We start from the raw sequence: 144179 nt of genomic DNA, 5'->3' as shown, positions 1-144179 counted from the left end.
TCCTGAATTGTATAAGCAGTTTAAAAAGTGGATGGCTGTTAAGGTGGTTTCTTTTGGAGATTAGAGTCCAGGCAGACCTTTGACGTCATCGCTGCTGGGTTTTTGTGATGCAGGAAACTAGCCTCTAATTCAACATGGAGAATATTCGTAATGAGGGGTTGTTCTCAAAGCACTTCTTCTTGAATATATACGAACTCCTGCCATTTTCTTCTTTCTCTAAAATTTAAAAGGACAAGGGGAAGGTCAGTGATGACCAGTGACTGCTAGCTTGCGCTGTTGGTATATATTTCTTTAAACAATAAGCTCTAAAATATCTTTATGAATTACTTTTTAGTCATTATCAGGTGAAACATGCCATGCAAGTTGTATATATATATAATTCAATAAATATCAGCCCATTTAAATACTGAATTTGACTTCATGGGGAAAATATCTGGTTGTTTGCATGCTAAATGCTACTTAGTGATCCACAGCAAGTTGTTAAAAGTGTGGTTTTTTTGTCATAAGTGTTTTCAGGCCCATCTTTGCCCACTATTAGTAACAAAGAGGTAACAAAAGCAGTAAGTTTCCAGCACCAAAACAAAGAGGTGAGCAGCAGAGGCTCAGTAAATAGAGCAGATCATCAACTAATCAGAAAGTCAGTGGTTGAAAAAATTATCCAGCTCCTCTAGTCTGTATGTTAAAGGTGAGTTCAATGTAGCTGCACAGTGTGTTCATTTTCCAGCTTTGGCATTTTTCTTTTCAAAAAACAGAGATAATTGTAGCCACTTGCAGTTGGATCAAACCAGCAATATTACGTATTTATGCTAAAAATGGCTGCATCTATTCATGTGTTTTTCTTCTCTAACAATGTGAATGCACATTAGCTTTTTTACGCTGCATTAGAGTACATTCAGCCAGAAAGCTGCCTCTGCTCGTATAGCAGTGAGTGAGTGATTGCCGCTCCTGCAATCAGCCACAAATTCACTCTAAATGAGTTTCAGGAGCTTGTGAAGAGGGAAGGCGAGGGAGGCACAGCTGCTTCTGGTTCAGTGTGGTTAACATGTGAAGCAGAGTGATTTTTCAAGAAATTCAAATCAGAAGTTTACACCATTTTTATTCTGACAGAAACAGACTAAACTTCGAGTAAGAGCTTTTTTAAAATTCTTTATTAATTCAGGCTGTCATCAGTTCACTTCATCTCTCCATAAAAGTAAAACACAGTTGTCATCATTTAAACTTGTGACTTGTCAAAACTCAAATGATCGATTAAAGTACATTTTAAATTAAATTTTATTCCAGATGTAGACGATAGGGACCAGGTCAGCTACCACTCAGCAGAGGCGGAGCCAGACATTTGAAACACCCGGGGCTTAGCCCAAAAGGGTAGTATGCATGTGGGATTTTTTTTTTTTCCCCTTGGGGCGGGGGGCGGGGGGGGTTAGAAATGACTGAAAGATTAATTGGCTCTGTTTTGAGTTTTGTTCAAAAAAGAATGACTTCATATAGGGAAAAATATATATCACATGTGCAGGACACCTTAAACTAGTTTTTTAATTAAGCAGCAAGGCAGAACAAGGTCGGGGCTGTATCAAGACACAGGGACTAAACCCCAATTCAACCAGACCCAGAACTGATCCAGAATTAAAACAGGACTACAACAGTTCAAAATCAGGACTACTGAGGACTTAACCAAGACAGAACCAGAATCAGAACTGGATGATAGTAGCACTAAAAATCATCATAGACCTGCACTACACTTATTTTTTAATTTTACCAAAGTACAATATTTAGATTGAGAAAAGTTTATATAATTATTTAGCCTTGTTGTGCAAACAAGCCTGCATAACTTAATAAATATATAACTTGAAAAATAACAAACCTAAAAAGAAACACTCAGTACGAGATACATGAGTACCTATGATACGGTGATACTTTTGGTAAGCAACCATTTGACTAACATGTGTGTCTCACCTGCTCTTGTTCATCTCTGTTCTGTCCCCATTCTCCTCTCTCTCTCTCTTTGTGCTGACAATCAAGCCAAACACCAACATCATCAAATATACAGTTGAAACCAGATATTTACAAACTCTTCAGATCAAAACACAAACACTTTTTTAATTGTAACATCAAATCAGACTAAATGTTTCTTTTTTTAGATTGATAAATATAAAAAACATATTTGTTAACTTTAAGAGTAAAGAGAGAAACTATCTGTATTTCTTAATTGCAAATGGCACCAAATTGTATTCAAACTTGAGCCACACTTATGGAGCTCCACAGTTCTGTTCCTGGTGTTTTGGTTGACATCTCTTGATTTTCCCATGTTAAAGAAACAGGCTCTGTGTTTTGCCTTATATGCATCCACAGCTGTGCCACCAATTTACTCACATGGACTCTACGAACCTATCAGAAGCTTCTTCAGCTCAGAATGGAATCGTCTGGAGTTTCTTATTAATTAACAATAAACTTAGTGTACATGTACTCCTAAATTTGATGAAAGTGATAAAAAATAGACAGCTCTGTCTCTCTTTATTCTGACATTTAACTAATTCAAAATATATTTCAATATTTATCTAAAACAAGTTTACTCTAAATTGATGTTGTACAGTAAAAATGTTTTATGTTTTCTCCCTAAAGTGTATGTAAATATCTGGTTACAAATGTGAATATCCTGCTGTGTATTGAAATCCCTCTTGTTTTGCATAGAAATATACTGAACACCATATAAAGCATAATATATAAAATAACATTTACCTGAGTTTTTTTCTTTGAAAGAAGCCTCTAATGTCCATTCTTATGTTTCAGTACATAACTGAAACCGATTTAGTCGGGGAGGGTAAGAACTGAAAATATGAAATAAACACACGTAAGCTAAGACTCTAAAAAAAAATAGCATTTGTTCTGCTTTTCATTTCGCCATTTGTTGATTCACTTGAAGAGCAAGTAACGTAATATTGGTCAAGTGATCAGTTTGATATCAATCTTTCGTGATACACCGTCATATTTACATTATTTGTACGGTACGAATGATTTGCTTTGGTACCTGGTCAAACTTAAGCTCTCCTTAGAATGGCTGGCTCAGTCTCTCCAACAGCGCACTCACGGGCAGCAGCTGCCCCGCCCCCTCGCTCAGTCGCTTAGTGCCTGAGCTTGGATCATACCAATATCAGGGGGGGATTCACGCACAGTCGTAAATTCCCACAGTGTGCACTATGTGCTTCGAATATTGTGTGTACTTTTTGTTTTATACAGTTGTCAGCCAGGCATCTAACTATGAAAAAATTACACTCCAAAATACCCCGGGCTTCTGACAAAACAACCCGGGCTTAAGCCCAGTAAGCCACCCCCACGCTCCACCCCTGCCACTCAGAGGCAGTTCCTGTCTTGATATAATTACTTTGGTGCCTCAAGATGGGAAGTTAAGTTGGTCAAGTTGGGAATTACATGCAATACTTTAAAACTGTCAGTGCTGTTTGTGGCATTACAGCTATTAATTGTAATAAACTGGTGAAATTTGCAAATCTGCTACTGTCTACATAGACAGAAGGTCAACCAGAATCTCACACACTCAAAAAAAATATGCCCCAAATTGCTGACTTGAACTAATTTAATTACATGTAATATTTGTGTGTGATTTTGTCACAGAAGTCCAAAGTAATGTTAAAATTAATGGAATCTGATCAAGGGAAATTTACTTGATTGTTATATATGTAGTTATATGTAGTTCAGAGTTGCACTCAGACTGATTGCAACATGTTGGCATGTTGGAGACAGGTTGCCTCTCACAAAGTGAAGTATGCAACTATTCAGAAGGTGAATGTGTTGCACGCTCTCAGGCAACCACTATTTTTGTTTTCCTAGTTTCAAAGAGGTTGCCGTCCTGTTTTGACTCCATGGTCATCTCAGTCACAGAACACAGAATCCACTTTAAGGGCACAAAATCATCATCAACCAGCAAACTTCTGAGGGAAACTTTGTCTTTAATGCATTTTGAATGAATCGCTGGTTCTTTACAGAGTAATGAATACATGGAAAATGTACATTTTAGTCCTCTGTACACTAACGATCCAAGAAAGTCTGCAAGACTAGAAGTTCAGTCAAAGTTTTTTTTCACTGAACATCTTCTCATACTCCTTCCCGATGCCGTCAGCTGGGACAGCCACATTTATAAAAACTGCCTTTTTTTTCTCCCGTGTCTGACGTATCTTTCTTTGGTTGGTTGGCCAGCAGCGGCTTATCTGTCTGGAACTTGAGGTCCCACAGGACTTGAGCGCTGGAGTGGAGTGTCCCAGTGGGACTTGTGAGCTTTTAACGAGCACAAATGTTCCTGTACACTATTACACAATTACTGTCATGAGCAGCTGGACTGTCCCAGAGCTTCTTTGCACACGTGCACCTTCAGTGCTGCCTCTGTGACACTTACTGTGCTCAGGGCATGAGTTTGCAGCCATGATCAGAACACTTGCCTTTTCTTGCCCCACTGGTAGGACTTCTTGAAGTCAGCCTCATCCTTTATCTGTTGATGGTACATGAAGAGGTTTGGTCTTCGTGGTGTTACCACTTACCCCTCATCACTTGTCTTCTTGTCCACATGTTCTTGTTGTCTTGGTTCTGCACTTTGTCTGGAACCCTCCACATATTGAGTCTAAAATTTTTCTGGTAATTTAAATTTTTTTTAGCAAGATAACAGACAATCACATGAACTGAACTTGGGCTTTATTGTGGTATCTTGTGGTCTGTATCTAATTCTGAGTGTACTGTTTTTTTAAAAACATGTTTTCCTGGCTCTTTTATGTCTTACGTATTTTTCTCTCCATTATCAGATTCACAGGTGGTTTACAGGAACCGGGATGGAGATGTCATCAAGTTTGACTTTGACCTGAATGACACACACGTTCTCCTCAGCAACAGCATATTTGTGAGTGTTTTTACACTTTCTTTATTTAAACATATTAAATATTCCAATACACGCCCATGCGCCTGAGCTGTTATATTCTATGAATGCCATTTTACTTCACTGTTAGGTGATTGCCAAGGAATGTGATGTGTGAATATACATACTAGTGCAGGGGTCAGCAACCTTTAACACCCAAAGAGCCATTGGACCCGGGTTCCACACAAAGGAAAACACTGGGAGCCGCAGATACTTTTTGACATCTAACATGAAGATAACACTGTATATATTGTTTTTTACCTTTATGCTTTGTGTGAACAACTAAGGTGTGTTGCTTATGAAATTCATGAAGTGCTACAGAGAAAATTACATTTTATTCATGTAATTAACACATTTTGAACTCTTAAAGAAATATAACCAAAGGAAAGACACCCAGCTGAACTAAAATGATCCAGCAAACAAAAACTGTTGTGAGCCGCCACCCTTATATCGCCTTTGGGCTTTTGGAGCCTTGACCTGACTTTTAAAAAATAATTGGAAAAAAAGCACTATGCTGCTAAAAGATGAAAAATAGATATTTGCAAAATTCTGCCTAAATATGTATTTTACCTGGTTAATGTGTGTGGCGGGGCGTGGTCTGCAGCGCCGCTTAGGGGAGGCGGACGCACCTGAGCGGCACCCGCAATCACGCCTCGCCACCTTAACGTCTGTGCTCTCTATGCTGTTGTGTTGGTGTGTGTCGGGCTGTGAGCTGCAAAGCTACAGCCGGCTGTATACGTACAGCAGCTGTGTGTGAAAAGTGGTCAATAAAGAGATGCTGAAAAGCATGTTCATGCAAATATCGTCGGGTCTGCCGTGGTATGTTTACAATGGGACTTATTTTGAGCGATGAAAAAATAATAGAATATAATTTTATTTTTATATTTCAACATCACAATAATCTTCCAATTTAGAACTACAAGTTAAAAAATGAACTAACACAAAAAATACACTTCAGCTAAATACTTCTAAGTTATTTTCCCAAACCACGCGGAGCCGCAGTATAAGGACTAAAGAGCCGCATGCAGCTCCGGAGCCGCAGGTTGCTGACCTCTGTATAGTGTATAGAGTAGGGCTGCTCGATTATGGCAAAAATGCTAATCACGATTATTTTCACTGAAATTGAGATCTCGATTATTTGACGATATTTATTTAACAATAACAATGTATTGAATAATGACTTTAAAGATTGTCAAAAAATAATTTAAAATAGTATGCAAATACTGATAACAGTGCAAATGTTTGCAATATAAAAAATAAATGAAAAATGTAAACATCTATGTTTAGTGAACTTCAAAATACTGCACAATATTTATGCATACAAATCAAGGCAAGCTGTGTAGCCACACAATGCACAATTGCATCAAACTGACATTGAGGTATGTCAACTAAAGTTGCTGCTCCTTCATTCTTTGATCGTATGTCACTTTGTGAGCGGTCTTCACACTATGTCTACTTGATCCACGTCTGACTCCGTGAACCCATAATGTTTCCACACCACTGAAGTTTTTTTTACCTCTCTTTTCAACCAACGGCAGTCACTCTCCTCCCCAAATAACTTCTGCTTAGCTTTCCGAGCTTCCCTCGGGTCCTCTTAATTGTTGTGACGCGTGTTCGAATCGCAGAGAGGTGCGCTCGTTTTACCACACAGAGCAGCGCGAGAGTAAAGCACGAGGGAGGTGCTAATAACTGTTTACAACTTGCATAGTTCCCATTTCTGTATAACTGTATATCTCAGATTTCTGTAAAGTTATTTATTTCATATTCTGTATAGTTTTTCATATTTATATCCTGTTCATAGCCTGTACATAGCTTGTACTCACTACAGCCTGTACATACTTATAGTTATAGAATATTCACAACATACTTCATACCGTGTACATTATAACATACCATAATAGACCCATTTCTGTAATATACTTACATATCTATATTATTGCTAATATATATATTGTAATATATCTATATCACTAAAGCACTTCTGGATGGATGCAAACTGCATTTCGTTGCCCTGTACCTGTGCATGTGCAATGACAATAAAGTTGAATTCTATTCTATTCTATTCTAATAATCAGCTCAGTCATTTTTAATGATCGTTGAAAGCCCAGATCGTAATTTAGATTAAAATTCGATTAATTGAGCAGCCCTACCCAATAGTTATGTTTTGTGGACATAAAGGAGATCATTTCATTAATTTGAAATGATATAATGGTTTTAGAAGGTGTTCTAGATGTGTAAAAGCTACAAAAGGGTAATTTTAGTATGTTGGTAGGGTTAGTAATATCTGATTTAGATAAGAACCTAATATTCAAGTTTTGGGGATATAAATTAGATGTTAATGTTACAAAATTAAAACGATATAACGGTTTTTAAAAGACTATAAATGGCACATTTTAGCCTAATGCTAGGTGGTTGCTTTGCAGAATGATACCATCTTAATATCAGATGTAGCTGAAAGCCTTCAGGGGTCAAAGATGTACCTCTATACAAAGTTTGATTACTCAACCTCTGATCATGCACACGTTAAAACACAAATATCATCTTTTAGGACTTAAAGAAAACAGAATTACAGAACTGGCACAGTAAATTGGACACTGGCCTTGCGATCTTACTTCTGTCTAGTGCTCATCACAAAGCTTTCTCTTCTACTGTCTGGCTGCTGGGTCCCCAGAGGCTGCAGGAAACAAGTCTCATCCCTGCTTTATCTGCACAATAAAAATACAGTAGCCTCCTGGTGAAGACGCTGGTTGCCCGGCTGTCTGCACTGCGGACAAACTCAAACCTCTCTTTAAGGTTGATCCTCACCTCAACTTACCTGGAAAAGAGGATTTGACGTGTGAATTATAATTTTAGATAATTCTCTAAAACCTGATGCGAGCACACAAATGAACATTCATCATGAGTTGTCACACATGTATTACTTCCAGGAATTTTAAATTATTCCAGTGCAGGGCTAAATTGGCTGCTTTCTAATTGCATCATTATAATCCTGTTGGTGTTCCATCATCACAATCATAAACCATTTATTCTCAGCCGCGCTGTCACCGGGAAGCATGTTTCTACATCAACATGCTTAAATGAGTAGCTCCATGATGAAATCAAAAGACAGAGGTGGCCTCGGTGATGAGAAGTCATAGTCTTGACCCATGCTCGATAGCTGCATAGACAAACAGCTTCAGCATCTAAACCGAGCACTGGCCTGTCTTGCTGCACAGCTTCCCTCGGTCAGCTGTGCACCTAATTTTTTGCAAATAATTGCAAAAACGACACATAAGGCAAAAAGTGGCACTAGAAGTGATGCATGCTGTTTAATTTTTAAGCCTGCCTAATTATTCAGACTCTGCAAAATTTTGAAATGCTGTCTATAAAATGTTGGTCTACCACTTCGTATACCAGAAATGTCACAACCTGCTGAGGTTCCCGTGTGGTTTTGTGACCTTTATCTGCCACATTAGCTTCTGCCTGCTGCATTAGTTTTCTTTTCTTTTTTTTCATCATTGTCCTGGGGCAAAACCTGGAAAAAAGCTGGGGTGAAAATAGAACAGCAACCTCCAGATTTTACCTCAACTAGGAAAAATCAGAATCAGAATTTGACGCTTGACCATAAAACCCAACACCCTCCTGTTGGTGGCTCAGCTCTCAGCAACTTAATTCTTCCAGCCCTTCTCCTCCCTTTGATACCAGCAAGAGGCTCTTTCTGCTGCTTCCCTAATCCTGCACACAGCTGTCTTCAATTCATTCCCTTTTTACCCCACTTCTACAGAAAACAGCTGTGCTTGCCACCCTCTCTGTCTTCACTCTTTGATAATGTCTTGGTATTTATTTATTTTAGGGTTTTCCTTTCCTGAGCCTCATCACAGCCTTCTTCCAGTGGCACAGTAAAGTCCATAAAGATGACCTTCTTAACCTGGTCTGATCGTGCTGGCAGAGGTCTGAAAACAGCTGTGTGTTCGGCTGATAGAGTTTGGGAGGTTGAGCAAACAAGAATGGGAGAAACTTCCCAAAAATAGGTGTTCCAAGCTTGTAGCATCAAAAGTCTTGAATACCTATATACATATTTTGTTTTTTTTTTAATTTTGAATGAAGTTGCAAAAAATTTCAAGCTAACTTTTGTGACTTTGTCATCATGGGTTATTGTGATTGGAATTTTGAGGTACAAAATGAATTGAATCCATTTTGGAATACAGCTGTAACATGACAAAATGGGAAAGAGGTGAAGCGTTGTAGACTTCAGTGAAGCATCACAATAAGAGCAGAGTCCCAACATTGGTAGGAAGTAGGACAGCAGCCTGGCAGTTGTGGAGATGAAGCAAGTGGAGAGTTGGGTCAAATGGTGAAATATATATCTGACCTATGGAACTTATGTTTAAGCTAAAAAACAAATACAGAACTTAATCGATTTAGGAGGAAGTTTATCTATTAACACTTGGTAACTAACCTTATCAGGATGCAATATTGCCGCACAATACCAGTGCTCAATCAATTTTTTTCGCCCCACTCCTACCAGTTGTCCATTCCTGCCTCCTGAGTGCTTGAGCTCTCTGTTATCTTTTTTTTTTGCTATTGTTTGCTTGCTTGATATAAATGTGGACTGAGCAAAAAAACATAAAAAAAATCTTCTCCTCTTCTTCTATTTCTTTTTTTTCAATCAGGTTTCTTTCAAGGTGGCAAAGTACTCCCTGTCTGCAGATCTAAAGTATGCACTCTTTGCCTATGACGTCAAACGGGTGAGTTTTACATTAAAATGCATCCACAACCCACTATGATAAATCAAAATCCCCTGAACATCACATAAAAAAGAGCAAACAGAACAGATGGTGCATTTTTTATTTGCTTCCTTGTGAGCACACACCCTACGGCAGGAGTTCATCCTCACTGTCACAAACCTTTTGTTTCATTTCCAGCCAGGACGGTACTGACACTGCTGTTAAATACCGATTCTGCTTTCATTCACTTATATGCATGCAGCAACCTGATGTTTTTATTCCTAATCATGCTGTTTTGTTCTCAGACAAACTGTTTTTCAAACCCATAAAAAAATGGAAGCGACATAAATTAAAAGCATTCACTTTAGACTGAGCATACACCAGCTGATTGCAAAACACAATACTTACCGCGCTGCACGCGCCCACCGTTTCTCTGTGAGTATAAAGAGCTGCACCTGTGCTGAGCAGGTGTGTGTTTATTTGCGGTGAGGCTGTGTGCCTCTGCCCTTCCTGTGCATTTTCACTCTGTCTCTCAGTATTTTTGTGTTTTTCTGTTTGTTAGCGGTCAGTCATCCACCACGAAGCTCTCCTCCCCTCACAGGTTTTCCATTGATTTTTAGATTTGTTTGCAAACCGATGCATCCAGGCTTTAGAAAGTCTGCAGCAACTGAAAAACTCTGAGGTGGATGTTTGTACATCCTGCACTGGGGTCTGCAACACCAGTTTAAGGGCCTCTCAGCAGGATGGATCGGTGTTTGTTACCATAAAAAAAAAAACACACCTTGGAACATCTTCTGTTTATATAGAAACATGTAAACAGCTTTATTTTCAATGAGCTTTACGTTTTTAATATACCCTCCACTTATCGCACCCCTGTTTACCATCTACTGCAACATGATATCCCCTTAAGTACAATTAAAGCCTCTTCCTGAGGTTTTTAGTTGCACTCAGTTGAATTTCTTCCAGTTCAAGTTTGTTTTATTCCTTAGTTAATATTCCAATAATTATATTAAGCTTGGATTACATAGTGAGGGCATACTTAATATATTCAGATACATGGTGCTGTAAGAGGAGTCTTCTGACTTTAAAGGCACTTTTGGGGGAAATTAAATCAGAAAACCTAAAGTGTGGTTTGTGGTTTCCAGTGAATTAAATCATTCATGCAACTTTAAAGGGCCAAAATTGCACAAACAACATGATTTAATCTCCTGTATTTTTCCAGTATTTGAGAATTTTAAATTCCTACCTCAAGAGCAAGCAGTTTTTAAGTGATACCATGGATTTGAGGGCCAAAAACACAAAAGATAAGTGTCAGGAGAGAGATCTGGACTAGGAGTCAAACTGCCGGTGTTACAGTTTAAAAGCAAATGTTTAGTGGTATCTAAAATGTTGTAACAAAGAGTGAAAAAACATTTAGTACTTTCCTTGTTCAAGTTGTCAAATTTGCATTTTTATGTGTTTTTGTGACAATTTCATGGCCCCAACTTTGTGGCAACAGTTTAGGGTTGGCCCCTTCTTTTTGCAGCATGCACACCAGTGCACAAATCAAGGTCCATAAAGACATGGACTGATGTCACAAATGTGCTTCTGGAAGAACCGGTCAAAAATTCCCAGAAGAGCTGAAGCTGTTATAGCTGCAAATGGTGGACTGACCTATCAAACCCTATGGATTAAGAATGGGGCGTCACTCATGTTCATACATGTTTGAAGACAAACAAACTAATACTTTTGGCTGTATAGTTTAAGTCCATTCTCACTGCTTCCAGTGTAATTAAGTGGGTAAATAGCACCCTGGTGCTGCCAATCAAATGGACTTGATTAGTTAATGATCAGCAAGTATGAGCACCTCTATAAAAGCAGAACTTTTGGCATTTTGCATACTCAGAAAAACTGCCAAAAACCCAAGAATTACACCTCAGACTCTACAGGCCTTAATTAGCATGTTAAATGTTAAATTTCACGAGAGTACAATTAAAAAAGACTGAACAAGTATGGCGTGTTTGGGAGGATTGCCTGAAAAAAACCTCCTCTCTTTAAAAAGAACATGGCAACACAGCTTAGGTCTGCAAAGCTACATCTGAACAAACCACAAGACTTCCATAACAATGTCCTTTGGACAGATGATATCAAAGTGGAGTTGTTTGATGATAATGCACAAAACTAGACCCAACATCAGCACAAATACCTCATACCATCTGTCAGCACATGGTGATGGGGTGTTGATTTGGGCTTGTTTTGCAGCCACAGGACCTGGACAGCTTGCAGTCATTGAGTCGACTCTGAACAACACGTAAAGTATGCTAGAGTCAGATGTGGGGCAAGTTGAACAGCTAAAGCTTGGACCAAACTGAGTCATGCAACAGGACAATGATCTCAAGCACAGCGACAAAAAGCAATGGGTGGAAAAAAAATTCAAGATGCTGTAGTAACCAGTCAAACTTCAGACTTCAACCTGATTGAAATCCTTTGATCTGATATCCTTAAGAGAGCTGTGCATAAATGAAACCTTGCAAACTTCATTGAACCGAAGCAACATTATAAAGATGAATGGACCAAAATTCCTCCACAACATTGTAAAGAATGATAAAGTTAGGCAGAAAACAATTACTTCAAATTTTTGCTGCTAAAGGTGGTTCTACACTTTTCACACTTGCCTAGTTTATTTCACCACATTCATTTGTTGGGTGGGTGGAATCAATGGATCCGGTAACATTATTCTTAACTTAAAATTGTTGAACAAAGCCTACAGTAAGAGCCAGTACCCCCAGTGCTTCTGATAAAATACAGTATACCCAAATTTGCATGATTCGTTTCCCATTGACTTGAAGTGAACCTGGGGGCCAGTCCACTGGCAGTGGTAATTCATGAATATGCAGATGTTCTGTAAATAGCTTCTAAAAATCCTGCTCGCGGACAAGAGGGCAATCTGGGCTGTAAGGAGAGATTGATGAAGATAGATTGAGACAGCTTTTGCTGAGCAAAATGTCAGTATGATCAATATTTGTAAGAAAAAGCAAAACACAAGACAAATAGTGCAATAACACAAGATATTTAAGCCAGAATGGATGACGTGTCAGTTCATAGCATCATTGGGTCGATAAAGATGACTTTACTGAAGCATTTGTAAACATACATCATTTTAAGCATCATAGCGAAGGTCAGTCAGTCAGCAGCAATCTGTGAAAAGCAGATTAATCTGTAAAGCACAACTCGTCCAGTTTCCTTGGTATCGTTTGATAAAGATGTGTTACACCTATTCCACACGTGAACACATGTGTGTTAGTACGTAAAAAAGAGCCTGCTTTTATTTTGACCGCTGTGTCCTGAAATCCTCCTATTTAATAGAAGTTAAGTACAAATCCTTGGAGTGTATTATAACCCTTAAGTTTTACACTTGCATATTTTGCCAGCAAGCTAGGTTTTGTTAAGTGTGTTATTAGAAAAAGAGCCAAGTGCAAAAAGAAGAATTTTAAGCTGCTTAATGAGAGAAAAATCAAAACAGCTAACACTGAAAAAGACTGTTATAACCTGTTTCTACCAGAAACACACAAAAAACATGATGTCCGTTACTCAAATTTTTGGGTTAGCAATTTAAAATTAGAATGAAACACAATGGGAATACAAAAGGAATAAACAAGTGCTTGGGTGTGGCTGTGGCTCAGGTGGTAGAGCAGTTCAGCTACTGGTTGGAAGGTTGGTGGTTCAATTCTTGGCTTCCCCAGTCTGCATGCCAAATATCCTTGGGCAAGATACTAACCCCAAGTTGCCCTCCGATGCGTTCATTGGAGTGTGAATGTAGTTTAGTTTGCACTTGTGTTTAGAAGTGTTTGTATGAATGGGTGAATGAGGCATGTTGTATACAGCTTTGAGTACTCTGGGAGAGTAGAAAAGCGCTTTATAAGAATCAGTCCATTTACCATTTACAAACCTATCAAGAAAAGCAAGTGGAGAACAAAAGCCAATATAGAAAACAGAACCAAAATACAAAACAAAAAAACCACCAAACATCCCCAAAATAACTCAAGAACTCGAACATTAACCATACTCAAAACAAGAACAACCACGAGCTCCTAAAATAAGAACACAAGCAGAGAACAGAATTTACCAAAATAAAACAGGAAGTGACAGCAACGGAAACATCGATAAAACCATCAAAGACATACACTAGGGCTGCTCGATTATGGCAAAAATGATAATCACGATTATTTTCACTGAAATTGAGATCTCGATTATTTGACGATATTTATTTAACAATAACAATGTGTTGAATAATGACTTTAAAAATTGTCAAAAAATAATATAAAATAGTGTGCAAATACTGATAACAGTGCAAATGTTTGCAATATAAAAAATAAATGAAAAATGTAAACTTTGCAGTGTTGCTCTGTGGTGCAGCTACGACACTGTAGCTTACACACTATGTCTACTTGATCCACGTCTGACTCCGTGAACCCATAATGTTTCCACACCACTGAAGTTTTTTTTACCTCTATTTTCAACCAACGGCAGTCACTCTCCTCCCCAAATAACTTCTGCTTAGCTTTCCGAGCTTCCCTCGGGTCCTCTTAATTGTTGTGACACGTGTTCAAAATGCAGAGAGGTGCGCTCGATTTGCCACACGGAGCAGCGTGAGAGTAAAGCACGAGGGAGGGGCTAATAATCGGTTCAGTCATTTTTAATGATCGTTGAAAGCCTAGATCGTAATCGTGATTAAAATTCGATTAATTGAGCAGCCCTAACACACACATATTCTGCTACATGGATTTATTATGCCAATGCAAGAAGCAGAACAATAACAGAACACTCAGGTTCGCCAGGGTTTAAACTACATATGTACTGTCAGATTTGATTTAGGAACTCATTCAGCAGTCACATAATTATTAAAGGTATCAAACAAAACCTCATGTCACAAACAGCCAGCTAAAAAAGCCTAAACTACCCAATTATTTGAAGTATCTGAGGGTCGTCTGAATGACACTGAATGACACTCAAAATAGCTGTCTACCATCGCCATACTTAGCAGCTCTGTCATGGTGACCCTATCCTCCCCTCCTCCGCCTCTGATCACGAGCCTTTTACAAAGGAGGGGGACGGTGGTGGGTGAAGGGATCATAATTCACAAGAAGCCCAAAGCTGAGCTGATAAATAGTTTTAAATCATGCTTATTGAGTGTCTGAGCTTGGTTTGTGGTGACTAATCCTAACTTTTGGTTTCTTGCATTCAGAAAATTCCTGAAATATCTCTCCACTGAAATCCCTTTATCTCCTCAAATGTAAAACATGCCTCGAGACTGATTATCAGCTTAATCGTATCTTATATAACGAACATGCCTGGCAGCATTGTTAGGGTTTCTTTAAATGTGTTTGTAGGCTTAGCCATAGGTTTAAACAGGCATGTTTGGCTTTAAGAATTTGAGATCCGCTTTCCCACTGAGACACCTTGTAAACATGAAGCTGTTTCTTATCCATCAATACATCAGGGTGTGAATACCTGAAGTCTTGTCTTAGCAGCAATCAAACAGGAAGCAGAATAACGAGATGTTTGCAAACGACTGTGACTTCAGCACGTATATCAAAGTTTTCCCGCTGCAGTTGGTTTGTCTTTGCTCAGCAAGGCTGGTATCAGTGATGGATCAGTGTTTGCATTATGTGATGGCTTGCTCTCTCATTTCAGATGTACAGATATTCATACACCGCATCTTATATCTTGTACAACATCTACACGAGGTAAGCCGGTTTAGACTTTTCATCATCACCTGCTCTCTGCACGTGACGGCATTCAGGTTGTTTTATTTCTGTGTGTGTGTGTGTTCAACAGGGAGGTAAGGGAGCTGAATCCTCCCGAGGTCCACAATGCTGTGCTCCAGCACGCAGCCTGGGGACGACAAGGACAGCAGCTGGTAAGACTGAGCGTGTCTGTTTTTAAAGCGTGATGCTTTCTCTCATTTCCTTTCTTCTGTCCTCGGCGGCTTTTTATAAATTCACGCTGCCCAGCCGCTCCAGGGGGATCTGCTCCACAGGATAGGTTGTGTTTACACGTTCTCTGTTTTCGTCTGTAGTTAATTTCACATTTTTACATTATGTTACACTCAGGGTGCTTCTTCAGACTTATTAGTAGAGTGAGGAAGTCTCTGGGCCACCTGTTTTCATTTTAGCGCTGTGCTGTAGAAATAAATTCAGCACTGTAAAGCAAGCAGCAGCTTTCAGCACAACCTTGAATGTCTGCTGATGTAGTGCAGTGCCTTTTATCAGTAGTTGGAAAGCAATATAAAAGAATAACATATATGTTTTTTATAAATATCTTTTATAAAAACTTTGAGGGTTTTTTTTTTAGTCTTCAAACTTGGAGCACAAGTCCAGAGCTCATTCTCACTTCTGAAGGTTAACACAGCCAGATTATTTCATCGTTCTTAGCTAGAGACCAGATTAATTCTCTTTTACTTAAGGTTTTGCATTTTTGCTTGACGAGACATGTAAGAATCTGTGCTTTTGTGTCATTTTTAAGCACCATGAGTTGAGGGCAACTTTAATCATTTCTTTGCAAGTTCTTTTAGATGTTTCTATGGTGGCTCTAAAAGGTCAAATGCACTGCAACTTACAAAAAACAGGAAATATAAAAATGCACATAAGAAATCGACAGAACAACAGAAGTCGAATAAAACACAATGAAATGGAAAAATGTTTCACAAAAAAGATCTCATGACACTGATGAACCCTCCACCTCTTGGTCCATTTTTCCTAAGTTGGTGTCAGTGTTGTAACATTTGTACAGCTATTAAAACAACAGCTGCATTAGGTGTATGTAAGCCAGAGGAGCTGCCATGGAGCTAATGACATTTGACAAGAGAGCAGTGGAAATGAAGCAAATGCAGCGGGAAATGACTTCAGGAAGATTCAGGATATTGGTGAAGATGCAGGATCCTGTTTGTACCTTCAAATGCAAATATTAAAACACTGATGAAATATGGTGAACAAACAGTGCACACTGGGATTTAATATATATAAAAAAGAGATGTCATCAGAGAGGAAATCAAAAAGAAAAACAAATCAAGTGGACGAGCAAAAAGCAGCTTCACACGAGGGTGAGAAACGGCAGAGAGGAAAAACAAACTAAATTTGCGTGTTTGTGTCTGCTGTTGCTTCGTCTTCCTCTCCAGATCTACATCTTTGAGAATAACATCTACTACCAGTCAGACGTGAGGAGCAACTCTCTGAGAATCACCTCCTCTGGGATGGAGGGAGTCATTTTCAACGGGCTCACTGACTGGCTATACGAAGGTGTGTGCCGCAGAGTGTATCGACTCTGAACGTTGAGTCCTTTGCATCTTTTATGAGCCCTTTTATCACTACAAGTGCAACTTTTATGTATAAACTGCACTTTGGGCTGATGCACCATAAATGCCAGCTCTGACTTAATGTGAATAACTGTGAAATTAAATCTTGCACAGACACTGAATGTAAATGAGTTATAAACACGTGTGAACTTTACTTATGACTAAATTCCTCATGACATCAGCCTCAGTTGTGGTTTCACATATAGATACACACATTAGCCAACATGAGCTCCTCTGTATGCCAAAGTTTTCTAGAGTTCAATGTGAGGACATCTGTCTGACAGATAAAGCATGCAACAGGACAATGAACACAAGCATACAAACAGAAAGCAAATCTCCAACACAGTACCTGAAAAAGAAAAGAATCAAGGTGGTGCAATGATCCGGTCAAAGTCCAGACTTCAACCTGACTGTTGTGGGCTGCTGTAAGTTGTTCTACAAGTCACTGAATCGCAGGATGGACGTTGTTTTACAGGACTGGTAATGTTAGCATGCAAACCTCTCCGCTGGTAAATATGACAACAAATAACTTTTTTATACAGTCTATGATTATAACAAATAACTAACGAGCAATGCAATAAAAATGTAAAACATTTACTAAAATTCACACACATTGCAATGGGCCAGATATCATTATCTTACAGTGTTAAATGTTTGTATGTTATTCATAAACAATGAGCCATTCTAGTGTCTTACCTTTAGGATGTTACACTTATACTGGAGGCTGGAGTATGGCTACAGCGGCTGTGGTTTTACTAGATTTGTAACGTGCACTACAATTTTTCAGCATGAGATCTTTTCCTTTTACTCATTTTGACATATTCCACTAATAAAGAGAGAAAAAGCACATCTATGGACACAGAAACAGCCATTTATGAAAGGTGGCATTGCTCCCATTAGCAGTGCGCTTGTAAATTGCATTTGGCTCACTGCTCTTTTTGTTACTCTCTGAATTTCTCTTACTAAAATGCTCATTTAAGACCTTCAGAAAGTCAGTTATAAAAACTTTGTGACATTAATAATTGCTAAGTTTAAATCGAGGTGGTTTGAATTTTTGCCATTCTCTCTTTAAATGCCAGAAGGCGAAACAGGAGAGTCGCTGTGAGCTCGTTGGTGGAGGAAACAGTTTCAGGGTGCACTGTGGATTGTCGGTTTTTCAAAGATTTGTCTTTGGCATTAAAAATGCAGCAGAGCAGACTAGACAAACTCAGCAGAGTGGCAATGAAAAATCAACAACAAGCCTCTACGATCCATTAAGTCTCTGTGTAAACAAATTCAGTAATGTGGTGATAGTGTGTGCAGTGTGCGCAGTCTGCACAGAGAGCAGCACAAACGCTGTCTGAGAGAGATGGGGAACATTACAGAATAATTTTTGTTTGTAGATTTACTGAAAGCTGTTCATTTTCACTGTTTCATTTGCTTTTACTTCAGATTGCAGCCATTTGGCTGATATGTTCTGACAGCAGAGGAGCACAACTCCATCAAATAGTGTGCTTTTGACCAGTTTTTGGATTACATTTTAAATAACGTAAAGTGACCTAGAAAAGGCAAAAATGAAAGAATAAAAGAATAGGAGTGCAGGTGGGGAAAACCAGCAGGTTCATAAGATCTATCTGTCTTAATGTATGTAAGTAGATCCTCGGGTCGCTTTAAATACAGAATGAGAGGAAAAAATCTAAATAAAGCTGTTTTACAGATGGTTTTGTGTGTTTTATTCCTGATCAGAGGAGATTCTACATTCATATTTGGCTCACTGGTGGTCTCCTGATGGAGAACGACTGGCCTACCTCACCATCAACGACACACTGGTACCCAACATGGTTCTTCCCCAGTTCACCGGCAGCACGTACCCCCGAGGCCTACAGTACCCATATCCAATGGTGAGGCTGGGCTCTGAGGAATAGACAGTCGCTTTCTTTAAGGCTCTTTGCAGTATTTTCATCCTTCAACTAATACACAGCTAAATCTAAATATACCAGAGGGAAAAGGCAATGCCACATCAATAACCTTAGATTAGCAGAGTAGCAGTAAGTCACTGCTCTGCACATCTGGCTCAGGTGGAATCATTTTAAATTATTTTACTGTAAGTAATTACCTTAAAGTGCAGTTTTTCGATGACAGAATCATGCCTGTTGTTAACGCAGTGCTGCCCGAGGGCCCGAAGACCACAGGCATCCGTGTTGATTTTGGGCTTTGTCCTTGCACACAGAGATTTCTCCAGATTTTCTGAATTTTTCAATGATATTATGCACCATAGATGATGAGATATTCAAAGTCACATTTATGTAGAGGAACATTATTCTGAAATCTGTCCACAGGTTGAAGATGCAGGGTTTTTTCAGATTTGTTAAACTCTACCTCTTAAAGATGCTCTTTTTATACACAATCATGTCACTGACGTGATGCCAATGAACCTAATGAGCTGGCAAAAGTTACTATTTTAGTACTGCAATCAGTGTGTTCTGTTTTTGTTCACATTTGACACAGCATCCAAACTTTTTTGAAATTGGTGTTGTCATTCCCATCGTGATATCTTGAATTTATACTGAACGCATCAATACTTATGGACACGTTTGCACTCAACCCACAAGCGTTAAACTCGGAAGTTGGCTGAACATTCATACAAACAAATTATCTCCCTGTTTTTTAGATGATTTGTTGATTGTTGTTTTGTCTCAGAGTTTTGGGAATTAATTTCTCACTGTACACGTGATACCAGCAATTCCCCAACCAATGATATGTCTGACCGTTTAAATGATCCTATGACCTGAAGACCACAGCTGTAGTTATTGTACAACTGAGGATGCAAAAATCTGCTATGTGGAAGAGTAGAATTTGTGGAAATAAGTCATGAACAGTTATTTATTTGGTGTTAGCTTGCATATTCTCTCTGTGATCTATAGCATTGTCTTTTCATTTTAAATGAATTATTCAGACTTTTTCTCTGCTTTTATGTATAGATGTCAACACCACAGTCTCGTCTTATGTACATTAAATTAAAAAGCTGATTTTAGGGGATGTTTCTGTGTCCGTCCCATCAGGCCGGTCACGTCAATCCTACAGTCAAGCTGTCGGTGGTCAGCCTGGTTGGTGCGACGCACACTCAGGAGATGCAGCCTCCCGATCAGCTCGCGCTCAGGTGACGACACACAAACATAAGCTCGGGCTGGCACAGAAAGGTGTAAAATCCACAATTCGAGTCTCCTCTCTGTGTCTTCTCTGCAGGGATTTCTATATCACCATGGTGAAGTGGATCAGTAATACTCACCTCGTCGTGCAGTGGCTCAATCGGCCCCAGAACGCTTCTCTGCTTACTGTGTGTGACGCAACAATAGGAGTCTGTCTTCAGGTTAGTGCTTTTGATTTAAACCTCAGGAAGGAAACTTAGTTCAGAGTTTCATTGTCCGCATACAGAGCAGATTACTTAAGTGTACCCCAAAGCACTGCTGTGAGTTGAGAAGAATCAGACTCATTAAAGTTGTACTGTTATTTTACTCTCTTAGGGCCAGCTGTTCTGCTTTTCTTTATTTACAGTCAGATATATACAGTCAGCGAGTCCCAGTCTTTTGTGACACTGAGGCATGTAGGCCACTCTGATACAGAGTAAATTGTAAAGTGGCAGAAGCTCTTTGCTGCAGTCTTGACTATAAGAAGATCAAAGCTGCCACTTTACAAGCCTGTGACCCTTTGCCAGGACTTATAGGCAGATGGTGCTGTGCTTGTAATGGTGCACACTTCAATCAGTGCAAGTCAGTGTGAGCTGCTGCTAGGTGAGGACTATGTGCCAGAAAGCACTGGAACTTCTCTAAGTGTCGACTTTGCATCAGGCCGCCACGTGGCCGATGAGTCCACTGATACACCAAAGTAGCTTTAAGCATGCCTGCTCCCACTTGCGCTCTCTGTGAATAAAGAACACTGGCATTCATTTGTCAAGACCCAAGATGGAGAAACTGTCATAAATGTGGTCATTTGGTTCTAAAACTGAAATCATAGGTATCTGACGTTCACCTCCACACATCCAAAACTGGATGGACTGATAAAAATGGAGTTGTTGTCAGACGGGTTTAAAGATGGTGAAAAGCGGTTATGCTCTGCGGATTTTGGTTTGGCAGCTTGGCAGATGGTTTGGAAGAATGACCAATCTCTGTGACATAAAGTCCAGTTTATCAGACACGGAGAAGTCCAGTTTGGCATAGAAACAGTTTTTGGTCTTCCCTGCCTTCTAAGGCTGATGGCAGTGGTGGACTGCACTGATGGGCATAGCCTAAAACTCTTTTCAGACCTACTGGTAAGTTCCTTTAGCTTCTCAAAACCGTTCTTACAGTCTGTGGTAGGGGTGGGAAAAATCAATCAATCAAAACACTTGATTGATTGACTGCAAGCTAATAGCTTAGTCGCACAAGTAAAAATAGGACAGCAACCTCCTCACATCTCCAAGAAGACCAGTAGCTGTCTGACGATTGTATTGAATTGGTGATTGAACTGTTGGTAACATCATTGGTGGCTGCCAGCAGTTTGCATTCTGGTAATGTTCCTACAGAACAGGAAGGCTGCTGAGCACAAATGTGATAGTTAGATATTCATTTCTTTCCATGTAGACAGCAACAGATATGTGATGTGCAATGATTTATCAGAGTTAATTGCTGATAATTATGCTGTTAATTATGCTGTTATGCTGTTATTATCATAAACAGATTGCATATAACTGCCAACTTGACCCCATTTAATACCACAGTGATCGTAGACTGACTCTCTCATGGCAACATTTATGGCAGGTTTCAGTTACCACGTTGGTGTGCTTCACAGCCTCAGTACCTGAAGTGAGATAACTTTATCTTACAGAATAAAACAGATACTGACTAAATCTAATTTGCAGTTTAATAAAAGATGATAAATCGCTGTACGTGTTATTACTATACTCACAATAATAGTTAATGAGTGAAGTACTGTAATAATATAATATTATTAATAATATAATAATATGATCATGTTATTTCTACCTGAAGTATATTAAGTGATTTTGATGCCTAGTGGGGGGAGGGGGGGTATGAAACGTGGCTTATTTAACATAACTTGAGAGTAAATGTAGTACTTATAAGAGTATGACCCACTTTTACTAACTTGTGTTTGTACTTATGTGTTTTAGTTTGGCGTCCTTTGTTTTGATAAAAAACGCTCCCCTCATCTACTAGCCCCTTTTTGCAGCCATAACAGTGTGTAGCTGTGACAGGTACATGACATGCTAATGCTAGCTTTACCAGATGACATTTTAAAAACTTCATTTTTATTTTTCAGTTGTTTCACACTTTTTTGACCGTTGTCGTCACCTTTAACTTTCCGTGTTTCTGCTTTCTGTATAGTAGCATCCAGTGTGGCCCGCACTGGTGCTTCGCGTGTTCTTCTTCTTTTATTATTATTAAGTGACATTGAAGCACATTACTCCCACCCTCTGGTGAGATTGGTGCATTACATCCTAACAAGTGTCAATAAAAAAACAAGTGAAGAAATAGTTGCATAAATTATTATACTTTTAAGTAATTATAGGAATATTCAGAAATCATAACCATACCTAACCTTACAGAGACGTTTAATGGACACATGATTCAAGCTGTGTCAAACCTTGGATTTTATTTCCTGCTCTTTCATGCAGAGACATGAGGAGTCTTCAGAGACGTGGCTTTCCAGACAGGTAAGTCTGAATGCACACATTTATCACAGTGTCCCATATGTGGAATCAAACCGTGAATACCACACAAGTGATAAGTCTTAGCTTTAACTTGCAAACATTCATGCCAGCATTAGAAAGGACCAGATTTCAAGGTTACAAAACTAACCGGACAGGCTTCTGCACTCAGACCTTGTCCAGAGCTGTCTTTATTACACAATTAGACATGTTTGTAGGACTGGAAATCATCAGTGTGGTTCAGGGGAGGGGGCATCTCTGGACAAGAGGCAGGTCACGTGACGCCCATTCACACCTGACAATCACAAGGACATTGTAGCAGAGACATCGGAGGTTAAAGACCATTTAAAGTATGAGCTGACCGTGTTTGACATCTGTGTTCTCACATGCTCCTCATTTATATGATGTCTAGAAAAGTCCAGGGTTCCTGTGGATGTGTGAAAATGGCGTAATTTTTTTTTTGGGGTGTTACTAGCATTCTTTTTAATGCTTGAATAAGTGCATTATAGCGTAAAAGCCTGCAAGAATAATGAATAAAGATAGATTTTCAAGGTTTGTGTATACAGGAGCATCCCCTGTGCTTGGATAAGGGGTTTAACTCATGGGGCGGGTTAGTTTTCACAGTAGGCGAGACGTGAAGGTTAAATCTCCTGCACAGCCGCCTCCTTTAATGTCGTATCCATCGATAAAAATATGCGTAGCTTATTTTTGGACTGTGTTGTATTGCTGAGTCAGCATGCAGCAGGATGCGTCCATGCGTGAAGAATGTGACCTCTGAAGTCTTGAGTTTCTCTCTGCAGGGACAGGATCCACTGTTCTCCAAGGACAGGAGCCGGTTTTTCCTCACGCTGCCTGTGAAGCAGGGAGGTCACGGAGACTTCCACCACATCACGATGTTCACCAAGAAGGTGATTTACAGACGACACTCTGCTCTTTTCTCCACGTCCTCGCCACAAGTGGTGTCGCCAGGACCGGATAAGAGTAGGACGACTGTTTCATCCGTTACTTGGCTTTGATTTTAATCCCAACCACAGTTTTTATTTAATCAGAATACTTTATTAATCCCTAAGGAAATTATGTAATTAATCACAAGTAATTTAAATTTAATCCCGTCTGGAACCCTTTAAACCTTTTATGTTGCAGAGGTTTTCTGAACTATATTTAATTAAATATTTTATTGAAATGTTATATTTAAGATTAAACGGTTTTGGTTATCCTGAGAGGAAACTATTTTTTCATGATGAAATAAAATGTTCAAAAGAGCTTTAAAAATATATTCCCTTTCATGTACACATTAAGCTGGAATTTACTAGTAATTAAAGTGGACCATTTATGCCTTCTCCTTATTTTCTGGATATATACTCACTGGCCACTTCATTAGGTACACCTTGCAGCTGTCAGGTTGTATGCTCTTCTTGCCTTCAGAGTTGCTTTAATTCTTCAAGTCACAGATTCAACAAGGTGCTTGGTGCATGTTGACAGCATCAGACGGTTTTTGCAGATTTGTCAGCTGCACACCCGAAAGGTGCTCTGCTGGATTGAAATCTTGTAAATATGGAGGCCCTTTGAGTACAGCCACACACCATTACACTACCTGAAGCCAGAATCACTGATATAGGGCAGGATGGCTCCATGCTTTCATGTAGTTTAGATCAAATTCTGACCCTACCATCTGAATGTTACAGCAGAAATACAGACTCATCAGACCAGGCAATGTTTTTTGAATATTTTGTTGTCTAATTTTGATGAGCCCGTGTGAATTGTAGTCTCAGTTTCCTGGTCTTAGCTGACAGGAGTGGTCTTCTGCTGCTGTAGAGATACTCTTCTGCATACCTTGGTGGTAATGAGTGGTTATTTGAGTTACCGTTGCCTTTCTATTAGCTGAAAGCAGTCTGGCCCTTCTCATCTGACCTCTGACATCAACAAAGCATTTTCACCCAGCGAACTGAACATTTTCTCTTTTTCTCTGTTCTTTTTGAAATACTTAGATCAACAACTGTGTCATGCTCAAAGTCACCGTTCTTCCATTCTGATGTTGAGGTTGAACCTCATTAAGTCGTCTTAAGCATGTCTGCATGCCTAAATGCACTGGGTTCCTGCAGTGTGATTAGATTAGTCTATGTTAATAATGTCCTCCTCTAATCGCTCAGTTTAAGACCATCTTTTCAACCCAGCTGCTGTTTAGACACTTTATTTATTTATTAATGGCTACAAATCAGAAGAAAGCTGGGTTTAAAGTGAGGTCATCACCAAGGTCCACAGAATGATTATGTAGATCTTTGAATGATGTAAAAAATACGCTGCTAGAGTCACACAATATAAACCTGGAAATGAGCATAGTAGGGCCACTTTAAAATAAAAATACAATCTGGATTTTTATGAATTAATGTTAAGAACAGAAGCTCTTATAACTGTGTAATTCCACATGATGTATAAGATGCAATGAAACAAACTGCATTCGCAGGTCACTGAACTTCAATTATCAGCTCAGTTTTATATGAAACTTTAGGACATTAAAAAAAAAAATTGGTCATTAAATACACAGAAGCTTAAAAATTGATCTAATTTACTTCAGGTTCTTCAATTGTTTTGAGTTCTTTTTCCTTGTTCGCATCGCTGAAGGTTGTAGTATACAGACAGCTGTCACTGTGCTGCTTTGCTAATAAAGAAAAAGTCAGGGTCCAACTGGTGGGTTGGACCTAAAAAGGAAACAATTCTCACAATAAAACGCATATTTGCATATTTGCAACTGTCAAGAAAGAGGAGGCACAGAATCGGGGCTGGCACCAAATGTTTAATTGGAGAGAGACAGAATATCAACCAAAAATCCAGAAACACCATTATATAAAAGTTATAAATTGATCTGTATGTTATTGATTTAAATAATTATTTGAAGTCAGTTGGTAATGCCGTTGGTGACACACTACGCTGTAACTGACTGAAATCTGAAGACTCAAAGAACACCATCCCCCACGTGGAAACATGGTAACTGTACAATACGACTTCATGAGATCCTGCTTCCCTCAGCCAGGACGCTGAAAATGAGTCATGGATGGCTCTTCAAGCAAGACATTGACCCAAAACATATCACCAAAGCACCAAAGGACGGGCTAAAGAAGAAGCACACTGTGATAAAAGAGTAGTCTAACCAGACTTCAGACTATATAGAGCTGAAGCTGCTGAGCTTTGGCCAAAAAACCTAAAGGATTTAGAGAGTTTCTGTAATGTGGAGTGGACCAAAACACTTCCTGGGATGTGTGCAAACCTGGTGACCAACAGGAAACAGCTTACCACATGACTCTTGTTTTGATTGGGGATCAAATACTTATTTATTCAGTGACATGCAAATCAGTTTTTAACTTTTATGTAATGTGGAGCCTGAATACACAACCCCCCAGACTTAATTTTTTTATTTAACCTTCTTTTCATAAGGAAAAAATAATCTTGAGATTAAAAGTCTCTTTTGTCATGAGTGTCCTTGCAAACAAGGACAGCAGTACAATCATAGGCTGCACAAAACAATATGAAGCACACACATCCAAATCCATACACCAGTTAAATATGGGCAAAGGATGAACATTAACAAAGAAATTTCTAAACTTCACTGTCAATAAAAATGATTATCTTTGTCAAAATAGTAGTCGAATGCCAGAAACAAAGATAATAATATTCAGACAGCATGAAGTAACTTCATCAAAGTCATTTAAAACTGCATTTCCTCTGGGATGAGAGACTCCAAGTCTTATCAGTTCTTCACTTTGTTTTCACTTCAGCATGTTTCCATCAAACTGTTTGTCTTTCAGCTGCGAAGCGACCAGGACGAAGTTCGCAACTTGACGTCGGGAAACTGGGAGGTGACAAAAATTGTGGCGTACGACGAAAACAACCAGACTGTGTAAGACTCAAACAAAATCATAACCCGTGTTGTCTCAGCAAACACTGATTGATATTTGAGAGGAAGATGTTAAGACGCTTCTCATACAGCCACAAAAATGAATGTTTTAACACAGACTGTGTGGCTTTTCGTTGCCAGGCTGTAATTATAACGCTGGACTCAGAAAGCAGTGGCTCAGATGTAAAGGAGACGATGAGAGAAAGGAAAAACACTCCTGCTAAAAGCCTAATTTTTCTCTAGATGAAAAGCCTTTTTTTCATTTTCCAACCAAGAAACAGAATAAAAACTCTTCTTTCTGTCTTATTTATTTTTTCCCATTATCACTGCTAATAATAATAATTCAGCTTCATTGAGGAGGAGGAGATAAACGTGTGAAAACAACAAGTGCTTTGTGAGCTGCCAGTTTCATGACAGCACAGATCTTTACTTACGGTTGGGCGGACACAGAGATGAGTGCAGGCGGATGGATAATGGATGTGTGACCTTGTCCTACTTTAGCTGCTCTGCTTTCCTTCACACAGATACTTCCTGAGCACAAAGGACGCTGCAGAACACAGACACCTATACAGGTGAAACACACACTTAAAGCCTTATTCCCCCAGCCTTTGTGTGTGTGCGTGTGAGGCTCGGTAAACATTTTGTCCCCTTTCCTCTGACAGTGTGTCGACTCTCAGCTCGTTTCCACGGCGATGCCTCACCTGTGGACTGCGAGAGGGATGCACCTTCTTCGATGCCAACGTCAGCCCAGACGCACAGCACGCCATCGTGCACTGTCGAGGTCAGAGAGGGTCGATGCACATCCCGCTCGGGGAAGCATCACACACACAAATTATGAGGTCTCGTGTGAGCAAGATTTGGCATTTTAATGACAGAGTGTTAATGAGCACTCTTTCTGAGCTTATGAGTTCTGACCGGCAGAGGCTGTAACACACGGTGAGACTTTACGCCATGAAAGACAACGTTTGAATAGAGAAATATTAAGAGTTATGTGTGAAGAGGGAAGTCCTCTTTCAGTTTTAAAACTCTATATATGGGGGCTTAATGAGAAACCATCTGGTCCTCAGATGAGAAACAACATGATTTATTGCACAGTGTAATTATTTATTTAACAGAAACTGAGCCAAAATGCAGAAACAGTGTGTAAAACAAGCATGGATCACCTCACTGCTTTCACAGGAATGAAAGTGTTTCTGCTTTCTATCAGGCCTCAGTTAGCATGTTAAATGTTAAAATTCATGACAGTCAAAGTAGAAAAGGATGGGACAGGTATGGCTTCTTTGGAAGGTTTAGCAGGAGAAAGCCTCCTCTCTCTAAAAACAGCAGGTTTGTAAAACTGCATCTGAACAAACCACAAGACTTCGGCAACAATGTGTTTTCGAGAGACGAGACCAAAGTAGAAATGTTTGGTCAGGATGCACAAAACCAAAGACCTCATACCAGCTGTCAGCACGGTGGTGGAGGGCTTATGATCTGGGTACCTTGCGGTCATTGAGTCGACCGTGGACTCAGGACAATGATCCCAACCATAGCAGCAGATCTACAGCTGCTGCAATGATTCAGTCAAACGTCTCACCTCAGCCTGACTGTAATGCTCTGGTGGGATCTTAAGAGAGCTGTCCATGAACCTCAATGAACTGGGATAATTGGAGATAAATTATCTGAATTTAAGGAGCGAGACCACGCTCCTTCTGGGTATTATCTATTTATGGACCCCATCCCCATTAGTTTTTTTGTTTCCTGTTCTCATGCTGTCCTCCCAGGAGCCCAGCATGAGTAGAGGATATCTTTTTTTCCTCTTGTACTTTCCCATTGTAGTGTATATTTCAGTGTTTTTTTCTGTAACGCTACCGATCTCCGACCTGTATCCCCATGTGATGTCTGTGTTGTGTGTGTAAGGTCGGGGGAGTCCTATTTCACTGCAGGGCAACCTGCACGTGGCGAATAAAGCCTTGATTGATTGATTGATTGATTGATTGATTGATTGATTGATTGATTGATTGATTGGACCAAGTGTCCTTCACAGTGATGCTGCTGAAGGTGCTTCTACAGGCTGCTGAATCCTGAGGTCTGCTTAGGTTCAGCATTTTGGTTCTTGTTAAATAATGACACAGTGTAAGATGTCGTGCTGTTGTTCATCTGAGGTTTTATTTAAGTAACTTTAGAACCTGGCGAGGAACACATGACTGTATTATGTCCCCATATGTAAAATCTTATAATTGAATTAGATTTTCCAGTGTAAATCAAAAACACTTGTTTTTATTTTACATTTTTAACCCTTTAAAACCGGTCAGAGCGGGCACGCTCCGTTTTGCGTAACTATTTTTAAATCCTGGTAGCTCTGCAACCACGTAATATAATAATAATAATATATAATAATATAATAATTTTTTTTGCATATGAAACTGGAGCAGTTGTACTTACATCTTATGCCATCAGCTTGTCCTAGGTCACAGCTTCCTTCCACATATAGCTTTGCAAAAACTGCATAAAAAGCAGTTGCAGCAACAAAAACACAATATTCCAGAAACACGCTTTGCCGATCCGATCAGCTGTTTGTAACACTTCCTACGTCCATCAGCGCGAACTATCACATGTCCGCCATGACCTGCCCGAAACCGGAAGTGACGTCATTTTCGCAGAAATGTAGTTTTTTACCATCAAGGCCTCAGGGCCTATACTTGTGTTTTTAAAAGTTATGTTTGACTTTATGACTTTCTGTGTCGTTTCTGGGATGCTTAGGACTCATATTGGACTGCTGGAAATAGTTTATTTTGATGCAGATGCTGCTTTTTTGCAAATTTGCACTATAATATTTATTTTCGTTTTTCCTGCAGTGTATAGAAATTGGTGTATTTCAAAAATAAAACTATGAAGACACTCAAAATAAATTTCCTGTGGTGGGAAACTATTTTGTGCAACTTTTTTGTATTTACAGTTTTGAGGGATAAGCCTTTCCAGTTGGCTTTTTGGCTTCTTTGGCTCCATGCTAGCCATGCTAGTTTATTTCTCCAGACAAATAACGCACTCAATCTAAAGCCAGACAACACCATCTATCGACAACATTGTTCACTTTTACTTTCTAATATGGCAAATGCAAAGGAAAGCTGCATTTAGAGCTTGGCTGAGAGAATTAAACCTGATTGAAATCTCCAGTTTCACTCTTTTTGCTTTAATCGCATAACAACTGCAGAAATAAAAATACTCCTGATGTTCAGAATAAGTTGTTCTTTTTTGCTTTTGCATGACTGATAATTGGTCAAAACACAACCTAAAGCAGGCTGCATCAGCATGGAGCTTTTTATTCACAAGCACACAGTCATCTCTCTCCCTCTCTCTCTCTCTCTGTCTCCCATCGCAGGTCCCGGAGTTCCAGCTGTGCTGCTCGTCAGTCTCGCCGACGTGGACTGTGAGTGGAGTCTTTACTCCGCCTGATGGTGTTTGTGCGATGTTTGTGTGGGCGGGCAGATGTGCTTTTTTCTCACTTCTGCTCTGAAATGGAAAATAGTTTTCTGCAATTAGGCGACATCTCATTTGTGTGGAAACATGAGCAGCTGCTGGATTTGGTGCCAGACTGCGCTGATAATTTCTGCATTTTGGAGGCGTTTAACGTCTTTGTATCACAGTTTAAACGGGCGGGTGTCATCGCTTAGTGTTTTAGAAGAGCTAATCATCAGCGGGGCTGCAAGGGGAATTCATTAAAAGATTGTGAAAGAGTGGATTTGGATACCATCTGTGTAAGTTAGTGGTGCACTGATAGAATGCCAGAGAGAGGACACCTACACTACATTTCCAAAAGTATTCACTCAGCCATGGTGTTCCAGTCACCTTCATGGCCACAGGTGGATGAAATCAAGCAGCTAGCTGTGCAGACTGCTTCTACAAACATAGTGAAAGGAGAGGTCACCAACTTCATGCACAGTCGCGGCAGTGACACCTTTGCTTGGCCGTGTGCTTGTGCTTCTTCAAATGCACATGAGCTGCAGAATTTTCCGTTACACAAAAGCAGGAATTAAAAGCTGAATTAAAGTACAGTAACAGTTTCCATGTGTCTGTTTTTAGGAGAAATCACCTCAAAATGCTACAGGGCAGCCTCGTCGTGTCGAGCCACATTGTGTTGTGTTAAAGTCAGGCTGAAGTAACAAACGTAGTTATGTTTTCTGGGGTTCCTTTTGTGAGAAATTCTTCCAAATGCTGAAGTTTTCAGGGATAACAAACCAGATGCTTGTCGTGAGAGGATCAACTTTCTCCAAAAAAAACATGCATGTTTAAAAAACATCACCAAGCTCGCTGTTGCTTCTCAGTGAGTGTATTACTGCCACTTGCTGTGGCACTTGGAGACTATGGGGGCAGACAAGAACCCACTGAAGGTCCAGGGCTGAAAAATAAATCCACAGCTGAAGTACCAAAAACTGTAGTTCTTCTAATGCCTGTTTGAGGTGGACTCTGTCAGAGGGCTCGAGGATGGAGAAGAAAGGAGCAAATTCACCTTTGATATACAATCAACCAAGTTTCCTTATGCAAGTTTTCCTTAGAAATAAGATTGGGGGGGAGGCGGTATGAGAAATCAGATATAGTTTATCAGAGAACACCACCATGACTGGTCTGCAATATGGATTATTTATGTTGCTTATCAGCAAATGCTTTCAGCCTGTTCATACAGTGGATTTATAGCCAGTTTACCCAGCAGCCTTTGCTGAAGCCTGGTGCGTTTTGCAGCCACATAAAAAATAGATGAATTACGACTGAAGGTCTCCCAGTGCATTTGCTGCATAAATGAAGCAGAGAGAAATTAAACAGCCAAGAGTGACAGCTGTCAAGTTAAGTCTGTGATTTTTATAGTCCAGTATTACAAACGGCAAATCTTTCTCACGGGGGTTTCACAATCTGCACCAGCTGCACTCAGACTGATTTGAAAAAGGTGAAAACACGCTCAAAAAACATTTTGTATTAGGTAATTTGGGAAGAGTGACTAATGAAGCATCCCTCTGATAAGACCCTGCTTTGCAGTAATAGCATCTTGGGAATCCTCCTCAAATAATGAGTGTAAAGGGTTTCCTATAAAAGGACATTTTCCTTAAATAACAGGTAGAAGGTGAGTGGTCATATTCTAAGCAGGGTCATGTTATATTGAGGCCTATGTGGTGTTTTAGGAGAGAACTGCAGGTGTGAGTGTTTTTCTCCTCAAAGGTGATTTTGATGTGTTGCCAAGCCAGAAAATATTTACTGGTTGGTCTGGTTCATGGTCATCAGTAAACCAGTCTTACACTGCTGGTTTTTCCCAGTAATCCATACAGTAATGAACTTTCTGAACTCTTCTAGCTGATCAATCATACATCAGAGGCAAAGCTCAAATGAGAAACTGTGAGCATGTTAATAAAACTGCAAGTTAGAGCTTTTGCTATTAATCAATGAGGACCTGATGGAAAAACACCAACACAATTAGCTGCTCATTACAAACTCGCATATGAGTGTCGTGTACCTTTTAATAGACACCTCCTGTATGAGGCATCTATTTATGACACTGTTTAGTCTTTCTAGCCACGATATCGGCTGTGTTGTAGTTGGATAAACATTAGCAAGTTTTACATTTTACTCAAGCAGGCTCATAATCCATGCTACATGCAGCGGCCTCGGTCTGCAGACCCTCAACTGAGATAAGTAAAAACACCATGGCGATCTTCTGATCTCTAAACACAGCTGTTTGAAGGTAGGGGTCATCCTCTATCAGGGTCAATATTTGGTGAGAACAGAGAGTCACGTGCTGGGTTTTTCCACCCACAGGAGGTAACAGTGAAAACTACCATACTATACTAACTTTATTTGTAAAGCACTTTACAAACAACCACAATGAACCAAAGGAGAAGATGCAGGTTTTAACGAGATTTAAAAACGAACAGAGAAGAGAAATTGTTCCACATTTTAGGAGCTGGTATCAGATGTTTGAGTTTGTGCTTTCTGACCAAACATCTCGATTTTGGTCTCTTCTTTCCAAAGGACATTGTTCCAGAAGTCATGAACTTGAACGTTTATCATGCTAACTGAGACCTGTAGAGTCTGAGATATAGCTCGTGAATAGCAACGTCAAGTCATGACTTCTTTTTATTGTGTAAAAATAACAGTGGCGTAATAACCAGCAGTCGATGAAGTCTTGATAGAAAAACACTCAGAGAATTAACTGCTCCGCTCTGAGCATCCTGGACCTCTTAGCACCTTTTAATGATTTTTCTCATCTTAATAACAGCTTTGTTGCACTCTGATAAACACGATTTCTTCTTCACAGCGTATTTCGTCTTGGAGAACAACCTCCCCCTGCGCTCGGCGCTGGAGACTAAAAGGATGATTCGGACGGAGCTCACTAACACAACCTTTGGTACAAATTATCTGCACTTAACAGCTGTGCTAGTGTGTGAGCTTCATGAGATAATTGAGCCACTCTGAGCGTGTTTGAGTCTGTGCACCTGTCGTCATGTTTGTGTGTCTGTGTGTGCATCTTTTTTTTATCCTTGCCTCGTCTCCAGCTAATATTTCTGCATGTCTTCTCACAGGGCTGCCTCTGAAGCTCATCTATCCTCCTGACTTCTCTGACTCCTACATCTACGGCCTTCTTCTTATTGTGTAAGCCTTTTCCACTTTATTACATTTGCCTTTTTTATTTTATCTTATCGCAGCACTGTGAGCTTCAAAGGTCAGACTCTGTGAGGACAGCTAAAAATGGAACTGCAGTGTAGCTGCAGGCTGTCGGACACATTTGTGGAGATGAAAATGGATGTTTGAGAAAAATGTAAATGTCATAGCTAAAATCAACCTGCAGTTTTATATACATGCGGACTGGTTTCAGAAAGACGTGGTTATACAGAAGTCTAAACGACCTTCAGTTCCCTTCATTTATGTCCTTAGTTAACATTTTTCTCAGGGTTTATGCCCTGGGTGGCTAGTTTTAAGTCTTTCTCAGTACAGCATGATGCTCATTTTGTAAATTATGGTGACCATTAGAGCAAAAATGGGTCAGGGCCAAGGGTCAAAATGCTTCAGTGAAGCGCCACTCTCACACAGTAAACTACAAATATGTCCGGATCTAACAGTCAGTACATTAATGTGAGTAAAACAACCTTCCCGACAGCGACAGCTCTCCAGGCACCCAGACGGTGACGGAGGAGTTCAGGCTGGAGTGGGACTCGGTGCTGGCAGGATTGGCGCAGGTCATCGTGGCGCGGATTGATGGCAGGGGGTCAGGGTTCAGAGGTCAAAGGTAACAGTTTTTGTTTTTTTAGTAACAGAAGTTGTTTCAGTCCTTTCTGACCTCACAGTTTCTTTGTCTTTTGTCCTCTGGCAGTTTTTCACAGCAGAGGCTCGGCATAGCGGACGTGGAGGACTACATAGCAGCTCTGAAGTACGTAGCGTCCACCCTGGAGTACCATTTCTCTGTTAGACAGAGATTTTGTCAGAGCTTCGCAGATGACTCTGTGGTGTTCTTGGGCGGGAAAACATAAACAAGATGCATACGTTAAAAAAGTTAAAAAGCAAAGCAAAACCCTTAAATGATCTATAACAAGAAGCTTCTGAGTCCTGCTTTGTATTTTGTATATATTCATTTCGTTTTCTTTGTTATTTTTAAAATTATTTTAAGAAGTTTGAAGTATGTAGTGCCATAAAACCCAAGGTCAGAGTGAAGTCAGAGGTCAGATGTGACACGATATTTGTAGGATATTCATAATTCTTTCCTAAATGTTGCTGATACAAACAAAGAAAGTTTGACCTTAATAAACTTGTCAGAGTTCCAAAGTAACGTAATATATTTAAAATCCTCCTGTTTGTCATTCCCTACATGTCTATATGCTGTCAATACACGATATGGCAGTAAGAAACATTAATGATCACTTTGACTTTCAGCTCAATCTGTTGACCTTGAAGAAGAGGTCAGAGGTCAAATGTGATTTGAGGTTTAAACCTTTATATGTTACTTTCTGTACTGACGACACACCAAACTTGTGAGAATCATAGTTTCTGGGTTTTAAGGCTTTTTGTCATTTTTCGACCAGTAAGTTGACCTTGAAGACCTCGATGGATGTAAGGCTAATTTTAATGACTTGTTAATATGAGTGCACCTTACTCGCCTACAGAGTTTTATCAAAATTCATTTAAACCTTAAGAGCGTTCATGTTTACAGACAGAATGAAGCACACATGTAAATGCTACTGAAAACATAACTCCTTGGCCCGAAGCAACTAATTGAGTTTGTGAACAGAAGAAAATCAATCGAATCTCTGTTTCCAGTTTTCTGGATATAAAGGTGCTTGTTTTATGAGCTCTAAACATCTTTGAAATGGACATTTTAGAGCTTGTCACTGTTTCTTAAAAAAAATAAAACATTTAAATGATCATTTTTACAACTGTTACACCTTTTATTGGAATTGATGAGATGATTAGAATGAGGTCTGGTGTAAGTGATCTTTGTTCAAAACTTTGGGAGATGTAAAGAAAAAAATTATTTCTTTATGAATAGTAATATTTCTGGAAAACATAAATTTGCATTCAAAAACTTCTCTCACGGCTTTGACCTTTGACCTTCCTTATGTAGCTTCAGCAGAGTGTGTGATGTGTGAAATGAAATATAAAGTTATAATTACCTCTCTTGCTTTCTGATACCCACTTCCTCTCCACTCGTTAAAAATAGCCGCTGTGTTTTTCAGTTTCCTGGCGGAGCGGCCGTTCATCGATCGCACTCGTGTTGGAGTCTTCGGCGAGGTTAGTCTCTCACGCCCTGACCTAACCCTGAATACACGTGTGATCGGTACAGTAACTGTAGTGGCTGCCCAGTCAAAACTCTGATTTCTGTTTCCTCCTCATCCAGTGAATTAATCCCACAAAAAAGAGGAAATGAGATTTTACAAAGAAAACATGGTTAAAACGGACTCTGCCATCATTAATTATAACAACTCAGTGAAGCTTCAGTCTGCCTATTTAAGAAGTAGAAACCACTGTGAATCCATTTCAGCCGCTTTGGTACAAAAGAAAAAGAGGTGCACTGGAGTATGGAGGGCTGTGAGTGCCAAATGAATTTATTTGATGTACTGAGGTAATTAAATTCCTCATTAAATTATAATTGAATCTAATAATAATTAATTAAAATAATAAATGCTGTATTAACTGTTTTAAATGAAATTACTTAATATTAATTATTTGTATATTTAAATAATTTTTCATTTACAAATGTAATTATTTATTAATGACACCTTAAATGAATGATTTAATGATGTACTCAGTTAATTCATTTTGGCACTTGTGGCCCTTCATTAGGAGGCAACATTTGTCATCATGCATTTGTCATCCAGGGACTACTTAAAGGTTCTGGCCACAGGAGACTTGTTTATGACCTGTACCAGGAGGAACAGGAGTTTCTCTTGGTCTGAGTAGTCTGGGTACCGCTAGCTAGCACATGAAGGTCTGTGTGACCCTCCAAGGATACGCCTCCCCAAACCATCACTGCCAAACGGGCCACACTGGATGATGTTGAGCAGTGTATTTACTCTTTGAGCTACTTGTAATATAATGCTCCTGTTTTTAAACCCAGAACAGCCCACTAATACCACAAAAACCCAATTAAATTACACATTATTCCCTAAAATTTAGTTTTGCCTTTCTTTATTAGTTTGTTAAAGATATTTCAACAGTTCTTGCTGCCAGCTGCTCTTGCTGGAGACCATATATAAATGTAATGAAGTACAGATCCATGCAGAGACTGCCATTTTTTGATGCTGTGTAAACACGATAGAAACGTCCTGTGTTTTCTCGGTGCAAGTGACGCTCCTCTAATGTCTCCCTTGCAGGGCTACGGTGGCTACCTTGCGCTGATGATGCTGAAGTCGACAGAGAAGCTGATCAGCTGCGCAGCTGTTCGCGCTCCCGTCACCGACTGGAGCATGTACGGTGAGCAGGAATTTGAATCCTCTTTAATACAACGCTCCAGAGACGCGGAAATATTTATTACTTCTGCTGCTGCTGCTGAACCCGGCTAGTCATTTCTCAGAACACAACATCTTTATCCTGCACAATCTTTTTCATGTGCACTGCCGGGGTAATGTCACTTTAATTATCCTTTGCGTTCGCTTTCGGGAATTCAGGGTTATTACATTTAAAGATGAAAAAGTTCTCGTCAGTTCTGGGAGGGAATGCTGGGCGTTAGCACTCCTGTACAGCTCAGGACTTCCTGCTGGCTGTGAGTAGAGTTTAATAGACTGAAGTGTTGCTGCAAAGCCTCTGCTTCAAAGAAAGCGTCTCTGTCTGTCTGTCTTCACTCGTAAAAAGCAGAAATAAGACGCCTTTCCACCTCCGACTGTTCTTCCAGCATGAGTCGAAGAAGACTTCAACTTGTTTTTTGCCAATAATAAACTTCAAATGTGTCCTCTAACATAATGTGTGGCTTCTAGCTTATTCCAGTGCCACTGATCTGTCAGATCCTCCAGAAGATCCATGCAGCACTTTTTATGTAAAGTTCTCAGGTTGCTGCTGACGTCATGTAACCTCTTTGATTTCCCTTTTCCCCTTCAGCCTCAGCCTTCTCAGAGAGATACTTCGGCTCACCTTCAACTGACGAGAGCAGATACCAAGTGAGCGTCTTCTGTCTTTTACCCACCTGCTTCTTTATTAACGGATGACTTAGATTCATTTCATTTTAGTCATAGTTTAAGCATTTAAACTCTTTTATTTTTATTCAACTAATTGTTGTAGCACGAGCGTTCCTCCACACGGCATCTTATTTTCCTGTCCATCAAATGTGAAACCTGTCCATATGTCCGCTCGTCTCTTCCTCCCAAGCGTTTTCGAGAGAAACTGCGAGCACGTGAGGTGGTTGAGTCGTTTCCCGAGGGCAGCTCAAATGTGTATGTCTGATTACTTCTGATTGGATTACTTCCAAACTCGTCCCGCCTTGCTCACAACTTCATAAGTTCTGATTGGATCTCTTCTCTCCAAAGTGTCCATCAGTTTTTGTTTAGTTATCATTTGTTAGTTAAGAAAATTAACACTGCTAAGAAATTCAGCTAAATGCGACTGGATTTGGGAAGTTGGATGTCCCTCATCAGATGGTGTGTCACGTTTGACCTCTGACCTCACATCTACATTTCACATCTGCCTTTTTTAGGGGACGTCAGAAAGTATTACATGCTTAAAGATAGTAGAGTAAGCTGCATATACTGTAGTGTAGAGAGTGAAGTAAATATCTCTCATGCTACCAGTATCTGATTTTTTACTTCACTACAAGCTGCTTAAAGTACTTTTAAAAATAACAAAGAAAACAAGATGAATGTATACAAAATACAGTACTGTTCCCTTAAAAGTAAATATTGCCCAGAGAGTGAGCCGGCTTGGCGGAGGTTTGTGCTCTCCGAGTGCTTCTTGTTATTATTAAATCCTTTATTTAAACAGGCAGTCTTATTGAGATCAACATCTCTTTTTGAAAAGACAGACCTGTGTACAAAAAACATATACAGAAATTGAGACACATTATACACACAAAAAAAGAAAAAGGTGTGCTGGGGTTGTTGCAGGGAGACAAAGACGACCCTTTAAAGCGCTCCAGCGAAATCAGAGAATAGTTTTTTTTGTAGCTTGTTCCATTTATAGACAGCAATGTGTTTAAACAAGAAGCACAGCTGATGATAAAATGTCCTGCGACCTGACACCTTTATCTTTTTATCTTTACTGTGTTTAAACCGAGGCGTGGAGGTAAGCTGGCAGCCGTACAGGCTGCTTCATGCAGCTCAAATCTCTGAAACCAAGGAGAGTGCAAACTTAGAGCCACTTTAATGGGAAATGCAGCTGGCTGATGATGCAGGTGGCTGGGTGGGTTTCACCTTTACCTGTTTGATTCCCAATCATTTCTACATTTTACAGTATAGCAGAGGTTAGACAGCCAACACAAATTATACAGCTCCCATTTTTTAAAAGTAAAGAACAACCAGTAAAGAAGAAGAAAACATTTAGGAACAGAGAAATGCCATCCTAAAAAAAAAAAAAATCACCCAGCTGTCCTCCAAGTGAAGGTTGCAGTCAGAGAGTGTTTTTCTTCCTAAGTGGGTTGCCTGTAACTGGGCCAGAGAGCTCTATTTTTGTGACTCTCGCAGCAGGAGGGGTGGTCTGCTTCAAAAGTCACCCAGAGAAGGAAATGTGGCACAATCTGATCAGACAATAATCAGCAGGGCATCATCACTCACCCAGTCCTCCGAGATGCAGAAACAGACGGGTGAGAAAACATGCCGTGGTTGATGGCTGGTCGCGGGTTTGAATTCCAGCTGGGAACAAAATGAATGACAGCAGTGAGACTGAGACATCCTGTAATATTAAAGCTTCGCCCTCCCAGTGCGATCGCTATCAGTCTGGCATCTTGGTTTAAAAAAATGTTTTTTGCTTAGTTTTTAAATATCTTAATCCAAAAAAAGCAAATCAAAGAGCATGAAGGACAACAGACGGGATCATCACACTTAAAGTGGCTCACGTTACATCATGTGAGTCTAGCGCCTTTATTTCAGTGGCTTTAATTCAAGCAGACTACATATATAACTCTAAGGTCGAGTTTTTCCAGGCTAAATAAATATAAGAAATGACCTTAGATGGAAACACGAGCACTCAGAGAGCTCAAGTCACCCTGAAGGACAAGGGCTACACTGAAACTTTGTTTTCATTACAACATGCTGACGTCAATGTGTTACACTGTCATTGTGCTGCTAACATCAAATGTTTTTACTCAACTGAGGTACTCGTGTCCCCCAAGTCCTGGTATATTGTTGTGAAGTTTGAAGACGATACATAAAAAGTTGTGGATAATCTAAAGTTTTTACTGATATTCACATTCGGTGTGACCCTGACCTGATTTTTACTAAAATTAAATCAGATTGAGCTATTTTTGGTAACTACCATCACACAACAATATCCTGAAAACTGTGGACGCTGGACTGCTAACAAACAGACAAACAAGGGGAGCTGATTGCATACTTCCTCGCTTCAGGGGGTGAAAAATACTGATGGCTGTCGGTTCTACCCCTCAGCCTCCTATTAGATTAAAAAGGCACCTGCAGCACAAATGCAGTGTAAAGGTCCAGTTTAGTGACTCTGATTAGCCAAGGTGAGGACTTGCAGGCTTAACCTTCCTGTTACCGCATCTTTGGGCTACAAGCCAGACTACAAACCAGTACTCCTAGTTTCAGTCCCAAGACTGAATGAAAGAAGAAGGTTGTGTCAGGAAGGGATTCCAGTGTAAAATATGCACCTAATCAAGCAAGCAGATAATTAATAATGTGAACCATGGAATGACGTGAAAACTGTGCTACTGCTGGCTGAAGAGGGAAGGCATGTTCAGAGGCAGTTAAAGAGAAGGAAAAGCAGGAGCGCCGGAGTGAGAGGAAGACCTCAGAGGAGGTTCATATAGTGAAGGATGGGCTGGTGTGACAGAGGAGGATGCCAGGCATAGCGTGAGATAGATGATCCAAAGTGGCGACCCCTTGAAGGAGCAGCTCAAAGAAGAAGAGACAAATAACCTATCATGCAGTTGTCATGCAGGGGGAAACAGGGCAGTTTGTGGCCTATAAACATGCTTTTTATTACTGTAAAGGTAAACATTTTAAAAAGTTGAATGGAGATGATGCGCTTACTAGAGGAATGACAGGTTTGGCACGTCTACGTTCGTATAATTTTTCATCAAGAAGATGGTTACTTGCTTTAATAATCTAGTGATTTCCAGTATATTTAGTTTAAAGCTTCTGTTTACTGCTTAACTAATTCAGAGTCACGAGGGATCTGGAGCAGGGTAGACCCCAGATAGATGGACAGAGAAACATCTCACTCTCACATCCTCACCTAGAATCACCAGTTAATCTAACATGCCTGTGAGACGAAGCCAAGCTTGCACAGGGAGAGCATCAGCCAACAAGAAAAAATTAGCTTCTTATATATTTTTTCCTGTTAATGATCTTACAATCCGCCTCCTCAAGTGGAAACTTCACGATTAACTTTTCTTACACTTTTGACCCTTCAATCAAATTCTGATGCTTGTAATGTTATGACCTGGTGTTAATGCGACAAATAATTTGATTTGTGTCCAATCTTCAGGCTTCCAAAGTGCTGTCCGGCATGAAAAATCTGGGAGGAACTCTATTCCTGGTCCACGGCACTGCTGACGGTATGCACATTTCCTTCATCCTCCTCACAGAACAGCAGAAACGGAGGATGTAATTTGACTTCATTTCACAATAACATCGTAGTAATGTGGGCTACTGAAGGTAGGCGTGAGTCTCACGAGCCTCTCTGCTATGCTGAGCTTTAAAACTTGACCTCGGCGAGTGCGGCGCCTTTTATCCAGTGGTGGAATTAACCTCTCCGACACTTATTTGCATGTCCTGTTTTTTTGTGTCTCGGCAGCCAATGTTCACTTCCAGCACTCGGCCGAGCTCATCAAGCACTTAATAAAGATAGGAGCCAACTACACTATGCAGGTAAACACTCGGCTCTTACAAAGAGTCTTTGCAAACAGCAGCTGTGGCTTTTAATTAAAATGGGTCATTCTCCATTATGTATCAGTGCACTGTTATGCAGAGTCTTTATTTACTCCAGTGTGGCACAGGAAATTTGCTGTCCTGTACTTGAGTTCTAAACTTCATTGTAAAAGTGTGACTTTTAGGATTTTTTTTAATATTTAAAAACTCACTTTACCCCACTTTAAAGGTACTTATGAAGAGCCATCATTCAATAAATAGCTTTAGTTTTGCTGATTACCTTATCACAGCTTAGCATGGTCACAGCTGGTCCATTTTTCACTTAAACATGTTTTAAAAACCTCTCTGTGCCAAACTTCACTGAAAAAAATGTGTTTTGTGACAATACTTGAAAACGGTTAAGTTTTGGAAAATATGCTAAAGAACAAACCTGTAAACATGTTGCTTTTATGCTTATAGTAAAAAATATATATAATTAAAAACATAACTAATGAGCAAACTTTAGAGATGCTGCTAGGTGGGTATTGCTGCCATTTGACTGACATTTGCTTCTGTTTCCAGTGTTTGAATTAAGCTAAGGCAAGATAGCATATAAGCTAGCAAAGGTAGCATATTTCTTAAACAGTGATGCATATCATCTGTTAACAAGAGAGCAATTCAATCATATTTACCTAAGTATAGCTGCAAATACTGTAAATCATATCTTCCACAGTCTTACAGTGTCAGTAAAAATCCACCTTTGCTTTGGTTGCTGGAAAATTGCGACCTGTCGTCTGTAGTTTTTTGCATTAGCAAATTCTTGCCAGCTATTCGCTGAGCAGTTGTCAAACCGAAGAGTAAACGCTGCACTTTCTGTAACATAGTTTGGTGATGTGGTAAAACAAACTTTTACTTGGACATTCTCTATTTCCAGTTTGCGTTACACTCTTCAGTTTGACAGTCAGTGAATAGTTGAGGAGTGTTTGCTGACAACTTGGTGTCTTTCATACAAAAAAAAAAACTACAGACGACTGCAGTAATTTCCCAGCAACCAAAGCAATCACAAGGAGGTTTTGGTGCAGCAACTTCTTTGTAACCAGTTTCATCTGGTGATAGCCAGCAATCACTCTAAAAGCCCAGACTCAAATCTAAGTATCTCCCCAGAAAGTAGAGGAACCTGATTTTCTCTGATCCACAGATTTGCTCCTAGTTTTTCCACAGACAGATAAACAGATAAAAGCTTCTCACATATCTTGTTTCAAAGTGAGCTACGAGATAGGAGTGGGCAGATTGATCCAGATGTTGACAGTATTGATACTAAAGCTGGTATTGGTATCGGATACTAGCACGATTGGATTGATGCTCTCTTTGTCTCGTCTAAATTCAGCGCTTTGCTCCTGTTCATCAACAAAGCAGCAACACTTTAAGCTGTTAAATTTTGAGCACTCAGAGGATTTATTTGTTGGATATCTGCAGTCCAGTCACTATAAAGCAAGGAGACTCAAGGACAGACATTTCTATTGTGGTCAAAACCTTGAGCACATTCGAGTAAAGTGAACCTTGAGTGAAGAAAGTGAAGAATAAAACTTAAAGCTCACTACAAGAATTTTTCCAGAGGTTGTTCAGATCAGATAAATTCTCTCCTCTTTCTGGGCCAGATCTTCCCAGATGAAGGCCACTTCCTATCAAGACGCAGCCAGATTCAGCTGACTCACTCCCTAATTGGATATTTCAGAGGATGTCTCCTCGATGCGTCATCGTTACTCAACCAACGGGATGACGAGTGAGAGGGAACGGGCTCGCTACTGTTTCTGAGCGTGTGTGTGTGTGTTTTATACCTGTAGCACAATGTTTGACAGACAGGAAAAGCTTCTTATTGACATATCAGAATAGTCTGTGTCACCTCAGTAGAAATAAGTTTTCACCTGCTGTCAGAGGTTGTCAGTGACTGTCCCTAGATTTCCTTTTTTGTCCTGGTGGCACAAACAAGCCTGTGAAAGAAGCATTTAGAACTGTTCAAGCTTCAAACTGTGAGAAAACTGTGAGATCTTGTTGGAGTTGTTAATCGGAGTTCAAATATAATTGAGAAATTGCATTTTTTTAACCTTTAAGGTTTAGATTAGTTTAAAATCTGTGAATCCTTGTTGCCTAGAGTTTAACGGCTGATTCAGAAACCTGTTGTTCAAGGTGTGATTGAGACGTTCCTCCGTCAAAACAACTTAAAACGGTCCATGTATTCAAATATCACCAACCAGCACAAAAACCAACTCCTTTTTCCAGTTTATTCCTGATCATTAGTAGAGGAGGAGCTGTTTGAGGCAGTGTCCCTGTCATGTTTCGGCCGTGTGGCAGGCAGGATGAGGACCCAAATTGCAAACTCACAGACACGGGGGATAAACTCAAAAATGCAGCTTTATTGCTGATAAGTGATAAACAATAACGATGATACAAAAGCAATACAAAACTACACTAAACTGGGAAAAGCTAAAGTAACATATACCGGAAGACACGGGGAGAACCACACACGGCATGAGGGAGAACGCGACGCCGAACAGAGGAAGACGCAGACAGAAATACACAGAGGGTTAACGAGGAAAGTGGGAACACACGGGGAACACAGCTGACACAGATAACCATAACGAGACAGGGCGGGGTGAACATAACACTGACGGGTACAGGCACAGAGGTTCAGACAGGAGGAGAGAGAGCACGGGGAAAACACAGACATAACGGGCTGGGGAAACATGAAACAACCACAAAGGGAGACGAGGGCTCATAAATACATAGAGGGCACACAGGGGGGAGAGAGAGCACGGGGAGAACTTAGACATAAAGGGCAGGGGAAACATGGAATAAAACATAAGGAGAGACGAGGGCTCACAGATACACAGAGGGGCACACAGGGGGTAAAAGCCATGAAGGGAAAACACTTAGGGAACAACACAACAGGGCAACTCAGAAAACATGGTCTAAATAAAGAACGAAATACAAAAATACAAGAAACTAAGAATACTGGGCCCACATGGCCCAGGACCATGACATCACCCCCCCCTAAAGGGCTGGCTCCTGACAGCCCAAACCCGAGAAACAAAAACAAAAACAACCCACCCAGGGCGGGAGGCGGGGGACCAGGACGGAGGGACCAGAACGGGAAACAAAACAAACAACAGAAAACACAGGAGCACATGACCATAGTCAAAATAAAGTTCAGGGGGCCGACCCAGAGCCCACAGGCACAAGAGTTCACGGGTCACACGGTCGGGGGGCCGACCAGGCGGGTGGCACAGGTGGCAGAGCTGGTCCGGAGGTCGGCCGTGCGGAAGGCAGCGGCGGCGGCGGAGGAGACGACGGAGCAGTTCAGGGGGCCGACCGCGCGGAAGGCAGCGGCGGCGGCGGAGGAGACGACGGAGCAGTTCAGGGGGCCGACCGCGCGGAAGGCAGCGGCGGCGGCGGAGGAGACGACGGAGCAGTTCAGGGGGCCGGCCGCGCGGAAGGCAGCGGCGGCGGCGGAGGAGACGACGGAGCAGTTCAGGGGGCCGGCCGCGCGGAAGGCAGCGGCGGCGGCGGAGGAGACGACGGAGCAGTTCAGGGGGCCGGCCGCGCGGAAGGCAGCGGCGGCGGCGGAGGAGACGACGGAGCAGTTCAGGGGGCCGACCGCGCGGAAGGCAGCGGCGGCGGCGGCGGAGACGACGGAGCAGTTCAGGGGGCCGGCCGCGCGGAAGGCAGCGGCGGCGGCGGCGGAGGAGACGACGGAGCAGTTCAGGGGGCCGGCCGCGCGGAAGGCAGCGGCGGAGGAGACGACGGAGCAGTTCAGGGGGCCGGCCGCGCGGAAGGCAGCGGCGGCGGCGAAGGAGACGACGGAGCAGTTCAGGGGGCCGGCCGCGCGGAAGGCAGCGGCGGCTCTCCAGTGTCAGGCGTGCTGGCCATGGCCCGGTGGGCACAGGACCAGACGAAGCACAGGCTGAAGACTCAGAGGCTGGACCAGACGAAGGCTCTGAGGCTGGGCCAGGCGAAGGCTCTGAGGCTGGGCCAGACGAAGGCTCTGAGGCTGGGCCAGACGAAGGCTCTGAGGCTGGGCCAGACGAGGACGAAGACTCTGAGGCTGGGCCAGACGAGGCACAGGCCGGAGCTGCAGCTGACGAAGGCTCTGAGGCTGCAGCTGACGAAGGCTCTGAGGCTGCAGCTGACGAAGGCTCTGAGGCTGCAGCTGACGAAGGCTCTGAGGCTGGAGCTGCAGCTGACGAAGCACAGGCTGGGCCAGGCGTAGCAGAAGGTGGCTGGATGGGCTCCTCGGGCCCTCCAGCTGAGACAGGAGGCCGGACGGGCTCCTCGGGCCCTCCAGCTGAGACAGGAGGCTGAACGGGCCCCTCGGACCCTCCAGCTGACGTGGCATGAGGCTGGTGCGGTTCTCCTGAACCCCCAGCTGACGAGGAAGGCTGCTGAACGGGCCCCTCGGACCCTCCAGCGGAGACAGGAGGCCGAACGGGCCCCCCGGACCCTCCAGCGGAGACAGGAGGCCGAACGGGCCCCTCGGACCCTCCAGCGGAGACAGGAGGCCGAACGGGCCCCTCGGACCCTCCAGCGGAGACAGGAGGCTGAACGGGCCCCTCGGACCCTCCAGCTGACGAGGTAGAAGGCGGCGTGGGAGCCGCGGAGTCCTGGATGAGCTCATCCGAGCTCCCAGCAGGAGCTGATGCAGAGCCAGAGAGATTTGAGACCCCTGGCTGAATGTTAAGCTGACCAGCGGACCGTACTGCTATCGGGGACTGGGCTACAGGAGCTACTGGAGCCTGCGCTACAGGCGGCACTGGAGCTACTGGGGCCTGCGCTACAGGCGGCACTGGAGCTACTGGGGCCTGCGCTACAGGCGGCACTGGAGCTACTGGGGCCTGCGCTACAGGCGGCACTGGAGCTACTGGAGACTGAACTGGGGGTGACACTGGAGCTACTGGAGACTGAACTGGGGGTGACACTGGAGCTACTGGAGACTGAACTGGGGGTGACACTGGAGACCCAGGTGACACTGGTGTACTGGGGTGAAGGCAGCGAGGATGCAGTCTCTCTCTTAAGGGAGGATCGAATGATTTAGCGATAAATCTTGACGGGAAAAGATGCCGATGCTGAGAATACCAGGCAGCGGGGGCTTCCAGGAGGGTAGCTGACTGAGCTGTGAAGGGCTGCGAGGGAGCTAACTGAACTGAGGGTGGCTGCGAGGGAGCTAACTGAACTGAGGGTGGCTGCGAGGGAGCTAACTGAACTGAGGGTGGCTGCGAGGGAGCTAACTGAACTGAGGGTGGCTGCGAGGGTGCTAACTGAGCCGCTGGTAGCTGCACAGGCGATAAGCAGCTCGCTTTGACATCCGCCACACAAGACACAGCTCCTGAATGAACAGTCATAATGTCTGGAAAAGACACAGAGTCCTCACTCACCACAGCAGGTGAATTAGAAGTCCGAATGTCCGGCTGTGGGGTGGTGCGACGGCGGCGTGAACGCCGTTTTCTCCGGGATGGTGGAGGAGCTGAGCCGGGCCGCGAATCCTCCAGCGGACCGGACTGAACGTCCTCCGACTCTTCCCACCGGAGAGGCAGTTCCGGGCGGATGCCCATGGTGGACACGAGGAAGTCCCGGATGCGGGGGTGTAGCGCGCCGAATAACCAGGGGAGTCCGGACACCATCCGCTGTAGACGGCTGGCTAAGATCTCCCGGTATCCTCCCCTTGGCAGCGTCAACCACTTCTGACAGTCATATACCACCGTGTGGATTAGATCCTCACGGAGCTCAGCGGAGGGGTTGTGAATCGCTGGGTCCATGTCGGGGTCGCGTTCTTCTGTCATGTTTCGGCCGTGTGGCAGGCAGGATGAGGACCCAAATTGCAAACTCACAGACACGGGGGATAAACTCAAAAATGCAGCTTTATTGCTGATAAGTGATAAACAATAACGATAATACAAAACTACACTAAACTGGGAAAAGCTAAAGTAACATATACCGGAAGACACGGGGAGAACCACACACGGCATGAGGGAGAACGCGACGCCGAACAGAGGAAGACGCAGACAGAAATACACAGAGGGTTAACGAGGAAAGTGGGAACACACGGGGAACACAGCTGACACAGATAACCATAACGAGACAGGGCGGGGTGAACATAACACTGACGGGTACAGGCACAGAGGTTCAGACAGGAGGAGAGAGAGCACGGGGAAAACACAGACATAACGGGCTGGGGAAACATGAAACAACCACAAAGGGAGACGAGGGCTCATAAATACATAGAGGGCACACAGGGGGGAGAGAGAGCACGGGGAGAACTTAGACATAAAGGGCAGGGGAAACATGGAATAAAACATAAGGAGAGACGAGGGCTCACAGATACACAGAGGGGCACACAGGGGGTAAAAGCCATGAAGGGAAAACACTTAGGGAACAACACAACAGGGCAACTCAGAAAACATGGTCTAAATAAGGAACGAAATACAAAAATACAAGAAACTAAGAATACTGGGCCCACATGGCCCAGGACCATGACAGTCCCAGTGAGGCAGATGTGTTAAAATACAGCTAATGCTACAGTCACACCAGGGAAAACAACAGCAACAAGTGGACGTCCAATCTTGTTGCCTTTTAAATTATTGCTTCGACTTCGGTGCGTCGAGGCAGTGATGAAACTGTAAGGTGTTTATCTTACGGTTTAACCCTCTCAGGCTCAAATTAAGTTTTTGTTGCTAATGCACAAAAGAATACCTGCAGTGGTACTTCTGAGTAAAAAAAACTCATAAAATATGTATGTGCGGTAATCAGGTTGTTAGCTTTTACTTGTTGCTAATCTGCAGCGCCTGCCTTGAGAGGGTTAAGGCGCCTTGAGGCAAATATTGTTGTCATTTGGCGCTATATAAATAAACCTGAATTAAATGGCAGTGTGATGGAGTCGATCTGCTTTCAGTCTGTGATTAATTGGGGTCATGTTGACAGTTTGAGTTTGTGAGAATACAGCCGTAAAGGCTGATAAATCAGATAAAATCAAAGATCTTTTGCCAACTAAATGCACAGAAACTCACACCAGTTACAACATCACAGATTTGAAACAGAAATTCCTCCACAGATAGTAACATAGGGGTTTTTTTTATTTTTAAACAATACAACCAGTTGAGTCGAGCCTCAAAGCATCTCAGCGTTGTACCAGGAGTTACTGCAACTTGTTGGCAATCAATCTGAGAGCGATTGCAGTCGGTCAAAAGGCAGCCTGCAAGTGTTTGGAGACAATCATCACAGTTTGTGCTTTGGTGTCATGGAATCATTACACTTTTTATTAGCAGTGTTGGTGGATATGAAACTCATTTTTACGAGATGAAGGGACTCGAACCCTCAATTTCCTGATCCGAAGTCTGACACCTTATCCATTAGGAAAGTGGTCACACACTGAAGCACAGACTTACTTCTGGTATGGTTTTTAAAGACGGGACTCTTGGCTCACACCTTGCATCAACTGTTGTGTCTTTCTCAAAATATTAAAGCATAATGATACCAACGATACCAACCTGACCCAGAGGTCAAGAATCTTCCAGAGCTGAGAGGATAAAAAAGTAGAAAAACATCAGTTTTATAGATAAAGCCATGTTTAAAAAACCGACTTCAAGGGCGTTTTCAGGTCATGTTGTTACCTTCTTTTTCTACGTCTCATTTCCCCGGGTGTTTGTGATGCTATCCTGTGGATTATTTATGTGGGGGCAGCTTACAAAGTTTGACTCATCAAGCTTATAGACAGCAATAGTGCTAAACAGATGTACGACAGTTACAAGATCTTTTTTTAAGCACGCTATGTTTCCTTGTCCTTACTGAAACAGAGTTATTTATTTATTTATTACATCTAAGAGTAGATATTTACCATTTCACACCAGTTTTTTTGGTGTTGTGCAGGTGTGGAGGAGCTTAATAGCTACTCATAGTTTGGCCTGGACTACATTTCAGGACAGCCTACTTTGGTTTAATTTTTCTCATGGGTATTTGAGCAGCTCTGTTGCAGGTTAAATTGTGACATTTGGCTTATAATGTATATTTTATGCTGTAATTTCTTTTTTTTTAGATAGCTGCAGGCTGTTCTGTTTTTGTATATTTAAGTATGTGGTCCAAAACTTGGTATAGAATCACCTTTGGCTGATTAAGTGCCAGAAGTTTTCACTGTATTTGGTTCTGTTGTTCTCCAACTTCAGTTTATGCATTTCCAGCTGCTTCAAGTCTTCTCTTTCGTAAATACATCGTGGTTGTAGTGTTATCCAGAAAACACTGCAATAAAAGCATAATAAATGTTATGCCAATACGACACCCGAGAGCGCTCCTCACTGTGATTACGGCTCTGAGAGCGATTCCCACAATTACCGCTCGGCCGCTCACAAGTGCCATCAATCACAGAGACGAGCATCCTCGGCGAGGTTCATCTCCACGCGAGGATAAAAACAGTTGCAGGAGCTGGCGTGCGTCGGGGGTGAAAAATCCCCCCAGTGCTTGGCTTGCAGGTAGTTGCCATGACAACTGTTTTGGTAGCCCAGGATACGGCCACTCTCATAATTCATTCAGAGATGAGCGCTTTGCATCGCGGAGCGAGCAGCTGCTGATGCAACATACTCAAAGCCATATGTATCTGTGCTTTGCAACATGGAGTCTGTGAGGGGATGGATTTTGTTCTGGGGAGGGTGGGAGGGAGGGGGGCAATGTGGATGTGGGATGAGTGATGAGAAGCTTATTGTAAATTTTTTTGCTGTTTTAATATTAAAGAATGATGAAGAAGTTTGAGCTGTGAGAGTTTCTTTGTTAAACACAGGAACACCTCGGATCTCAGTTAGGCTCATAAGCATGGACTGTATACGAAAGATGCAAGGCAACAAGTTAAATCAACACAAAAAGTGTCCAAAAGTTGATTCTGTTCATCTGGACGTAGCGTTTTGTGGGAGAACTGTACAGTACAATGTACTGTTTATAAGAAACCTGCAGTCATCTGAGACTGAAGAAGTCACTTGGATGAGTGACGAAACGTTTCTCCCACAAAATGCTATGTCCAGATAAACAGAATCAACTTTTGGAGATTTACTTACCCGGATGATTGAGCATGCATCAAGATGAACACAAAAAGTGGTTAAGCCTGAATTCTCGCTAATGTCCAGCAGGGGTGCCTGGCTGGATAAAAGCCTAAGATCTCCGCCACAAGGCGTAGAGGCTGCTTAACAACCTTCAGTCGCTAGGGAAAGATGTACAGTATATTTGCAAGAGGCAGGATATCAGCTGCAGAGAGATGCAGTTTGCACTTGACATTCACTCTGAGCTTTAGTGAAACTTGAAAAAGTGCAACACAGACTAGAAATGGAGAGTGTTAACCTTTGGCAAGCAACCTGCTAGCAACCAAGGCAGTCACAAGAAGGTTTTTCGGTGCAGTATCATATATCCTCTTTGTTACCAGTTTTAGGCTAGCAACCCCTAGCCAACCGGATGGCGAATGAAAATTTTGGCCTAGCAACCAGATGGTGGTTGCCAGATGACCACAGACTGGTCTCTAAGCCTGTGTGACTACAACTTAAATGAAAACCGCCCTCTGCCTCACTGGTGTGTTTCTGTGAGAGCTTCAAAGCACCTTGGGGGCATTCCAAAAGCGGAGCTCAGGGGTCTTTTATTTTGAAAATTGACTGGATTCTATATGGTATTCCTGTGTCTGACTTCCTGTCCTGTGCAGCTTCTATCAACAATAAACCCAGTTCTAATTTGAGAATTTGGTAAATGGCCTGGTTCTTATATTGTGATCTTCTACTCAAAGACTCAAAACACGTTTTACAACATGTCTAATTCACAATCTCAGTCCTTTCTATCTCTGACTCACCTATTCTCATAACGATCGTGTAATTTCGCAGGACGAATTTGTGCCATTTAATTTTTCTGGAAAACGCTCACTGTTTTAGGATTTTTCGCATTTGAATAAACAATAAACAGCTCCGGTACTAAAAAAAAAAAAAATCTTGCTTAAAGATACTTTGAAATGCAGACTGAAGCATCCTGGGAACATACCACCAACTTTCCAATTGGTAGATGACCTTTACACGTGTGAAACTAAAGTCTCGCAAGTTTAACGTCTTACTGAATACAACATGATACTCAGTAAATTATTTAAATTATCTGTTCTGGTTCAGAAGGAAATAGGAAGTACGTGCTCATTGGCTAACACAAGTTATAAGTCTTAATAAGGTCTATAAATATATTATTATTGAGTTAAGAATAGTGTTCATAGCTCTCTCCTCCAGAGCAGAGATTGTTTTCAGATGCATCAGGGGACACTCGGCGTCTTCAGTAGCATCATACACATAATTCCTGCTGTCATTTCAGAGTCATTCATGAACATGTCCGCAGTGTTTCCCAGCCTCATCGTCTCCTGTCCCCCATCCTCTAACCCACATTCCTCAAGCTACAAGTAGGTTCTCATATTTTCTGTGTAAAGTGTCTGTTTGGCATTAAAGTTACAACAGCTGTCTTAACTTTCAGCATGAGTTGATATTTTAAATGTAGACACGGGTAAAAACAGCAGACTTGCTGTCCACAGGCATCAGTTTTCCACCAGTGTGTGGTTAAATCAAGTTTTCCTTTGTTAACTTCTTGGGCCTTTGTACCTGAATAATTTCCTCCCTTCATTTGCAGCCAAAGTAGTGTACAGTCAGCATTTTCTAGGTAGAAATGATTAGTGGCTGTTGTGCACAAATCAGCAGCATTTCCCTATAGACCACTTCAGGTCTCGGCTCAGTAGCAGAGCCTGAAGATTAGTCAGGAACTCGATGTGAAGCCTCCACCCATCGGTCACTGCTATGACTGAAAATGGTGCCACATTTGGCTTTACAACCTAGAGAAGTGCACCTCTTATAAAAATTCAGACATGAGCTGAGGAGGGGTGAAAATGCTTTGTGAACATAATAAATTAGCAACAACATAGTTGCCTTTAAATTTTCCAAAGTTTAAATTATTTTCTTTCTTTTTTTTCTTATAAAAATGACACAAAGCAACTGTGAACTTCACATATAGAGTATAAGTTATGCAAAATGTGGTTAGTTTGCACTAATGAGACTGGGCTTTACATGTGTGCTACTTTCTCTGGATATATTTGTTGCACAGCAAGGTAAATTTGGCACATTTTATATTTACATGACCTTGCTGGCATTGGCCTGTTGATGTGGCACTAAACCTATTTCCAACAGCTGTTTGTCCAGCTGCTGCCTCCTGAAATCCAGTCATTTTCTTAAGCTGGGTGCACACAGGACAGCTGATTCTCAGACTTGAAGGATGGACAGCATTGTCTTTAGATGTTTGACATCACAGAGTTGGCTGCTGCAATGGACTCTGGACACAGTTTGTGGACAAATTTAAATGTAGACAGTGTCACGAGGACCATCTCACAGTGTGACTGCTGCTACAATCTGTTGGTCCTTGCCCAGTAAGAGAGGTTCATAGTTGGTGAACAAAGATAACCTGGGGAGGAAAAAAAGTCCATCATGCAGTGATCCAACTTGAAATGGCAACTTAATGCTGGCAAAACAAGGTTGAACAGATTAGAAAGAGTGGAACCCCCTGCTCTTATACACTGTTGTGATTTAGGAATCTTGGTAACAAGAAACAATTGTATTGATATATTTGATAATGCTGCCGAAATGGTGATCTGTCACTGAGTAAAAGAGACCTTGCTGTAAAGTAACAGAGCTACCACTGCACCACCAGTTCATCATCCATATTCTGCTTCTTATCTGGGTCCAAATCAAGGCGGCCGCAGCCTAAGCAGAGATGGACCAGGCTTCGCTTTCTCCAGCCACGTACTCCAACTCACCTGGAGGAACATCGAGGAGTTGCCAGGCAAGCTAAGAGACATAAATGAGCCCCGGTTCTGCCCCTGGGTTTCTGTCCTGTAGGGAACACATAATCTAGGAGGCAATCGAGTCAGATGCCCAGATGCTCCTTTTCAATTTGGAGGAGCAGTGGCAGTACCCTGAGTCTGAATGACTGAACTTTTTACCCTATCTCTAAAGGAGAACTCTGTTCTGCCGCTTCTATCTGCTGTCTCCAATATCGAAGAAGGTTGATTTCAGTGTCCTGATTGTCCTTATTTAAGTATTTTTTGAGCTGCTGAAATCTAACCTATCAAATATCATCTTGCAGTTCTCTCTTCTGTTTAAACTTGCTATAATCTGTCCTCATTTGACACTTGCAGCAGTAAACGTCAATACTTTATCCATCTGTGCACGACCAGGCTGCAGCCTGTCCCGACCCTGCTGTGATTATTTATCGATATCAGCACCTTGTAATTTCCTTTTTTTGCCATATTGAGCAGGTGTGTTTGTGTGGCACCCTGAAACCCTGACAGATGTGATTTAGGGCCTCACGGCCACGTCGAGAAAAAGCGAGTAACAGTAAAAGTTGGTGGACTGTGGCAGCAGACTTATGAAATCCAGGAGAAAAGAACATTTATCTTTCTCTCTCAGCCCTCTGTGACCTTTATAAATCCCCCGTCCGCGCTGTGCCTACACTTCGCTCAAATTGAGCCTTAATTACATCAAAGCAATTACAGAGCGCCTCATCCAGGGAAGGGAGGAGAAGCTGCGGCGGAAACTTCAGAAGATGTAAGTTAAGTTCGTCTCTGGTGGTTCAGCAGAAAATTTATAAAGACCAAAAGAAAAAACACTTTGTACTGCAAGAAATGAGGAATCGAGCCTTGCTTTGACAGTTTTAGAGTACAAAATCTGCAGAGGGGTGACCGCAAAGGTCACATGTCTGTACAGTGTAAACCACATGAGCAAATTTAGACCTGTGAAAACAAACAGACATGTTTCAGTTTGCTTTAAATGTTAAATGGTAACTTTGAGGTAATAGTAGCTCACTAATATAAAATGTTGCTTTTGATTAATCCATCCTGATTAAATGCATACATTTAAAAATAAAGTACGGCGCAAAAGTCTGTTCTGCGTAAAGTCACCCCACACTGACATCTAGTGGTGGACCACCCACATTATAACCCAGAAGCCAAATACAGCCATTGAACGGTTTAGGGAAGATTTTAGTGTTGTTATCTTATGGTTAGTTATGTAGTTACAGAAAAATAACAAAATATTCGTTTCTATTGGTAGAATAGAAAATGTTTAAAATTTATGGATCTGAATGGGATTTTTTTTAACCTTTCCATTGTTTGCTCTTTCCTACACCACTTATCAAACTCTCTTTTTATCTTTGCGTCACTTATACTTTGAACTTGATCTTTTTCTTTTTTTGAAGAATGACATATTATTCTATAAAATAAATACCATCTTCAGGTGTCATTCGATCTAAAAATGTGTAATAGGATGCAGATTATTGGACAGCCTGTTTAAAAGCCATTTTCGTTGGACCAGAAAGCTTCAACATTTCCTAAGAAGGGCTTTTTATTGGTCTATTAAACCAGTACTGTAATAATGAATCTGCATATGAACATATACTATTAGGCACACATTATGGTTTTATAACTTCCTTTTCCTTTTTTTTTAGTGCCTGGCTTCTAAACCTTCATTATAGATCTGCATCATAGAGTTTTAATAAAGTGTTGATGAGGACAAGCTTGATAGGTGCGAAGAGTTTTATTAGAAAAAGAAGATACAGACACAGTCTCTCTCAGTGGAGAGTCGTTCTTCAATAAAACCAAACACCGTGGGATTGAGCTCAGACAAACTGCTGCTCTGCAGTCTTTATTAGTGGTCTACAGTCATTAAACTGCTTCTGCATGAGACTGATAACAATGACATGAAAAAAGCTCTTTTTTTAAATAAACACTTCCTGTTTTTAATACTCCTCCCCCTCTTCATCTTCTTCGAACGAGTCGACGCCGACCTCCTCGTAATCCTTCTCCAGGGCAGCCATGTCCTCTCTGGCCTCTGAGAACTCTCCCTCCTCCATTCCCTCTCCCACATACCAGTGGACGAAGGCCCTCTTGGCGTACATCAGATCGAACTTGTGGTCGAGTCGAGCCCAGGCCTCTGCGATGGCAGTGGTGTTGCTCAGCATGCACACTGCTCTCTGCACCTTGGCCAGGTCTCCTCCAGGAACCACGGTGGGGGGCTGGTAGTTGATGCCCACCTTGAAGCCTGTAGGACACCAGTCCACAAACTGGATGGATCGCTTCGTCTTGATATTGCCGATAGCGACATTGACATCTTTGGGCACCACGTCACCACGGTACAGGAGGCAGCAGGCCATGTACTTTCCATGGCGAGGGTCACATTTCACCATCTGATTGGCCGGCTCGAAGCAAGAGTTGGTGATCTCAGCCACGGTGAGCTGCTCGTGATAGGCCTTCTCTGCTGAGATAACAGGGGCATAGGTGGCCAGAGGGAAGTGGATGCGAGGGTAGGGCACCAAGTTGGTCTGGAACTCTGTCAGGTCCACGTTCAAGGCTCCATCGAAGCGAAGGGAGGCGGTGATGGAGGAGACAATCTGGCTGATGAGGCGATTCAAGTTGGTGTAAGATGGGCGCTCGATGTCCAGGTTCCTTCGGCAGATGTCATAGATGGCCTCATTGTCCACCATGAAGGCACAGTCGGAGTGCTCCAGGGTGGTGTGGGTGGTCAGGATGGAGTTGTAGGGCTCCACCACAGCTGTGGACACTTGAGGAGCTGGATAGATGGCAAACTCCAGCTTGGACTTCTTGCCAAAGTCTACAGAGAGACGCTCCATGAGCAGAGAGGTGAAACCAGAGCCGGTTCCTCCACCAAAGGAGTGAAAGACGAGGAAACCCTGGAGACCTGTGCACTGGTCAGACTGACCGAAAAAGGCACATATTAAAATTTAAGAATCAAAAACAACATTCAAAGCCCATTTATTTCAGCAGCCCCACACTCAAAATCTCTCCAGGTTTCTGCTCTTCTCTCACCAGTTTGCGGATCCTGTCAAGAACAGAGTCGATGTGCTCCTTTCCCACAGTGTAGTGGCCGCGGGCGTAGTTGTTTGCAGCATCCTCCTTCCCGGAGATCAGCTGCTCAGGGTGGAAGAGCTGGCGGTACGTTCCTGTACGGACCTCATCTGAAGGAGAGCAAGAGAGAGCGAGCAATGCTTTGACTGTTCATGCTGAGTGAGAAAATTTGCTCTTAAAAATCGAACCGCACTATTAAAATGGATGCCAAAACATTAGGAGTCCCCCTGAAGGTCATTTGGGTCCAGTTTGTAGTTTCTGTTAATGGCGTTTGGAAGAACAGAAACTTTACAAAGGCTCTTTTTTGCTTTTGTGGGTGTAAGTAAACAATAAAAAGGAGCCAACATGCAATAAATATTAACACTCTTGATGCAGCTCTAAGTCTGTATTAATTCCATCTGTAGTTGCAAAGGCATAATGAAAATATTGAGTGAAAGAAGAAGAGTGGATCTGACTGGCTGATTTAAACTCAAGTGGGCTGGGCTACAGAGAAACCCAGCCTACTTGAATGATTTGAAATGAACTTCGGCCAGGAGATAAATTCATAAAAGTGACTGTTACAGCATCAACATTATCTTGGAACCACCTGCTACCGATAACAGAAAATGATTAACTAGTTTTAACTTCATAGCTTTGGACATTTTTATAGCTCAGTTTACACACATGTTATGAGTTTTTTGGCCACTTGGGGGCAGCAGAAACAAATATTTGCCCACTACATAAGAATCAGCTCCACTTAGAGCCGAGCTCACGTCCTCTTGATAAACAGAAGTTGAGATTCCCTCTTTTTAGCTCCTGAGGAAAAACATCGGGCTCTTCGACTACTAAATGCTCCACTATGTTCACCAGCTGGACTTTAACCGGGTCCCTCTGCGGCCAAATGCTGAGCATTGAAAGTATGTAACATTTCAGGGTGAGGCTTATCTTAGTTCATTGTGTCTGCAATCTAGTCTATTTATAAAAGAGTGCGATGACAAACCACTGTATGACAGCTTTGTGATACTTCACAGTTTGCCTGTGTCTGCAGACCGTAGCAAAAACTCAGACAAAAAGCATGAAAGGAGTCTTTTAGCTTTTTAAAAAACTGATTGAAAAAGTTAATCACCTTAAACTCTAAATGACAAATAAAATAACAGCTCCCACCAACCTTTCGACGCCCTAAACCCTTAGGTCTTAAAAACCCGCTCAGAGTAAAACCCTCACCGATAACAGTGGGCTCCAGGTCCACAAAGATGGCTCTGGGGACGTATTTCCCATTGCCGGTCTCACTGAAGAAGGTGGTGAAGGAGTCGTCATAGCCTCCGGTGGGCTTGTCGCTGGGCATGTGGCCATCTGGCTGGATGCCGTGCTCCAGGCAGTACAGCTCCCAGCAGGTGTTGCCCATCTGGACACCGGCCTGGCCAACATGGATGGAGATACACTCACGCTGTAGAGGAAGAAAACAAAAAAGACATTTTAGTCATTAATATTCTTTTTATTTTTGCTCTAATATACAGCTGTTGTCAAAAGTTTACATCCACTAATCACTGGCATAAATTTCATGGTAATTTGGGACTTTTAATGATTTTATTTAAACTCCCCTTTTTACATGGTGGAATGATTGTACAGCATACGTCTTTAATCACGTTGTTTTTTTAAAAGAGAGAGAAGAAAAGGGGTCACAAGTTTGAACGTATTTTGGGATTTCTCTAATCCACACAGGGTCAACAGTATAAATACAGACTCAAATAAGAAACGAACACTCCGACTAATATTTGGTCAAATTTCCCTTAACAAGTTGAACCTCAACCAGACACTTTTGGTCGTCATCAACAAGCTTCTGGCAGAGTTGGAACACCCAACTGTGCTCAAGTTTCAACCATCTAGCTCACAGGTGTCAAACTACAGGCCTTGAGTCCAATAGGTTTTAGATGTGTCCTTGATCAAACACAGCTGATTCAAATGGCTAAATTACCTCCTCAACATGTCCTGAAGTTCTCCATAAGCCTGAATGAATGAATGATCATTTGATTCAAGTGTTTTGACCCAGGGTGTTATCTAAAACCTGCAGGACACCAGGCTTCGAGGCCTGGAGTTCGACACCTCTGATCTAGCTGTTAATTCAACACGTTCTTAATTTGAGGTGAAGTTGAAGTATTTGGAAGTTCCTCCTCCTTCATTATTCCATCCACTTGCAGTGTACCAGTACCACTGGCAGCAAAACAGCCCCAGAGCATGATGCTACCACCACCATGCTGGTGGTAGCATCTGGCTACAGCTGGCACAGTGTTTTTAGGTTTGAAAGCCTCACCTTTACTCCTCCAAACATACTTCTTGTCACTGTGGTCAAACAGCTCAATCTCGTCTGACCATAAAACTTTTTGGCTTGTCCATGTGGGCTGCTGTAAATTTAAATTGAGTTTGAAGGCATTGATGATGATCACTAACAAGATAGGCCTCATATAGGACATCATAGAATCTTCAGTACCACTTATTAAAAGATTTAAGTGTGTTTATGTATATATGTGAGGCAGTATCTATATGTTTGACCCTGTGCGGATTAGAGAAAATCCAAAATAAATTCAAACTTGTGCACACAATTCTTGTTTTCCAAAGTCATTAAAGATGCATGCTGTACTGTTATTCCATCCTAGAAATTGAACATTTTTTTAAAAAAAATGTTAAAAGCCCAAAATTAATATGACATCATATCCATGATAAATAGTGGTGTATCAAAAATCACATAAAAATATATATTTTTTAAGGCTAAATTGTTTTAACTGGATACCTTACTGCCAACATTTCTGCCTTTAAGCCTGTCATGACCTGCTTTATAAGACAGTTGAGCTGGGTGGAGTCGATTTGCTCTACAACCCGATTTCCATGTGTTCAAATTGCCTGGATCTGCAATCTTATAGTTCTCAGGCATCACTGCCTTAGACCAGTGGTCCCCAACCCCACAGAGCGGTTTGTGCCCGACAATATTTTCACGGACCGGCCTTTAAGGTGTCGCGGATAAATACAACAAAATAAAACTAGTACCGGTACCGAAAAAAAGAAGATTTATTTATAACACACGTGAAAAGACCCAGGAAAACCGAGTTAATGAAAAAAATGATAACAAAATAAAGCTAAAAACTGATAAAAACCCTGAAAACCATACATTTCACACCCGAGTCTCAACTCTCGCAGCCCGGTACCAAATGACTCACGGACCGGTACCAGTCCGTGGCCCGGGGGTTGGGGACCGCTGCCTTAGACTAACAAGCAGTGGTGATTAACACAGTCTTGTCAGAGTGTGTGTAAGGTCCAAAGTGCTTCCACTCCCTGCTCAAGTATTTTTTTTTGCTGCTTATAAAAGATGTGGGTGAGAGTGAAAACGTGTTTGGTCTCATCGTGCAGAAGCAGCCTGAGGGAAAGTAGGATGCAACATCAGCCAACCAGTTTAGGCTGTCAAAAAGCAACATGGATATGAAATTAGCCTCGTTCATGAATTATTAACCCGAGTCATATTTATCTCTGCAGATGATTTTGTTCCACACTGTTTGCATTGTCCCAGCAGTTTCCCTGTCAACAGATGACCATCTGTCCACGAAAAAACGAGAGCACATGCGTCATGTGTTGCTCATACCTGCTAAGACAAGACTTCAGGTATTCACACCCTGATGTATTGATGGATAAGAAACAGCTTCATGTTTACAAGGTGTCTCAGTGGGAAAGCGGATCTCAAATTCTTAAAGCCAAACATGCCTGTTTAAACCTATGGCTAAGCCTACAAACACATTTAAAGAAACCCTAACAATGCTGCCAGGCATGTTCGTTATATAAGATACGATTAAGCTGATAATCAGTCTCGAGGCATGTTTTACATTTGAGGAGATAAAGGGATTTCAGTGGAGAGATATTTCAGGAATTTTCTGAATGCAAGAAACCAAAAGTTAGGATTAGTCACCACAAACCAAGCTCAGACACTCAATAAGCATGATTTAAAACTATTTATCAGCTCAGCTTTGGGCTTCTTGTGAATTATGATCCCTTCACCCACCACCGTCCCCCTCCTTTGTAAAAGGCTCGTGATCAGAGGCGGAGGAGGGGAGGATAGGGTCACCATGACAGAGCTGCTAAGTATGGCGATGGTAGACAGCTATTTTGAGTGTCATTCAGTGTCATTCAGACGACCCTCAGAGAGCGGCGGCTACACTTTTACTCCGCTAATCTGCAAACAATCTGACGCTTCCAGCCTCTCTGCAAACATTACATTACACTGCAAACATATATGAAGCTAATTCAGCAAGAGCTGTTGTGACATCTGTTGGCTGAATGTGAGGAAGGTGGGCGTGACGGCCTGTTTGCTTGCTGGTGTTGCAATATGCCTCGCAGCCTTGAAATACCCACTTCCAGGAAAACATGGGGGCTGAGGGGGGTGTCTAGAGTGAAACTGTGCTTCCTGTATCTCGTCCCCTGACTGAAACCACGTCATGTTTGACGTCCGGGTCTCCATGCTGGTAAGCTAACACAGTAGAGAGCTTTGTGCTGCAAGAGTGCGCGCTCAAACAAAAATGCAGAAGTGGCTATGAGTCATTAAAGATTTTGGAGTTTCCTGGTTTCCTCGGATGAAAGTGAAGTGGATTGTTGTTGTTTGTGTGTATTTTGGTGAAAGAAGGAACCGGGTGGACAAATCAGAAGCCGTCCAGACCAGACGATGCCAAGTATTCACTTAAAGCTCACTCTTTAAGGTGGAATTGAGTCTCTGAGCTCTCTGCACTTCCCCCTCCTCAGTAGGAAGTGTCACAAGAAACCGTTTTCTTGCGTTCAATCACTTCTGTCTGCCTGCATTTTCCAAATGACCTGCAAATGTTATACCACTAACTGCTGCAAAGGGAGTAAAAGTCAGGGGGGGGGGAGGGAGGTCAGAGTCCTGAAGTTTATGCACAGTTTCTGCTGATTTCCCTTATCTTTAACATTTCGAGCAACTTTGCTCAAAACGTTGTGCACTCCAAAGACCCCGGAGGTTGGAGTTTTTGCAGCTTGTGAGCACGCTGCTGAACAAAAATAAATGCAAAATACACAAGCGGCCTGCTGGAAGCCACATCAGCATTCCCAACCAGCCGGGCAAACAAGCACGCCCCTCCTGACAGACACACAGTCCTCCAGGCCTCATATGGAAAAAGTTAACCTTCCCCTGAGCCGGAGCTGAAGCCAGCTACCCGGTAGCTTGTTTCCACTGACGGACTCTATGTTTTAAACATACATTTGTTTTCCGTGGCTGAGGTAGGAGGTATTTCCTGCATCAGCGCCAAAAACAGAAATGTGTTTTGAGAAGCAGCCTGGGGCCAGTAGAGTAGAAATAGTAGACTGAAGCTTGGGTTTGAGAAGAAAGTGTGAAGATACAAGAGGAAACCTTAAATTATGAAGAAATTTCAAGTCTAATATGTTGCATTTTGGGGTAATTACGGCTGAATAGAAGCAGTTCTGTACTAATAACAGTAAATAATGTGTGGATTGATACTCACCATTGTGCTGTTTTAATTGTTTTCCAAGGAGAAGAAGTAGTTCAAATCTGCAGGTTCTCACAGTGCACCTATAATGAGATCTCTGTGAGGGAAGTCTCATCAGTGTGTGACACGCACACTTTTATAGCTACTACAGGAGGTGGAGGAAAAGGGAGGAGGAGAGGTGGAGCCACCCAACAGCTGAGACTTTGTTCTTTTTTTAAGGGCAAGAGAAGTCTTCCTCTGTGTCCTTGTCATAATAAAAGTCCACAGGAAGTACTCAGATGATGTAATCTTCTGATAGTGATCGCTGTTTTTAGTTCCACAGGTGTGAAGTACATGTATTTAAAAACTCTCATTATAGGTTTGTTCCACTATGTCAAAATAAATTTGTGTTACCTAACTTTCTGTAATATAGATCTCCTGTTCCAGTACTGGATCCTCATATTAAACATCAAACATTAACTGAAGTTTTAAAAATGTGCAAGTAATACATATGACTCAACAGCTCTAAATGCTCAGTTTCAGGCAGTTGTTTTTCTAGCCTTGGCTCTGTATGATGTCATAAAGAGCAGATTTCTTCCTAATATGGTCGTCTCTTAAATTTCGTTGTCATGTTGTAATTTTTTTTAGAAGTGCGCTGTTGTTAAACTCCCCCCCCCCCGGGGCCAACACCGTTACATAATAATCTGCTCTTCATCACATGCCTGGTTAAATAAAGGTTATGCTGACTCACTGCACCATCTTGTGACAAAGTTGTAAAAAGTCTATTCAGATCCTTGTTAAGTAAATAAAAGATTTCTGACCCTCATCAACCCTGTTATTAGGAGCACACTCCTCTGAGAGTGCTCTTTAATGGGTCTATAATGATCTGAATGACTTTGATGCAGGGCATTGTTCTGTGCTCACTATGCTAGTCCTGAGTACTGCCTTTGATCACAAAATTTTACTTAATAATCTTAAAATAATACTTTGGCTGGTGTCTCTGACTCTGTGTTAGACTGTTGGCAAATTATCCTGTAACCCTGCTTCTCCAACCTGTGGCGTTCCTCAAGGCTCAATCCTGGGCCTGTTATTTTTTTCCTGCATTCTTCTTTCAGCTGCCATCATCGGACATCATTCTGACATTTCTTATCATTTCTATGCTTATGACATTCAGCTGTATATGTCTTAAACCCCACCGGCTTATCCCAGATTAGTGACCCTAACAATGACCTTTCCAGTAACACTAAGGCCCCTGCACTTCCTCCTGAAATACATTAAAGAATCAGTTAAACACTTGCTTACTAGATAACTCGTCTAGATAACTTGCAATGCCACGTTTACCAGCTTAGACAAATCATCTTTTTCACAGCTGGTTATATGCTTCTTTTGTTTTAATTAATTAATGAATTAGTTATGTTTTTTTAACAGCTAATTAATGTGTTTAAATTTAACGTTACACTTAATTATGATTATTACTAGACTTTATTTTATTGCACAACACTCTAAATAAAAAAAACTTCACTTACTTAACAACTTGTGGTTAAACTAAATAAATAAATAAACTGGGATTACACAGAAGTACAGCCCAGTCCTACTTAAATTTAATCTGATATCTCCTAAACAGAATACAAAGATGTTTAGGACATTCTGTTGAGATTCACTATATAGCGCAGTATTTAACAAAAAAGTGCCCTTAAGGAAGAGGCTCTGAAACAACATACTTTAGAGGTTGGAACTGAAAGGCTGCACGAGGTGCAAGAGAAAAAGGTTACTTTGAAATGAGCAGAATAGGTCTGTGTTAAGACAGTCAGCTTAATAAATTAAATATGATTAATATTTAATGCAAATGAAATGACCTGTAAGTATATAAAGCAATTCAAATAAACAAAAGGCACCTTTCAATTGTTCTTACAATTTACTTACATTATCAGAATTATAGTGACTCGTTTCTGTATATCTGAAAACATGCTGACTTTAAATTTTGTGTGTTATTTCTTATATCTCAAAAACAACAAATGACCTATTTTTGTTTCAGTCATGTTTAACTTTAGGTTTTGTCACATAACTTAGCAAATGTGTTATTTTACCTTTTCTGTTGGGGTTAAATATGATTTCAGTATAAGCCTCACAGAAACTTGAGCTTCTTTCCTCATGAAATATTATCACACAGAAGAGCTTCACCATCAGTCCTCCTGCTATAATGAATAGATGTTGTAACACTAAGGCTGAACCTCTGTGGTTAAACTGTTTATAGAGTTACTGACAGTGACATACTGCATAGATGCCTTTTCAATAACAGATCGACAGTGCTCTCTTCAGGTCAAATGACGCAACTGCATGTCTGCAGCTTAAGGTACAGTTGTGTTCAAAATAATGACAGTCCAACAGGAGTAACCAGATCAATCAGTATTTTGGTACAAATCATATTATTACAAAGCAAATTGGAATTGTAAAGCGCTTTGGGTGCCTTGAAAATTATCAGTCGGTGTAGTAGAGTCAGAGAAACCAACCAACCCAACACTCATGATATGAATGCACCCGAGTCTGCGTAACTGAATTAAGTGAAATGGGCGTGTTCAATATGATAGTAGTAGAGCAGGGCGATATGGCCAAAAATATTTATCACGATATATATTTGAAAATTTGCGATAACGATATAACTGACGATATAATTGATGCGAGACAAAATACAACTCCACAACATTACTAGCGCAAAAAGACAACCTTCCATTTATTTTCACTTAAACAAGAAGCTGGTTTTTATGTACATTAAAGCTTTATAAAAATTTAACAGTGCAAATGCAAATTCCTTGCTGAAAGTTTAACCAAAAGGCATTTCCAGTAGAAATGGGCTGACATATCCTGAGCATAACCATGTATAATATCCACTGAAGTTAAAAAGAGGTGCTTTGTAACATTAAACTGCAGTGTGCAGTATGCATTTTTCGGACAATAAGGTGCACGGGATTATAAGGCACATTAAGCGAAACAAAGCAGTCAGATAAATCAAACTTTATTAAACTCATTCTTCTTGCTTCCTCCAAATCTGTACCAGTGATTCATTAATGTTGAATTCTCTGGCAGCTGCTCTATTCCCATGTTGTTGCAGTATATTAATGACTAACCTCGTATTGTGGATGGATTATCTCAGTTGTTCGTTCTCCTGACTGAAGTTCGGTCCGTTTACAGCATCCTGCCATGCGATTGCATTTGTCTCTAACCATGAGGAACCTTCACGTTAACTTTTATCGAGTGGAAAAGTGTTAGTGTTCGTCCTCCAGCTTCACTGTTTATGTTATGCTAACATAGCTGTGTCGCTAGCGATCACGTAGCACATCATTATATAGCAGCTAGCCCAACTTCAGTAACCCTACAAACGTCACTGCTGTTTAGTTTCCTGTCTTCATTTATGTTGGAAGTGATAGCAGAGCTGTACGTTTGATTTTTTTCAGAAATCTATATATCATGCTTAGGCAACTAGCGAAATTAGCGAGCTAACTTCCGCTAGCTTCCTGCTAACTTCTAACTCCGTTAAATGTAATAAATTTTGTTTTCATGGATGCCTGGAAGTTAAACTTCATAGTTACACCTGGTAAAGCAGCAATGCTGATCGTTTTATTAAAGATGAAAGAATTTAGACAGTTTTTAACTCTCAGTGATGCTGCAGTGTTCATTTGACCTGAAGTATACGGAGTTTAGGACCCAGATTACTCCCAGATTTAAGAGCATCTTAGTCCGACAAATACGACAATAACGACGGCCGCTTGCATGTTCTGCAAAAAAATGTGCTTTCTTGTGTATCTGACAGACAAACACCAAACCAGTTCCACATCACTGAAGTTGCACCATTTTTACAAACCAATTCTGGTTCATCTGTTTCACTCAACAATCGGCCGTGTGCGTATGAAAACAAAGGCACTGCGCATGCGCGTTTTACTCATATTCTATCGCGATATTTCATTTTCCTATCGTTGCCTAACATTATACCGGTATTACCGTGAACGGTATAATATGGCCCAGCCCTAGATAGTAGTATAGTATGATGTTATGTAAAAAAAACAAGGATACAATTTGCCAAAGAACATATCAACTGGCCTAAAGAGAAATGGAGAAACATTTTGTGGAGTGATGAAAGTAAGATTGTTCTTTTTGGGTCCAAGGGCCGCAGACAGTTTGTCAGGTGACCCCCAAACACTGAATTCAAGCCACAGTACACTCTGAAGACCATGAAGCATGGTGGTGTAAGCATCATGATATGGGGCTGTTTCTCTTACTATGGTGTCGGGCCTATTTATCGCATAGCAGGGATCATGGATCAATTTGCTTATATCAAAAGGTCATGCTGCCTTATGCTGAAGAGGAAATGCCCTTGAAATGGGTGTTTCAACAAGACTATGGCCGCAAACACACCAGTAAGCGAGCGGCATCTTGGCTCCAGACCAACAAAATTCAGGTTATGGAGTGGCCAGCCCAATCCCCGGACCTTAATCCAGTAGAAAACTTGTGGGGTGACATCAGAAATGCTATTTCTGAAGCAAAACCAAGAAATGCAGAGGAATTGTGGAAGGTTGTCAAATCATCCTGGGCTGGCATAACTGTTTACAGGTGCCAGAAGTTGGTCGACTCCATGCAGCACGGATGTGAAGCAGTTCTCAAAAACAGTGGTTAAACAACTAAATATTAGCTTAGTGATTCACAGGAATGCTAAATCTGAATGGTTTTTTTCAGTTTATTGAGTAAATATTTGAGTTTGTAATGAAAAATGCAGACACTGCTATTTTTTTGAACAGCCCAGTATCATGTTTTGCTTCATTTTCTGTAAAGTAATTGAAATATTGATACTTTGTTCTTCATGTTTTGATGTAAAATATAATGTGCAGTGTTCCCAATGAATGGAAATAAAAATATTATACGGATTTTGAGCTTTACTCACGTTTTAAAACACACTGTTATTATTTTGAACACAACTGTACACTACACTCACTGGCCACCTTTGTTAGGTACATCAGCTACTACTTAATGCAAATATCTAATCGGCCAATGACATGTCAGCAACAGTGTATTTTAGGTAGACATGATTGAGACAACCTGCTGAAGTTCAAACTGAGCATCAGAATATGAGAGAAAGGTGATTTAAGTGAGTTTGAACGTGGCATGGTTGTTGAGTATGAGTATTTCAGAAACTGCTGATCTACTGGGATTTTCCCACATAACCAGTAGTGTTTATAGAGAATGGTCTCAGGTCAGAGGAGGATGCTCAGGCTGCTTTAAGCTGCCAGGAAGCCAACAGTAACACCAAAAAACAAAAAACCACTTGTTACGACTGAGGTATGCAGAAGAGCATCTTGGCGGCAGCAGAAGAGCACACCGGATGCTGCCCCTATCAGCCAAGGTCAAAGAATGAGGCTACAATTTGCAGGGGCTCACCAAAATTGGACATGCTAGCATGTTAATATCAACCAGAATCTGAGGAATGTTTCCAGCACCTTGTTCAATCTATGTCATAACAAATTAAAGCAGTTCTGAAGGCAGAAGGAAGTCCAATCCAGTACTAGCAAGATGTATCTAATAAAGTGGCAGATGAAAAGGCAATGAGTCTTTTTAAAAATAACCAAACATCCATTTTAAAGCATTAACATCTCTTTCACAGAGCTCCCGTCACAACAATCAGAAAATTTTAGAATGAATGAAAATGGCAACAAAATATTTAAATGAAGTTGTTTTTTAATCAATTTTCAGATTTATAATCAGCAACAAAGAAAAAAGCCCACCGCTCACTTTGAACAACAGAAAACCCCACAAACAATAATCACCAACATCTGGCTCCCTATCAAACAACTCCTCAGAAGTGGGCTTCACTCTGAACCTTCAACACATTTTCCCCCCAAATACCTCGCACACTTTTTCTGTACCGTCTGTACCTTTGCTGCTCTTTGAGCTAACAGCATGCTCATTTTCTTCCCAGTCTTGGCTCTCATCTATGGCAGAGCTGTCTTTGGCTCTGGTTCACTGTTAGGGATGTTCAGCCCACAGAGACCTGGTTTAGTTCTTGCCCTCAGTAACCTACCAGGTTTTCCAGGACCTTGTGTGAATCAGGATCCAAACTGGAATAAATCAACATATGAAAATAACAAAAATGGAAGAGAAACATGTTGCCCGGTGATCTAAAGAAACTCAACTTTTAGTGTCAGTATGGACATGTGCTGAAGGCTTCACTGGGAACGTAAATGTGTGAAGAATGCGCAGTCAGAACCAAACAGCCCTTTGATTACTCCCCCCGTAGATAAGTAAGGAGTCACCATAAAGTTATTAGCCTCCTGCTTGTCCCTCATGCCAGGTGCAGGTTTTCTCCTCGTCCTCTTTAATCCGTGACCTCTGAGTCCTTCTGGTCCACACTGGAGTTCTGCTCCTGGTTGGAAACCTCCAACTTCTTCTTAAAAGCTTGATTGTGTGGGTCATCTGGAGGGAGACACACACACAGACACAAAAAGTGACGAGAGTGATGAGAGGACAACACAAAACAAATATATTATAGTAACAGCAGAGGTCTGATGGCACAGATGGTAATCATTCGTTTGGGGCATTCTGTTCATAACTTTCACAGAGAGTTTTCAGATGTAACCGAGGGAGGTGGAGGGTTTGTAGGGTTTGGTGGAGTCGTCATTCTGGCCTCACTGAACATTGGCCTGCAGGTTGCACTGGAGCTGTTTCCAGTATTAGCACCTCCGAGTCTGAGGAAGACGCTTGACTTGCTGCCTCGGGGAGGAGTTCAAGCATCTCAGGAAGGAGCGGTACTCATCCACATTGAAAGGAGACAGTCGGGTCGGTTCAAGCATCTGATTAGGAGGAGATTCCAGCTTAATTCTCAAACAAACTGAAGATATTCTATTCCCTAGAAGAGTTGGAGGAGGTGGCTTGGAAGAGTTAGAGCTGTGCTCTTCAGCTGAGACTGTGGCACTGTGTCCTGGGCTAGCATAAGCGACAAAAAAAATGGAGCTGTTTCTGATTAAAAACCTACCAAAAACAACCAAACACAAGAACCTTTAAAAGGCACAAAACCTTCAGAGGAAACAAACATTTTACCTAAAATTACCTTTTTAAATTTTCCATGTGTAGCAGCATAGTTTATAGAAAGTAACTCTCTGGACGGTGTGCAAGCGATCAGTCTGCAATCAACACCAGTAAAAGAATTGTTTTACTTTTAAGTTCTGTCGTGTCATGATTGGTCAGTACAGAAACCAATACAAACGCACCCAATCCAAGTATCGATAGCAACGCTGGTATTGGTATCAGGCCGGTACTAGTGCAACAGAATTGACGCTTTGGGTTGTTTGTCTTCCGTAAGTTCCCTACATTGTTCACGCGAGTTTCTGCGGCCTATAGGTAATGTTATATTTTTATATTTGAACCATTTTTGCGGTAAAATAAGCATTTTCTAGCCTAAAAAAACATAACAATATAAATATCGTCTTACCGCTGAACACCACATTGATGATCCAGCCTATAGAGCAAGGTGTTTTTTTCCATGCATTTAAGGCGTCTTATATACGAAACACCCTGCTGAATGCATACAGATGTGTCTCAAAAGTGTCTTTAAAAGTGTCAGGAGGGTTTTTATGGCTTTAAATTGATGAAAATAATAAAATAAACACATGGTTTCTGATTCGCAGATTTTCCACGTCCTGGACCATAAACCCTGTGTTAATCCAGGGGATGCTGTATTTGGTGGGGTTGTATTTTCACACACAATACTGTAATACGCTACTGTAGTGGTCCCACCCACTACTGCATAGCCCGGCAGGATTGGACTCTTTAGCGTGCCACTTCTGGGTCCCCGGGCCATATGTTTGACACCCCTGCACTCTACCCTTTCCTCTGTTTTTTAATAATGGGGTCTGGGTGCAGCAGACTGTCTCTGCCTGCAGCTTTATAGCTTTTTGTTGGTGGCCTCCTCAGCAGACTCTGCTGATCTCCGCCCTGTCCTGTTCCTCACCAACACCCTCGGTGTCACCGTCCTCGCCCCTTCTTGTCAACACCGCGCAGTCACACCGAGTGTGGTTAAATCAGGATCTTACACACCTATTCTGTATAACTTTACTTCGGGTTTCCAGATGACATCCAGCATTTTCCGTTGCTGCTCGATCTGCGCCTCGTACCGGACGGTGGTTTCCTCCAGCGCCGAGCACAGGTCATCGCCCACAGCCGACATCCGCTGCCTGAGGCGCTCTCTGAAAGACCCAACCGAGGACATCTTCACTCCCACCGACGGCTGGGTTTAGTGCGAGCACACAACAAAGAGGTCCTCCAGCCGAAAAACACCGAGATAATGCCGGTAGCGCCTTCTTCGTCTTCAGCTGGGCAGCGGTGGCGCAATGCTGCCCTCTGCCGTTCACTTGTGAAATCCACATGGAAAAACATGCAGGACACTAACGCTTTTTCCTGTCTGTTAAATTTGATCTGTTTTGTGCTGATGTCACTGATACTGAGAGAGTGGTAGAGAGAAATCGTAACACATTTGGATTTTGTGACACTTGGAGAAGACATAAAGTTGATTTGGTTGCATTTTGAACCCTTAGATTTCTTCTCCTGTTCTTCTGAAGCAAACTTGGAAGAAAATAAAAGGTGGAATTAAAAAATGCCAAATACTACTTCAAGGGCTCGTAGGATATTAGTAGTGTGGGGAACATTTTATGCTTCCTTTTAATATGTCCACTGTGTGAGCCTTCATGTTACTCACCAAGGAGATCTGGGCTGTCAAACACAATATTTATGCACTTACCTGTCCTTTGCGCACAGAGATCTCTCTATATTTTGTGAATCTTTTAATGATATTATGCACTGTAAATGATGAGATATTCAAAATCTCTCCCAGTTTTATGTTGATGATTACTCTGAAACCGTTCCACAATTTGCAGGTGCAGTTTTTTGCTGATTGGTGAACCTCTGCCCATCATTACCTCTGAGAAACTCTGCCTCTCTATGATTTTAGAGGACGCTTTTTATACACCAAGTCACATTAATGAACATTAATTAACTAATGTTTAGGTTAATTAATTAACCTAAGTAGTTCCCAAAAGTTCCTCCAGCTGTTTCTTTATAACACCACACACTTTAAATTCATTATTAGCTCAGATTTTTCTTAAATTTTCTAAGTTTTAACATTTTGTATGTTTTCTGTGTTTTAAATTAGAAAAAAGCTTCATGAGATTGGGAAATCGGTGCATTCTTGTTATTTTAAAAGCTATGCAATACTTAAAATCACTTACAGTATACTTATTTCTTTGTTTCCTGTAAGGACCTGATTTGTTACACTCATGTTACACTCATTTACTTACCAATTGTAAGTAAATATAATTACATTGTAATTTCTAATAAAATACATTGTAATCCCATTTAATCACAGGTTAATTATGCCCCTAGTTGCAGGTCATATTTCAAAGTGTTGGCTCCTGACTGTGAGGAAATGACACTGTAACACTGTGTAACATTAAAGCAGTGACTTCTTTATGCAAACCCAGACTGAGCCCAGGGTGAGGACTCTGTGTGCACCAACACTCTGGGTGAACTGAAACCAAACCAAAAAGAGAAACACTGTTTTTTTCCCCCTTGTGGTGTTCACATCAAATCATTTCTCATTAGCAGTGTGCCTTTGTCATGGATGCATGCACGTGGTCAGCATGTATGAGGAAGAACAAAGTCTTGGTGAACTTTAGCTGTCCATCACTCTTCACAGGAACGCAGAACTGATCCAGGAGCTTTCACAGGCCTGAGCCCATCGCACCAGGCCGCCGCCTCTGAATGTGAACGTCCTCATAATCCTCAAAGTCCTCCGGAGCCTATAGCTCCTTCATTCCTTCCTTCAAACAGTCCCCTAAGCATCTTTTTTTTTTTCTTTTTTTGGAAAGGTGCGAGAGTTTGCGATAGTGGAGATCTTTTTCATGTCGTGTGTTTTGTCCTCCTCCCCCTCGGAGGTCCACAGATGCTCTTCTGTTACATCTCTCTCACTTTTTCTGCACCCGGTCCTCATGACTGCTTGAGTTAGAACGTGACAAGAACGCCAAATCTCAGGTTAAAGTCTTTTAGACAAGTCACTTTATTTATAAGAAGAAGCAACACCTGTATAAAAAGGAGATACAAGCTGGAATCAATGATAACAATTACAGAAAAAAAACCTTTCAGCTTATGAGTTATGCAGCAGTAAGACGTTAGATTGGAGGATTGAACCCACATTATTACACTGTGTGCATTCACAGGGAAACAAACTGTTTAAAGTCAGCTCATTTACAGAAAATAGAACTTTTCTGTGGTTATATTTCACCTGCATCTGGTTTCCCGTGTAGTGAATCTAACACAGCAAAGCTGAGAACATGCCACAGACACCAAACGAGTCGCGCACACTTAAAGTACATCAGAAATTCAACGACTTTCCACTTTAATGAAAACAGTTTGCAGTACCAGCATAGAGGAGGAAGAGGGGGCTGGTATTTCAGAGTAAAGTGGAGCTCATAGTGGGCTCAAAGAAGCGAAGAACTCCCACATTTATTATTATTATCATATACATTAACAGTGATCATGCCGCAGGTCCCAGCAGAAGGTTTTAAAGCCACATATTCCCGTCAGATTCAGATCTAGGCTTTGGTTAGCAAAGCAATCAGTGGATTTGGAATATTTTGCCATCATGAAGAGCGCACTCAGCAACTCTATCTCTAAATCTTGTGTCACCGAGACAACAGGTAATAATTGGAAGGGATTAGAGTGCTTTATTTCTGAGGGGTAAACCCCTCAGGGAGCTCCTCACAGTTTACAACTGAAATTAGCATTGTCTGCTAACAGGGCAAGAACTGAACACTTGAATCACCCGACTGGATTACTTCAGCCCAGAGGTAAAGGACAGAATACACACAGAAGAGCCCAAGTGATGCATCAAGAACCTGATTTACCGATTCGACTTTTAACCTCCAATCCGCAGCTGATTCATAAACAGCAATTTAGTTTCTTCTGTGAGTTTGTGCAAAATTTCATAATGAGGCAAGAAGGTAAGACTGAAAAAATGGAATTATATCCTATTAGTTTAGAAATTAAATCATTTGGCCTAGTATTAGAGTCACAGCTTGTATTTGCTTTGTGCAAACCTAACAGCCCTTTGGTGGAGCTGCCAATAAGGCCCTGGTGATAAAATTTAAGAGTTTACTGATCAACATTTTTATAGTCTGGCTTATTGGACAAACTCTTATTATGAAGAAAGCCAAAGTATTTCTTTCTAATTAGAAACAGCATGCATTTGGTTTGTTATACACACTCACTGGCCCTCAACGTTGCTATTACGGGATTAGTCCCGTTTTGGACATGGTCACCAATCTTATGTTGTCCAATTTTCTGTTTTGGTTCAAAGGTTCCTCTCCTAGGCTAACAGGAGTAGTACCTGCTGTGGTCTTCTCCTTCTTCTGAGATCAGCAGTTTCTGAAGTACAGTCACTTAAATCACCTTTCTTCCTCTTTCTGATGCTCACACTGAATCCAGCAGAATGTCATGACCATGTCTTCATGCTTAAATGCTGCCATGTGATTAGCTAATTATACATTATTGTACATAACCTTGGCTTTTCTATAAAGTCCAACATGCTCAAGTGACACCCAGAAGACAGCATTATTTCTCAGACATCAGCTTATAGCTTAGTTTTCATTTTGTAACTATTTTCAAAAATGTTTGCTGGGTATTTTAAATGTTGTGCACACAGAAAGGTAAGAACTTAGAAGAACAGGGGTTTAGCCTCAGTTTGCCTTTCTCAGCTGTTTTTATGTGTGTCCTCAGTAAAAACTATTTATTACAATTTAGAGTAAAAAAAAACTATTTAGAGTAAAATATATGACAAAGCAGGATAGTTTTTATTCTGCATGTTTACCCATTTGTTTTCTCAGTCAGATTAAACCCTCACCTGTCACATCTGGTCTCTAAGCACCAAGAAGGCAAGGTTTTACATCAGGACTGCCCTACCATTGGGTTACATTATGGGCCATCTTTTATATACAAGCTGACAACATCCTCCCAGGTTTTTGGCTTCAGTCCTCAGCCATTTTTCAAGCACAACATTCAGAACACTTTGGATATTTGTGGAGAAGTACGAGACATTATGGAGGAAGATAAAAACAATGGTCTCGTTTGACATTGAATCTCTCTCACTTGCATTCCAGTTACTGGAGTAGTGGAGGTAGTTCATAAGACATTAAAGGGTGACCCTACCCTTCACATCAGGACTAGTCCTCTGTCTACATTTCACACACAACTGCCATTACTACAGGCAGAAACATGGTTGCACCAGTTTTACCCAATGTAGGTAAAAAAGGGCTCCAATATTCTATCCTGAAACACCACCAAGCCATTGAGTTTGTTAGACTGTGGAACTAGTACTGAAAAGCTGATGTGTACCATAGGCCAATGCATATGGATACATTAAGGCATGACTCTCATCACCCACTGGAGCACAAATTAGTTGTCATCAGGATGCTACAGCACAGTGTGAACATCATCCCCACAGATACAGAAGCCAGCAAAGCAGAAGAACATCATATCAAGAAGGCCCTGAATAAATGTTGTCATCCCAGCTGGACATTTGTCAGAGCTGGGAAGATAACCCAACAATGCTCCAGGCGATCCAGGAAAGAGTATGGACAGCCACCGCCTAAGTGAAAACCACTGGTGAGCCCTTATGTGTCAGGAGTTTCGGAACAGCTGAGACTCAATTTTTCAAACCCAGAAAACACGCTATGCTAAAAAACGATCTACCCCAAGGAAAACAGAGTAACAGGAAACAAAGTAATATCGTGTACATGGTGAAGTGCCCAGAGGATTACTGTGAATTATAAATTGTGGAAACCAAGCAAGCTCTGGCCAACAGGATGGGAAAACACAGAAGAGCTACCTCATCAGTCCAGGACTCTGCAGTCTTATTATGCCTACAAGCTAGTGACCACTCCTTCGGTGATTGGCTGTAGCTCAGGAGGTCGAGCATGTCATGTACTAATCCAAAAGTTTGTGGTTTGATCCCATGGCTGCTCAAGTCTGCATGCCAAATATCCTTGGCAAGATACTGACCTGACGTTTTGTGAATGTTAGACAGAAAGCACTTAAGCACTGAAAAAAGTGCTTGGGTGAATGAGGCATGTTGCATAAAGTGCTTTGAGTGCTGTATGAGAACCAGTCTATTTACCAGTAAGTGATGAGGATGTGCACATCCTGGTAGGAGTCAAGGAAGCCATTTGTGTGAAAAGAGAATGACCATCTCTGAACCGAGGAGGGGGCCTAAGGGTGCCATGTCTTTGTATTTATACAACATTTTAATCATTATTATTGAGCCGGTGCTAGTGTCAGTCTTTCTTCAATAGCACGTTTTTTAAGATCAGGGAAACCTGATCTTGAAACCTGCAGTCAGCTGAGACTCACGTAGTCAGTTGGATTAGTGATGAAATGTTTGTTCAGATTGACAGAATCTACTTCTTCTGATTACTGAGCATCCATTAAGACATACAGTCCATAATGAAACCAAACTTTATTTTAAACTGCGCTCCAAGCACTGTAAGAGCCAAACGGCAAGAGAGAACAAATAAAATGTATGCTTTAGAGAGGTTAAGTTTAATCCTCATCCTTTCCAGATATAGTTACGGTATGTTACAGTAACTCCGGCCTGAAAACACCAACTCAGCTTTGTGTTTATCTGCAGAAGCAGCCAGAAGGTGAAGCTGTACGTCTACAACATGCTTCATGCTATAAATGATAAATGCTGAAATTAGAGTCCAGTCAAACTGTGCAATCATCAGTGTGGTGACTTATTTTTACATTTAACGAATATGTATTGATTTCTGGATTATCCATTCTTAAAAGAAAAATGACCATTGATTATTGAAAATGTTTGATAAAAGACCGAAACAATCCAGCTTGTTGTTTTTGTCTGGGGACCTCTAAAAGTGGTTCATGCATGCTGTAGGAGCTGTAGTGACTTCAAATGGAAAGTATTCATTTATAATTATGACAGCTATTGATGCATCTGTCCAGTAATCTGTAATAATCTGCAATGGATTACATGTTTAAAGTAACAGGGGGGGCCCCTGCCTATAAATCTGTCTGCGGTGGTCCTGATGCTGGCGGGCTCTGGGCTGCTAGCGATAAGGGTTAAGCTGTATTGAAGCTGGATGGATGCAGAGATCAAAGTCAGAGCTTCAGAAAAACCCCACGAGTTGTGCACTTGAGATAAAATAGTTGATGCTCCTGAGCAACCACGGCCAGCCCGAGGGGCTTCAGGAGCCCCAAAAGCAGCCTATTTCTGATGGAAGTTCAGTTGTTTGGCAGTGAGAGACAATCAGAGGTCTGTTCTCACTGCTGCCTGAACTCTCTGACCTTCTGAATCTCCATACTTTGTCTTATATAAAATCCATAGCTTATGAGGATTCCTGTTGGTGTTCTCCCCTGTTTTCCTAACATTTATAAAGCATACCCAAAGTTAACTTTTATAGTTGTGGCTCTTTTTCATTGATGATGGGTGAAAAATCCATGCAAGCCAGATTAACTGTTCCAACCAAACCTGGGAAAACCACTGCTTTATGGAGCTGACTGTGTCCTGCTGATAGGGAAAGGAGTTTCCATATACTGTACTAAGGTAAAAGATTTTGAAGCAGCCCATTGGTGGATCCATACACAGGAAGTATAGTTATGGTCAAACATTTACATCTACTCATCATGGGCATGAATGCCATGGCTTTTAATTATTTCTTTGCAGTATTTGTTTTCCAAGTGAAATGGCTCTTCTTGATGGAGGACACAGTGAGCTCCATAAAGACGTGGGTTTTCCAATTTGGGATGGAACAGCTACAACTTGGCGTCATAGAGGATTGGGCTTTGGATGAATGAATCAAGATGAAGTTAAACCAAGAAAAGAAATATTTAATAGAACTTACAAACAACAAAAAGCAGTGCACAAAAACTGGCGGGTTGAAAATATGAAGCAATAATACAAAAATCTAAAAGGAGCACAAAGAAGGCTAGGAACAACACAGTCAGAGAAGCACAGGAAATGACCACAGAGGAGTTACAGGTGGGGGGCAGTGGGGCCAGACAATCACAAAATCGGGGGGAAATTAACAAAGGCAGGAAGTAAAAACCACAATGAGGGAAAACTAACCTTCTGCTCCATGTATGATGATATAGTGACTGCTCTGCATGAAAGTGGTACACTGCTTGATAAACAATATAAGCATAAGAAACCTAACATCAGACCTGGCTGGAAAGAACATGTATCCATGTACCATGATGAAGCTCGCATAGCTTATAAATGTTGGGCCATGGCTGGAAGACCTAAACAAGGCCCAGAATTTGAACAGAAAAAATGTGCGAATGCCAGATATAAGTACGCTGTTCGCTTTATAACTAAAAATGAGCAAATGCTGAGAGCAGATTCTTTGGCCAGGAAAATGTTGTGTAATAATATGGCAGATTTTTGGAAAGAGGTGAAAGCTCTTAATAACTGTAAACCATCTCTACCATCAACTGTTGAAGGTGTTTCTGGGGCAGATAACATTGCAGCATTATGGAGACAGCATTACAGTGCGTTGTTTAACTGTATAAAAAGTGAACCATATGAGGACAATCTTGACATGAGTAATGACACAATAAGTGTAAGGACACATAAAGTATATGAAGCCATTCATAGGTTGTCTGATAATAAATCCTCTGGTTTGGATCACATCACTGCAGAACATTTAAAACATGCTAGTTTAAGGCTAGCTCCTCTTTTAGCACTCTGTTTCACTGGGTTTATGATTCATGGCATATTACCAGACTCAATGCTGTGTATTTTACTGGTACCAGTTATGAAAGACAAAGCTGCAAAAGTGAGCTGTTTGGATAATTACAGGCCGATTGCACTAGCCAGTATTTTATCTAAGGTGTTAGAAAGAATCCTGTTTGATAGAGTTAGTGTGTTCATCTCTTCTCTGGATAATCAGTTTGGCTTCAAAGCACGGCACTGACATGTGCATATATGCACTCAAGGAAATAGTCAGGTTGTATAGGGCTAAAAATTCATCTGTCCTCATGTGTTTCATTGATGCCTCTAAGGCTTTTGATCGAGTGAACCACAGAAAACTTTTTGATAAATTGAAGACACGGGGAGTTCCTCAGTACATCGTGAGGATTCTCTCTTACTGGTACGCTCATCAGAACATGCAGGTTAAATGGGGAAGCAGTATTTCTGCCCCCTTTGGTGTCAGCAATGGTGTCAGACAGGGTGGGATTTTGTCTCCAATTTTATTTAATTTATATGTCGATGATTTGTCCATACAGCTGAGAGCCTGTAACACTGGGTGTATATTAGGTGAAGCACTGATAAATCATCTTATGTATGCAGATGACCTGGTTGTTTTTAGTCCAAGCAGTGCTGGGTTACAGGATCTTCTTAATGTCTGTACTGAATATGGTGTGCAATATGACATTGAGTACAATGCTGCTAAAAGTGCTGTTTTGATATGTAGAACCAAGCAGGATAAACAGCTAAATTTCCCTTTGTTTAAACTGGCACAAAAAACTCTTGAAGTTCATAAAAAGGTGAAATACCTCGGTCACTTTATTACTGAGCAAATGAATGATGATGATGACATATACAGACAACGATGTAAGCTCTATGTGCAGGCAAATACTATTGCACGCAAATTCAGCTTTTGTTCACTTCCAGTTAAAGTGGCTTTGTTTAAAGCGTATTGCACACCGCTATATACTGCCCCCTTGTGGTCATCCTACAAACAATGTAGCATGCAGAAGCTGCATGTTGCATAATGATGCGATGAGAATCCTTTGCAGGATACCTAGAAGTGGTAGTGCCAGTCAGATGTTTGTAGCTGTGGGTGTCTGGACTTTTAAAGCACTTTTAAGAAAGTTAATGTTCAGTTTTAGAGAACGACTGGATGGTTCGAGTAACAGTATAATTTTAGCACTTACAGATCCGACAGTGAGTGGTTCCCGTTACTCATCCAGTCTCAGAAAGCACTGGTTAAAGTGTTTGTGTATTTATTGATTTATTTTAAGTAATTGTGTTTTATGTATATTATGGTTTTATATTTTTACAAATGCTTTATATACTTATTTATATACATATATATATTTAATGGTGTATACCTTGTGTTGTGTGTGTGTGTGGGGGGGGGGGGGGGGGGGAGTTGTGTGTGTGTGTTTCTTGTCTTGTTTTTATGGACATGTAGTCTGCCAATAAAGATTGAATTGAATTGAATTGAATTGAATTGATGGCTCTGACGTGCCACTGAAGCTGATCGCGCCAACTCAACACAATGCTTCCTTGTGTATTTTATAAGCGTCCCCATGGTGCCAGGTCTATTTTTTTAGGAGGCTGCACAGAGCAGGTGAAGAGGGCAGGAAGTCAGATACAAGCAGTACATAGGGAATCCAGGGAATTTTCAAAATAAAAGACCCCACACAAACTAAAGGCTCTGTTTCTGAAATGCTCCCAGTGGGATTTGAAGCTGTGCAAAGGATGGAACAAAACAGTGATGGGAACGTGACATTAAATCCAGTGTATTCCCAGGGTAATGCTGGCAAAAAGTAAGTGACAGACAGGGACATACAGAAGGCAGGAGGAAATGGGAAGTGGAAACGGAAAGGAGTAAAATAAAACAAATGATTACTTGTAGAATGATACAAACCAGATGTTTTGCACTGTGCAGCAACCCCTCTTCTTTTGACAAGAGTCTGTAACACATCTTCTTTGCATAATACAAGTTTTTATGAGTTTTATTTTTGTGTTTTTGAGCTCTTTCACTGATGTCCACAACAGAAATGTGACTGTTTTTGATGTAATGCTGTATGAGGGCCTGAAGATCCCAATCCAGTACTGATTTTCAGCCTTGTGCTTTGCGCACAGAGATTCCTCCAGATTTTCTGAATCTTTTGATGATATTATGAACTGTAGATGATGAGATATTCAAAAGTCTATACATACAGGACATTATTCTGAAATTGTTCCAGAATTTGTGTTTTTTTTGGTGATTTATTTAAAATGCTGGGGTTTTTTTGTTTTTTTTTTAATACCCAATCACGTTGCTGACCTGCTGCCAATGAACTTGATTGTCTGCAAGATGTTCGTTCTTTTCAGGTAGCACTTACTTTTCCAACCTTTTACTGTTTTACTTAATCAAATGTACGAGTTAAACCTTTCATTAAAATATTAAACTGTCTTAGTTTAAACATTTAATATGCTTTCTTTGTTCTACTGCAAATAAAATATGAGTTTATACGTTTTTTTAATCACTGCATCACACAGCGTACCAACCTTTTGGGGGAATTCAGTTTGTACATTTCATTCAAAATTCCTGCCCAGCCTTCTGTGTGGGAGTTTGCTTGAACCCATCTTCCCTAAACTAACAAAACCTATTTCCAGTGACAGAGAGCTGGTGCAGTTGCTGGTGCCTTTTGAGAAGCTGCAGAATGACAGGTTTGAGAAGCGATTGTTAGGACAGTTGGGGAAATTAAGGGGGGGAAGAGAATCCTGGCGGATAGAATCTGCAAGCTGCATCTGTGAATTATCGATGAATTTCCTGCAGCATCCTCTCCTTTAGCTGCTCATGTCAGCGCACCATACAACACAGGACTACAACATTAGCTAAAAGTGAGGGTACATCAAAGCTAACACATCACATAAAAATGTGAAGTAGTTGATCCATTGTTCACATTGTTTCTCTTAATCACTCCAGGACTATTGTAGTGATAGTGATGAATTAAAGAAGAACCAACTAGGAGATGTTATATTAGTAAATCATTGGGTACCGGTTACTTCAACATTTGTTCCTATTTTTGTACTCCATATTTCGTATTTAATTTAACTGACACACAGTGAATTTTGGAGTCTTTGAGGCCTTTATGAGCTAAATATCCATAAATGCAACATGAAAGGTGCTTTTACATGTTGTTCTTACACCTGATATCAGTTATGGGACATTAAAAGTGCTTTTTTGCAATGAGCTACAGCCTGGGTACACTGTCTGCTGCTTGATCTTTGTGTAGACCGTGCATGAAAGAACTTTTAATTCCTTTTTCTTGCACTCTGTAGTTTTGCTCTTTGGTTATTAGCAATATGAATAGCAAATGATTTCAAACTCAAGCCAACATCTTCTTTGAGGCTGGGATCCAGTGGTAACAGCTGCACAAGTTTCCTTAAAGCTCCAGATGGGGGTGTCTAAATACTTTTGGTTATGCAGTGTATTACAGTACTGCAGGGACTTGGCACTGACATATACTGTGTATGCGATAATGCTCTAGCATGACTTTGTGGATCAATAGATTTCCTATAGGCTAATTTTTGTAAAACATTCCTGTCTGTGACCTTAATTCAATGTCCATATTTATAAAGGTGCTATAGGAACTAGCACTGTTTGGCTGTTAAATATCAGTTATTGTATTGCACTCGCTTTCTGCACCTGTCAGTCACCATCATCATCAGAATAAATTGGATGTTTCTCAGATACCGTTATCGATTTATCTCTATCTCAGCTCGCCACGCCGGGGCACCCGAACGGCCCCAGATATCGACCTGCAGGCCTATTAAAACCTCCTTGGGAACATCATCCTATAAGACCTTTTTTTCAAGTCATGAAATCAATGTTTTCAGCCAGATAGAAGAGAACACATGTCACCAGCTGCAGAGTACAAATCAGCTGGAATAACTTGAAATATTTACATATGTATGACTAAAAATGTTTAGGCTGCTGTTTAAAGGATTTGGCTTTTCACTGAAGTCTTTTAAAATGTGATGTTTTAGAAGAGATTTTAATCATATGGACAGGAGCAACATGAGGTCGTAGGATATATTCAGCACCGGCGCCTCCATTTATTTGCTCTGTTTGGCCTTTCTTGGTGTAGATGCTGAATCCTGGGCCTTTATCTTTGCCAACGGCAGCAGAAACTGACTTCTTTAATGCCACATCTAACCAAAGGGCTGCAGAAATGTCAGGCAGCCGACGGCCAGAAAACACACACACACACACACACACACACACACACACACACACACACGCACACACACACACGCAGTCATGCCTTGGAAAATTCTGTGTAAACTCTGCCAACTTTGAAAAAACAGTGCCAGTGTGACCTTTACATTCATATACAGGCACACATACGGTTTCTTATAGCTTATTTTTTAATGGATCTCCAAAGTTTGCTTTTCTCATTACTTATCAGAAAAAACTGGCAAATTAACTAAAGAGGAGAAACACTGCTCATATTACTTTTACTTCTTTTCATCTTACTGGCAGGCGTTAGCATCCATATTTACTGTTTCCTGCATGAATCGTGCAAATTTTCAATAAACTGTGTTGCAGCATTTCACACAAATGCAGCCAGCTACCCATAATGTGTTCGTATGGGTGAGTACTTTATGGCATTTTTGCATGCATAAAAAATAATAAGCAAAAAAAAAAATTGCATTAATACGAACCAACACGTACAGAAAGAATGACCTTTGCATAAAAACAATGTGACATAAATTTGGTCTATGCAATAAGTACATTTAAAAAATGCAAACTTACATATAAGTTTGAAAACATAATTAAAATTTAACAGCAAAATAAAATAATTGAATCTCTTTAAGAATGCGTTTTTACAACAGTAGGTGTTAGAAAGTTGAATTAAATGTTATATATTGTAATTAGAATTGTTATTAAATTCAGTATAACATTTTTAAAGGGACTCTGCATTTCCTGCGATTAAAAATCAAATGTCCAACCATAGTTTCAAATAAATGATAGAAGGCCCGGCAGTCCAGCCAGTGTAACTTCATTTAGTCTTTTATTTATGAAAGTGTGGACAATGACATCTTACTCTGAGAAGACAACAGAGGTTAATGAATATTATTAATCACTAATAAACATGATGGGACGCCTTGTCTCGTATCAAAATGCCTTTGTACACAATGAGTAGCAGGAGAAAGCGTAAAATAAAGTCGTCTGAGTCACTTGCAGTCCATAATCTTGGCCTGACGGGCTCATTAAATCACGCTGTACAGAGTAATAATGGTAGGAAAAGCTTATTTCAGTCTTGCAATGAAATTAATCCTTTTTTTCAAAGTCATCAGCATGCTTCAGTGAAGTTATATTTAGAAATTAAGTGGTCACAATTCTTGGATTAAATTGCTTCCACTTCTCATTTCACTTGTTCTCATCCCAATGTGATCTTCTGGTTCGGTATAACTTTTTAAAAATGTTTTTGTTTCTTATTTTTTTGCGCACAACATCCAGATAGTCAGCAATTATTATCGGGAACAAAGCAAAAGGGGTCTTACAGTGTCCTCGGCGAGAAAACCACAGAAAACCGTTTCCCTGTGTGTCTCCTTTCTTGTCTCTAAAATGGCAACGTGTCGAGGAATAACTTATCTATGATGGCTGGTGGCGGCACCAGATCCTCCAGCTTCAGGTAGAAAATCCTCTGCAGGCCCTGGATGCACAGAGTGCGAAGTTCCGGCAGCTTTTCCAAAAGTCTGGACAAATGATTGGACCAACAGCTCGAGCCTCCATCCGCGCTTGTCCCACCGTCCTTCAAGCACCTGACCACGCTGCTCTGTAGCTCCTCAACTTTCTTTGGCTCCTTCAGTCCATGCCGCTCTGTAGAGAATTAAATAAAAAATGAACTAACTTTACAAAGTTAACCAGGATATATTGAATTCTTTTATTACCTTTTAACTGGTGCTACAATAATTTCATTAAGTAAAATTACTACTTGTAAATCAGACTTTTGGTAGCTACATTCATCTCAAGGCTTTTGTTCTAAAATAACAAAGAATGTGAACTTTTAAAAATTCAGTTTTATCAACCAAATTTCAACCATTCAATTCATCTTATAAATCGCATATTTAAGATTGTTTTGCTTGGGTATAATTTTCAATACTTTTCCAGTCATTATGTTTAGCTAAGATTTTGCCATGCTATCTGTTACTGTTGGTTAGCAAATAGGTTTGACTAATTATATTAATAATTTATTCAATTTTAAAGCCCACTTATCGGGCCTCAACTTAGCTAACAAACTCATTTGTCTCAAACTTTTAGCTATTTCAACTAGTTTTCTTTTACTATTTCAAATTAGCTTTAACTAGTTTTTCTACCCAATTACTTTTAGCTAACCTTTTAGTAGTCAGTTTAGCTAATTATGCTAACTATTAATTTTAATAACATTTTAAAAACTATTTATCCCATATTAACTTTTTTTTTTAAATTAATTATATGAACCACATTTCAACCATTATCATATAAATTGTAGACTAAAGAGATTTTTGTTTAGGTAGTAGTGTCAGTGCTTTTCCAATCATTACTGTCTGTAATGTTAATTAGCTGATAAGTTTAGCTAATTATAGCAAACATTTATCCAATAAATTTAATCAAACATTTTTTGAGCCTCTGGTTGTTGCTAACAAATCTATTTAAACAATTTACTTTTATCAATTCTGTTTTCTTTATTTCAACCACTTTTTAAAAAAACAAATTACACTATTAAATTACCTTAAACTAATTATTCCCCAAAAGTTTTTGTTTTTACCATTTTTGTTATTTTAAAAGATTCTATATAATATTACGTCTTTGCTTTTAGCTAACTTTAGCTGTTGTCTTTACTTTTTCGCAGTCATATTTAGCTAATAGAAACGTATCCATTACTTTTAAATCATTTTTAAGATATTTATCTATTTTAACTAGAAAGTTAGTTATTATAATTTGCTAACTATTTCAACCATAATTAAATGACTAACAATTTATCCATAACTTTTATCAACAAGTTGTCAAACAAACTATTGTTTTGTTGTTGTTTGTTGTTTTTTTCACTATTTCCAGCCATTACCCTTTAATCTGGGCTAATTACTTGGAACTTTTAGATAACTATTTAAACCAGTTACACTAATTATTGCACTTATCATTCTACAAGATCGTGAAGGACCTCAGCCATCCCAACAACAGACTGTTCTCTCTGTTGAGGTCAGGAAAGCGATTCCGCTCCCTGAAGACCAACACAGAGAGACTGAGGACGAGCTTCTTCCCGCAGGCGATACGGTCTCTCAATCACACCACCACACAGTACTGACCCACACATACAGTTCTTACACACACTGGACATTCTGGACATTGTTTTCACTTCATTACTTAAATCACGCTGCTGTTATTGTGTATATATTTATTTATATTTCTTCATACATTCTTATATAGTTCTATATTGTGTATTTTGTTGTACAGTTATTTTATTTTCAACTTTAATTTATATATGTTATCTTATTCTTTCCCAGTTAAATTTACCCTTCATTCTAATTTGTGTTGTACAGTTATTTCATTTTTAACCTTAATTTATATTTTATTCCTTCCTAGTTAAATTTAACCTTTTTATTTTTTCATATTTATTTCCTATCTTATTCATAGCCTTTTCCTTTTTTGTTTTCTTTAGGTCACAAGCAGTTGTCCAAGCATTTCACTACATATCGTACTGTGTATGACTGTGTACGTGACAAATAAAATTTGAATTTGAATTTGAATTTGAACATGGCGTCACAAATTATGTAAAATTGCACACCTTTTGCCAAGTTTCGCTAGATTTTCTCTAGATTTAGAGAAACTAAATCAATAACAATCAGTCCAGCTTACTTGTCATCCCTTAAACATGTAGTTCACATTCAGGAAAGTTTATCCTCAGTAAATTAAAGCTTCACATCCTGGCATGATTTAATAATGTGACTGATTATACAATATTGTTCTTTTATCTTTATTTTGATTTTTCTTTTTTTAAACTGGAGCTGTGTTAATGACAAAAAATATTATAAATGGTAACATTCCCATGTTGAATATTATCAAAATAGATAATCCAGGGTCACTTGAATGTAGCATTTATCGGTTATGTCTTTAAGCTTTGTAAATCGCATGAAGCGGAAAATGTTCTTGGACGTCTCACCGGTGACCAGGGCGAGGGTGCATATACAGGAGAAGGTGGAGACGTCCAAGTTCATCCTCTGCAGATTGGCAGAAAATTCAACAATACTGTCAATCCATTCGCCAAAGCCCCGCAGACACTGGAGCCGGTGCCACACTGACCCGTCACAGAAGATCAGTTTCCCATCTTCTGGGTTGGATCTGAAATGTTACAACAGCCTGTGGTTAACGTGTGAAGCTGGAGGGCAGAGGTGAATAAATAAATAAGTAAATAGGCAAATAAATTCTATATAAAATGTGTAAAAGGTTATTTACCTGTACGACAACCGTAAAACAAAAAGTTCCAGGAAGGCAGAGTAGAAGAGAAGGTCTTGGTCATGTTTAGGTAGAGAGGTGAAACCCGGGATCTTCTGCGCCCAACCCCGAATAACCTCTATCGATCTGGTCAGGAGGTCATAAAACTGGCGGACATGCTGAGCATCGTCTCCTGGGGGACTTCCTGGATTCTCTTTAAACTGCATTTAAAGGTCACCGGTCGGATCAGATTGGAAGGAAGGAGGATACCAATGATTATAACTCTACTATGTCTTAGTCGTATATCAACAGTGTCAGTTTTACTTACTTTGGAGTAGTCCAGGCGAGAAGGTGGAGGATTGGACTCCACATGCGCCCTGATGAGGGCGCTCAGGAGGGCGCTGCCAGGTGAGGAGGCGTCTGGAAGAGCTCTGGGTTTGGACGGCAAGCGACCTCTTCGACCTTTCAGGCTGTCTGTCCTCACCACTGCAGAGGAAAAGATGAAGAGGGCGACACTTTTCAGCTCTGACCTCCTAAACGGCACCAAGAATAATGGTTTAAGAAGCTTTTTGGCTCTATCAGTTTACCTTCTTTGACCATTCCCACTGCGAGGCACTTCTGGAAACGGCAATATTGGCATCGGTTCCTTCTGCGTTTGTCCACAGGGCAGCTTTTGGCAGCCAAGCACACATACTTGGCATTTTTTTGCACTGTGCGCTGCACAGAGAGAAGAAGAATCTGCATATTACTCTATATACCTTTTGAAAAATACAATCCTGCACTTTAATAGGTTCATGGCTCTCGGGCTGAGGTGTGGTTGAATTTACATCAGTCTTCTTCCTGATCCAGCAAACACACCTGATGGTTAAAGGACTCTTTGGTTAATAAAAATCTGACTTGTTGGTGTGTTTCTTAAAAACTTGAAACAACTTTCAGTGCTCTAAACACATCTACCACTTGCTGCTGTTCACTAAAACTTTACACAGTACCTTTTCTTTTTCTAGTAAGAGATTTTTGGAAATTTTCTTGTAAAATTTTCAAATTAAAGCACAATTTTGGTCTCTAGAAACGTGTGCTGGTGGATTAGTCTGAAATATGGAGCCATATGGATCTTTTAAAAGATCTAATATGAGAAAAAGGAACAAAAAAAAAAAGGTCCCTATGAAAGAAACAACAAGAAGAGACATAACAATAGTAATAGCGGACTTTTTTTTATAAACATACTGTCATGACAATACATCTCAGAGGGCTCATTGTTAAAAAAAATACTTTTGAGCCATTTTAGAAAGATAAGAAAGGTAAAAGTAACCTAACAAGGGGTTAAATTGTTCCTTCAAAATTAGTGGCAGCACTCTTGCTCCTGTGGGCCATCTGAGGCACTGAGCAGTCGGACAGGCAGGTCTGGGTAAATAGAGGGTCGTGGTCATTCATAATTTGGAGACTGGCCCCGGGGAATCTCCCAGTGAAAGACGAAGGAGAAGGTTTTGATTCACGGCACGTTGGTGACCATTTTCATACAGGACATTCGCGACGTTTAACGCGCGTGTCAAGAGACCAAGAGAACAAAACGTGCCTCTGGAGTCTATTGTCCAATTTAGAAGGCCGGTCAGAGCTCCCCGGGGGAAGCTTTATATTATAGCCAATTACTTGGAATTAGAGTTGCATTATGGGATATAATTCCCGTGGGTGTGTAGTTATTTTTTCATCATATTTTTCACAGAAATGTTGGAAGACTTTTGTGCTAAAAAAGGGAGTAAATATCCATAAAAAACAACTTTCAGATCTTCAGAGTTTCCTTTAAAACTGCAGATTTGTATTAAGCCTTCACTGAAAACAAACCTTGAAGAACCCCTTGCAGCCCTCGCAGGTGCGCACTCCGTAGTGCTGGCAGGCTGCGTTATCCCCGCATACCGCGCACACCCCCTCTGAGCTCAGCGGTCCTCGGCCGGGCGCAGAAGAAGTTTGGTATTCCATAAAGTGGTGGCCGTGCGCGAGATGGAGTGGGTGAGCAAATCCAACACCGCTCTGTTTGCCCAGGCCGGTGGAGCCCAAAACGGTGGGTGTTTCCAGCTGCTGGTGCGCCAGAGCTCCGTCAAACTTCACCTGGCACGTGGACGAACTCTGGCCGTCGTGTTGCGCGTGTTTTAGGGACAGCAGGGAAAACCTGGACAGCGCGTTTTTCCTGTGCGTCGCCAAATAGTCCTGCCGAAAGCTGTACAGGGAGCCGGAGTCCTCCCAAATGTGTCCCGACGGAAGCTGGAAGTTGGGCGTGAGGGAGGAGTGCGGGGAGGGGGAGCGGTAGTAATAAACGGGGCTCGGGGAAGAAAGGAGCTCGTCTGACTGGTGCGCTGGGTGCTGATTCGGTTGATAGCGCGGGCACCCGTGCGCATCCTCCACCTTGACGCACGGCAGCTCCCCCTGGACCTGCATCTGAAACAGACACGGGGGCTTTACGTCGTACCCAGAGCCGTAAGAGTCCGCCAGGGGGCCGAAGGTGGGGCCCGAGGCTCCAGCCGACACTTCACTGTTAGTAAGATCCATGCTGAACTTGACAAACTCCGGAGTGAGGAAGTCGCAGCTGCGCTCTCCGCCGGAGCTCTGGGAGGCTGGGCTGGCTCCTTGAGGCGACGAGCCGCACTGGGTCTGGACGCACGGCATGATCACTGCAACAACACACGCAGATGATGAAACGTGTTTAAAAGTGCGATAAAGTGATGCTCTAGTGAGGCAATGTCGCTGGAATTCACCGTCAATGCTTTTTTGTTGATATATTTAATTATAATATTTTTTTAAGGTGAAACAAGCAAACTCACCTTACAATTGATTTTCCACAACCTCCTATTGTGCCCCAAACGTCTCCTGGCACGAAACAGAAACAACAGATAATTTGTTAGCGAGCCCAGTCCCCCCATTTAAACTCAAAAGAGTAACATTTCCACTACCTTAGATGTGGATCCAGTGCGGGAGGACGCTGGTGAGTAATCCCATCCCTACTGTGTTGCTGCTCGTGGATCTTCTGAAGCTCTCTGGCTGTATGGACGGAGCGATGGAAATGACTGTTCACTTCAGCCACTCTTTGGCTTTGCAGACTGGCTGCCAGTGGCACCGACAATGTGCTTTTGTTTACGTGCTTACGCGCTCCAAGCCCCATTACGCACGCACTGGCCACAGAGGGGTGGTGTGAGAGTGTGTGTGTGTGTGTGTGTGTGTGTGTGTGTGTGTGTGTGTGTGTGTGTGTGTGTGTGTGTGTGTGTGTGGTTAGAAAGCGGCTCAGTGAATTTGGAAATTATGTTTATAATTAAGTTTAATGTAGTTTTAATAGATGTACGGCTGCAGTGGGGGATTCAGATTGGACTTATCTAGTTGTAAACGTGTGTAAAAGTATATAAAATTACACTTTTTATGTAGTTTTTAAAAACACAAGAATACTACTACACATGCTTTAATCTGCAGGGTGCTTGGTTTACTTATATGTGCACGCCTTCTGTCCTAAATAACAGAGGAAACGACAGCTGGCTCGTTGTTATTATCCCCAGGGAGGATGAAGAAAAGAGCGGAGTTGCGCAATCCTGCCTTTGCCTTACATCAATTTACGTGGCACCGCCTCCGCTCGAACCCAATTGGACGCTCTCAGCCGAGCTCCGCCCTCCGATTGGCTCTCCCCGACATCGCTCGACGTGCCCGCCGGGCTTCCTGGTTGTAGCTGTCAAGCGCTCACTCAAGCTACGGTTTGGATAGCTACCGATGCTCCCAGTCGCCGCCCTGCATCGCCCCGAGCGACTTTTATCCAGCCACGAAGCACCAAGTCCTGTAAGTGGGAATGTTTGTTGTGTCACCCGGTGATTTTCGGACATTTTAAAGCCGCTCTAAATGATTGTCTAACCCGTGTTTTTCTTTTCTTTCCCGACCCCAATAAAGGAAAAAAAAGCAGAACATCTGCGAATTTTTCTTCGCTAGCCGCTATAGGGCTGAGAGACTACCCTTCAGTTTTATCGTGTTCGTGGAGCTAAACACGGGCCATATTTACGTGTCTTTTTAGGCTATTTAAGCCCGCGTGAACGGCTAAATATTTCACACACCCTTTGAAGTGTATGTAGCCTTTTTTTTCTTCTTCTTCTTTTTTACAACGTAAAGGCGAAGGTCAACAGTAATCTCCCCCCTCAGAGACCACACCGACACTGATCGCTTACATTTTGATCCACGGCAGGACAACAGTTAAAGATCAAACCGACTTCCTCTTGTGTGGCCCGGCGTACCTGCATCGGCATATCACCACCTGCTGTTAAAAGCAAACACTCCCAAGTAGGACATTTTGAATTAAAAGAAAAAGCCACAAATTTCACGTGTTTCTTCATAAAAATCACCCCCTCCTCCTCTTCCGGATTCATAATGAGCCTGCAGGCTGCTCTAAGTGAAAGCTGGTGACTTTCCCCAGTGACACGAAGACACCAGTAGTGGCATGAATATGGTGTGCCATGTTAATAACATAGAGTTTAAGAGTCCTAGTTGCTTCACTCACAAAATCAGGGGTGTCAAACCTGAGGTCCGGGGGCCAGAATCGGCCTGGACTCCAACCGGTCAACTTCAAAAAGCAGGAATGAGGGTGTACATTTTGGCCTTTTAACTATATTTCAAAGGTTTTAGCTTTATCTTAACTGATAAACACCTCCCACATGGCCATTCATGCTACACCAAAGTAAATAGCTATGTAATAGATTTTTTGAGTTTGACATCACAGCACTAAAGGAGGCACCGATTGTGAAAGTCTGGGCTAGTGCTCATGTTTAAATATTCCAGATTGCCCCACACAGCTGGTGCAATACCTTGTCTTTGAGGGTTTTTAGTTAATTGGTATAATTTATTCCTGTCTGTGAGAAACAAACTAGTGTTTAATCTTTGAACACGTAGCCAGCACAAACATAGCATGACATTTGTACACTTTTGGAAAAGATTTTTTTCTTTTTGGAAAAAGAAAAAAAGTGGAACGATGGAGCGACTGGTCTCATTGTGAAACGTCAGGCTAATTATTTTCATCGTCACTTTGTTGGTGTCCACATTATGTGGACCAGTGATGTGGACCACAAATGGGACCTTAATCTTCAAAATTAGCATCATGTTCTTTTAAGTAATGATTTAAACTTGTGATTGGGACCATAAACATATTAGAATAGTGCTTACTGAGGCCATTGGTCAAGGAAGACGTATCAGGGCTGTCAGATTTGTTTTTGAAAGTAGGAAAGTCGCCCCCTGCTGGACTTTTGGAGGCAATAAATTGCACACTGAGCTAAATTTGTCAGACTCACCTAGTCTTAATGCAGGTTTTCACACAGATTGCGTAATTTAGCCTAGTTAAAGTTAACATAGCGAAATTGTGCTTTGTTAATTGATATCTGGCTGTTGGGTAATTGCTAATAAATGGTAAATGGCCTGTATTTGTATAGCGCTTTACTAGTCCCTAAGGACCCCAAAGCGCTTTACACATCCAGTCATCCACCCATTCACACACTTGTGATGGCAAGCTACATTGTAGCCACAGCCACCCTGGGGCGTACTGACAGAGGCGAGGCTGCCGGACACTGGCACCACTGGTGTCTGACCACCACCAGTAGGCAACAGGTGAAGTGTCTTGCTCAAGGACACAACGACCGAGACCAAGCTGGAGCTCGAACCGGCAACCTTCCGATTACAAGGCGAACTCCCAACTCTTGAGCCACGATCGCCATTAATAGTTAAACCCAGTCAACAACTAAGATGGCATTTACTGATGTACTCTCTCTGGGTGTGTCCCTTGGCTTCTTTCCATCCAGGCTTGCTTGGAAACTTTCAAAGGGAGGCGCTGTTTAGATACCACACCGCATCAGCTGGCTCATTTTGACGTGAAGGTTCAGAAGCTTTACTTCGACTAAAATCTTTTTTCAAAGACTGCTTGAAGCCCTGTAGAGTCCATGCCTATTTGGTACATCGTGGTGTAATAACTAGAAGATAAAATGCAGACTGGGACTGGACACTTCAAGCAAAATGACTGTTTGTTTGATTTTGATGTCTTTTGAACATGTTTTAATTCACCCAAACAAAATTCAGAAGAAGGCAAACTTCAGCCTGACTTATAGGTGTGAAAAAAGTTGATACTGTTATTAATTTGTAGTTGTTGTTTTGAGAGGTAAAGTTTAGAATTTGGTCAAAAGTTGGCAGTAAAAATAATAAAAGACAGCGTTTGTGTGGCTAATGTCTGGCTGCCACAGTGGTATGCTACATGTAATAGGTCATTAATTACAGCAAACTGCTTGTTGACCTTTGGGCCATCTGCTTTATTAAAATGCATTAGAATCTGCTGCGGTGCACTGCGCTCCCTGGAAACTTGTTTTTCGGCGTACGTTACAGTAGGAATGCAAATACTTTACTGGGGCTCACCTGATGGGAATTGAAATTCGTGGGCCGGCGTGCAGAGCAATGTGTGTCACGTCGTGCTCGTTACGGCACAGACTCATTATCAGAATATTAAAGAGTCAACATCATCATATTCATTGGGGATCAATTTTAGTTGCATTTTCTTCAAGTATTATTTTCTCTGATGTAACCTGTAAAACCTGACCAGATGAGTTTTAATTATAGTTATTTACTGCATGTAACCTGGTTAGACTTTATACTTCCTTTGTCAGAGAGCTGAAGAAATTATGTTTTTTTGGCATGTTATGCATTTGATGCTAAAAAGTTCTGCTTCTTCTTTGCTGAGATTTGCTGCTTTTTTCTTTGTTAAACATCAGCACTTACTATTTGCTACCATTTTATACACCCGATGATCGTGTAATGTTAGGCAGTAATCGATGGGTAGATTAATGATGAAACTGTTCCTTCTGTAGTCCCTTTTTACACAGGTAGAATTACACTTAGTGGCCAAAGGTTTGTGGACATCTAAATGATTTACTGATATGTTCCAGTAGACATGGAATTTGGATTCACATTCAGGGGTTTTCTTGGTTGAGAGTGAGCCTTTTTGTTCCACATATACATATAAATATATTGTTAGAAATAACAGTGATCACCTATTTAGCTCACCAGGCAACCGCTATGATGTAAGGCTAATGAAGAGGCCTGCCCCAAGGCCATTTAATGTAAGTCTTCTGATCTTTTTCTTCTGAAGTTTTTATGCCTTCTCTCATCTGAGCTAGAAATTCCAAAAATATGTGTTTTTTTCTTCGTTATTTAAACTTAATATATAAATTTGGTGGTTTTCCTTTAGTGGGATGCCAAAACATTTTTGAGTGGTCAGGAAAAATGCTGATATTGTTGTAGAAATAAGCCGTTGCATTAGGATCCACATCGAATTGAACATGTTTTTCAAATTCAAATTCAAATTTTTATTTGTCACGTACACAGTCATACACAGTACGATATGCAGTGAAATGCTTAGACAACTGCTCGTGACCTAAAGAAAAAAAAAATACTGTACAAGTATTAACTGGAAATGAAGAATATAGTGACCAGTGTTGTGCAATCCACATTATGTCTTGTGCAGTGCAAATATGCTTAAAGTGATTTAAGTGATGAAGTGAAAACAATGTCCAGAAAGTCCAGTGTGTGTGTAAGAACTATATGTGTGGGTCAGTACTGTGTGGTGGTGTGATTGAGAGACCGTATCGCCTGCGGGAAGAAGCTCCTCCTCAGTCTCTCTGTGTTGGTCTTCAGGGAGCGGAATCGCTTTCCTGACCTCAACAGAGAGAACAGTCTGTTTACCCTACATGTCACATCTCACCTTATAATCTTTAGCTTTGTTTGAAGTTAAACAGGTTTTAGCTGCTATTGCCACGGTTCAGCAGTGTGGAAAGCAAGAAGTTGATCCCAATGCAAGACTCAGGAGACAGGACTTGATAAAATCACAGCTTTATTGCTAGCAGTCCATTAAAAACAAAAGGCCAAAAATATGCTTAACAGGGAACTTACTTGGAGGAAAAGTCAGAGAGTGCTGGACAGTGAAAACACACTTCCATGTGGGGGAGGACGCGACAAAAAACAGAGAGAGACTCTGAAAATAAATCTGCAACAGGTAACTAGGGAGATGGGAAACACCAGGGAACACAACTTACATCAGGTAAAATAGGGAAGGTAAAACTCAATACGAGGTACACAAGACTATCAAAATAAAACAGGAAATGGCTAACACTGAGACGCACTAAGACATGCAGACTTGATGCAAATAAGCAAACATAGAAACACGATAGAAACAGAATGACATTCCAAAAAGGGGAGGGCCAGACAACCACAGGAACCCAACTAAGGAAACAGAAAGACATCACAAAAAATGGTGACTAAATATTACAATACCAAGAAGATGAAGTGGAATATAAAGAGAGACTGTTGACAGAGGATAAAATAAATGATGAGGGAAAATAGCAAAAACACATTTTCAAAAACAAAAGGAGCCACTAAACTAGCATAGAAACACAAAAGCCATGACAGCTGTCATCAAAGATAAAATCAACGTAAGCGACTTCCTAGGATCAGGTCTGTGTTTGCATGTTTAACAGGACTCAGAAGAGCGCCTGAAACTTGAAGTTTTTGCAGCTCTCCTGGTTTTCCTCCACAGTTTGAATGCCCTGCTGGGCAGCAGTTACTTATGAAAGTGTGCTGAATGTGTTGACGGGCGATCGTGGCTCAAGAGTTGGCAGTTTGTCCTGTAATCGCAAGGTTGCCGGTTCGAGCCCTGGCTCCGACAGTCTTGGTCGTTGTGTCCTTGGGCAAGACACTTCACCCGTTGCCTACGGGTGGTCAGAAGGCCCGGTGGCACCAGTGTCCGGCAGCCTCGCCCCAGGATGGCTGTGGCTACAATGTAGCTTGCCATCACCAGTGTGTGAATGACCTTAGGGACCAAGTAAAGCACTATACAATTACATTTACCATTTAATCCTGCTCTGCTGGATACACATAATAATTTTTCCATTCAGGAGGTTTAGCTAACAGTATTTTCCTTATTGATAATTTTGCCAGTTGTTTTTTCCGATACTTTAAATGTCACATGGCGAATAAACTTGTCTCTTTCATCCTGACTTGCAGCTTTTGGACCCTCCCACCTTCCCTTTATCTGCATACTACCTCACAGACTGGCATGCCTGGCATGTCAAAAGCCTGCTAACCCAGGTGTCTCTACTCTCTCTCTGTCTCTGTCCTGCCCTGTACCTTCACTGCAGGGCCGATGGCGTTCAGGAGGGCTCTGAAACGGACGGCCCTTGTAGGCGGTGGGGCGGTTGCCACGGCGTTTGGCCTGTCACAGCTGATCGAGTACAGAAAGACACAGGTAAGAAGAAAACTCGCTCCAACAAATGTTTGCTTTCAGTTTTGTTTTTGGCTAGGACATCCACGCAGATGTTCTTTCACTTTGCATGGAATAGTTTATAGTTTGTGAGAGCTCCTTCTCCTTAACAAAAGAAAAAGAAGAGGCAGACATCTGTTTTTTAGGAAGGGAGTGCCATTCAGGGCATGTCCTGTCTAGATGTTGGAATGTGTTTGAGGTCTATTGGGTGTGTTTTCAGTCTTTGTATTTGATGCTTTACTTGCTGCTGTGCAGGAGGTCGTGATTGGACCTTGAGCTGCACAGAAACGGTGATTACAAATAGTATAATCGGCCACAGCAGCATCAGGTTTTACAGTGTTGTTAGGCTGTAAAATGGAAGTAATCACCCTCACATTCTGCTTCCTCCACTGGTTCACTGCCTACCCACTCGCCATGGAGGTGTGGCCATTTTAGCATTTGGCTTTTCAACATAAAAGTCAAGTGCCTGTCACTAGCATTTTTTATTTTTTGCTATAATGGGAATATTGACCCCCCCCCTCTCATTATTATGCTCTTTCCAAGAGTTAAATAAGAAAATTGATACCACTGTCATGTCACTTCTCTGAATATGAAGCTACTTTTAACAACCAACAAACTTAGCATAAAGACTGAAAGTTAGGCCAAAGCCACGGTTCTCAAAGTGTGGCCTGCAGGCCAGTGGCGGTCCCTGGTAATTCGCAAGAATCCTCCGCTGTACATTTAATTCATTCACAGTTTTTATCACGGTCATGAATCATACATGTAGTGTTGAAGAAGAAAGAAAGTTCACTGCCACTGGTTCCATAGAAATCAAGAAGTTAAGCAACAGCCAGGTGCTGCTAAGCAAATTCACTTTATTTTCTCATCTGCAAATGTGAGCACCTCTGAAGGTGCATAAATTCTTCCGTGTGTTAACTCAATGCCACAATATTCCTACTAACAGACCTCCCAGCAAATTAAGCCCAAGGTCAGATCATGCAATACTTGGAGAAAGTGCAAAAAAACGAAGAAATGTTCGTGACAATAAAATGAGAAAAAAGACTGAACAAGTGTGGCCTGTTTGGAGAGTTGAACAGGAAAAGCCTCTTATCTCTAAAAAAAAAAGAACTTGGCTGTGCAGCTTAGGCTTGCAAAGTTACATCTCAACAAATCACAGGACTTCATAAATGTGCCATATCAACAAAAAGACCTCATACCAGCTGTCAGCACAGTGGTGGAGGGGTCATGATTTGGGCTTGTTTTGCAGCCTCAGAGTATCTTGCAGTCATTAAGCTGACCGACCATGAACTCCTCTGTATACCAAAGTATTCTACAGTCAAATGTGAGACATCTGTCCAACAGCTAAATGTTGGCCAAATTATGTCATGTAATAGGATAATGATCCAAAGCACAGCAGCAACCTTACACAAAAGCGTCCATTAGCCAAAAGGAAGGATGAAACGATCCACAAAGGGTTAAAATCTAACATGTAATATGTTTGCTCCGACTAGCCATACTTGTTCAGTGAAGTATGTGAGGATTGACCCACTTTTGTAGCCAGCCTCAAGTGGCCGTTAGAGGAACTGTAGTTCTGAACAACAGCAAGGAAGCATCTTCTTGGACAAGTAGGCTCCAGGCGTCACTCAGAAATACAAGCATCATCCTCTAAGCAGAGAGATTACAAACAGTAAAGTTTTTTAATCCTCTGTTGCCCTCATTTGTGCTCATTCATGAAAACTTTGAGAAGCCCTGGTCCCTGGATTGTACATTTGGTGGAACTGTAGGTCTCTGTGTCCTAATAATGAGCCCATACTTCATGCCTGTATCTCTACTAATGTTGTCCATTGTAGCCAAAAACAGACGTGTCAGGGTATCAATTCCTTCATTTAACTTTGAGCAATAAAAAAAAGTGCATTATTGTTGTTTTTATTTATTTTTTTCATCCATTTGATGCTTTGCGAATCTTGTGTTTATCCACAGGCGACATCAAAACTCTTCATACAGTAAATGATGATTTAGGATCTTTGAGAACAGCCGGAAAGATAAGAATAGATGATGTCTTTACATTCAAGCCTCCAGTCTCAAGCTTGTCTTCTTCAAAAAAAACCTAAACAGCTGTTCCCACTGACTTTATGACGTGTTTTAGGCTTATTATAGGCATGCCACACAACTACATACCAGGCTTTATTTGACTGCACAACCTAATGTGAACTCTGCTTTGTGTCCCGGTGCGATAATGTCTTCTCTTGCCCGTCGCCGTCCTCTCAACCAAGCGTGGATTGGTAAGCAAGAAGTCGACCCTGATGAAATATAATTATTTTTCACAATAGTTTGTAATCATGCATGCCTCTAATCCCAGTAATTGCAGTGCTGATGAGATGAATGTCCGTCTTGTCTCCTTTAGCAAGGGCACATGGCTTGGAGAAGTTTTCAAGACAGCGGCCGATTGGCTATTAGCGTGGGCCTGGCTGCGCCACTCTTTGACTTAACTTGATTACGTTGGGGAAGGTGGGGGGTTGGGAGCACACACCGTCGCTTAATTCTGCGGTGGTGTTTGTCTATGTGCATCATCAGAAATAGACAATGATTATATCATGGTCTTGTTTGCGGCTGCAGGCTTAAATTACAAAAACGCCTGCTGGTATTTGCAAGTCAAATGCCGCGGTGGCTTCAAAGCAGCTTGATGCAATCATTTAGCTCGAACTGCTAAACAAAAAAAAGAAAATTAATAAATATTTCATTAGAAGAGAAATCCTGCATCCTTGTGTCAGAGCTGTTTTCTTTTTTATTGTAGATGTGATTATTTCTTCTTTAAATTCATTATTTTGCTAATCAGACAGTGGGCAAAAGCGATGTTAAAAGCCTGCAGTGTGAATTAATTTTATTAATTTTTTATTTTTGTAAAGCTGAGCAGCATGCTGCAGCAGGTGGTAACCCTCCACACTCTTTGATTTGCAACTAATCGCACCAGGAATGTGTTCTGTTTTTTTTTTTTGTTTTTTTTGTATTAGCAACACTTCACTTGTCGTGGGACATCATAAGCACGTTGTGATTCCACTTTCTGCCAAAAGTAGCTTCATAAGAACAATTTTCAGATTTGAGCCGGAGAGCTCAAAATTTGATTTGTTAAAAATGCCATCTGTAGTCACTTTGGTAACTCGACCATTTTTACAGTCCCCTAATAACTTCTTTCAGTCTTTACCAACCTGAGCCCCTGCAAGAAGATATCTGTAGGTGATGAGCAACATTTTGTTACCAGCACCACACCACCAGCTTGTCGTTATTTACCTACTTATTACTTATTTATTAACAGCTAGCCAACAACATAAAATAATTAACATCAGTGATTAAAAGGATGATGGGAGAAGTAATAAGAGACTTTTCTCATAAGTGAAGCGTCAGGGTGATGTAGTAAAATTTGTTAATGTGCCTCAGTTAACTGTGTCTAAGCCTGCAGTCACCCACCTGCTGCTAGCCTGGGCTGCAGGACCTTCCGAGAGCAGCCCAGGCTAGCAGCAGGAAGTTGGAAACAAGTGAGGTGGAAAGTAAGATGGCCCACATCTACGTGAAACGCCACGTTCTGCAGGTTTTTGATTGAGAACATCAACTTTTTTAAAGTTGGGGAAAAGTGACATAAGCACTCGACTGGGGAAATACGCAACCATGTTAAACTGCTTAGGCCAGAGCACGACTGTGTGTGCAATGAACTTGCGATCTCGTTGCCTTTGTACTGGGTGCTTCAGAGACAGAGACCACAGTGGAATCGACCGGTGCATGAAGATGGCGATAAAACAGCAATAAGGTGGAGTCGGTCTGCTATCAGTTTTTGACTGAATGGGGTTAAAGTGGCACATGCATAGAATCTGTTTTCAATAATACAACAACCAAGTGTAGGGAATCAGTGAAACAATGTAAATCTTTTGCTTTCTGCATGGACAGAAATTCATAATAACTACTTTCATTCAGAGTTCAGTCAGAACCTCATAGATTTGAAACAGATGTTCCTGCAGGACTGCAGTTTAACCGCAAAAAGCCATAGGTGCTCGGCAACCTTACTTTTATATAGGAACGTAACCAGCTGGCAGCCAGTTAAGTCGAGTACAATATTGGAAAGTGATGATATTGTAAGAGAGTTTTGCGACTCAGACTGATGGCACCGCAGCAGCAATCTCTCTGCATTTATAAATTAGACAGCAGTTATTTGTAAATCTTTGCCAATCTAAGAGCGATTCCAGTCCAAGTTGGACTGTCACTGTTTGGAGACGGGTTGCATCCCACCAGGCGACCTGTGCAGGTGTTTAGTAAACAAAAAATGTTGCACATTCAAGCCCTGCGGTGTTTACCCGACTGATTGAGTCATAATTGTTGTTACGTGGCAGAAGTTGCCACATATTTTCGTGACATTTACCATGCAGTTTCATTGCTGAAGAATGTAACTGGCTATGTCAAAAAGCTTTCAGGTACAGATGCAGTGTTGCTACAATTTAGCTCAAGAAAAGGCGAGCAGTAGGTTTTTATCCCTATTTTATCAACTGCTTATTTACTAACTATAAAGTACTCAAAGGAGCAGTATAATATTGGATATACTCACATAAAATAGCCTTATTTGTGCTGCAATTACATAATTACTTTTCTATATGTGGTATAGTCACTTGGGTTGTGCAACATTAAAATAATAAACAGCCGGTTTGTTCACCAGAATCTGCAGGTTTTCAGGTTCAGCATGTTGTAGAAACTCCTTTTAGCCAATTAAGAGCAATGATCATCCATCAAGTCATAACTGTTTTCCCATACATGCATTATATTCCATCCGCCACATTGCTTATTATACTGTAAACATGTCTTACAGTAATCTCATTACACAGTCAATCCAAATGCATAATGTATTGAAATGATTGCAAGTCATTATGCATTATGTCCCATGCCACTCTGAGGTGATTATGGTGCGAGCATCATGTCCTCGCAGTGTGCTTATAATGTTTCAAACGCACCTCAAGGAAAGTGTTGCTACGTTTTCTTTTAATTTAACGTCTAACATAGAAAAGCTAGCTGATTCGCATTCATTACGAAGGGCCCGTGTCTCTTTAAAGCCTCGTGCTCTTTGTGTTCGTGCTGATCCATGTGCGTGTCTGTCACATCCAGGCTCGGTTAGCCCAAGTGGCGGCAGAAGCAGAGCTGAAGGTTCCCTTCATCGATGAGCTCCCCTCTCGGCAGGCGCAGCTCGCAGCGCTGACAAACACAGAGGAGTTCGACGTTCTGGTTGTCGGAGGAGGGGCCACGGGGGCAGGATGTGCCTTAGACGCTGTCACACGCAGTAAGCCCGCCATCAGCAGGTTGTCTCTGCTTTCAGGTTTCACTAGGCTTTGGAAGTGTTCTCACTGAATCATGGTCGAAGGTTTATGATGGTCCTGTACTCTATGCTTCAGTTTTTTAAGAGGTTCTTCTAGATTCTGCAACTGTGCAAAATGGACTGGTTCTCATATCGCTTATGTCCTATTCACCGATTTACACACACATCCATAGAAGCACTGCTTTCAACATCTAAATCCACGAGTATTTACTTTACTTACTTTAGGGTTTTCCTTTAGGTGGCAGTACCTGGTACTTTTAAGTTCATTTCAGGTCTTATTATGTACAGAGTACTGGGCTTGTAAAAGTTGGCTGCAATTAAATCCATGTTTATGTTTAGTCATTACTGTGTGGCAGACGTTTATGACGTGGCCCTTACTTATTTAAAAGCCGTCACTCCTACAGGTTTATAGATTCACTGCGAGCTGATGAAGCTCATTTATCGCAGATCAGACTTTGAAGTTAATAGGTCAGAACAACATTTTTCACTTGTATTGATAATAACCGGATTCATCAGAGCGAAGAGCCGTCTGTTTATTTGTTTTTTGCCTTGAAGTTTTCGGGTGACATATAAGCTAATCGTCTGTAAGGTTTAGGTCTTATATAAGTTTAAGTTTTAGTGTAAGAAGGAAACAAGGCTCTTCTTAATACCGTTATCATTAAGGCGCTGTGTCATTTTCCCCAGACCTTAAGACTGCTCTCGTTGAGAGAAGCGACTTCTCTTCTGGAACAAGCAGCCGAAGCACCAAGCTCATCCACGGTGGAGTCCGCTATCTGCAGAAGGCCATCATGAAGCTGGACTACGAGCAGGTTACTCTGTGCTGCACCTTCGGCTTATTGAGATGCTCCTCTCTCACCATCATCTTTTTGGATTAGATAAACAGACTTTTATTGTCATTTCAGTCTCACTAACAGAGCACATCAGTAGGAAAATATATATATATATTTTTTTATAACAGTACATGATGGTGAAAGAGGCCCTCCATGAGCGAGCCAACCTGCTGGAGATTGCACCTCACCTGTCTGCGCCGTTACCCATCATGCTTCCTGTTTACAAGTAAGATTTAGAACAAGGTTTTTTGGTTAAATATGGGCGTTTATGAGGGGGATTCATCTTCAGTGGGTCTGTGTCATCTTCCCTGGGTAGCAGCTGCTCTGTGAGACTACAGTAGGGGTGTATAAATGCCTGTCGGTTCAACATCTATTACTCTTTTTGTTCTTTGTAGCTATTTGTTGAGCAAACCTAAGTTTTGAGTAAATGTAGCCACGTTTTGATGATGACTGGGGTAAGGACAAAACCTGCCTTGTTTAACCAGCTTATAATTTGTTTAATACCTGTCTGAAGGAAAAATAGATTTTTGCATCTTTGTGGTGACGTAAAATTGACCAAAAAACAAGATTTTGTATCCAAATATTTAAGTAGACAGAACTTAAATCACTGTGTTTGCCTCACAGATGGTGGCAGTTGCCTTACTACTGGGCAGGGATCAAGATGTACGACTTGGTGGCGGGGATCCAGTGCCTGAAGAGCAGCTACGTCCTCAGCAAGACGAAGGCCTTGGAGCTCTTCCCCATGCTGAAGAAGGACAAGTTGGTGGGGGCCATCGTGTACTACGACGGTGAGCTCACGGCTCCGTTATTGTTGGGGTTTTTTACGCCAGCAGAGCTGTTTGTTTCATCCGCGCTGCAGTGTGTTTTCAGTAGGGCTGAACGATTATGGAAAATAATCTAATTGCGATTTTTTGCCCCAATATTGCGATTGCGATGCGATATGCGATTATTTTTTAAGGTCTTTGTCTTCTGTATTATTAAACAAAGACAAGCAATACATCATATAGTATGGCCAATACTATATTACATTAATTTTAAACTGTTCTTTCCTGGAAGACAGACCTCTGTTATGATGACATGAGGTGATGCATGAATTGATGACTGACATTTTTATTTAACTTCTTCAATCACAACAGTATATTTGAACATACACAATAGTTTATTTTTAGCTTACAAACATCTGAGCATAAAGTGCTGACAAGGAACCCTGGTGTAAACATTAAAATGAAAGTCAGTACAATGTGCAGATTGCAGAAATATACATAAAAAAAATCAGTGGCTTTACCACACTCAGTTTTTCGACATCTGTGAACTACTAGACAGTCATTCAATTAAAAAATAATATTAAATAAATAAAACTAATAAATAAAAAATACACACATCTTACTGATCTCTGCAGTCAGTAACATTACACATAAAGTGCAAACATAATAGCAATTGTATAAACACACACACAAACACGCCTTTAAAGTTTAAAGGCGTGAAATTGGACGGTCTAGTTCTGATTAGCGTCACCGCTGTCTCGGTGGAGTTTAATAAACTCGGCCGTCTGCTTCTTGCTATCTAAAATATAACCAGACACTGGTGTAAATTCTCGACTGTCTCATACTTCTGTTTAATAAGTTTTCTGTTTGACGTTTAGTCAGCTGTGTGAAAACCAAGGAGGAACCCACCCGGGGGATTAATAAAGTTTTATTTTATCTAATCTAATAACTTTAATCTCAGCCAAACCGATTTACTCACGAACAAACAAAACACTGAAAAAAGCCCAACAATAACATTTTTAGGTTGTCTAAGTGACTTATATATTACGTTTAACCCGAGCAGCGAAACTCCGCGGTGATCTGAAAATGATGTGCCGGGAGTTGTGCCGTTCTCGGCCGCATCAGTAACCCTCGAGCTCCCGGCTAGCTGTCGAGCTGGTGGGTAGCAGACGCCTCTGAAAACGTCGAAGCACTTTTGCAAATATGGGATATCTTGATAAACCGAGCAGATATTTGATGTTTACACAACTACTTTCTCGCCTGAAAATATGTTAAAAGTTTATTTTGTGACCCAGAAAGATTAGTATGAGTAATTTTAAAACTTAGTAGCGGCCGCCATTGCTGGAAACTGGAGTTTGGCTGGGCCGCGCTATGAATTCTGGGATATGGTAGTAATTTGGACAGCCTTCGGCGCGTCGCTGTGACGTAATCGGTCTACAAATGCGGCCTCAGGAGGATGCAGCCCATGAATTGTATAATATAATCGCAGTATAATCGCAGCCTTTGCGGTTAGAAAATTGCACTTGATCATGTCGCAATATTATCGCAAATGCGATATATCGTTCAGCCCTAGTTTTCAGTTATCCAAACAGCATGCTTTGTTTGCTTATTTGTTACTCATCTCTTTTATTTTGTGTAAACATGAAAAGACAGCTGAGTCAGTCTTGCCCTTTCCCCGCCGTCTTCCTCTCCTGCAGCAAAGATTTACAATAGCGATGGCTTGATGGAAATTTGCGTGAACATGAGGTTTTATAGAGCAGCTCTGTAACCGCTATTTAAACGCCTGACAGCAGCAAACGTGATGACAGGTCTTGAAATCTTTTTCAGAAGCACCCATTGACTTCTGGGGTGTTGAAACATCAACGTGAGCATTCACGAGATGACTAAACAGATAGGAGGGAATGAAAAAATATGTTATTTGGACTGACCTTTTCTGCTTATGAAAAACAGGATATCTAACCCTCGTAGGCGTCTAAATAGCTCATATTAAATTGTCAAATGCAAAAACACAGGTGTGATGTATATAACTAAATATAGTATTTCTTTCTTTCTGGTTGTATATTTGCTGAAACAAAACCTACAAAAAGCTTGCAGTAGCTGCAGAACAACATGTTTAAGTTTTCTGTGAATTGAATCTGTTGATGGCTGTCTACACTAGGAGCCGCTGAAAGGCTATTTGAAGTACTCATTTAGTAGTCTTAAGAGCTTGAAAAGAAGGCGACAGGATTGCTTTCATTTTTTTCCAAGAGGTTTCTTTAGCTCTAAAGTAAAAGATCTTCAAAACACCCAAAGATGTCCAGTCACCAACTCTTAAGACTACCATGACCACAATGACTGAGAACCTACACTCACATAATCATGTGCAACTTAACTCTGACCCGACCTGATAAATCTTCTGTATTTTACAAAATTATTCAGACAAAGGTTCCGAAAATACACCTGTTAACACATTCAACACTGACCGTTCATGTACTCTTTGTATTCATGTGAGTAGGAAGAAATTGGCTGGTAGCTTGTAGAAAGAATAAGAGAGGACTAATAGCAATGGCAAAAAGTGAGACTATAGATTATAGATTTTATTTTTGAATTTTTTTGGCCTGGAAGGAGGAGAAGTTGAGTGAGAGCTTTGGGAGTCATCTCATAGAGCCATCAGTGACCCTAACCTGTAGATTTAGTCGTAGCCTCTCGGTTTCTAACATGTTCTGTTGCTTTAAGTTCAGTTTGGTGTCGCTGACTTTTCAATGTTTAGCATTTCTGAAACTTTTACCAGCGTCAAGCTTTAGTTAACAGTTGATATCTTAGCTGTTACCAAGAGTAGTACGTTAAATGATAGCTAGCTAGTACATGTCTATTTGCCACCGAGTGAGCATGAAATCACAAATGGTATGTGAGCCCAGCGGTAATATTTTGGCAAAAAGAGTTTCATGCCCACAAATCTAAAAAAACTGCAGCACTTTCAAAACTTTTAGTTTTAGTTTTAGTTTTGCTCGGTTAGTTGTGATCAGAAGTTTGTATCCACTCATAATTGACATGAATGTTGTGGAAAACTTTAGGCTTTTATTTATTTATTTGAACTGTTCCATTATCAGGGTGGAATGATTGTACAGCACACATTTTAATGGCTTTAAAAAACACGATTTGGGTGCACATTGAACAACTCATTTAAATATTTTAATAAGTGGTGCAGAAGAGTTTTGACAGCACTTATTGACCAGTGCTGAGAACAAAGTGAAAGTCTAAAGAACTCAGTGAAGATCTAAGAAGGACAAATGTAGATTTACACCACCTGTGAAAGTCTCTTGAAGTCATTTCTAAACAAACGCAGATTCCAGGCTCATCAGTTCAAACATTTTTACATGAGTACAAACTATTCAGATTTGTCACCACTTTGCCGAGTCCTGTAAGAAGACCCAAACTGCCACCCTCAGATGACAGGAAATCGGTTAGGATGTTAAAGAATAACCCAGAAACCACCAAGGCTCAAGCCTGCCATGAAAAACTGTTGAATGAAAACTCTTGGAAGTGAGTTTTATATCACCATGAACTGAGAGGGTGCTAACCAAGAAAGAAGCCCCTGCTCCAAAATCAACACCTTCAAGCCCAACTGAAATCTGCAGCAGCCCACATGGACAAGCCAAAAAGTTTTATGGTCAGACAAAGCAAATATTGAGCCATTTCACCACAACGACAAGATGTAGGTTTGGAGGAGTAAAGATGAGGCTTTCAAACCTAAGAACAACATACCAGCTGTCAAGCATGGTGGTGGTAACATCATGCTCTGGGGCTGTTTTGCTGCCAGTGGTACTGGTACACTGCACAAATTGGTTGGAATAATAAAGAAGGAATTTCTTCAACTTCACCGGGAACCAACAGCTAGATTGTTGAAACTCGGACACAGTTGGGTGGATGTATTTGAACTGCGTGTTTATTTTTGACCTTGTGTTGATTAGAAGAAATCCTAAATAACATCAAGCTTGTACTTCCAGTTCTTGTTTTAAACAGTTCAATGAAATCCTTAAAAGCCCCAAATTACTATGAGATTGATGCCAGTGTGAATAAACTACTAAACACAGCAGTAGTAAAAATTAAACGCCTTTAAAATACAATCTGTCTTTCTTCAGTTCATAGACATATTTTTAGCTGTGCTGTTCAAAACCTGTACGAGTACAGACAAAGAAGCAAAAAACAATTTATTCTTTACATAAAAACATACTTTATGCTAAGAATTTAAATCAGGTAAAGTTTACGACCAACTTTCTCTTTTATTCACATTTAAACACAAATAGTGCAAATCTGAAATATACTTCAGGAAACATGTAGGGATGGTATCATTAAGCCAAACAGCAGATTAGAGAATGCAGGCCTCGGATGCAGCTCTGCCCGAGGCCTTCACATCTCCACTGGTGCCGAACAAAATGTGTTGACAGACTGGTAGGATGCCCCCTCTACCCCCGCGGCGCTAAAGGTTGCGTGTTTGCCTTTTCACCACGAAGGAGAACCAAACATATGCTGAGCGTCCAGCTGAGTGTGAGGAGCCTTGTGCCTCTGGCGTCCGTTCCGCCGCCGAAAATAACAACGGCGTATCTGCGGGTGATGTGTTTTCTACTGCTGGCTTCGCTGAGTATGGGCTCGTTGTGTTCACTCACAACAGGCTGTTTTTGTTTTTTTTTTTGTTTTATTTTAATTGGAGAAATGACACCACTTACAGGTTGCTGATGTTTGTCTTTATCATATTTTTACTATGAAATAAAATACGATATCCATTAATATCCGTTTATTTCTTCAGCACAGTAAGGAGCGCTTACCTGAAGTTTTATTTATCCATTTAAAATACTTTTACTCTTAAGTGATCGGAGGTTCCTGCCTGCAGACTGAGAAAATGGAAGAGCGTTTTCCTGGTGCAGAGCAGCATATGTTTGATTTTCACCTCCTCACCATCCTCCCATCATCTGCTCTGAAGGGGTGGGGGCTGGGGGCCAGGGTGATGGGGAGGAGGGGGAGGGGTGGGTCGTCTTTTCTCCAATTATGCCGTCTGGAACAATCACGCCCGTGACATTTCGAAATATGACCTTCTCTCCCGGCGGTGTAGACCGCAGAGCAGCAGCGGCGGCGGCGTCACCGGTCGGAGCGGGTGAGCAGCAGCAGCTATTTCTCCCACTTCCTTGGTTACTGCCGCTGCCACCAGCAACAGCAGACACTCCTTTATTGTCACAGACACACACCAAATGTTGGGCCTAATCCACTTACGCCGAGCTGGCTGGCTGCTGTATTATATATATATGCATTCCTCAAATACTTCCCCTAGGTACAAATTCTCCTATCCATGTGAGAAATCCAGCTAAATGCCAATAAAAAGGCACAAATTACCTCTTCCTTCCATCTTGTTCATGTCCTTCTTTTCTGTCCTGCTTCAGGTCAGCACAATGATGCCCGTATGAACCTGGCCATCGCCCTCAGTGCCGCCCGCTACGGCGCCGCCATCGCAAACTACACCGAGGTGATTCACCTGCTGAAGAAAAAGGACCCACAGAGCGGCAGAGAGAAGGTGTGCGGTGCCCGCTGCAGGGACGTCATCACAGGTGAGGGATGCGGGCGGCGAGATGGCGCTCTAAAGTTTAATTTTTTCCATCCGAAAGTGTCTCTGAGCTCCTAAAGCACAGGTTAGAAAGATCATCCTGACCCTGAAGGTTTAGACTTCCTCCAACACCATAAAAAGAGAAGATGAAATAATCATTTAAAAAGGCCAAGCTGTGTTGTGCCGCTTCAAACTGTTGCATCAGTCTACATGGAGACTGACATTAAAAAAGCTTTTTAAACATTAGGATTAAATATATTTATGAAAAATCCCTGGAAGTGAGGATGGAAAGGGTCAGCTCTATACCTGCTATATACCTGAAGACCACCATGTAACCATAACAACGGCATGTCCATTTAATCTCTTTCTTTTAACTTCTCATTAACACCATAGAGCCAGGGTTAATAACTTAAGTTCACTCTTCTCGCTTTTTGGAAAAACATGTCATATTGAGCTCAAATACGCCCCCTATGGTGGGAGCGGGAAAATCAGAAACCCCCAATTTCACCTTCACTGTGGATTGCTTTTTTTTTTCTCCCACCCATTCATCACCTTTCAGGTTTCTTGTGTGACATCATGCGCACATTGATCAATAGTTATCCACCATAGTGGACATTAAAAATGTGCACTAACAACCAGTTGGTGAGTAGTTCCTGGAGGTTTCTGGCAGTTGGTGCAAACACTTGCCATCTACTCATTAAACGGCAGCCAGAAACAAACAGTTTCCTTTAAAGTAAAATTTGGATCTACACAGCCAACACCTTTCAAAAGGTGCAACTTTTACTTTGAAAGCAAAAGATCTCCATCACTTCCACTAGGAGAGTAGTTGGCAAATGCTTGCAGATAAGTCGATGTCCTCCTAACAATAGTTTCCTGGTGTCCAAGACATTGTATACGTCTTTGCAAGTACCTCTTAAAAGGTTGATTCTGTTCATCTGGACGTGGCGTTTTCAGTGGGAGAAACGTTTTGTCACTCATCCAAGTGACTTCTTCAGTCTCAGCTGACTGCAGGTTTCCAATCTTATAAACAGTACATTTGCATAATGACTGAAACCAGCCCACTGAATGAACGAATGGGCTATGAGGTCAATTCCTTGATCATTAATATGCAAATTATCATGACCATTGATCAACAACCACTGATTAAAGTCCATAGATCAATGGCCATGAGTGCCATTCACAGTGGGAGTGGCTGCAATCACAGCATTGTTAGATGGCAAAAGATGTACCCTTAAGGCTCCTCCTCCATTCATAGATGTTCTTTACCTTTTCACGTAAATGGCCTCCTTGACTGTCCTCAGGCTCAGTCTTTCAGAATTTACTTACCTGGTTGGCTGAGCATGCATCAAGACATATTTGCAAGTAGTATCACCTTGCCACCTTGCCTGAACATCTAGAACTACAGTGTCACATGTTCAAAATGGCAGACAAGTTGAAGCCAAGCATTCGCATGATTGCAAAAACTGAATTCCACGTCTAATTGGCTTTTGCTTTATTTGCGTGTGACGTCGGCTCAGGAGGTAGAGCAGGTCATGTCTTCCCCCTGTGCATCCATCAGAGTGTGAGCATGTGAATGTTAGGTTCAAAGCACTCAGACGTAGGAAAAAAACACTTCTGTAAATGTGTGTCAAAGGGTCAGTGACACTTGTATTAAGAGGCGCTCAAACAAAGGAGAAAAGTGCAACAATTAGAGCCAAATATTTGTGCACTGCAGTCCACAGAGAAGTTAAAATATAAATAAAAAAGTCTCATCGTGTCCAGCTGTAGCGCTTCAGGTCATTAATAACAGTTATATTATAAACTACAAGCCTTACATTAGATTATTAATGAATAAGTTATTAGTAATACTTCAAAGCTGATAAAGGAAATTCCCATTATCTTGTTGCTGTTTTTCTTGTTTCTGCCTCTGATGTTTTCTGCAGCTATATCTACAGCTTCCTTTTATTTGAGTTATGTATTGTTCTTAATGACCATGAAGGCTTCTAAAAGGATTTTTTTTGGGTAAATGCATTATTGTAAATGTAAGTAGAAATGAATGTGTATAGCAAATAATATATACACAGGCAGGACGGTGCTGCAGTGGTGTGAAATAAAAAAGGAAAAACTCAATTTAATTGTGATAAGAAGCTGCTGTTTGCATTAAGAAGCCAGTGAACGGTTCCTCCCACATTATTGTTTGCTTATTTTTTGTATTTGATGTCTCTCTTAATCGAATCTGTCAACGTCTCGCTCGTCTTCACAGGGCAGGAATTTGACGTGAGGGCCAAGTGTGTGATCAACGCCACCGGACCGTTCACAGACGCTCTGAGGAAGATGGACAACCAGGAGGCCTCGAACATCTGCCAGCCCAGTGCTGGAGTTCACATCGTCATCCCGGGATACTACAGGTCTGACATAATAATGCCAAAAACAACCAAAGCTGTTCCTGTTGTTTTCTTTTTCTCTTCCATTAACATGTATAGTAGTTCCTGTGTTTTCTCATTCCTGTGTGTAAATACTAAGCTAGCCAAACTATTATCTGACCTCCGCCTACATACATAGGACAATCTTCTCCGGTTAAGATACAGCCGAGTGGCAGAGTGGTTTTGTTGAAGTCGGAGGTTTTAAAGTTCAGCTAAGCTTATTGAGTGAAACCCGAGGGAGCGCGAGCCCTTTGAACAGAAATGCCAACCACCTAATTTTCTTCCTCCTGCTCACTTATTCTCATCTTCCTCCTGCTGCTATCTACCCCCCACCCACATACTCCCGTGCCTCCTCTACCTCTTCCATATCTGTGTTCATTTGTCTCCTGCTCAGGTTGGCCCTCATCTCCTCATTTTTAGTGCCACCATTCCTTCTTTTCCTCCTGTTTTCCTCAATTTTTTTGCGCCACTCTCCTTTTTTATTTCAATAAACCGCACAGACTCCTGCTACTTCTATTACGAGTGGTATATTTAATAATAAGAAATCCTCCTTTTTTCCCTTCTCCTTGGCACAGTCCTGACAACATGGGTCTCCTCGATCCAGCCACCAGCGATGGTCGTGTCATCTTCTTCCTGCCGTGGGAGAACATGACCATCGCCGGAACAACCGACACCCCCACTAGTGTGACAGCCCACCCAATCCCAGGGGAGGACGACATCAACTTCATCCTGAGGGAGGTCCGCAATTATCTCAGCCCTGATGTAGAAGGTACAGGAGCGCTTTGTGATGAACTTTTGAGTAGCCTGCTTTTTATTTTTTACCTGCTTCACATGGAGCCGCATGCTTATATGGTGACTGAATCTGCAGTTTTAAAGGTTTTTTTTAAATTACTGACTCACAGGTTTGGTCATTCAGTGATGCATTGGGGAAGGGTAGGTAATCGTAATCTCATCTTTTTGGGTAGAGCAGCGAGTTTCTAGTCAGAAAGATTGCTCTTAAGGGTCTTAAATCAAATCTTGCTGTGCTTGGAGTCCCTCAGGGATTCATTCTTGGCCCACAGTTGAATATAGAGTTGTTAGCTCTATATTCTCCTCTTTGGCTCCTTCTTTAATAAACATGACATGGTGTGACATTTTTGTGTCTGCAGTGCGTCGAGGAGACGTGTTGGCAGCGTGGAGCGGCATACGTCCCCTAGTGACGGACCCCAGCTCCAAAGACACCCAGTCCATCTGCAGGAACCACATCGTCAGCATCAGTGACAGCGGACTGGTCACAATCGCTGGTGAGCTGGCCTTCATCTGTTTGATCATCTTCAATGAGAGGTACCTGTGATGGATTTTAAAACACAGCTTTGGTGTTCAGGTGGGAAATGGACCACCTACAGATCTATGGCTGAAGAGACCCTGGACGCAACAATTAAGGCCCACCGCCTCTCAGCTGACTCCTGCAAGACTGTTGGTCTGATGCTGGAGGGAGCCAAGGGGTGGACGCCGACCCTTTACATCCGCCTGGTGCAGGACTACGGCCTGGAGAAAGAGGTCAGATGTTACGTTACTGCAGCTGGTCATTAAAGCCTAATACTGTACTGTTTACTATTAAAGCTCAGCAGGTTTTTAAGCACAGCTGCTGATCGATGGCTCTTTTCCTTTCATTTCCTCTGCTTCTGCTTTCCTTCTGTTACTGAGTCGCTTCCAGCAGCCTAAAGCAGTCCTACTCGGCAGGTTTGATACTTTATACATGTTAGCCTTAATTTCTCAAACAGTGGCCTTTTCTTACATTAACCCCAAAGCATACTAGGCCTTTATTTAAAGTTTCCTTCTCTTGTACATTTTATCAGACTTGCCAAAGAAGTGTGTCGTTGTGGACCGGAGAGTTGAGTTTCTTATGATTTTATGCTTTATGTGCAGTTTTGTTTCTTCTTTTAGAAAACTTATGATCCAAGCTGCAAAAAACTGATAAATAAGCCCCATAATTTACCACCACATCTTCAAATCTCTTCTTATGCTACATCTGTTTATTGTGAATTACCCAACAGTGGGACTAATATAGACCATCTTATCTTATCTTAGCTTGCATTTGAGCATCAGTCTAAACCTTGAAAATGTTAAATTGATATATAGGTGTCTTTTGTCCTTTACAATTATAGCTGGTTCATCGATGAAGCTCTACTTCTGATTGTTGTCAAAATGCAACACTCTCTGATGTTTTCATATTAACAGCTTTCATTTAAAAGGCTGAAAGACTTTTATCTGAAAAGTTTGGTAAAATGGCAAAGTCAAACTTGTGAAGCTGTACTGGTGGAAGAGGAAGAACTAGAGGTCAGGGAAACATTCACCAGTTCCTTTTTCCCGCCTTCGATTGTCTAATTAGTGAGCTCATGTGTACTGTAGCCTCAGTTTCCTGTTTGTAGTTGACAGACGTGTCACCCGTTCTGCTGCTGATGAGACGCATCAGCATCAGCATCAGCAGCAGAAGACCACACTCCTCTGCATAGCTTGGTTGTAACAAGTGGTTATTTGCGTTACTGTTGTCTTCCTATCAGCTCGAAGCGGGCTGAGCATTCTCCTCTGACCTCTAGCATCGTTTTCACCCAGATTAGTGAAGCTCACAGACTATTTTCTCTTTTTCAGATTGTTCTAGAACTCTAGAGATGGTCGTGTGGGGAAACTCCCAGCATATCAGCAGCTTCTGAAATACACAGTCCATCAACCCTGCATTGTTTAAAGTTGCTTAAATCACCGTCTTCTTCCTCTTTCTGATGCTTTTTGAACGTAGCTCATCATCTTGATAATGTCCAGATTCCTAAATACACTCAGTTGCCTCCATGTAATTGGCAGACTGGATGTTTGTGTTAATGAGCAGTTAAAAAAGTATACCTAATGAAGTGGCTGGTGAGTGTACAAATAAGTGTCTGACTTTAATGTGAAAGTCTGGATCTCTCTGCCACTGAGATAAATGACGGTTTATATTTAAAGCCACATCTTCCAGGTTTGTTTTCAGACCAATCAATGAGATTACTGCTTCATTAAGAAAAGTTTGGGAGTGCGTAGCTACTGTACACACTGGCTGACACAGCCGTGTACAAACCGAGCTGTAACTGCAGCTCTCGCAGACACATTCGGTGTCTTCTCCACCAGATGCTGACATTAAAGCTGCTGCTGTAACAAAGCTGACATTTCCACTACACAAAAGACTGGACACGCGTTAGAACGCACTGTGTGCTGTCCAATTTACCAGTGGCATTAAGGAAAGGCACATCGACTCACATCAGCTTTGCAGCGTCTTTCTGATAATTAGCCTGCTCGTTTTCATTAAGCGCAGTAGAACATAGTTTCATAAGGAAAAAGGAGTCCTGCGCTGAGTGCCTGCAGTAAACGTACTCCTCATTAGGGGCCTCAGCTCTGGTTGTTCTGGTTGTTCTCTGAAATATTCCTAAAAGGTCACTGTTGGTATTTGGACAGCGTTTGCCCTTTCACACGATCAGCAGGCCAACGATCTGAATAGCAAATAACCTGTTGTGTTCTGTAAACATGTGACACCTCATTGACAAAGCGGCGTTATCGTTTGTCGTTTAACTCAGAAGAGGTGAAATCGATCATCTGAATACCAGCAGCTGCAAGTTTACATAATTTAAACTGTAGTGAAAGGACTTAAACATGCGTTTAAAAGCAGAAGCTTTTTATTGTTTAACTCTTTAATTGTGTGTAACGTCTGTTAAAATCAGTCTTCAGTTTAAAAGTGGAATATTTGATTGATGGACAGTGCTGAGTCTGTTAATATCAGGGTGTTTTTCTAATTTTGTATTAAAACTATGTTTTTTGGGCTGTTGGTTAAACACAACAGACAATTTAACAGTTAATCTAACAGTTATTTTCTGACCTTTTTTAAAAACATGCTGTTAAAGAGGACAGAAAACTAAATAATTCTAAATAAATTAATCAATAAATTAAGTAAATACAAACATTTATTCGGGGAGGGAATTGAAAAATAATTTCTATACATACTATTCAAATTTTAATTAAGGCTACAGCTGTTTTTCTACATTTGATATTTTTAATTTTTATTCTACATTTTCTATATTTTTTTGTATTTCACAATTCATGTATTTATTTATGTATTTATGCTCAGTTTTACTACAGTTATTTAGTTTAGTTTTAGTTTACAACATTAATTTATAGATAAATTTAATGTATTTAATCTATATAATGTATTTATTTAGTGTATTCACTCAGTTTTTATATTATGTTTTTAGTTCTGCAAATCAATTTCCATAGTTTTACATTAATCTAATTAATTCTCTATTTTGCATCATATATACTTCAACATTTACTTAATGATTTATTTATTTTTACATTTATCTTCATTTATACTCGGTCATTATTTGAAAGTTATTTAGGTAGTAGATATTAATTAATTAATTGTTCTGTTTTTGCATTTGTATATTATTTCTCCACATGAATTTATGTAGCTATCTAATTATTTCTGTATTTTAACTTGGATTTATTTCTCTGTCTACATTCAAACATTCATTTTGTACATTTATTTTTAAATGTATCTATTTACTTATTCAGACTTGTGCCATTATTGCTCATTATTTCACTGGCAGCTGGGAAAAACTAACCAAGAGCAAATAGATTTTCAGAATAATGGACTTATATGTTGTAGGAGGGATAACAGGAATTATACATTCACACACTTATTATACACACACTGAATTCAGCTTATTTGGAAAAACCCAAATAAGCTGGCGTCACACCTGTAATTCTTAAGTTGGAGTAGGATGTTCAACATCTTTCTCTATAGAAATATTTTAGCACATATTTTTTTCCTCATGTAGGAAATGACTTGTAATATTTCTACTGATGCTGCTTATGTATTTCTCAGATCAGCTAATGACTTTATATAAAAGCTCCTATGACAAGGATGGTAAAAACGTTTAGATATAAAAAGCAGTTTAGTGTAAATGATATATTTAGGAAAATCAAATTATAGACCATGATGAGACTTTGTTCTAGCAGATGTAAGAAAAAAACAAAACAAAACAAAAAAAAGTTCCTAATGAGTGAATAATGTATTCATTTTAATAAAAGTTTTATCAGTGAATAACAGGTGGGTCACATGTTTCGATGTAACTAAACAGTCAATAAACTTCTAATAAGTGCTTCTGATTATCCAATAATTTAATACTGTTATTAACACAGTTTAAATTGTGTGTTTGTGGGTTGACTACACAAATTCAGGCAGTCTTTTTGCTTTAGTTTCACCTTACTGTTTATGCATGTCCCTGTAATTTATGACCTTTGATAATTGTTTGAGTATTTGAGTAATGGTGTTTTATCACAGTCCTGGTGATTTTGCTTTGGTATAAATTCCTAAACATGTTTTCAGGGCAGAAAACCTCTGATTAGCATTATTATTAACATAAATTAATATAAAATCTATGTATTTAAGTAAGTATTTATATCTTTCTCTGGCACAGGTCGCTCAACACCTGGCCTCCACGTATGGGGGAAGGGCATTCGACGTTGCCAAAATGGCTCAGGTCACCGGGCAGAGATGGCCGATCGTCGGGAAAAGATTGGTGTCTGAATTCCCGTACATCGAGAGCGAGGTAAAGTGGGACTGTTGTGTAAACGGTTAAAGTTCCAGCTGTGTGTCTGAAGAGTGTCTGAGAGCTTCTCGTCTTTTTCAGGTGCTATATGCGATTAAGGAGTACGCCTGCACCGCCATCGATGTCATCGCCCGGCGAACTCGCCTGGGCTTCCTGAATGTGCAGGCGGCTGATGAGGCGCTCCCACGTATCGTCCAGATCATGGGCAAAGAACTGGACTGGAGTCAGGAGAAGAGGACGGTACGGCTTTACAACACTTGATGTTTTTAACCCTTTAACATTCACCAGGTCACCGTTTGGTATGGTTAGATTTACAGAATCTCTGTTGTCCACATAGAGAGGCTTATTAAAAAAATATGCACGGCAATATGTCTGTGAAGGTTCTCAGTCCTCCAGGTCATCGTAGTCAAAGGAGCTTGCAAAGAAAAGCGTCTGGACTTCTTTAAGTTGCTTGAAGACGTTTCACCTCTCATCCGAGAAGCTTCTTGGATGAGAATGTCTTCACAGACATAAATAAAAGGAAATATAAGGCCCACATCTACTACTGAAAGTGTGCTTATGGTTAAAACATAACCTAACTCTATTTCTAAAACTGTCACCAGCATCCTGAGGTGCATGTCTGCAGGTTAAAAGGATGTGCACTGATGGGATTACACTTGTTTTATTCCCCTGGCTTCTGCATAAAGCTTTAATCCCTGGTGGGTTTCTCAAGTCGGGGCAGGGATTCGTTTTTGATCAGAGTACAATGGAAATGTCCACACCCTTTGCTCTTTCATAGAGGAGGCTCTGTGCATGCATGAAAGTTGAGCTATTTTAGGCCTTTATTGTTAACCAGCAGAAGTAGTGGGAGAATAGCTCATAAACAAGTCGGTTAATCATGCACCAAACAATCTGGTTTCTGGTTTTCCTTGTGTAAAAGCTTTCAGTTACATTGTTGTGAAAAAGTGTCTGCTTTCTTCATGGTTTTTTGTTTGTTTGTGTTTTTTTGCATATTTGTCACACTGAAATGTTTCAGATCATCAAACAAAATTTAATGTTAGGCAAAGATAACCAGAGTAAATACAAAAATGCAGTTTTTAAATGAAGATTTCATTTATTAAGGGAGAAACCCTATCCAAACTCACCTGGGCCTGTGTGAAGAAGTACATCATGAATTAACTGTATTAACCACATTTTTTGGGACCCTGACTTCAGTTTCTTCAGCTACACTAAGGCCTGATTACTGCCAGACGTGTTGAATCAAGAAATCACTTAAATAGAAAATGTGTGACAAAGTGAAGCTAAAAGATCTCAAACACCAACACAGCACATCACGATCTAAAGGAGCAGCTGAGAAACAAAGTCAGTGACATCTATCAGTCTGGAAAAGGTTACAAAGCCATTTCTGAGGCTCAGGAACTTCAGTGAACCACAGTGAGAGACATTATCCACAATTGAAGGAAACTTGGAACAGTGGTGAAGCTTCCCAGGAGTGACCAGCCAACCAAAATTACTCCAAGAGCTTCGATGACTCATCCAAGAGGCCGCAAAAGAACATCTAACTCACTTATCTCAGTTAAGGTCAGAGTTCATGATTCAACAATAAGAAAGAGACTGGGCAAAAACGGCGTCCATGGGAGAGTTCAAGGAGAAAACCACTGCTGACCAAAAAGATCACAAATGCTCGTCTCACATTTACCAAAAACATCTTGATGATCCCTTTTTTTAATTACAGTTTTTCATGGAATAAATGTAAAAGCTGCAGTTTGTATTTACTCAGACTTACTAACTTCTAGTATTAAATTTGTTTGATTTGATTGATCAAGAAGGTGGAAGATACTTTTTCACAGTACTGCAGCTCCAATGATCAGTTTCCCCAAAAAAAAAAACCTGTAACATCACCCCAAAATTTGTTATTGGTAATTCTTTGTCTGTGATTGAGAGATTTTAATCAGCGTAGTCCAGGGCCCTATTTCAGGAAGCCGGTTTAGAAAACTCAGAGTGAAAAACGATACTCAGGGTTGAGTAACCCCGAACTGTCCAACTCGGAATATTCGGTTTCAGAAAGGCTGATAACAATTAGTTCAATCAACGCAGAGTTGCTTTAACCCCAAATTAAGCGCGCGCACGAGGATACATAAAGCCCTGATTAGTGGAGCACAGATTAAGCGAGTCACCATGGAGACGGAGGGAAAGAAGGCGCGGTCAATGTATTTTACAGCGCTTGAGGCCGAAATTCTGATGGCAGCATATGCCGATAACATGCAAATTTTGCAGAAAAAAAGTAACACAGCCTCAGCTGCAAAAGAAAGGGAGCATGCATGGCAAAAAATAGCCGACAGAGTCAATGCGTGAGTGTTAATTTAAACATTGATCTAGGGATTTCCACCCATTTAACACGTTATTTATTATATTTCATTTTTTATTTTATACATTTTATTTTGTGACGTGATGTGAGCGCAGGTGCAACCCAACAGGCCCCAAACGTTCCTGGCAGCAAATAAAAATGAAATATAAAAATATAGTCCAAACAGGTGAGGTGTAATTGTATTATGAGCCATGGTGCTTGGTCTGTTTGTCCGATGTAAATCAATTGCAGTTAGAGGCTACATTAATTTCCCCTCTGTAAGCACTTATTGAAATTATCTGAGCACATTACAAGTACATATTTGCTTACTCTGTATGCTCAAATGTGACCCGTTATAGCCAACAGAAAAAAAGCGGAGGCCCGAAAAACAGGTGGGGGTCCTCCACCACCACCACTCACAGAGCCTGGCCACTTGGCTTCCACATTTGTGATAATGTTGGCAGCATCACATATGATCTTCACAGTGCAGAGAACACAAATTAGCATCCATTACTATAATGAAATAATTTGTTAGTTTGAAATGCTACAGGGAACTATGTACCTGTACATTAATGCTGTGGAAAGACTTCCTGTTCACATAGTCGGAGCAATGATTGGAATGTGAGTGCCATCTATACAGCCAATCACGCCTGGGAACCGTGAAAATAAATGTAAAATTTAAGTAGTAGTCCAAGTATCACCACATCATGAATTAAGTTTTGTTCATCCTGATACCTGCAATTTTGTGGCATCCCTCTTTGATAAATCTTGTGGGTCTATGACCGGGGAACACCACAAACGAGTGCAGGAGACGTTTCAGTGCAACTGTAACATTCCTGACTGCCCGACAGACGGTAGCCTTGGAAACGTGCTCAGCGTCACCAATATTATACAGAAAGCTCCCGTTTGCAAAAAAACCGAAGTGCGATACAAATAATATGTACAGAACTGAGAGAATGTCCGTGATGTGTCACATGAGCAATATTAGGCCTGAGGATGTTATTCAAATAAATTATAGATTGTGCTGAAAAACGGTAACGTTCACACAGGAAATCATCAGGAAATGATAAAATGTCCAAACGCGCTCTAATCACTCTCTCCCGGCGGAGAGCTCTGCGGAGAATTTGGGCTTCAACATCTACTGGCTCTTCAAGGAAGGAGCACGCCATGTCTGACACTTCCTACAGTCAGGTTTCTGACAAAGAGGCGGAGAAAGTCAGGGTTAGTTGAAGTAAACCTGCTAGGGGGCAGGTTAGCTTCACGGAGTGTGTCGTCATAGTAACTCACTCAGAATTAATCTAAACTCGCTTTGTGAAACCGAAAACCCAGAGTTTTCGTTAACTCAGGGTATACTTACTCAGAGTTTGCACTAAACCGGCTTCCTGAAATAGGGCCCTGGAGTTAGAAAACACAGATTAGAAAACACAGATTAGAGAGTCTCACTTGTAGGATGGGTGGAAGTTGTGCAGCCATAATAAATAATTTCTCCTCACTGTCACTGTCATGTGACAGCGACAGACTTTCTTTAGATTTGATGTGGTGGTCAGACACAAAGAGACTTTTGAAGATGTTATTTTGAGTTTTGGAAAACCAGATGTTTTCCAGTGTTTTGAGGTTTGTTTAGAGCTAAAAGATCTGATGAATCAGGTAAACTAACATCGAGCTGTGCATTTTGAGACAGCAGCTTGTATGAGTGACATGTAGCAAGCTGGAGAAAAAGAAACATTTTAGCCGTTGACACACATTGTAGTGACCTCATTAGACATTAGATGCCTCATTTAATGTTATAACCTGAGTTACAGAGGGTGTATGTGTGAATCTGTTTGTTCTGATTAAGGAGAAAATGACTCTGCTGATTAGTGTGGGCTCACTTTTTTTTTTCTTTAAATCCAGGAGGAACTTGAGGCAGCGAGGAAGTTCCTGTACCATGAGATGGGCTACAGGTCTCGCTCTGAGCAAATAACCAAGACGTCTGAGATTAACCTGGACAACCATGAAGTAGCCAGGTAGTGCTTTTGAAAACGTCAGATAGTTCATTTAAGTTTCCTGATTGATTTATGCATTTTTTTTTCTTTCTTAATCATGTTCCATATCAGTTATAGACTACTCAAAAAATTAAAGGGACACTTTAATGAGAGTATACCATCCAGTCAGTTAAATCTCTGGGATGTTGTTCTGGTCATTTAAGTGTCAGAGGGGCTTGTTAATGAGTTTCAGTTGCTTTGGTGTTAATGAAATGAACAACAAGTCCAGTAGACGTGTGACAATGAGACAAACCCCAACAAAGGAATGATTTGCAGCTGGAGGGGACACATTTTTCCCTCTTCACTTTTTCTGTTTTTTACTAGTTTTGCATTTGGCCAGTCTCTGTGTCACTACTGCTAGCATGAGACGATACCTGACCCTACAGAGGTTGCACAGGTAGTCCAACTCCTCCAGGATGGCACATCAATACGTGCCATTGTCAGAAGGTTTGTTGTGTCTCAGGAACACACAGGCAGTTACTGTAGGGGAGCTGGACAGGGCCATAGAAGGTCCATCAGCAGGACCGATATCTGCTCCTTTACGCTAGGAGGAACAGGATGAGCACTGTGAGAGCTACAAAATGACTTCCATTAGGTCACTAGTTTAAATGTTGCTGACCAAACAATCACAAACAGACTACATGAGGGTGACCTGAGGGCCTGCTGTCCTCTGGTGGGCTCAGTGCTCACTGCCTGGCACTGTGGAGACTGATTGGCATTTGCCAAGGAATACCAGAATTGGCAGGTCCACCACAGGCACCCTGAGCTTTTCACAGACGAGAGCAGGTTCACCCTGAACTCGTGACAGATGTGAAAGTGTCTGGAAAAGCCGTGGAGAAGGTTGTGCTGTCTGTAGCATCGTTTAGCATGACCGGTTTGGTGATTGGTGATTGGTCAGGGGAGACATGTCCATGGAGGGGCACACAGACTCTGTGGTTCTTACTGTGGGGCACAGAGCAAATTTCAACTACAGGATTTCCTGCAAGTATTTAAATAATCTTAAAATATTATTTTTATAGTAATTTATGACCCTGATCATATTTAAGTTCGCTCTCATATTTTTACTATAAGGGGAATATTTCTCCCCACTGTAACTTTGGTCAGTCTGTCTCTACAACTCCTCACATTTTTTTGTTCGACTTGCTGGCTCTGATTATTACACAGCTAATAGACCCAGAACCAGATTCAGAGATTCTGGAGCAGACATTCAGGCTCTGGAAAAACCTGCTGCTTTCAGGGATAAAGGACCATGTTTGTGGCTCAGTTACCCAAATACTGTCTCTGGTACTGATCTCTGGTTGGATGAAGAGTTGGCAACAGTTTCAGGCAATGCCCTTTTAAACTCTTTGAAGGATCTGGTAGAGCTGTGATACCAAAACTCCTCTATTTTTAAAAGTAATATGAAAACATCTTAGATTACCTGTCATAGATATATGACAGGTAATGATGACCAAGTATAAATAAAAAAGTATAAGTAGGTCATAAATGGTGGGTGAGGTGGTGGGTGAAAGGAGGAAAGTCAGGCCTTTTTTTATCCCGTTTGGGGAAAATACTTATTTATTTCAGTGCAGATGGTAGTAGTTACAACTTACTAACTGTTGCTGTTGCACCTCAAAGGCATTTCCAAACCAGCGAGTAATTAGAAGGTCAACACGCTTTTGAGGAAAGCATAACAGCCTCTAACAGCCACTGCTCGCTAGGGAAAAATGTTTATTCCCAAACACCAACCAGGGAACGAAAGCTAGAATTTAAGTAGTGGTTACTGGAGGCCATGTGGGTTTTTTGGGTCGTGGTTCCAGTGTTGGTCCTGGGCCAATGCTGGTTATGGTGTTGTATGCGCAACATCAACATGACGGTATTTGATCCACTGCTGTTGTTGTTGTCTGTTAATATCGCTGCTGTAAATCGGCTGTTACTGCTCGTGTGTCTGACAGGTACAAGAAGCGTTTCCATAAGTTTGACAAAGAGAGCAAAGGATTCATCACCACTGTTGACGTCCAGCGAGTTTTACAGGTGAGTTTTTTTTCTCTCAGTCTTCACATATTTGTTACCCGCAGCTGCATGTCATTGATCCCGAGTGCTGTGTTTCTCCTTCCCTGCAGAGCATCAATGTGCACATTGATGAAAACGCGCTCCATGAAATCCTTAATGAGGTGGACCTCAACAAGAACGGACAAGTCGAAATTGATGAATTCCTGCAGGTAGGCACTAAGTACAGAGATGATCAGCAGCGCTTAATTTTAAGTGCCTTCATTTAGCATCTGTAAGCACAAGACAGACATCAGTTATCTGTGATCTGTTAATGGAGAAGCTGTGCACAATAAATGCTTAAACTAGCTTTGAGCTACGTGCTCTGAGTGGCCACTTTGTTAGGTACAGCTGTCCAATCAGCCAATCACCTTTTAACAACTCAAAGGATTTGGGCATATAGACGTGCTTCATGCCTAAATGCATGCAAGGTATGCTCTTCTGCATACCTTGGTTGCAGTCAAGGTATGCAGAAGAGCAACTCCGAATGGACAGCATGTCACTTCATTATATTAGCCAGTTATCAGATTTCAGTCCAGCAGAGCAGCTTTAGGATGCGGTGTAATGGAAGATTCTCATTTGCAAATCTGCAGTAACTGTGTGGTGCTATTATGTCAACAAGGACTAAAATCTCGGAGGAATGTTTCCAGCAACTTCTTGAATCTGCACCATGAAGAATGAAGCCAAAAGCGAGTTCGACCCAGTACTAGCAAGGTGTACCTAATGGAATGGCGGGTGATGTTACATAGAAACACGTCTTAAAGGTTTAGTTACAGCTTACAAATCCAAAATACGGTGGTGGACTGGATTTTTTTTTTTTTTTTTCTAGATTTTAGCAGGCAGTGAATAAAAAAAGTGTCTGGCTGTAATAATGCAAATTTATTTGTTTTCATTTGCAAAAATAAAAAAATGCAGATTCATGGAAAAACTGAAAAATATTTGGATCGCAGATTTCAGCTACATGATTTCCTGCATGTAGCTGAACATTTAAATAATCTTTAAACAATCTTAAAATATTATTGTATTTATATTTTAAACCTTTACAGGAAAATCAAAAATACCAGAACAAATTTTAAAAAAAGGCAAATAAGAATGATTTTCTTTATGCGCACATGCACAGTATGCAGTGTGGTGTGTGTCTTATAAGAGGGAGCATTAATGCCCAACACCTCTGTGAGTGTGCCTGCCCTTCTCAAACCAGCAGAGCAAACATGACTGAGGACGCAAAGGCTGGATAATGGAAGCCCTCAGGAGCGTGATCTGTCACACACGGATTCAGCCTTTTTCTTTTTTGTTTTTTTTTTGTGGGAAATTGAGCCTGGAATTAACATGAATTCAGCCTGTAAGTGTACAAATCCAGTTTTTCTAATAGTAAGGTCACCAAAAGTCAAAGGTTCAGTTCCTCCTCTCTTGCCTGTCATTTTCAGTATTTTTACCCTGATAAAAGCAGCATATTCCTCCTCATACATGCAGGAGAGCTGGAACTTAAATTATCCTGTCGTTAAGAGAGAGAGAGAGAGAAAAAAAGAAAGACCTGTGTCCACCTGACAGGTGAGTAAACTTCCGCTGCTGCAAGCCGAGAGTGTGAAGTCTAAAGCAGCGGCAGGTCAGGCCGAATGAAGGTAATTAGAGAGGAGAGGCTCTGTCAGCGACTCGTGTAATGAGGCCTGAGGAGTGTCCGGGGAGCCCACACGTCCGTCTGTCGCTAAATTACTTTCTCACTCGAGTCCAGAGAACAGCCATTACAGAGGACTACCTTTGTTAGCGACCTATCTCTGCTGCAAACGAGCCGATGTTCGGACAATAGAGAAGCTAAAAGTGAAAAGAGCTTCTGTCTCCTTTGTGATGACATCTGTATCTGTGCGTTTGTTTCTGCTCGCCTGATTCGCCATGTGAACAACAAACACAAAGTAGTGTGGAGGATATTGATCTTTTAACCCTCACACAAAACCTAACCCAGTTCTCCGGTTAACGAAAATTATGGCTGGAGGTGGGAAATGAACTAAAAAGGTCCAAGAAGTGTTAAAGCTGAGCCAGGTGACTTTATCTGTGGTGGATAAGGAACAGGAGCAGCAGCCGTGTGTTCTTCTGCTGCTGTAGAGATGCTCTTCTGCGTACTTTGGTTCTAACAAATGCTTATCTGAGTTAATGTTGCCTTCCTGCCAGCTCCCAGCAGTCCAGTCATTCTCCTCTGACCTCAGGGTTCAACAAGGTGTTTTCACCTAGAGAGCTGCTGCTCACTGGATGTTTTCTCTTTTTCACAGCAATTCTCTATAAAAAACAAACAAACTAGAACTGCGTGAGTGGGAAATCCCAGCAGATCAGCAGCTTCTGAAATACCAATAACCATGCCACATTTAAAGTTACTTAAATCCTCTTTTTTTTCTCAATTCTGTTGCACAGTTTGAAGTTCAGGAGGCCACCTTGACAATGTTTACATGCCTAAATGCACAGAGTTAGTGCCATGTGATCGGGTGATTAGATATCCACTGTCCATATGTACATAGCGCTGCAGAACTGTACCCCCCCAGCATGTTTACACTGAGTAGGAGATGCTCTGTATCTCATTGTACAACTGTATAGTGACAATAAAGGCATTATATTCTATTCTACTCTATATATTTTGTTAATGAGCAGTTAAACAGGTTTACCTAATGAAGTTTTCATAGATAAAGCTGCTTAGCAGTACATGAAGTCCTTAAAATAAGGGCGTCTTTGACCTGAACCAATTTAATAGAATTAATATAAGGAGTTTAAATATTTGTGTTTCGTGTCTAAATTTTTAGAAAAGAAAAAACAGTGACAGCACTTTCTTAGCGCGTCATCTTAACTATTAAAACATTGCTTTGCACTCGATTTGTTGACACTAAGATTGAGAAGAATATATAATCATGTCAGAGAACATTAAAATCGCTGCCTGTTTCCTGCCGTTGGAGAAGATTACATGACCTCATTTTCACATTAAAACAGTCGCACCTTGCTCAGCTTTAACACATGAAAACTAAAAATGGTTTCATCGTCTGCCTCTCAAACTCAGGGATGTGAGCTCTAAAGCCTTTCACTGCCAGGCAGGCGGTTTCCTCCTCGTCCTGCAGATAATTATTTCTGCCCGAGGAAAGCGGCCCGCCTCGCTTTGACAGGTTAACCTTTCCCGCCGTTGTCCTACACGCCACGTACTCTGTTCTCTCCTGTTCCCTCCGCAGCTGATGAGCGCCGTGAAGAAGGGACACGTGTCGGACAGCCGCCTGGCCATTCTGATGAAAACTGCAGAGGAGACTCTGGATCAGAGGGAACCGGTGTCGGTGGACCGAAGCGGGGGCGGAGTCTGAGTTGGATGCCAAAACAAAAAACCAAAAAAACCCCCAACCTTTAAAGGTGGTGATGACACAAAAAAAAAGATGCAAATGGAGCTATTTGAATGACAATATTGCAATCAAGCATGCAGCCGGATGAATTTGGACAAATCAAGCACTCCTGTGTGTTTTGGGTGAAACGGTATCTAATGATTGAGGCTGAGATGTGTCTGTTTATTTCATCTGTTATGTCCAAAGTCTTAACATCTGGTGCCTCAGACCACACACACAACATTTTATACTGTCTTTTTACGCAGCACTTTTAATACTTTGACGTTCTCTTTGTCCAGCACTCCTTGATTGACGCTGATTATTGTGTAAATACCATCTTCAGGTGGCTTTGCATCACGCAACACAATTTACAGATAAATGTGAAGTTTCCTAGAAAAAGAAGGAAAAAAAAAAAAAAGCAATTTGGTTCCAAGTATTGAAAAAAGAGCACTTCATTTACGTTTCTCAAAAATAATCACCCTTTTATTAAGTGAAAAAAGGTTTTAGCAGCTGCTTGAGGAAGATGCTTTCACCTTTTCAGGACGCCCGTTCTAGCTGTTGTTTAGTCACCGTACGTTAGCTGTATCAGTCTACTCGTATATGACTAAATGGTTGACAGGATGCAGGCAGCAGAATTAAAAAGAAAAGAGAACTTGAATGTGCCACTTCAGCCAGAAGAGGCGAATATGCGAGGCTGAAGATGAAGAAAGCGGGTATTTGGTCATTGTAGTGGCAATTTAAACCAGTTTTGCTACCGAGGCGCTGCCAGAGACGTTTAATTGGTGAGGTCTTGATTGTCCGTTTCTAAAGTTATAGTTCCGCTGGGGCAAAATGTCCGCATGAATCAAATACAATCAAACAACATCCATTTGTGTATCCAATATATATCCATTAAATGTAGAGCGGGAAGAATCGATACATTGTCGTATCACAGCATTTTGTATGCTGATGTTGTATCGATACAGGGAGACCAAACATCTGTACTTTATTAGAAAATTAAACTACAACCAATATGTGATTTTCATTTATTTTAACAGTTAATATATTACGAGAAAAACAGACTGATAGCAAATTGACTCTGTCTTACAGAAATATTTATAGCAGATTTTAATGACAACTGTATCTTATTGTTCAAAGCATACTGAGATTGACAGATATTGAGGACATAATTAGTGATAGTTTGTCACTGCTGTAATTAATTTAGTTTTATTTATTAGTTTTCATTTAGTTTTAAATAGCGCAAAATCACAAGGACGGTATCTTATACAGTAAACACTCTATAATCCATCTAATAATCCAGTCACCAATCAAACGACCCCCTATGAGTAAGCACTTGGTGACAGTGGAAAGGAAAAAAAAATATAGTGTTTAAATGGAGCCGCTCTTTTTTTTTAAAAAAGAGAACGTTTTTATTTTATTTAGCAACAAATTTCCTTTTTAAAAAAAAAAATTTTTCTTCAAGGAAACTTCCTGGTAGGAAGTGTTGGACCTTTAGACAAAACCTCAGTGATAGTTTCTGCGTGTCCTCTCTGATCTGTTAAAAGCACAAGTCAGGTGACGCTCAGCATATTTAAAGTATTTCTTCAGCCAGGTTTTTGTTTTTTTTCCTCTCAGATGAGTTATTTTTAGGCTCATCTGGGATCTGCTGTGTTTTCCATCTATTGCACTACTGAGGTTTACATGACGAGGTTTCCATCTTCAGCGCAACTGTTTGAGGACGCTGTCACTCTGATCTCCTCGTGTATATTTTTTATAATTATTTATTCTTTTTTTTATCCGTGTCATTCTGCTCTTTGCTCTTATAAAAACAGGATTTCAAAGGAACTATGAGTTATTTTTACTGGCTATAAGGTTGAAGATTGTTTTGTTTCTGTGCTTGAGGTCGAGAGCAAAGACCTGAATTAACGCTGTATTAACGCACATCCACCAAACTGTTGTGTAATCCTGCATGCAAGCTGATGATTTTTTTAATCATGTATCTGACGGAAATGAGATGTTTTTAAGTGTGGCATGCTTCGTGTGCAGACTTTGTCTGAGTGCAGTTGAAAGACAGTTCACTGTATGAATGTATGATGTGCCTTGTTCTGCCTATAACATGACACTCAGTCTTCTTTTTCACAAAGCTACATGAGTTAAACATTAACAGGAAAACATGTTGAGAATGTAAAGACATTTATAAAACATTTATTACGTGAAAAAGTCGATTGTATGCCTGGTTTGTTCGAAATAGAGACTTATTGACGGAAGTTGAAGGGTTATTATTAGTTATGGATAAGGGTATTTTCTTTATGGAAGCCGATTACTTCATGTTTTAGTATAAAGATTTGTACTTTGATTGGGTTTTTTTGTTTTGTTTTGTTTTGTTTTTGGGGGGGGGGGAGATTTTCTGTATCCCATTGAAGGATTGTTTGGCTGAAATGACTCCGCAGCACTGTCTTTCTGCATCTTAAGTCAGAATCTTTGTAGCTAAAGATAAAATTATTAGCTGTTTGATGAACTTTTAAGGTTTCACAACACAAAACCTTTAAAATGTTGAGTGTTTATTTTCCTTATTGGTGCATGTAGATGTGAAAATGAATGTTTGGCAGAAATGGAGAAGAGGATTCTGGCACAACTTAATACTTCCAAGGTGTCCCAATGAGAACATGAAGTCTGAAGAGGTTAAAGATCCAGCAACAGTTGTAGGATTAAGAGCAGCTTTGTTTCAGCCTTTGGCCTGTACCAGGCCAGTGAAGTCCAACAGTTTTCCTTCATATGAAAACTGTTCTTGGAGCTGTAACCTCCAGTTTTCACTGCAGTGCTGTGAAAAAACGTTCACTCTTATTGCTTCTATAGGAAGGTAAAGGTAAGTCTGCTAGAAGCAATTAGTACTTTATCATTGTCATCAATAGTTATACTTGGGTGGGGGGGTATAACAAATTTGAATGTTATATTTTACAATATTAAATATATTAATATTAAATATTATATTTTATTAAATAAATTGCACTCTGGAAATACCATGAATAACAGTGCACTACCTTCCCGAGATAACATTAGCAGAGCAAACTTGACAAAGCTACCTCCCGATTGACAGCAAGCTGATGGCTCAGTTACACAAGTAAAAATAGGACAGCAACCTCCTGGAATCTGTTGGTGATTGTTGTGAATTTTTCCACGTGCTGCGACTGATCGTAACTTGTGACTAAATGGTCAGAGGTGGGACCAAGTCATTGTTTTGCAAGTCTCAAGTAAGTCTCAAGTCTTTATCCTCAAGTCTCAAGTCAAGTCTCAAGTAATGTCAGGCAAGTCAGAGTCGAGTCTCAAGTCACTGGTGTAAAAGTCCGAGTCAAGTCACAAGTCTGAAACTTTGAATTTCAAGTCCTTTCGAGTCTTTAAAAAAAAAAAAACGAAAAAAATAATGTTGCAGTTATATGCTAAATGTAAATATTAGACCATGTAATTTTAAAATCTGTGTTTTTCTCAACACATGACAAAATAGTGAACTTAGAAAATATACACAAATTGTGAAATTGCACCTCTTTAAAATGCAGCTCAATTAAACCTAGCTCCAAGAATAATTTTCACCGACAGTTCTGAGATAAGCTGCATGTTATTCTTGGATGCGGTTGTAGGACCGGCTTTAAAATCGCATGACAAAAATATCATACACATTAAAAAAAACTGCATCACCAACGTAGCCTGGACAACATTTGCTAGTTAGATGAAGTCAGCTATCTCATCGTAGCATATTTATATGCATATTTATAATCATACGGTTCTTGGAGTGAGTGCATACACTCATGAAGTTTAGTAACTTCAGGTCACTGCAACAAGCCCAGGTACAGTTTACCGACGGATGGGTGCAGGACCTTGAAATGCACCGTGTAGAAAGTAAAGACCATCGTACGTATCATAAGTTTACCAGTCTCACAAATCGTCTTCATAAATACACATTCCTTAACCGTTTATTAATAGGACCTTTGAGCTCAAGGGTAATTAATTAGTAGTGGAAATAATTTCTGGTACCCATCACAGAAATGTAGCAGTGACAATAATATTGTATGCTGTAATCGTACTGGACAATTAGTGATACAAAAAACCTGTTTTATCCTGTGAATAAAAGTATATGTTTTTGTCAATGTACCATAATAACAGAAGCGAAACGCAATATTGTGTCAGGACAATTCACTATTTATGCACAATAAACACAATAAACAAAGGAGCATAGCGCGACAATTTCTGTTCAGCGCCAGACTTGCTTGTAACCTATATCACCAATTATGTTATGAAAGTGACGTATTAAGTACTAAAAAACACTGACCTTTGTGTAAATGCTTGGAGCAGACGAACATGTGAGCTGGAGTGTTCTGGGACGTTATAATTGGTCTTTGAATGGCTGCAATCCAGGCCACCCGTCGCCTCTTTGTTACTTCGGAAACATGGCTCGAACAATTTCTCTTCAACGAGGTAATCCGATAACAACCGATCTCTTTACCCGTCGGCTTCCCGTGGCTGTCATGCGACCGGCTATTGCAGTTAATAATACAACGGCTTCTTGTGTTTCTTTTTATCGCTGTATAACTGATTTTAATTGAAAGCCTGCGTGCGCTAGTACCGCTTGCCACGAGTTCCCAGAATGACGTCACATTTTCAATCTCTATATAATATGCATGTTAAATTTTATATTTTGGGTAAAATATCAAGTCTTTTCAAGTAAACCGGTTCAAGTCCAATTCAAGTCCCAAGTCATTGGTGTAAAAGTCCAAGTCAAGTCACAAGTCTTAGAACATTTTTTCAAGTCAAGTCTAAAGTCATAAAATTAATGACTCGAGTCTGACTCGAGTCCAAGTCATGTGACTCGAGTCCACACCTCTGTAAATGGTTGCCCAGATCTTGAAGGTGTTGCACTTTTGATTGCACGGATCATCTGATAGGAGTCAACCTTTTTGCAAAAGGTCTTACTTGGACTGACTGCAGTCACTTGGAGAAATTGACAAAGGTTTGAAAGTAATTATTTTCTACCCTACAAATGTAGACAGATTGCCAGCATGTTTAAACAGATATTGACAATATTTTACTTAAACTACATAATTTCAAGTAAAAGAAAATGTGATAAATCACAATATATGTTATTGCAAAACACAAAATGTTAAAAATCTTAATACCATCGTATCATGAGCAAAGTATGGTGATAGTATCATTTTACTACAAATAAATTTCCACAAAAGTTGGGCTGCTGTGTAAAATGTTCATAAAGACTGAGTGCAATGATTTGCAGACGTCAGGAACCCATACTTTAGTCAAAATAGAACATTAAAAAATGTTCCAATGTTTAAACGGTGTGAGACACTGTGCCATTTTAAGGGGACCGAAACAAGGTCACTTTGAAATGGAAACAACACAGTTAAAAAAAAAATACTTGGGACTGGGACGCGTTTACCACTTGTTTACAATATCCACAGCTACACTGTGGGTTGTGTATTAATAACGTGGTTAATTATTTTGATTTCAATTTTCGAGGTGTCCTTGGGTGAAATGCTGAACCCCGAATCTTCACAGAGTCCCAAAAAATGAAAATATTTCGTGTTAATCAGTATCTGAATCATCACCTCCCACATTGCAGCACATCTTCCCTCACTACCAGCCTCTCCTCAGGTTTTATAATCTAAAAGAAGCGTGTGCAGGCTGTTCCTCCTTACTGCCTTTATGGTGTGATTCATTCTCACTAGCAACAAGTATTCAGTTTCTCTTAGGCCTTTTTCTTATTCCCTTCACAGAGTCGTGCTGCAGGTTTTCCTTCTAAAACACTGTAGCTGTTATTGCAGTGTATCAGTGTGCGGTCACGTGGGGGTTCGACTACAATACCTCGACACTGAGGACCCTTCAGGCTGCCACCGCTGCCCGTCTAACCTGAATAGCTCATGGGCAGTGCGACTTAAATCCTGATGCTTGATTGTCTCCTTTGGATGAAATTACAGCTTTATCCAGGGTCAAAGAGAATCATATTCTTTACTGCTTTTCTCTTCACCAGCACTGTAAAAATGCAGCGATCCAGTCTCCAGGTGGAAAAAGAAACAACAGCAATTATCTAATTAAATGTATCTGGTTGCTTGCAGAGCTTTGTGTGGTTTTTGTCTTTCTGGTGAGCATCAGTCAAAGCTGGCGTCACAACAGCCGAGGATGTGAGCGCCTGTGAGAGAGGAAAGTGAGCATTTTAAACCAGAAGTGTTTTCCTTGTTTTTGTTTTTAATTTGATGTTATTTAATATCAGAAACCATGTGATACGAGTACAGTAGAGCTTACTTACAGGGACCTGTTTGCCTTGTTTTATTCTTATTTAGAATTCAGGTTATTCTGCAAAAAGTGGTAAAAAATGTGAGTTGAAACTTGTCAGATTCATTTTTCCTGCCTTTATCTAAGTACTAACTGAACAGATATCACCTTTGGTTTTGGAAAACTGACAAAGGTTTGTTTACACACCAGAAGACTGACAAACGATAGACAAAACTTACCTAAATTCCCAGGGGGAGGGACAAATGCCTTTGGAGGTTGCATCCATCCAATGTAAAAGTCTGCCAAATAAAAAAGATGTTGAGCTATTTGCTGAGGTGACAGATGAAAGTATCTTAGTTCTCGGCGCGAACTCACTACTGCAACCATGCTGTGCCTCATGCATGTATGGAAACCCTTATGCTTGAAGGTGAAAGGTGCATTATGGACAAAGTGCGAGTTCAATAACAGAACACCATTTGTGTTCAGGCCTGGCACGCTGTTCCTCCCAGTCAAACCCTTTGAGGTCACAGTTTCATCGCCCACGTGAGAGTTGAAGTGCCCCTAAATGGACAATGCAGTATCCAGATGGGGCACTTTCCGAGCTCAGTCTCCTTCCACACCCAAGAGATGATATTATACAGCCACTTGGGATTGGACCATCAGGGCCTCAGCCACTGAGAGCACTCTGAGTCCCCACTGAATAGGTCTTCATTTGACTCTTGGGAGACTGAGAGATGGGTTGGGGCTGCATTGTGTTGGTATGGTGTGGTGAAGAGACAGCTGAGTGTAGAAACCCTAGAAACCCAGCTGTAAGTTTACCCACTGATCTACACCCCTACCCTCACCTGTGGTCACAAGCATACGTTAGTGATTGAAAGAATGAGATTGGGTTTGCAAGTGGCTTCCATGAAGGGTGGCAGGCTGTTGCCTTAGAGATGGGATGAGGAGTTCTGTCATCCCATCTATAAGAGTAGAGCCACTATTGCTCCACATCAAAAGGAGTCAGTTGAGGTGTTTTGGGCATCTGACTCAGATGCCTTCTGCGTGAAGTGTTCCAGGCATACACTACAATGAAGAGGCCCTGGGGTAGACCCAGGAAATGCTTGCCTGGGAAACCCTTGGTGTTCACCTCAATAACCTGTAGAAGGTAGCCAGGGAGTTGGAGGTTTGCACTTCTCTGTTTAGGCTAATGTCCCCACAACCCAGCGCTGGATATGTTGAAGAAAATGGATGGATGGTCTTTATCTGGCTTCTCAACAAAGGCCTACTTGCTTTGGGAGATTTTGTAAGGGTTAATACACCTTTGACAACGTAGCTGTTGGGATGACTACTAGGGCATAGGCCAGGTCAGGTGTTTTATTCATATCCTGCCAGGGGAAGGCCTCAGGGCAGACCCAGGACCCACTGGAGACATTATATCTTTTGCCTACCTTGGGAACACCTTTGTTTCCTCCTGGTGGAGCTGGAGGAGGTGGCCGGGGAAGAGAGGTCTGGGCTATTTCATCCCCGACTTGCAAGACCCAGAAGAACAGCAGAAAATAAATGGCTGGATATATTTTGGTGAACACATTTAGTAACTTACTTTGCTCTAGTCTTCATGTCTTTCATGCATGCCGTGCAATTAATTAGTGACTTTTTTATTTTAGGATTGAAGCAGTTCAGTTTGCCTTTTTTTTAGTTTTCATGATAAGCTAAGCTAAGTAGTAGCTGGCTATAGCTTCATATTGTACATGGATGGAAGAACAATTCTCTCACAATTCTTTTATTTATATGGTAGGTTTTCAGAAGAATTTAGTCACATAACAGGGTGTTCCACAACAGACTATTGAAAATGTACACATTCTGTAACTCCTTGTTCAAAAACATACCGACTTCTGAATTCCAGTGACAACTGAGAACAAAGCTCTCATGTTAAGCTCCAGAGCAGCAGCTGAAAGTACCAGATGGTGACATTTTTACTTTTAGGAACACCTCACGGCAGACCTATGTTGTTAAATGTCGCACCCCTTCTGTAACATCTCCGTAGCTTATGGATATTTCTAACCAAGAGTTCATTCAGTTAAAAAAAGAAGTGCTTTTCTCCCAAGTGTTACTTTTCACTCTGCGGCTGTAAAACATTGGGTGAACTTGGACCAAGCCAAAACGTCCTCACAGAGGCTGAAGTACACGACCACACACACACACACACACACACACACACGCACACACGCATTAACCTTCATGCAGTCGGCTCCTGCAAACTGGGTGAAAAACAGCCTTTTCTCCTGAAAGGTCACAGCCAGATTTGAGTGACAGCTTTAAGTCCTGCGCTGATATTACAATCTGCAGCCGAGACGTCTTCATGGGAAAGGCCGCGAGTACGGGGAAGCAATTAATTGTAATGAATAATGGGACAAATCTGGTTGGCATATGACCACTAATGCTCCTTTTTTCTCCGGAGGGTTAGGACGCTGATGCCAGCCACACCGTAGCGTCCGCCTGCACGCTAATTGAAAATGTGTGGAGGATGCCAAGGGATGGTGTCAACTACTGCCTTCTGCTTAATTCAAAAGAAGATGAGGTTTTTTTATGCCCTCTTGTTTTTTAGTAAACTTTAAAATAGCATAGATTGGGATTATTTTTTAAATGATGAGGTCATAAAATTAAATAAAAGAACAAGTCACCAAATTAATAAATAGCAAAAAGGTGTTTGAATGTCATTTAATGGACTGAATGTCTTCGAAAAATGCTTGTGCTGATATTTTGCATCAGGATGATGCGGTTTGAAAGTCTGCAGCCTGTGAAGAAATATGAAATCCACACATATTGGACAAAAAAAGTTAAATTCAAAGAAAAAAAACTGAAAGAGTGGAAGAGTCAGCATTTATCATCAATGAAATGAAAACTTAAACTATAGAAATTATTTTAAAATTCCACTACAACTACAATTACAGTCGCTTAAAAGTAAATCATGCAGATCATAAGAATTAGCTGTGGTCCTGTCCAGCAAAATCAAAAAAAGGCAAATAAAAAAAACCAAACAAACAAAAACACCCAGAACATAATATTATAAACAAACAACAGCTTGCCCACCCCGATGGGGTTTTTATTGTCGCCGGCGACTTTAACAAAGCGTGCCTAAAGACTGTGCTTCCTAAATTTGTCCAGTTCGTGGACTTTGCTACGAGAGGAGAACACACTTTGGACCATGTCTATTCAAACATCAGGCATGCTTTCAGAGCGACACCCCTCCCCCACCTGGCTGGATCTGACCACCTCTGCATGTCCCTCACCCCCACCTACACCCCCCTGCTGAGAAAAACAAAGCCCCAGACAAAGACAATAAAAACCTGGCCTGAAGGAGCCCTTTCTCAACTGCAGGACTGCTTCTCAACAACTGTATGGGATTTATTCTCCAGCCACAACCTCCAGGAGTACACGGACACTGTACTCTCGTACATCAGGAACTGTGTTGACAATGTCACCGTCAACAAAAGGGTCAGGGTGTTTCCAAATCAAAAACCCTGGATGAATAGCGAAGTGCAATCCCTCCTAAAAAGCCGCAACACTGCCTTCAAGTCAGGGGACAGGGCTGCGTATAGGGCGGCCAGGGCAGACCTGAGTAGAGGCATCAGGAAAGCTAAGGCTGCCTATAGGAGGAGGATTGAAGATCACTTTGCTGACAACGACCCCAGAAAAATGTGGCAGGGGATCAATCACATTACCAACTACAGAAGCAATAACCAGGCAACATCTAGGACTGATGCCTCACTGGCTGAGGATCTAAACCGTTTCTTCGCCCGCTTTGAGACGACCAAGCCCTCAGCTGCCACACCACTTCCACCCGCCCCCAGCACTGGCACACTAACACTTAGGGAGCACCAAGTGAGGTGTGTTCTAAGGTCAGTGAATCCCAGGAAGGCGGCAGGTCCTGATGGAATACATGGAAAGGTTCTCAGAGCATGTGCTGACGAACTGACCGGAGTCTTCACTAAAATCTTCAACCTTTCCTTGTCATCAAACACCGTCCCGCCCTGCCTCAAAACCTCCACCATCATCCCCATCGCCAAGAAGACAGCTGTGGCCAGCCCAAATGACTACAGGCCTGTTGCACTTACGCCTGTAGTGATGAAGTGCTTTGAGAGACTGGTCTGTCAGCACATCAGGGCCGGTCTGCCTCCCACTCTGGACCCCCACCAATTTGCCTACAGGACAAATCGTTCCACCGAGGACGCTATCACCATAGCGCTCCACACTGCGCTGAGTCACCTGGAGCACCGAGGAAGCTATGTGAGAATGCTCTTTCTGGACTTCAGCTCAGCATTCAATCATATCATCCCGGAGATCCTGGTCCAGAAACTGTCTCACCTGGGACTCTCCACCCCCATCTGCCTCTGGATCAAGGACTTCCTGACAAATAGACCACAGTCTGTCAGACTCGGCCCCCACCGGTCCAGCACCATCACACTCAGCACCGGGTCTCCACAAGGATGTGTTTTGAGTCCCCTCCTGTTTACGCTCTACACATCCGACTGCTCCCCTACCCATCTCTCAAACACCATCATAAAGTTCGCGGATGACACCACAGTGGTTGGACTCATCTCAAGGGGGGATGAGTCGGACTACAGAGATGAGGTCAACAGACTGACTGAGTGGTGTTCAGTTAACAACCTCCAACTGAACACCACGAAAACTAAAGAACTTATCTTGGACTTCAGGAAGGGCAGAGCAGACCCGGCCCCACTTTACATTCACGGGAGCTGTGTAGAGAGGGTACACTCCATGAGGTTTCTGGGCGTGCAGATATCTGATGACCTCTCCTGGACTGCAAATACTACAGCGGTGGTTAAAAAGGCCCAGCAGCGTCTCCACTTTCTGAGAGTGCTCAGGAGGAACAACCTGGAGGAGAGGCTGCTGGTGACATTTTACAGAGCCACCATAGAGAGCATCCTAACGTACGGCATAACAACATGGTATGCAGGGTGCTCAGCTGCAGACAGGAAAGTACTGCAGAGGGTCATCAACACAGCCCAGAAGATCACTGGCTGCTCTCTGCCCAGCCTGGAGGTCACTGCAAACTCTCGGTACCTCAGCAGAGCTGGCAATATCATCAAGGACCACTCTCACCCCAGCAACCAACTGTTTGAACTATTACCGTCAGGCCGACGGTACAGGTCACATAAAACCAGGACAAACAGATTCAGGGATAGCTTCTTTCCCAGAGCTATCACCGTAGTAAATAAGCACAAAAACAATTGAACCTATTCCATACCGTCACTGTCATTATATTATGCTGCTATTCATACTGTCATTATGTTAATGCTGCTATCCTGTATATATTGTACATACTATTGTTTGAGTACTTACGATTGTTTTTTTTGTACTTTTTATATTTTACATTTATATTTATTATTGAAACTTGCACCAAGGGAGTGGCACTCCAATTTCGTTGTACTCTGTACAATGACAATAAAGGCTATTCTATTATATTAGGTAATAATTTTGAGTTTAATGCAACTTAAATATATAAAATCAAGGGTTTATTTATTCAAATGATTAATTGTTAAGGAAAATATGGTTGGTGAAAACTGACTGTATACCAGTCAAGTCAGAATAGATTCCATTAAATTAAATATTTTGCATTCTACTTATGTTTATATGTAACATAATTACACATAAAATGTAATTAAATTACTTAAAGTCAATATCCTTTTGAGAGCAGTCACTTCAAGGTGCTGTATATTAGGGTAAGGTAAAGACCCAAAATATTAAAAAGAAACCCCAACATTACACAACTCTCTTTGAGCAAGCATTTGGTGACAGCGGGGAGGAAAAACTCCCTTTTAACAGGAGGAAACCTCCTTCAGAAACAGGCTCAGGGAGGATGGCCATCTGCCATAGAAAGGACAATTAAACTTTGAACAATGAGTTAACGTTAATGTTTGTTCTTGTTCTTCTGCGGGGCTCCAGATAAAACTGGGAGCATTTTAGAAGCAGTAGTCTGGGTGGGGTCTTTTATTTTGAAAATTGGCCTTATTCTTTATGCTGTTTAGACAGCTTCATGTGTCTTCTCAGAAAATAGAATCAGTGCCATCTTAAATGACACAGACCAGGTGGACACTTCTGGGATGCTTCTTAATGCAAGTCTCGTATTGAACGTGTGTGATCAGCTGGGCCCATCTGATGTGATCTGAAATGACCTGTGATTGGTCAGCGTCTCCTATCATGAGCTAGCGTTTTCAGAACCTTACAAAAAGGTGCAGAGTCCCCATCTTTGAAGCAATCATTTAAAAGACAAAAAGATCTCAAGTTGCGCATCATTGCACAGGATGGCAACAGCTGTGCTCCCCAGCTGCTGTTTGCTTGTTTTTTTGTGGCATTTTTGCCTTTATTAGATAGTTGAACAGTGAAGATAGACAGGAGAGTGGGGAAGAGAGTGCGCAGGAAAACATTCAGCAATGGACCACAGGTCACACTCAAAGCTAGGCCGCTGCTCTCCGGCTAAGCTAAACTACAACCCCCCAGCAACTGTTTTTCCAAGTGTGACTGTATCATAGCTTTACACTAGGGCTTCATGAGCAGTGTTACACTGCACGGCCTACACACAGACATAATAGTGCATTTACAGGATTTTCTTTCAGGCGATTTTGAAAGGAAACTTGTCAGGTCAGTTCTTCAGGTAAAAATATGGCCACTTTTGTGACCCTCTAAAGTCAGGCTTTAGGATCAGCTTACCTCACTTACCCACAAACTTTTCTTTGTAGTATGTTTCTCAGCTGGCGAGACCACTTGAGTTTAAACATGCTGAAAGGTTATGGATGTTTTTTGTCACATTAACTCACAAATTCCCTATTTTAAATAGAAAACTTTACATTAAGTGTATCTCATTTACTTTTTCAATTACTTGATTTTATTTCTATTTATTTTACTAGTTTCCCTCTAGTAAATAAAACTTAAAAACAAAACAATAGTTTGTCTTTGCTGTAGGTTCCAGCAAGTAAACTGATATTTTCTTTCTGTAATTTATTAAATGAGGATATAAAGTGGATGTTTCACATCTTTTAAAGCTTGATATTAGATGTTATGACATCATGCGTGTGCTTGACAGGCTTTTCTGGGTTTATTTTAATCACATTTGCCATAATCCGGCCTCATCATGCATATGATAGCAGTGTTAGCATCTATTCAGTCCCACGAGCTTGAGCGCCAGTGTCAGTAATGAGAAATTTCTAAGTGGGAATTATCAGCTATTCGCCCAGTTTGCACAAACAAGTTTCAAAATAATGCCCTTTTGATGAGTTTTAATTAGAGTGCACCGGGACCAGAGGGCCCCACAATGACCCGCCAGGGCTTTAATAATTATGGTAAGAAAGGAGATAATTAACTGATGGCTGGAGAAATTAATCACATCGACCACTTGTGAGGAAGGAAAAGTTCAATTATTGATATGAGAGGGCAGGTCTGACTAATTTAATATATTGTTATTTAACATTTTTTTGATGTACAGCTGATTGCAAGTGGAAGTCGTTAAACCTGAGGTTGTTTTTGAAATGCGGATGCACTAAAATGACTACCTGCAGTCGCTGATTGATTCTCCAGGGCGCTCTTGGTGACTTTTAGGGGCGTCCGAAAGTGAAAAACCTTCATTTAATGGGGGAAATAATGGTTCAGACCTTTCGGGGGCCACTCTTGAACCTTCTCCCATTGAACAAAAGGTGTCCTGACATTTACCTGGGTCATTGGCAGGCTTTGTGCCTCGCAGCGTGCAGACGGGAAGTTCTTTTAGCTGCGTTTCAATGGATACCTGCCAGTCAGCCGAGAATCTCAACTCCACAATCATTCTGAAGCCGAAAGGAGAAGAGGAACATTAACATCAATAAAGAAAAAAAAATCCCTTCTTCTCAAACAAGGCTTTTTTGTTTCAAAGAGCCACCGATTGGCATGACCAAATATCTCAATGAGAGGAATGTGCACTGCAGTTTAGTGATGCTGGCTACTTCTGATTCCTCCTACGCAAGTGAAAATTGAGCAGTGTCTTTATGAAGAGTTTCCTAATCTTTTGCCTTCCTCAGACTGTGTCCATGATGTGTTTCTCCCTGGCAACAATGCCTCCTTTCACGTTGGACTCGGCACAGTGAGTCATTCAGCTGAATGTCCCTGGCTCTGAATGATTTTGAGTGGGCTGACCAAATGTGTTGGGAGATTCAACACTGAAACAGCTCTTTCTCTCTGAGAGACTGGATGCTTCACTGTCATTTTAGACATATTTTGTTAGAGTTCTGCAAGGCTTTCATGGAGGCATGCAAGGTCAAAATGTTATAAGACTCCCAGGAGAGTTGTGGTTTCAATCCAGTAACACTTCCTGTTGCTGGACGTTTAAGTTTTAACTCTTTCCTCAAGAGGTTCAGGACTAAATATTTTGACCGGTAGAACATTGGTCGGCTTTATTTTCTTTACTAAATGTCTCTGACGGTGAAAAAAATATAGAGATTTGATAAATATTAAGGCAAAATAAATAAATACAAAGACTTCTTCAAAAGTATGTCTGACAGTTTGCTGAGATGGCTTTGCCAGGTAAGGCCCTGCTCTGGAGCTTGTGGGTTTTAATTCTTCTGTGCGTCAATGAGTTTTAGGCAAAACACATCATGAAGACTGAAGAGCTGGAAGAAACTAATTTGAAGTAATTGTATAAATGAATCTAGCAGTTAAAGAAATGCCTGTTAGATTCTGGTCTTATAGACCTTATAGAAACTTGGAGTTTGGATGTTTGTGAGTTTCATCCTCTCAAACTCAGACCAGTAAAAGTCCCATTTCTGTCAGTATAAAGAAGTTTAACAACACATTTAATCCTTGAGGTCACCCTTAATATGAGGGAAAAAGAGCAATTTCCACAACACATCTCAGTGTTTTCTACATGATAAACAAATGTTGGAGTAAACGAAAGAAATCTGGCGGCACAACTCTTTAATTGGAAGAAAACATGTGTAAAATTGCACATTACAGTTAAGTGTATAAGCGTGTACAATGGATACTGTGCAGTCTCTACACAGTGTATCCATTGGGCAAGCTAATGTGTGCTGGTTCTGGAATATTTTAGCCTATTTATATGATCATCTGACTGGTGGCATGACAGATTGTTAATTTGATCTTTAATTTCACTTCAGCTTGAGAAACATGTGAGGGTATCTTACTGAATTTTAATTGGATGGAATAAAATAATGTGTGGGTCGAGCGTACTGTAGAGAACATTCGAACACCTTTTAAAGGCAAACCTTAATGACTTCTTTAAATGTCAGTGTGGAGGGTGCTGTTATGTATGTCTGATTAAAATCTCATTAACTGAGAATGAATCCCTGGCACCGGCAGGAAAGTGGATGTTTTTTTTTCCCTTTTAAAGAGGAAATGTGATGGGAGAGTCAGTACAACATTAAAGAAGAGGATTTATCCACAGTCAATGATTCAGTCAGCAGCGCTTGATCGATCCTGTTCCCTCGCTCCTCTGCCTCAGTATTACCACAGACTTGTCGCAGACTCCCTCAGAGCATCAAAGAGGATGACGAGCCCCGGGCAAGCCGTGATATTTCAGACTGTTGGTGAAGGCGACCTGCCCTTTACCTCCGCAGTCACTGAGGATTCCTCCACTCCTGTCTTTTTGTTTTTAGGAAGAGAGGACAAAACATTTCAGGAACATATTTCACTTTTAACTCAGAAGGTCGACACGTGCCTGAGGTGGAAGCCCTTCCTTCCTGTGACCTCTGACCCGGAAAGCCTTACAGCTGCAAATCACGCTCTGTGTGAGGTGAATTAGTGACATTTCCCTTTATTCAAATGAAGCAGAAATATACGCTTACTTCTGAATGATATCAGACCTTGCCTCTCGTTAACTGCAGGCCAGGTTCTGATGGTGTTGTTCATCTGCTAACGTGTGAAGAATGGGATGAATAATCCTCTGAAAAGAGGATAGTATTAAGCTAAATTCTTTTTGCTTTGAAAAATAGATGTTTTTAGATTCATAATCAGTGAAGTCACTGAAATCTTAGAGAAAAAAACTTTCTCAGATTCTCCATGCATCAGAGCAATCCAGTACAATAATAGCATTAAAACAAACAAAGAAAAAAAAAGCTCATTTTAAATCTATGATCTCGTCTTAGATGCTTTACCACTAGCATCCCCAGGCTTCTACCTTTCTACCTATAAAACCCGGAGAGCAGTCAAATGGTGGAAGTGGAAGCTAAATTGGCTAGTCATTCATATGTATATTAGGCTGTTAAGTAGGAAATCTGGAGGGAGGGGAGTGGGGGTGGGGGAGTGGAGTGTTTCAGTTTGCCATCTTGGGGAGAAATCAACACACATGGGTGTATGTCCTTTGTTGCTGACATTTATTGATAAAAACAGTACAAAAAACCAACCATTTGTACACATATTTACAAATAATTCAACATTGTCAGCAATCACTCACAATCCTGGCACTGCCATGGTACCTGTAGTCTGCATTTACCACATGTGTATCTTTTGCAGTGAACACATCGCACAGTGGCCTGATTTTTCTTGCATTTGTGTTTGACCTGACACGTGGCTCTTTTTCTGGAAATTCCTCAATCCACTAGACAGACAGATCGCAATGTATTCACCACTCAGGTATGTTGCAGGTCTTTTGTGGTTCTATGTTTATGTGTTTCATTGTGTGTAAAAGGGCTATGAAAATAACAATTTATCTTATTTCTTAGGTGTTTTCAACCTCTGCTGCCACGCTGACGGCGTATGCGGCCAAACGGAAGAAGACAGTCTATATTCTTAGCAGCATGCACAGCGTGGTTCAGACTGATAACACCACCAAAAGGAAGCCAAACACTGTCACCCTTTACAACAAAACAAAGTGTGGCGTGGATGTGATGGACCAGATGGTTCGGGAGTACACTGTCCGCAAAGGAACACGGCGCTGGCCAGTCGCCGTGTTTTATAACATGATTGACATGGCAGCACTGAATGCACATGTGCTGTATCAAGCATGCACCGGGACGAAGGAAAGACGGGTGGACTTCCTGGTGGCGCTTGCAACAGAGTTGGCTCACTCTCATGTAGCTGCGAAGAAGGCAAGAAAAGATCAGTTGCTTCGGGCAGAACCCTCCACACCTAGCCCTGGAAAAAGAGCCACGTGTCAGGTCAAACACAAATGCAAGAAAAATCAGGCCACTGTGCGATGTGTTCACTGCAAAAGATACACATGTGGTAAATGCAGACTACAGGTACCATGGCAGTGCCAGGATTGTGAGTGATTGCTGACAATGTTGAATTATTTGTAAATATGTGTACAAATGGTTGGTTTTTTGTACTGTTTTTATCAATAAATGTCAGCAACAAAGGACATACACCCATGTGTGTTGATTTCTCCCCAAGATGGCAAACTGAAACACTCCACTCCCCCACCCCCACTCCCCTCCCTCCAGAATTCCTACTTAACAGCCTAATATACATATGAATGACTAGCCAATTTAGCTTCCACTTCCACCATTTGACTGCTCTCCGGGTTTTATAGGTAGGAATCCCTAAAATGATGGCTCGCGGGGGTTTAAGTGGACAGAGATGCAGATGCACAAATACCCCTGCAGCTTGCAGAACAAAAAACTGTATGTGATGGAGTTCAGGCGCCACCTTGTGTCCAATCTGCATACAGCAGTTATCAAAATTGATATTTGTTTAAGTCCATTTATAAAACATGGCAGATAAAAGCTTCAAACTCAGTCTTAGCTCCATCAAAAGGATTTTTCTGTTTGAGCAGCAAAAGTGTCACGTGTTTGTGTGCACTGATGCAAAACCTTATTGATGTTAACATCTGCACTCCTGCAAACGGTGCCTATTGATTAGCTGGTGATCTGCTAATCATCCTAATGCACCAGTAGGCTCACACTGACAACATTTCATGTTAATTTCCTGCTTGATGAACCCATGACAGAAAATAATGGCTTTGCAGATAATAGCATTTGATGCAGTTTGATTATGTACCCTGGCCTAAAAGCTTTTTCAGAGGACCTTTCCAAAGACAGAAAGTTTGGCTTTTGGCACGAGAAAATTCACTAAGTGTCCATATTGTGCATAATGGCAATGAGATGTCATCTATCCAGATATATTATAGGCTTTAAACTCAATATACTGCAACCAGTATACTGAGAATACATCATCCATCCCAAAATATGGCTTACTCTTATGAGGTTACTTGTCATTGGTTGGCTGTATTGCACAAACCAATAAGAATTCAGATCCACTGGGAACAAGGATCAGGTCATTTCTGTGTGCGAGTTTCACTAAAAACTGAACAGTTCTGCAGCAGGAGAACAAACAGCTACAACAGCTGGTTGTGTTGTAGATGTTTACTAAACTTACATTTTTTAAGCAAATTTAGACATAAAGAAACGTCTTTCTAAAAGTGCCCAGAGGACAACGTCCAGGGATGTCTGGTGTTCAGAGAGTACCTCTAATTGCTTCACATTTTGTTTTCTGTTGGCAAACGCAACTGCAAATGGTTTTCTACCTAGAGTTGATGTTGCTAATGTTGTGATTTACCAGACACTTCATTGGGTACACTGGTTTGGCCTTTCATGATTAGAATTTGATGTTCAACCACATCCCAAATGTGCTCAATGGGATAGAGATCTGGTGACTGTGGAGGCCATTTGAGTACAGAGAACTCATTGTCATGTTCAAGAAACTAGTTTGAGATGATCTAAGCTTTGTGACATGGCGTGTTATCAGAAG

At 41.1% G+C, this 144179-nt stretch overlaps 4 protein-coding genes and 1 long non-coding RNA gene across 7 annotated transcripts in view; 2 read left to right on the top strand and 3 right to left on the bottom strand.

Annotated features, from left to right (window-relative positions):
• Positions 1 to 44411, top strand: part of LOC146681006 (inactive dipeptidyl peptidase 10-like) — a 136527-nt gene extending 92116 nt beyond the window's left edge. Inside the window, exons 4-27 of one of the 3 annotated variants that reach the window (XM_085448329.1) lie at positions 4806 to 4900; positions 9568 to 9642; positions 15295 to 15347; positions 15439 to 15520; positions 16778 to 16898; positions 18680 to 18834; positions 19996 to 20093; positions 20180 to 20303; positions 22605 to 22643; positions 23438 to 23545; positions 26441 to 26532; positions 27054 to 27101; positions 27192 to 27310; positions 29891 to 29938; positions 32813 to 32902; positions 33078 to 33147; positions 33653 to 33781; positions 33866 to 33922; positions 35223 to 35277; positions 36360 to 36459; positions 37081 to 37139; positions 40636 to 40705; positions 40945 to 41018; positions 42656 to 44409. In XM_085448329.1, the coding sequence (XP_085304455.1) occupies positions 4806 to 4900; positions 9568 to 9642; positions 15295 to 15347; positions 15439 to 15520; positions 16778 to 16898; positions 18680 to 18834; positions 19996 to 20093; positions 20180 to 20303; positions 22605 to 22643; positions 23438 to 23545; positions 26441 to 26532; positions 27054 to 27101; positions 27192 to 27310; positions 29891 to 29938; positions 32813 to 32902; positions 33078 to 33147; positions 33653 to 33781; positions 33866 to 33922; positions 35223 to 35277; positions 36360 to 36459; positions 37081 to 37139; positions 40636 to 40705; positions 40945 to 41018; positions 42656 to 42784 (2090 nt within the window). In that variant the 3' untranslated portion in view covers positions 42785 to 44409. Of the gene's footprint in view, positions 1 to 4805; positions 4901 to 9567; positions 9643 to 15294; positions 15348 to 15438; positions 15521 to 16777; positions 16899 to 18679; positions 18835 to 19995; positions 20094 to 20179; positions 20304 to 22604; positions 22644 to 23437; positions 23546 to 26440; positions 26533 to 27053; positions 27102 to 27191; positions 27311 to 29890; positions 29939 to 32812; positions 32903 to 33077; positions 33148 to 33652; positions 33782 to 33865; positions 33923 to 35222; positions 35278 to 36359; positions 36460 to 37080; positions 37140 to 40635; positions 40706 to 40944; positions 41019 to 42655 lie in introns of all 3 variants that reach the window. The other 2 variants (XM_085448330.1, XM_085448331.1) reach the window with 2 other exon arrangements.
• Positions 44412 to 54607: 10196 nt separating this feature from the next.
• Positions 54608 to 61557, bottom strand: LOC146681005 (tubulin alpha-1C chain-like). Its single transcript, XM_085448332.1, has 4 exons — positions 61443 to 61557; positions 57154 to 57376; positions 55912 to 56060; positions 54608 to 55799 (listed from the first exon to the last, which is right to left on the bottom strand). Exons 1-4 carry the CDS (start codon positions 61443 to 61445, stop codon positions 54825 to 54827), a joined length of 1350 nt encoding a protein of 449 aa, XP_085304458.1. The 5' UTR covers positions 61446 to 61557; the 3' UTR covers positions 54608 to 54824.
• Positions 61558 to 67112: 5555 nt separating this feature from the next.
• LOC146681004 (uncharacterized) lies at positions 67113 to 69790 on the bottom strand. Its single transcript, XR_014918160.1, has 2 exons — positions 69486 to 69790; positions 67113 to 67865 (listed from the first exon to the last, which is right to left on the bottom strand). It is a non-coding gene; the product is annotated as an uncharacterized LOC146681004 (long non-coding RNA).
• An 11950-nt stretch (positions 69791 to 81740) lies between these two features.
• On the bottom strand, positions 81741 to 88731 carry LOC146681003 (nuclear receptor subfamily 4 group A member 2-like). The gene is made up of 8 exons (XM_085448965.1): positions 88594 to 88731; positions 88465 to 88510; positions 87491 to 88314; positions 86239 to 86368; positions 85980 to 86137; positions 85673 to 85872; positions 85380 to 85558; positions 81741 to 83059 (listed from the first exon to the last, which is right to left on the bottom strand). The coding sequence occupies exons 3-8, from the start codon at positions 88307 to 88309 to the stop codon at positions 82800 to 82802; spliced, it is 1746 nt and encodes a 581-aa protein (XP_085305091.1). The 5' UTR covers positions 88310 to 88314; positions 88465 to 88510; positions 88594 to 88731; the 3' UTR covers positions 81741 to 82799.
• A 605-nt stretch (positions 88732 to 89336) lies between these two features.
• On the top strand, positions 89337 to 125619 carry LOC146681002 (glycerol-3-phosphate dehydrogenase, mitochondrial-like). The gene is made up of 17 exons (XM_085447850.1): positions 89337 to 89461; positions 94837 to 94943; positions 100080 to 100251; positions 100972 to 101096; positions 101246 to 101343; positions 101742 to 101905; positions 107296 to 107460; positions 109699 to 109843; positions 110434 to 110627; positions 111007 to 111141; positions 111222 to 111397; positions 115339 to 115470; positions 115552 to 115710; positions 119690 to 119802; positions 121755 to 121833; positions 121923 to 122021; positions 125052 to 125619. The coding sequence occupies exons 2-17, from the start codon at positions 94842 to 94844 to the stop codon at positions 125175 to 125177; spliced, it is 2184 nt and encodes a 727-aa protein (XP_085303976.1). The 5' UTR covers positions 89337 to 89461; positions 94837 to 94841; the 3' UTR covers positions 125178 to 125619.
• The last annotated feature ends 18560 nt before the right edge of the window (positions 125620 to 144179 follow it).

This window comes from Copadichromis virginalis, linkage group LG23 (assembly GCF_057382275.1).
Source record: "Copadichromis virginalis isolate Kocher_CV1m ecotype Utaka linkage group LG23, C_Virginalis_male_GT1.1, whole genome shotgun sequence".
In the NCBI taxonomy this organism is placed as follows: Eukaryota; Metazoa; Chordata; class Actinopteri; order Cichliformes; family Cichlidae; genus Copadichromis; species Copadichromis virginalis.
Note: the sequence above shows the minus strand (reverse complement) of the source record. Positions and strands in the feature narration are given on the sequence as shown.

Bases quoted from the DNA above. Each gene is read 5' to 3' on its own strand.
- LOC146681005 (XM_085448332.1), bottom strand. The intron at 56,061-57,153 runs GTGAGGGTTTTA...GCTCTCCTTCAG, and splicing joins CCTGGAGCCCACTGTTATCG to ATGAGGTCCGTACAGGAACG. The intron at 55,800-55,911 runs GTGAGAGAAGAG...TTTTTCGGTCAG, and splicing joins TTGACAGGATCCGCAAACTG to TCTGACCAGTGCACAGGTCT.
- LOC146681002 (XM_085447850.1), top strand. From the start codon at position 94,842: ATGGCGTTCAGGAGGGCTCTGAAACGGACGGCCCTTGTAGGCGGTGGG. The intron at 101,097-101,245 runs GTTACTCTGTGC...TTTTTATAACAG, and splicing joins TGAAGCTGGACTACGAGCAG to TACATGATGGTGAAAGAGGC. The intron at 109,844-110,433 runs GTCTGACATAAT...TCCTTGGCACAG, and splicing joins GTCATCCCGGGATACTACAG to TCCTGACAACATGGGTCTCC.
- LOC146681003 (XM_085448965.1), bottom strand. From the start codon at position 88,309: ATGCCGTGCGTCCAGACCCAGTGCGGCTCGTCGCCTCAAGGAGCCAGC. The intron at 86,369-87,490 runs GTTTGTTTTCAG...CTCTCTGTGCAG, and splicing joins GCTGCAAGGGGTTCTTCAAG to CGCACAGTGCAAAAAAATGC. The intron at 83,060-85,379 runs GTGAGACGTCCA...AATTCTCTACAG, and splicing joins CACCCTCGCCCTGGTCACCG to AGCGGCATGGACTGAAGGAG.